Consider the following 125,746-nt stretch of genomic DNA (forward strand, 5'->3'; position numbering starts at 1 on the left):
AAGCTTCTGTAAAGCAAAGGACACTGTCAACTAAGGGGCAACTTAGTGATTGGGAGAAGATCTTCACCAAACCCACAACAGACAAAGGTCTGATCTCTAAAATATATAAAGAACTCAAGAAACTAGACTTTAAAATGCTACTTAACCCAAGGTCAGGCTCAGCCTCCTTAGCAAATCAAAAAAAAAATTTGAGATACCATCTTACACCTGTCAGAATGGCTAAAATAAAAAATACCAATGATATCCTTTGCTGGAGAGAATGTGGAGTAAGGGGAACACTCATCCATTGCTGGTGGGAATGCAAACTTGTGCAACCACTTTGGAAATCCATGTGGTGGTTTCTCAGGAAATTTGGGATCAACCTACCTCAGGATCCAGCAATACCACTCCTGGAAATATACCCAAGAGATGCCCAATCATACTAAAAAAGCATTTGTTCAACTATGTTCATAGCAGCATTATTTGTAATAGCCAGAAGCTGGAAACAACCTAGATGCCCCTCAATGGAAGAATGGATAAAGAAAGTGTGGAATATATATGCAGTAGAGTACTATTCATTGTAAAAAAAAAAAAAAAAAAAAAAAAAAAAAAACAATGACATCTTGAATTTTGCATGCAAATTGATGGAAATAGAAAACACTTTACTGAGTGAGGTGACCCAGACCCTAAAAGATAAATATGGTATGTTATTACTCGTTAGTGGATTCTAGCCATAAATAAAGGACTTTGAGCCTATAATTCATGATCCTAGAGAAGCTAATAAGAATGTGAACCCAAAGAAAAACATGTAGTTATCCTCCTGGATATTGGAAGTAAACAAAATTACCAGGCAAAAATTGAGAGCTTGAGGGTAGGGTTATGTGGGGGTAAGGGGTAATGGGGAGAGATAAGTGAGAAGGGGAGAATGGGGAGAACTTGGAGGAATGGGATGGTTGGGATGGAGGAAGAGTGGATATGGGAGCAGGGAAGTATATATCTTAATTAAGGGAGCCATTTTAGGGTTTGCAATAGACTGGACTCTAGTTGGGTTCCCAGGTGTCCAAGGAGATGTCCCCAGCTTGTTCCTTGAGCAGCTGAGAAGAGGGTGCCTGAACTAGCCTTATTCTATAGCCATACTGATGAATATGAACCTTAGAACCTTCATCTGGTGATGGATGGAGACAGAGACAGAGACCCACATTGGAGCCCTGGACTGAGCTCCCAAGGTCCAAATGGGGAGCAGAAGGAGAGAGAACATGAGCAAGAAAGTCAGGACTGCAAGGGGTGAGCCCACCCACTGTGATGGTGGGACTGATCTAATGGGAACTCACCTAGGCCAGCTGGACTAGGCCTGATGGAGCATGTGATCAATCTGGACTCTCTGAACATGGCTGACAAGGAAGGTTGACTGAGAAGCCAATGATAATGGCATTGGGTTTTGATTCTACTGCATGTACTGGATTTGTGGGAACCTAGTCAGTTTGGATGCTCATATTTCTAGACCTAGATGGAGGGGGGAGGACCTTGGACTTCCCACAGGGCTGGGAACCCTGACTGCTCTTTGGACTGGAGAGGGAGAGAGAGGGGGAGGAGGAATGGGGGAGGGAAATGGGAGGAGTGGAGGAGGTGAAAATTTGTAGTAATAATAATATAAAAATAAAATAAAGAAAAAGAAAAAATAAAACAGTGTTTTTCTTGTTATAATATAAAGCATATAACAGTATACCACACAATCCAACAGGCCAGGAAGTTATAGAAAGATGAACCCTAAAGTATATGTTAAATTTTCAACTTTAGAGGATATATTGAGTAAACATAAAGGGATGATAAAGACTCCCAGAAATTGACTACATAATGCTTTATTAACTTTCAATTTTCTAAATACTAATGAGAAAGGAACAAAAGCTCTGGAGAGAAATTAGATAGTAGTAAAAATTTGAAAATCAATCAGCCAATATACTTTAAAGATGTACTGACCACAGAATGGAAACCAGGACATGTACTTTACTGGAGAAGAGGTTTTGCTTTTGTTTTCACAATAGAAGAAAAGCTATGGAAACCACCAAAACTGATAAAGATTCCATTTGAACAAAAGACACCTCTCAATTATAAGATAAAACAGTTCATCAAACAGCATGGCCATTTAATCTAAACCAACCTATAAAACTCACAAATCAAAAAAAAAAAAAACTCAAAAATCCTTTTTATTTGCTCAGATATAACTTGCCAAAAGAGAATCTCCTAAAAATTAGGGCTGGGGAAGTGTTCTGTTTTTGTCTGTTTCTATTTGAAAATAGAAGTGTTCTATTTTCAGAGAATAAAGGTATCCAGCTAAGGATTCTAAAGACCACTGAAGAAATGAGACATCTTAAGGAAAATGTCAAATCAATCAGAGAAATTATACCAAGAAAAATGGTATATTGGACTGTTCATATATCACATCTATCACAGGATAAAAATTCTTAAATCTTTCCAAATGTTTGGTTCTGCTATTTTCTATAGACATACAATGAAATTTTGGTGAATCCACAAGTATTATAGAGTAAATGTACATCTGCCAGATCTACTAGACATACCGAAAAATGTCATATTGTATATAACCCCATTTTTCAGAGCTGCCGGAACACCCATCTTTTAGATAAGTCACTGTAAATTCTGTAGAAATCTTGTGAAATCATGACATTTCTCCACTCTATAATATCCCAGCCATGTATAAACCTGACTTTTCCTGTAAGGACAACTGAATACCTTTCTCACACCATGAAGCCCTGTTATGGAAGCATTCACCCAATCAAATCTTTATGATCACCAAGGGTGTGTTCCCAGCCATCAGGGAAGAAAGCAGAAATGCTCAAAGAACACACCCATACTTCTGTGATTTATTTTTTACAATTAATCATATACTTCTACTTACACTTATAAAATGTAATTAATGTATGAAAATGTAGGGATATAGCCCCACCCATTGGGGGCATGTTCGCCTTGGGCTAATGTTTACTGATAAATCTGCCTGGCATGATCCCAGCAGTCCTTTTTGCTCTGCTTCTCCTGTTCTCTGCGGGAACCTGTGGTCCTGTAAGTCTATTTCCTTATTAAAGCTGTATATATTTTTATAATCTTTCTGCATTCATTTACGCCACCACGTTTTGGCGCCCAACGTGGGGCTATTTTGCCCCCGCCCCGGCACAGGGGGGATGCAAGCTCCATCTTTCCCAGCTTTTGCGAGCAAGTTACCGGAGCTCAGGAAGTGTAAAAGCCTGTTAGCTTTTACAGCGCGCTCCCTGCTCGCTTTCCCTTCCCCCACTCCAGGCCAAGATACAGTCGCAGAGCAGCGACCCCCATGGAGCAGTTAATAGCTCCCTGCCCATTTTTCCTAGAATTCTGTAGTGATTTAAAGTTCCATTTTTAATTAATCTTCCTCCTATCTGCCAGGAATCTTCATAGCCATGCCCAATCTGAGATGCAAGGTGCTTTCTTGCCAGATCCACTGTTTTTGTGATTGTATTAAAGACATTTTGATACTATTTTTACCCCCTATGGAATTGCTAAACTTGTCTTTATGCCTATACAAACTGAAAGCCTTGTGGAGAATAGTCTTTTTTCTTCTTTGCCCAAGGAATAATGAAACATCTAGGGAAAAAAAATGTTCCTGAATCAATCAGCTTGTTCTAACCCTTAGATCCCTTTTCCCAGCCAGTTTTCACTTGCTATAGATGCCCTGCTCTGAACACTGGGAGATTTAGTGGGTTTAGTGCCCCCCAAAAAACTTAATAGCAAATGGTCTTTTTATAGTCTTATTTTAGTTAAAATATAAATCTGACTTTGGATTTGGAGTGTGGCTCTCTCATTCTCTAAACCCAAGCATACTTATTAAAGTGAAATCCAAAATCTCTGTCTCATGTCTCAAGAGCCATCTGACATGAGACAAAAGAAAAACAGATATTTAAGAACTGTTTTATTGCCACTAATCTCATAATCCTTTGATTTTGTATTGGCAATCCATTGTTTTCTTAAGGTTTAATTTTACAAGATATAAGTCCAAAACATTTTGTCATGATATTAATGCTCATGTAGAGTACTAACTAATTCTAGAAAAAGGTTTCATCTACCTTCCTGCACGTGATTTTGAGAATGAATCTCTGTTAGTTTTCTACAGCAAACTATGAGCATGTGTAACAATAACTTTTGCAGTCTCCAAAAGTAGAATGGGGTCCTACAACAACTACTCCTCCATGGCTATGATAGCATCACTATGCTAAAAAACACCATCTAACAATAAGTTTGGGGCTACAAACTTCTTAGAACAATTTTGAGGTGGCTAGCTGAGATGATCCAGCCTAGCAAACTGCTCTGGCCAGGACCTGAGACAAACCCTACACTTTCTAATTATGCAGATAGTGGATAACAAATGATAAAGATACTTCTCTCAGGACTTGACAATTAACCAAAACTTTTCTTTTAGGATCCCCTAAAGATGCTATCTTCCAAAGAGGCCCAGGATTTTAAATATAAAGAGCTTTTGAAAAATAAGAAGAATATAATAAAAATAAAAGACATAATTTTAAAGAAGGTTTATTGTAGATTATGGTAAAGAGAAACAGTGCATTACTGTGGGGGAGCCATATCACAAGAGTCTAAAGCAACTGTTCTTGTTGCATCCACTTTGAAAATAGAGATTCCTGAATATTGGTGTTTAGCTTACTTTCTCTATATAAACCTCAAGACTCATAGCCATGGCATGCAGATTCTCTGCATTTTGGTTAATCTTGTCTGTTGATACCACCGTTGATCAAACAGAGTTGTGATTGCACAATGATGTTACATTCTAGTCAAATTTACAATTTGGAGCAGTCATCACCCATGATATTAGTTACTTCATAAGACAGCAATAAATAACCAAATTTGGTTTTCCTCAATTACAAATGAACACTTTTCCTCAAATATGGTGAGAAAGAGTTTATATCGGGGGGCATAATGTGAGTGAATGGGGGCTGAGAACACAGGTTACTTAAAATACAATACGATAGTACTTTCATGTAATTTTTAAAGTAACAAAAAAGTTAATTCACAAATAGAGACAATTTCAAAATACATTTCTGGATATACCATGTGATAATTTACAACAATTCTTGAAATTGTATGCTATGATTTGTTGGATGCTATCCTATAATACCTTGGTCTTGCTTTGGTGGTAACTATGACCAGTTTGTATAATATAAAAGTATTTATCTGGAAGTCACATATAAGTTATAGCTGGCTTATAAGAAAATTAAGACAACCCAACAAAATTTAGTCTGTATTTTCAAATTTCCAATGTTGCACAAATACTGAATATTTAGTCAGTCAGTCATCCTTGAGGAATGTATAAAGTATGAGCAGCAGTTTAGCCTTATAAACTCTGTTGTCACTGCTCAGAAACAATAAAATATATAACATGAGTTATCCAAAAGATTGTTTATATCCACTGACCTTTATCTCTCATAGCCTTTAATGAGTTCTTATCAGGTCTCATGAGAATGATATAACACTTAGGGATGAAGATACAACCTAGGAGCCCTGCACTGGAAGCCAAGATAGAGGAGACCTCCACAGCCACCATGATCTTCCCCTTAGTACTGTGGTAGACAGGGAGGAAGGTGACCCAGACACTGCAGAACACCAGCATGCTGAATGTCAGATATTTGGCTTCATTGAAGATGTCTGGCAGGTTCCTGGCCAAAAAAGCTACTGTGAAGCTCCCCATGGACAGGCCTCCAAGGTACCCCAGGACACAGTAGAAGGCTGTGACTGAGCCCTTATTGCACAGTAAGATGATCTGACCATGTTCAGAGTGTACATCTTTGTCTACAAAGGGAGGAGATGTTCCAAGCCAGATTCCACAGAAGATAATTTGTATAAATGTACATATGGGAATGATAAATTTGAGTGCCCCTGATTTAAGCAATCCCCTCATCCATCTTCCTGATGTAGTGATCTCGAAGGCCAGGACTACAGTGATGGTTTTGGCTAAGACAGTAGACACAGCCACTGTGAACACTATTCCAAATGTGATCTGTTGCAGGATGCAGGTGGCTGTGTTGGGCTGACCAATGAAGAGCAAGGAGCAAAGAAAAGAGAAGATGAGGGAGATGAGCAGGGTGTAGCTGAGAGTACTGTTATTGGCCTTTACAACAGGAGTATTTTGGTGCTTCACAAAAATCCCAAGAATAATTCCTGTAAATATACATAAACAAAGTGCAATGCCAGCTAGTGCTATCCCCAAAGGGTTTTCATATGACAGAAATGTCACAGATTTTTGGAGGCAGTGTGTTCGCTCTGTGTTGGCATACTGATCATCTGGACACTTCACACACTGATCAATATCTGGCAAGAAAAGTGATGTGACTTCAGTACAACTTCAGTGATTTTCATTCACTGTCATCCACCCACTGAAAGTAGAACACTGGGGAAAGTAATCCAACTATTCTCCTGATTATTGAATACAATGAATAATAGGATACTGCTTTTGGATTTTTACCTAGTTAATACTACATACCCTCCTTTGTACTAAGTAAATAAGCAATATTCTTTTCATTTGTCATAAAATATCTTTTCTTATTTCCAAATGAATATATCATATCAAAAACAAAAGCAAAACATGAACATCAAAACTAAATAAAGCAAAACAAAAAAGTGAAGAAAAAGAAAACTAGTCAGGCATGGTGGCACACAGCTTATTTTTTCAATCAGGAAGCAAGGGCTTTGAACTTTTGAGTTTCTAGAAAGAATTGCTTACAAAGTGACCTGAAGGACATCCAGAAGTACAAAGAGAAACCATGTCTTGAAAACAAACAAACCAAACAGACAACAACCTATTCTCATTGTATATTTAGTATGCTATGGTAATTTATGGTAGGATTTCATAAAAGCAAACTCTTTTTATTCTTATTTCTTTAACATTTAATAGTCATGTCTCTAAAACCAGGGCATTTGGTGTTGGTTAGACAATATTATCATTTCTTCCCATGGCAGACATACACTTAAGCCACTAAATATGTTGAGATTTGTGATTCCCACTGATGAATGTGAATTTATCATCTGTTGACAACTATCCAAGCTTATGCTTTCAAATGTCATCTCATGTTGTTTTTCAACTTAACACAAAGTAAAGTTCTTTTTGAGAATAATGTCAAGTGAGAAAAGTCTCAATCAGGCTAGCCAAACCAGTCTGGTAAATAATTTAATCAATGATTATTTTAGAACAATCTAGCTTTGTTAGGCAGTGCCAATATGGGAAATTGACCCTAGGTTCTATTAAAAAGTGAGATATATGAGCCATGGGGAGCCATATAGTAACCAATTTACTGCTAAAGTAAACAGACTTCAGTTCCTGCACCTAGCTTTCTATTCAAGGTACCTTCCATTACCTCCCTTCAAGTCAGACTGTAACCTTGTAGGTAAAATAAACTTTTTCCTTCTCCGGGTATTTTGGTCAAGTCTATAAATACAATTGAAAGTTAATTAATGCATCACCTTTCATGTAATACATAAGCTAACATCAACTTTGGAAGAACACATAGCACATTTATATTGCAGTAAATCAGATCTCTGGAACCTATACACTGTCTTTTATTATGTAGTATATATTCATCCACCTACCTTAATCATAATAATTTGAAAACTGCCAAGAGAGCAGAGATGATATATAATATTTCCTGTAACATGAGATTTCTAAAAATGAGTTTTATCTCCACCACAGAAAATGTTATTTCTTTTAGTTACACAGAAAAGGTAAATATGCTCGTTCATCTTTCCAGCTTTCCCAGTCCCAGTACAGTCAGTTACCAAAAGTTCTTTGTATAGGATTGGGAACTTGTAGTCTGCCTCCAATTCTGTTAGTGTATATATATGTATATGTATGTATATATATTGGTGTCATCCTACTTCTGTTTACATTTGGATGGTCATATTAATGAGACTTTATGGTGCAGCTTCTGATATAACTAGAAGAGATGTCACAAAATAGTTCTTGAAGGTCTGGCTCCTACAGTCTTTCTTTGCACTCTTTCACAATGTTCCCTGAGCTTTAGGTGTGGAATTGTTCTATAGATATAGCCATGAGCCTAGGCATCAAAACTCTGTATTTGGATTTGTTCTGTCTTCCTTAGTGGGTTCCATCTGTTACCAGTAGAAGCTTACTTGATGAGAGGTGGAGATCACACTTTTCTTTGGGTATCACCATGAATGTTTATGAATTGTTGTTAGGAATTCTGTGGATTTAGTAAAGTAGTGGTTGTATAGTCTCATCCAATAACCATGATTTCACTAGTACTTAGGAATAAACTAGACTTCAAATACGATGCATAAAATTTCTGTCTATTAAAGAAATTTTAAGTCTGGTTATGGAGATGTCCTCAGGGTCATAATGCAATACTGGTAGTTGATGTGGTTCATAGGAATTATAAATTGTTATAACTGTTGGTTGCCTCCTTCCTTTGGAAGCTTCTATGATGCTTTCTGGCACCATGAAAGTGATTACTCAGGAATAGAACTTACATAGCTTCCAGCTCAGGGGTCTCTGGGTTCTGTTTCTGGAGTTCATGGTAACATCAGTAGTAAAAGCTTGTATTCCACCTCTTTGGAGAAACACCAGGCAACAGCAATAGGCTTCTCTGAAGCCCTAAATGGTAACTTAAAAAGGCTTCTCATGTTTGATATTTGGGGTTTTAGTAGGAAGTCTTTGACTCTTGGATGTACCACCACCATACTAGATGAGAAGAGTTCATTAAAACTATAAATGTGGTCTTCTCCATAAAAGAACTGAGTAGTTTGTTGTGTACTACCAATGGTTAACCATGAAAATATACATGCATACATACATGCACAAGCAACATTGTATGGACTGAACAGATTATGCTTAGTAAGGTGTTTTTGTACACGTATATGCAAGCCATAAGCAGTTCCTGAATACCAGAGGCCATAAACTTGAAGGAGAGCACTGGAGCATTGTATGATAGGTTTGGGATGAGGAAAGGGAACAGATGAGTGTTACAATTATAAACTGATGTGGGATTTCCCTCTGTATGCTATGAATAAGTTTTTTCACCTTTGGTTAGTAAACAATCTGCTTTGGCCTATGGAAGGACATAATATAGCTAGGTGGGAAAACTAAACTGAATGCAGGGAAGAAGGCAGAGTCAGGCAGATGCCATGTAACTGTCAATAAGCAAGATGGGTGGTAAGAAACCATAAGCCTTGTGGTAAAATTTAAAATAATGGAAATGGGTTAATTTAAGATGTAAAAGCAAATTAGGAATATGCCTGAGCCATTAGCCAGTGTTGTAATTAGTAAAGCTTTCTGTGATTATTCATGCCTGGGTGGCCAGGAAATAAAAGAGCAGTCTCCATTTACATAATGGCTCCCGGTGTTTGGCAATGTACATTCACATAATGCCCAATAAGGTTACCAAAAGGGCTTCTAGACCCACAAAAATGGAAATCAATAGGAGCGTCTTGGTAGCTGTATTTTTCCAAATAGGCTCTGGTTGGAAACACAGGTGCAGCTTCTTTAAGAGAAGGTTTCCTGGTTCATACTGGTGGCATCAATGGCTCTAGCTCTTTCAGGAGGTTCTGCTACTGTTGATTGAGGCTTCTTTCCTGCCCAGTCCCACAGTCATTCAGTCCCAAAGAAATACATAGAGGTCCACTACATTAATTATAATCTGGTTTGCCTAGTAGCTCAGGCTTCTTATTAACTCCTTCTTCCATCTTAAATTGACCCATTATCCTTGTCTATGTTAGCCACGTGGCTTGGTACCTTGACTTCAAAATTTGAGTCCTCTTTGGAAAAGAGGACCTTCTTTTGTTTCCACAGAAGACAAGAACCTGTGGGCTACTTCCAGTCTAGTGTGGTTTGGTGATACAAGATTCCCTGATAGTTCTCCATGAACCATAAAAATACTTTGCCCAGCAAACAGCAGGAAACAATTTGTAGAAAATAGTGCTAAAATTTCCAAAATGATAGTTTATAAATATTTGTTTTCATCAAATGGGATTGATTATAAGTGGTTAAGTCATAGTAAGTCTCTTTCTAAAACATGATGGGATATGATAGAGATATGAATACTTTACATTGGTATGGATTTTGGCTTACTGATACAAATTCAAGGTCAATTTCGTTATAACTATATTTCTACTCTTGTTTAATGTATTATGTTTATGCAGCTGGTTTTAAAATAGTATATAAGATCCCACCCAGCTTACATCCAGAACCCCCCTCATTCCTGCCTCCCTCCACTCTTTGGGCACATAACATCATCCAGCTCAGCCTGCTTGGGCACTGGGGCCGAATCGTGAGGGCAACCGGTTGGCTGGCAGGAGTTCCTTTGTCTCAATAACCTGCCTGCAGCAAGCAAGGTAGGTGCTTTTTTTATGAGCTACCCAACCAGCGCGGAGATCTGATCTCGGCACCAGGAGAGCCATCACTGGGGTGAGTGACTTTTGGACCCATAGCAGCAGCCCGGGACACGGAACACAGATGTTCCTCATCCCCCCTATACTTCCTGATCTTCCTGCAGGGGCTAGACTCCCCAGATACTGCCTCTCTCTTCCTATCCCACCACGCCTGCATCCAGAACCCCCCTTTCTTCTGCCTCCCTCCCCTCTTCGGGCATATAACATCACCCAGCTCAGCCTGTTTGGGCACTGTCGCCAAACCGTGCAGGAGTTCCTTTGTCTCAAACCTGCCTGCAGCAAGCAAGGTAGGCACTTTGTTTACGAGCTACCCAACCAGCACGGAGATCTGATCTACGAATCAGGAGAGCCATCACTTGGGGAGTGCCATCACTGGGAAGGTACATCAGTGGGCAAGGAGACCTGATCCTGTAAAAGAAGATTCATAGGGGAGCATTTGGAGGAAGAGATGGGCAGGCGTCAATGCAAGAATTCACCCAACAATCTCAAAAACAACATGAAACCTCCAGAACCCAGCGACCTCACAACAGGAGGACATGAACACCTTAATCAAGAAGAAATAGAAAAAATTGACTTTATGAAAGTGATAGATGCCCTTAAACAGCATGTAAAAAATGCCCTTATAGAAATGGATGAGGAGTATAACAAAAAATTTAAAGAATTGAATAATCAGTGAATGATACCCTAGGAAACCAAGGAAAAACAATCAAACAGATAATGGAAACAGTTCAAGACTTGAAAACTGAAATGGAGGCAAGGAAGAAAACATAAACTGAGGGCCGGCTAGACATGGAAAATCTAGGTAAACGAATAGAGTCTACAGAAACAAGCCTAACCGACAGAATACAAGAGATAGAAGAGTCTCCGATTCTGAAGATACCATAGAGAAAATAAACGCACTGATCAAAGAAAACAATAAGTCCAACAAACTCTCATCACAAAACATTCAGTAAATATGGGACACAATAAAAAGACCAAACAAGAAGTGCAGCTCGATGGTCCAGAAAATATATTTAATAAAATTATAGAAGAAAACTTTCCCAACCTAAAGAAAGATAGGTGTCCAGGGAGATGTCCCCAGCTGGTACCTTGGGCAACTGAGGTGAGGGAACCTGAAATGACCCTATCCTATACTGATGAATATCTTACATATCACCTTAGAACCTACATCTGGCGATGAATCGAAGTAGAGACAGAGACTCAATTTGGAGCAATGGTCTGAGCTCTTAAGGCCCAAATGAGGAGCAGAAGGAGGAAGAACATGAGCAAGGAAATCAGGACCACGAGGGATGCACCCACCCACTGTGACAGTGGAACTGATTTATTGGGAGCCCACCAAGGCCAGCTGGTCTGGGACTGAATAAGCATGGGTTGAAACTGGACTCTCTGAGCATGGCAGACAATGAAGGCTGATGAGAAGCCAAGGACAATGGCACTAGGTTTCGATCCTAATACATGAACTGGCTTTGTGGGAGCTTAGCCTGTTTAGACGCTCACCTTCCTGGATGTAGATAGAAGACCTTCTGCTTCCCGCAGGGCAGAGAATTTGGACTGCTCTTCAATATCGAGAGGGAGGGGGAATGGTGTGGGGGGAGGAGAAGAGGAGTGGGGATAGGGGGAGGGGAGTGGGGGAGGGGGCAATATTTGGGAAGAGGGGAGGGAAATGGGAAACGGGGAGCAGGTGGAAATTTTAATTAAAAAAGAATGAAAAAATTAAAAAAAACACAAAGCATACAGAATAAAGAAAGAATATTAAGAGCTGCAAAGGAAAAAGGCCAAGTTACTTATAAAGGTAAACCTATCAGACTTACACCTGACTTCTCTATGGGAACCATGAAAGCCAGAAGGTCCTAGATAGATGTACTGCAGAAATTAAGAGACCATGGATGCAAGCCCAGACTACTTTATCCAGCCAAGCTTTCATTCACTATAAATGGAGAAAACAAAATTTTCCAGGATAAAAACAAATTTAAACAATACGTAGCCACAAATCCAGCCTTACAGAAAGTAATAGAAGGAAAATAACAAACCAAGGAATCCAACAATGACCACAATAACTCAGACATCTAGAGACCCTTCACCAGCACAACACAAAGAAGGAAAACACACAAACTCTATTACTAAAAAAGTGGCCGGAGTTAACAACCACTGGTCATTAATATCACTTAATGTCAATGGACTCAACTCACCTATAAAAAGGCACAGACTAAGAGATTGGATATAAAAACAGGATCCAACATTCTGCTGTTTACAAGAAACACACCTCAACCACAAAGACAGGCACCTACTCAGAGTAAAGGGCTGGGATAAGGCTTATCAAGCAAATGGACCTAAGAAGCAAGCAGGAGTGGCCATACTAATTTCTAACAAAGTTGACTTCAAACTTAAATCAATCAGAAGAGATGGAGAGGGACATTTTATACTCATAACAGGAACAATTCATCAAGATGAAGTCTCAATCCAGAATATCTATGCCCCTAATATAAAAGCACCCACGTGCGTAAAAGAAACTTTACTAAAACTCAAGGCAGCCATCAAACCACACACACAAATAGTAGGAGACTTCAACACTTCTCTCTCACCAATGGGCAGGTTAATCAGACAGAAACCTAACAGAGAAATAAGAGAATTAATGGAGGTAATGAATCAAATGGACTTAACAGACATCTATAGAACATTCCACCAAAATAGGAAAGAATATACCTTCTTCTCTGCAGCTCATGGAACCTTCTTGAAAACTGACCACATACTCGGTAACAAAGCAAACTTCCACAGTTACAAAAAAATATTAGTAACCACCTGTGTCTTATCAGATCACCATGGATTAAAGTTAGAATTCAACAACAATGCCCCAGAAAGCCGACAAACTCATGGAAACTAAACAGTCAACTACTGAACCACACCTGGGTCAAAGAAGAAATAAAGAAGTAATTAAAGACTTCCTTGATTTCAACGAAAATAAAGAAACAACATATTCAAACTTATGGGACACTATGAAAGCAGTCCTAAGAGGAAAGTTCATAGCACTAAGTGCCCACTTAAAGAAAACAGAGAAAGCACACATTGGAGACTTAACAGCCCACCTGAAAGCTCTAGAAAAAAAAGAAGCAGACTCACCCAGGAGGAGAAGAAGCCTGGAAATAATCAAACTGGGGGCTGAAATCAACAAAATAGAAACACAGGAAATAATCCAAAGAATCAATGAAACAAAAAGCTGGTTCCTGGAGAAAATCACCATGATTGATAAACTTAAAGCCAAACTAATAAAATGGCAGAGAGAGAATATGCAAATTAATAAGAACAAAAATGAAAAGGGGGACATAACCACAGACACAGAGGAAATTCAGAGAATCATAAGATCTTATTACAAAGGCCTATATGCCACAAAACTGGAAAATGTAAAAGAAATGGACACTTTTTTAGATAAATACCATATACCAAAGTTAAACCAGGACCAGGTGAACAACCTAAATAGACCTGTTAGTGGCGAAGCTGTTATCAAAAACCTCCCTACCAAAAAAAGTCCAGGACCAGATGATTTCAATGCGGAATTCTACCAGAACTTCCAAGAAGACCTAATACCTATACTCCTAAGTGTATTTCACAATATAGAAACAGAAGAGTCATTGCCAAATTCCTTCTATGAAGCTACAGTAACTCTGATACCAAAACCACACAAAGACTCAACCAAGAAAGAGAATTACAGGCCAATCTCAGTCCTGAACATCGACGAAAAATCCTCAATAAATACTCTCAAACCGAATCCAAGAACACATTAGAAAAATTATCCATTATGATCAAGTAGGCTTCATACCAGAGATTCAGGGCTGGTTCAACATACACAAATCTATCAATGTAATCCATCATATAAATAAACTGAAAGAAAAAACCATATGATCATTTCATTAGATACTGAAAAAGCATTCGACAAAATTCAACATCCCTTTATGATAAAAGTCTTGGAGAGATTAGGGATACAAGGGTCATACCTAAATATAATAAAAGCTATTTACAGCAAGCCAACAGCTACCATCAAAATAAATGGAGAGAAACTCAAAGCCATTCCACTAAAATCAGGAACACGACAAGGATGTCCACTCTCTCTATACCTCTTCAATATAGTTCTTGAAGTTTTAGCAATAGCAATAAGACAACATAAGGGGATCAAGGGGACTCAAATTGGAAAGGAAAAAGCTAAACTTTTATTATTTGCAGTTGATATGATAGTGTATATAAGCCACCCCAAAAACTCCACCAAAGAACTCCTACAGCTGATAAATACCTTTAGTAATGTGGCAGGATACAAGATCAACTCCAAAAAATCAGTTGCCCTCTTATACACAAACGATATGGAAGCATAGAGGGAAATCAGAGAAGCATCACCTTTCACAATAGCCACAAACAGCATAAAATATCTTGGGGTAACTCTAACCAAGGAAGTGAAAGATCTATTTGACAAGAACTTTAAGGCATTGAAGAAAGAAATTGAAGAGGATACCAGAAAATGGAAGGATCTCCTTTGCTCTTGGATTGGGAGGATCAACATAGTAAAAATGGCAATTCTACCAAAGTTAATTTGTAGATTCAATGCAATCCCCATCAAGGTCCCATCAAAATTCTTCACAGATCTTGAGAGGACAATAATCAACTTTATATGGAAAAACAAAAAACCCAGGATAGCCAAATCAATCTTATACAATAAAGGAACTTCTGGAGGCATTACCATCCCTGACTTCAAACTCTATTACAGAGCTACAGTAATGAAAACAGCGTGGTATTGGCATAAAAACAGAGAAGTCAACCAATGGAATCTTATAGAAGACCTGGATTTTAACCCACAAACCTATGAACACCTCGTTTTCAATAAAGGAGCTAAAAGTATACAATGGAAGAAAGAAAGCATCTTCAATAAATGGGGCTGGCACAACTGGATGTCAACCTGTAGAAGAATGAAAATAGATTCATATCTATCACCGTGCACAAAACTCAAGTCCAAATGAATCAAAGACCTCAATAAAAATCTGAACACACTGAACCTGATAGAAGAGAAAGTGGGAAGTACCCTACAACATATGGGCACAAGAGATCGCTTCCTATGTATAACCCTAGCAGTATAGACATTAGGGCAACATTGAATAAATGGGACCTCCTGAAATTGAGAAGCTTCTGTAAAGCAAAGGACACTGTTACTAAGACCAAAAGGCAACCTACTGATTGGGAGAAGATCTTCACCAATGCAAAGGTCTAATCTCCAAAATATATAAAGAAATCAAGAAACTAGACTTTAAAATGCTAATTAACCCACTTAAAAAATGGGGCTCTGAATTGAACAGAGAATTCTCAACAGAAGAATTTCAAATGGCCAAAAAACACTTAAGGTCATGCTCAACCTCCTTAGCGATCAGGGAAATGCAAATCAAAACAACTTTGAGATATCACCTTACACCTGTCAGAACGGCTAAAATCAAAAACACCAATGATAGCCTTTGCTGGAGAGGTTGTGGAGGAAGGGGTACCCTCATCCATTGTTGGTGGGAATGCAAACTTGTGCAACCACTTTGGAAATCAGTGTGGCGGTTTCTCAGGAAATTCGGGATCAATCTACCCCAGGACCCAGCAATACCACTCTTGGGAATATAACCAAGAGTTGTCCTATCATATTACAGAACCATTTGTTCAACTATGTTCATAGAAGCATTATTTGTAATAGCCAGAACCTGGAAACAACCTAGATGCCCTTCAATGGAAGAATGGATAAAGAAAGTGTAGAATATATACACATTAGAGTACTACTCTGTGATAAAAAACAATGACTTCTCGAATTTTGCATGCAAATGGATGGAAATACAAAACACTATACTGAGTGAGGTAGCCCAGACCCAAAAAGTTGAACATGGGATGTATTCACTCATAATTGGTTTCTAGCCATAAATGAAGGTCATCGAGTCTATAATTTGTGATCCTAAAAAAGCTAAATGTGAAGGTGAACCCAAAGAAAAACATATAGTTATCCTCCTGGATATTGGAAGTAGACAAGATTGCCGGGCAAAAAATTGGGATCTTGGGTGTTGGGTGGGATGGGGGTAAGGGGAAATGGGGAGAGAAAAATGAGAAGGGGCGGGATAGGGTTAACTTGTGGAATTGGGATGGTTGGGATAAAGAAAGTGTGGATATGGGAGCAGGGAAGCATAGATCTTAATTAAGGGAGCCATCTTAGGGTTGGCAAGAGACTGGAACCTATAGGGGCTTCCAGGTGCCCATGGGGATGTCCCCAGTTAGTTCTTTGGGCAGCTGAAGATAGGGAACCTGAAATGGCCCTATCTTATAGCCATACTGATGAATATCTTGCATATCACCATAGAATCTTCATCTGGCGATGGATGGAGATAGAGACAGAGTCCCACATTGGAGCACGGGAACGAGCTCCCAAGATCCCAATGAGGAGCAGAAGGAAGAACATGAACAAGGAAGTCAGGACCATGAGGGGTGCACCCACCCTCTGAGACAGTGAAGTTGATCTATTGGGAGCTCACCAAGACCAGCTGGATTGTGACTGAAAAAGAATGAGATAAAACCGGACTCTCTGAACACGGTGGACAATGAGGGCTGATGAGAAGCCAAGGACAATGGCACTGGGTTTTGATCCTACCTCATGTTCTGCCTTTGTGGGAGCCTAGCTAGTTTGGATGCTCACCTTCCTAGACCTGGATGGAGGGGGGAGGACCTTGGACTTTCCACAGGGCAGGGCACCCTGACTGCTTTTCGGACTGGAGAGGGAGGGGGAGAGGAGTGGGGGGGAGGGAGAGAAGGGGGAGGAGGGGGAGGGAAATGGGAGGCTGGGAGGTGGCGGAAATTTTTTTTGTTTCAATAAAAGAAATAAAATAAAATAGTATATAATTTAAAATCCAGATCAATCAATAGTTGTTTATAATAGTCAAACTTGTAGTCGTGTTAGTTGTGTTTTCTAGATATACAGAGATATTTCAGTTAGATAGATAATCATAAACACTTCAAAGCCCTAGAGAATAAGGCATTTAAAGTATTTTATGAACTTAGACTTTTCTCAACAGTGAATCATGTCTGCTTCTGGCAGAAGCAATTACTTCAGAGAGGTTGATGGACATTGAAGAAACACATTATAGAATTTGCCTTCAATATAACATGGGTAGTCATTTGGGTAAGAAACTGCTCTTGCCTGGACTGCTTGATGGTACGCTGTATAAACTGGACATGCAGGACCCACAGAAAAATGATTACTGAAATTTCTAAAAGTTCTTCAGGATTCCTGTCTCATAAAAGTGTCTGCCAGACATTCTGCAAGACAGAGAAGAAAGTGACTGACAAACTGCCAATATAGGCAAAACAGTCTTCCAAATTTCCTGCTTCATGGACATGTCTGCCAGATACTATGGACCTATAGACTGAAGTGGATGATACTACATTACAGAAGAACTTTGGGTGACTTTCCAGGCAGCGAGGTGTCAATTCTAGAATTTTGGAATTTTCTTACAATGCACTTCGTGTTTACTTAGGTATTACTGTATCCTTCTGGGGACTTTGATGGAGTTGAAGACAGATAGTTATATTTTTTTCTTAGTAATGATAAAAGATAAATTAGATATGAAGATTTATACTCACAAAGATAGGATAGAAGATAGAATATCTTCTTTAATTTTGCCAGATACAAAAGACTAAATATTGTAACTGTAATTCTTCCTTGATACCTGTTTTGTTATATGTAATTTTACTATGTTAAAGTAAAAACCTTCCTTTTTATTTATACAGAACAGGAGAGATGATGTGGAATTCCCCTCTGTATGCTACAAATATGTTTTATTACCATTGGTTAATAAAGAAGCTTATTTGGCCTATGACAAGGCAGAATATAGCTAGGGGGCAAAACTAAACTGAATGCAGGGAAGAAGAAAGTGGAGTCAGGCAGATGCCATATAGCCACCTAAGAATCAAGATGTGAGGTATTAAGCCAGGAACCTCATGGTAAAATATAAATTAAGAGGAAAGAGTCAGTTTAAGATGTAAGAGCTAGCTAGGAATATGCTTGCTGTTGGCCAAACAGTTTTGTAATTAATGTAGTTTTTTGTGATTATTTGAGTTTGGGTGGCCGGGAAGTAAAAGCAAAGTCTCCATTTACAATAATCTCAACAAATTTGAAATTATCCAATATTTAGACATTCTTTTTAATTTTATTAATTTTAAATGTGATATGCATTGTTAATTTGCCTATATGTAGGTCTGTGTACCACATTTATGCCTTGTATTTTTAGATCCCAAATAGGCCCCTAGGCCTGGGGTTATAGCCAACTGAGCCACCATGTCAGGCCTGATAACTGAACTCTGCTATTTGAAAAGAAAAGCAAGTGGTGACAACCAGAATATTTTTCTCAAGCCTCCTGTTTGGAGAATTTGTAGGCAAGTATATGTGAGTAGCCTTTTAATTTTCTAAATGTTTTGCTATCAAATTTCTTTCACAAATACCATAAAATTGTAGCTATTTCATGACCTAACAATGTTAAAGATGTTTAATTCATGTTCAAAATGCATTATGACAAATAAAAATGGACCATTTGCCTATTATTTGTGTAACAAACAATAAATAATATCAACTGGGAATATATTTTAATTAAATTTATAGTTATACAAATATATCATATATTTTATTTAAAATATTTTGAAGGAAAATTGGAATTATTAAGATTATGGCTTACAATTCAAAATCTGAGGGAGCAAAGGTAAAATTTGGGGCAAGAAGCTGCAAGTAGAAACTGAGACATAGAACATAGAAGAGGTTTCCTCTTGTCTTCTTCATTTCTTTGGCTTGATCAGTTAACTCTTTTTTTCCTAGCCCATGACTGACTGCCAAGGTGTGGTTCTTCCCACAGTGGGATAAGTACCTATATCTATTATGAATACATAAGATGTCTTACATACATAGCTACATGCTGAGTGCTGAAGGTACTTCCTCAAGGAGGGTCCACTGTTACCAAGTGTTTCAATTTGACAAAAAAGGTTAGGCATCACATTGGCCAAGAATCAGAAGCTCATTTCATTGACCAAGTTACACTAGAACTGTAAATACTTAGGTAATAAATATAGCAAGCATCCTAAGATAAATAATTTCTTAGACATGTAACGGGGATTATGTTTCTGTAATTTTCTTGTATCCTAAAATATTTTTTGTTAAATTTTTGATAATTTTATATAATGTTTTTGATCACATTTCTTCCAGTGCCCCAACTCTTTCTAGATATCATCACATCTTCCTAGGTTACCCACCCAATATTCATGCTCTCTTCCTCCCTTTCTTCCCCTTTCAATAACAACTCCAGCTTCTGTAAACTACTTGTGGTATGGCACCTTCTGTATGGTGAATACACTAACAAGTCATAGCATTAAAGAAAACTGACTTTGCCATTCCCAGTAGCTAGCACGTATCGATATCTTTTCAGATAATGGTGGGATCATCTATCCACCTCCCACCTCACACCCATGGTAGGATTATACCTGCTTGAGTTTATATTCATATATGTATTTGTCCTGTTATTTCTGGAAAACATTGTTTCCTTCAAATAATCTGCCATCTTATAATCTTCCCATCTTTTCTTACATGAAGAACCCTGATCCTTCAAGTGTTGGTATGACATAGACCTACCCTTTAGTGTGCAACCCCCTCCAAGTCTCCTGCACAATGGCAAGTTTGTGTCTTACTTGCCTTGAACTGTGAGAAAAATGTTCTATAATTGGGAATAAAAGAGATTCTCTAAACAATATTAAAACAAAATGTCAATAATACTAATTATAATGTGTTATATTTATTTAGCATGATAATAGTAGAAAGGTTTTTTTTCTTACTATCTAAAAAACAATCTTGCCACAGGACTTTTGCCTGGATAACATTTACAAATATGGTTGCAATATCATTAAGAGGGAGTTAATACAGTTAGAAGCTGACTTTTGACACCTGTATCATTCATGCCACTACTGCATCAGGGGTCATGTTCCAGGCAAGACAGTAATGTAGCATGCAGTGATCACTGCTCAGTTAAGTCAACGATTGCCCATTTTCTCCAGTAGCATACCTACTAGCTTCTAGCTCTGTGAATGATAACCAATGGGGGAGAAATTTCCAGGTTAGTACCAACTTTAATTCTGCATGTTTGTGGTTCAAGTACATGGTGTCAAGCAACAGGGACTTAATAATAAATTCTGGAATATATTCAAGAGTAATATCTGGTTCTATGGGGCCATATTGATCAATATCTAAAAATGATAACCAGTTCCTGGTATTAGAATTGTATTTGTTCATGTGATATGTCTGATATATCTACCTTAATACAATGTAACACATTTTAAATTCTCTCACTATGTGTATGTATTATGGGATGTTCTACTGTAATAAGTTTCAATATGGGGTTTTTAAAGATTTTTTATATTATTTTTTATATTATTTGTCCTTTCTTCTATTTATTTTATTTATTTATTCTATTTATTTTATTTTTTTATATTATTTGTCCTTTCTACTATTTTGCCTTCTAACCTTTATTTCCATTCCTCACTTAATTCCATTCATTTCATTTCTCACTTCCACTTTTCACTTTTCACTTTTTCACCCATATTTCTTCCTCAATAGTTTCCTACCTCTGTGAGTATCTCAAATGAAACATATCTAAAGAATAAAAGCAATTTTCTACATATTGGAAAGAATGTGCAATGTCTGTCTTTCTGAATTTCTGTCACCTCACTTAGAACAACAGCCTCCAGTATTACTTATTCACTTGTGCTTATCATAATTTCATGTTACTTAAGTGTTGAATAATTTTCCTTTTTATAAGTGCATCACATTTTCACTATTCATTCATCAGTTGATGAATATCTAAGCCATTTCAATTTTCTTTTCATTGTGAACATAGCATCAATTAACCTGGATGAGCAAGGGTGTCATTAGGAAGAAATATCCCCTAAATAGATCCTGCTACATAATGAAGTAGATTTATTTGTAACTTCTTGAGCAACCTCTATTCTGATATGCAAAATGGTTGTAGCATGAATTCCCACCAGTAATAAATAATTGTTCCACATTTCCCATATCTTCACCAGAATTTGATGTCATTTGTTTTTGTTTAATCTTGGTCATTATGACTTGGCAAGATTTCTTTTTTTTTTATTTTTCCATTCAAAAACTCACACTTCCTTCCCTCCGTCCACTCCCCTCCTGCTCCTTCACTCCCCCTCTTCCCTCCCCTTCTCTGTTTGAGAGGACAGGGAACCCTGCCCTGTGGGAAGTCCAAGGCCCTCCCCCCTACATCCAGGTCTAGGAAGGTGTGCATCCAAACAGACTAGGGTCCCCAAAAGCCAGTATATGCAGTAGAAACAGGTCCCAGTGCCATTATCAATGGCTTCTCAGTCCACCCACAAAGCAGTTTTAATTGTATCCCTATGATTTCTACAATATTTAAACATATTTTTAAAATTTCCCCTTTCATCAGAATTTCATCTTTTGAGAGCTCTGTGTTTACTTTCTTGCTCCAATTTTTAATTGCCTTTTTACATTTTTGATGCTTTTTTTGTTCTTTCTATATTCTAGGTGGTAACATTCATCAGACATAACAACCATAAAAGTTCTTCCTCTCATTCTGTAAGCCATGCCTTCAAAAAATGATGGTAGTTTTTGCTGCACATAAGTTAATGCAGAGTTCTATATAACTGAACTTGTGTGTTCTCCTGTCAGCAGGAAAAGGGATTCACTTTCGTGCAAATTCCCACTATGATTTGTTATTTCCTAATGCTTACCATTTTAATTGATCTAGAATGAAATCTGAATGAAGATGTGATTTGTGTTTATCTGACACTCAGTGAACCTGAATACGAATACGTTTTATTACTTATCAGTCATTTCTATTTCATTTTTTTGGACATATGACTGCTTCTTCAATTAGTGCGTTTCAGAATTTTATATATATGTATTGAAAACATTTTAGGATATTAACTGAGTTAGAGTCAACTTGACACAAGAAAAAGTCATTTAGGGAATAGTACTCACAATTGAGAAAATGATCCTTTAAGTTTGTCTATAGATAAGTATTTACTGAATTTTCTTAACTAATGGCTTTTAGTTGTATGTGCAGCACTTTGATGATGGTACCAACGTGGGAAGGTGGTTCTAAGCAGTATAAAAATCAGGCTGAGCATGCTATAATGAGCAAACTAGTCAGCAGCAATCCTGCATGGCATCTGCCTCCACCCCCGAGTTCCTGCTCTGGCTTTCCTTTATGATGTAACGCAATGGTGACTTTCACAAACATGTATAATGTTTTATCAAGCCTAATTCCCATTTCTCTCATCTAATTATTTTTTCATCCTTCCTGAATCTTTTCCCCAACTTCATGTGTTGCTTTTTTAAAGATCACTGAGTTTATTTAATACCTTGTTAATGTTCCTGGATGTGGCATCATCCACTGGACTATTCAGTCTCTCAGGAGACAAATGCCCAAAATCAATTGACACAGTGACTCCCAATTCACCATCAATTGTCATATTGTAGGGATGTGAATTCATGATCCAATATTCCATCTACTCAGAGAGGTTGTATATCTTGACCTTGTCCAGGTCTTGAGCATGAAGTCACAGCTGGGTTGAGTCATGCATACAGCAATACAATCACATTTGGAAAATAGTTTTTTCTGCAGTGTTCCCCTAACTTTGGTCCTTACATTGTATTTAATCACTCTTTGATGATGATCTCTTAGCAATGGTTTTAGGAGACGTCTTATTGGTGTATGTGCAGATTCTTATTCTCTGTATGTTAATCTCTTGTAGTTCTCTGTATTAACTGCCTTCTACTAAAAAATGAAGTATCTTTTTTGAGGGATGATAGCTACACTGATCTATGAGTATTATGATAACAACTTATAATGAACTTTATTATTATGTCCACTTAGAAAAATGATATTTTCCATTTTCACCTAGGACCCATTCAACTACATGCTTCTGGTCAAGATAATCATACCATACACAAATTTCTAATTTGCAATTAGAAAGTGGTTAGCTACTCTCATACCTATTGATTACCATTCAGCATATTCTCAGAGGCCACTTATTCATTTATTTATTTTGCACAACTGATTCAAAGTTAGTTTGGTGTCATGTGAAAGTATTCCTAGGGGACATGAGTGAACTGCTCATCCAAGCTAAGTGTTCCCAGCACAGCCGGCGAATGACACCATCAAAATCTCAGTTGTTGAACCCGTGAGTTTACTAGGGTCACTCACAAGAATTATTATTCATAGAAGATATGACTTATGATGGTTTGAAAGTAAATGTCCTAACTAGGCTTATATATATATGAATTATTGCTCTGCTGTGGGTGGAAATATTGTGTTTAGGGGATAGCACAATGCTGGAAGTGAGTCATTAGGGTTAGTGTTTGAGTTTTCCAAAGACCACAACATTCACTATTTTCTCTATATCTCTCTGTCACTGCCTCCCTTGCTCCTGCTTGTGGATAATATGAAAACTCTCAGATATGTGCTGGCAGGAATACTGCCTTTCTCCCCACCATTGCACTCTGATGGAGGAAGTATGTCACTAAGGGTGATCTTTGAGTATTCAAAAGTCTACCTCATCATTCCTTCATTCTCTTTCCTCCCTCCCTCCCCGCTTTCCCCTTCCCTCTCTTTTTCTATCCTTACTTTTTTCCTCCTTCCATACCTCTTTCTCTCAGCTCCCTCTAACCTCCAGCTTGTAGGTCAAATTTCATTTCTCAGCCTTCTCTAGAACACTGTGTTTATATTTATATGCTCTGTTTCCCACCATGGTGGTCATGGTCTCTATTACTGCCTGGAATCCTGAGCCCCAAATTAAGTTCTTTCTCATATAAAACACCTTAGAAATGGTGTTTCCTTGCAATAGAAAAGTGAATAAGACATGAGTAAATGACCTCCAACATTATAAGCCCAGCCAATCAGAGGTGACAATTCACAAAATTTGGAAACCTGGAACTCTTAATACAACTTGTAAGCAGTCCTACAGTTTTCATGGTTTCTCGGGTTGCCTCAATGTTTTTTCAGATTTACCTCTTATTCTTTTAGTATGCTTCTCTTCTTTTAAAGATTTTCTCTGTAATCCTTCCTGCTTATCTTGACTTCAAGAGGACAGTTTTTATGTCTCTATTAAAGTCCATTGACTTTCTGATTTTTTTGAAAATTTTACATCCTGAGGGATTTTACTTTCCTGTGGGATAGTATGTTTTACTGCCATTAGAATATCCTGTGTCTTAATGAGGTTCCCTCACATGATGGAGTTTTCATCTAGGAAGAAATTGCTACACTAAAGTAAAACTCTTGATAAATGTTCTCCCTAATATTGTTCATAGAAAACTTCCAACACTGTGTTAACTAGTCGGTAGAAAGAAAGTTTCCCGGTCAGTTCCTGCCTACTATTACTATGTCTTATGACTCAAGTATATTTCATCTATAACAACAGTAGGATCTTATCATCAATTTGGGAGAGCAATCAATAACAATGAAAATCACTTGTAATCGTTGGGGTATCTATGGTACCCAACTGCCCATCTTCTTTATACAAGGAAATACATATGTGACATTTGGTATTTTTTCTCATAGCCTGGGGTGAATCAGTTAGTCATTGACTCTATACATGAATTCTGCACTGAAATTCTTGTTAGGTCTTCAAATTTTTGAAGCTACTACAAAAGTCGGTTTCCTAATGTCATTGTCAAAAACAAAAATTTAGCTTTAACTATCCTCTACTCTGCACATCAAACCCCACCAAACCCTTCTTGCTCCATTATTTCCTTTCTTAACTTTAAAGCATCATATATTCTATCCACTATGATAGTTAACCCCTACTCATCATGGACCCTCTCTAATTTCTTGACTTCTATGGGTGTTCCAATTTAAAAGCATATCTAAAGGCTTAAAGTTAGTAACTGGTATGGGAGAATTATCTATATTCTGACAATTATGTTTTAAATAAATACTGATTGGTAAGAATTTTAAAATTAGCTGTAATAGTAGCGGTCCCCTGATTTATTTTTTGGCATTTTGGCTTTTGGTACATAAGAAGAGCCTTATCTGGGTTAATTTGTGTCCTGTTTTCTTTAGGAATGTATTTAATGCATATAGAAGATTTTTTGTGTGGTCTAGAAGACAAAGAATCCTGTAATAATTAAGTAAAGATATTTTGACTTGCTTCTATCCAACCCATACCATCCTTTTCTTCTTCAGTCCCTTATTTCTCAAGCTAGGACTTCAAGCATTATGGAACAAAAACATAGAGAGTGGATGAACTCCTCTTGTTCCTAAGTAGAAATATTTTGTGTCTCTTTTTAGTGTGATGTTGTTTGTTGCTTTTATTATTTTGAGATTTGTCACCTATATGACTAAATTCTCCAGAAATATTATCATGAAGAATTTGTTTTAAGACCTTTCCAGTACCTAATTATATGATCATGCAGTTTCTATTCTTGAATCTATATATGAGGTATGTTAGAAACAATAATTATGTATGTTAATGAATAATTGCATCTAAAGGATGAAGCCAATGTTATCTACATGTTGGATAATATTTCTTTTAGATTTTACTAAATTTATTTTAGAAGTTCTTCACTGAGGATTATTATGTTAATTAGGCAGATTGACATTTTATATTTTTGTAGGTGTTTATCTTGCTTTCATCAAATAATTTATTATATACTAAATTTTACATGATCTGATATTTTTTATACTTGATCATTCTAAACTGTACTAGCAATCATTTGTCCTGTCCTTTGGCAAGTCATCATATGTTCTAGCACATTCTAGCACAAACCCACTTAAAGTTCTTTGATTTACTCTCAAAATAAATGTAATGTCACATGCTTCATCCTGCATGACTTTGTGCATATAGTTATTAAACTTTATGTATAACCCTAAATGTACATCTCCAAAAACTTTCTTCCCTACTCATCTTTGAATTACGGAGAGTAGGAAACACAACTCTTCCATTGGAACCAATATATGCCACATATTGTTATATATGAGACTATGAATTTCTTATACTTCTTGTGCTTTGCTTACATATTTTGCCTGGAGGTTGTTCTGTGTGGCAATTGTATATGTTGCCCACAATGACCAGAATATGACTTCAGATACTATGCAATTATAGTTACACAGTTGCAAGCCATTTGGGCACTGGGAGTCAAATCCAGGTTCTCTAAAGGGGCTGCCACTGCTCTTAACATCTAAGTCATCTCTGCAGCTCCCAAATTTCATAAGAAAAATATATTATCTCTTAATATATGATCTATTTCAACAATAGTTCTGGGAACTGAAAGAGTGATCCTGTGCCAGATTACTGGTTTCAATATCAAGTTAATACAGCTCCAAAAAGAATGGGCAGCGATACATGTATGCATATTCCACCTGCAAATGGCTCTGAAGGAAGTGACTATTATACTCCTATCAAGATATCAAAAAGTATTAAGTAAATAACTTATAAAAAACTACTAAATGTGTCCTATCTCAAGGAGGTGTGTAGCTCATGGTTATTTATTATGAATACAAAAATCTTAAAAATATACTGTAGCAATTGTCTTGTGCTTGATTTTTACTTTATTCCATATATTAAAGCAAATGTGGGTACCTCATTTTGAATTCACACACCTGTTCCATTAGAAATTTCATTATTTGGGCAGGGGTGACAATCAAAACAGCAGAATGCCTTGCCTTCCTGAAGAGATTTCCTGAATCCAGGATCACAATTTTCACTGCATACAGAGATTGGAGTCTGAGCAAAGGAAATCAGAAATGAGAAAACATATAAAAATTAATCTCTCAACTGAATTTTATGAGAATAATAGACCATTGAAAATTTAATTTTATAAACCCATATTCAATTAAGCAATAAAAGCATAAATACACCTCATAATATAATATATATAATACACATATAAATATACATATAAACACATGCTTAGAATCATGAATATGCAAGGGGAAGAGGTGGTAGTACTTGTAATAATTAACTTATGAAGAAAGTATTGAAATGTAGAAATTAAGCTTGTAAATATGCCTGTGCAGTCATCTTTTAATTTATGAGAAGGCTTGAAACTCACTAAGGGTGATTTTGCTTGTTTTTTAGTCATCTGTGTTCTGTAAAGCTTAATGTGACATGCCACTCACCTCTTGATCTCCTGTGCTCCATTCTATCCTGTCCTCCAACAATGACAATTGCTGACCAGGTGAAAGATATGGGGAAAATGTTCCTACTTTTACTTTATATCCAAGACCTTGAGGAAAATTCCAGAAGTTCAAAATGTCATACTCGACATATAATTTTTCTGAAGGATTTAAGGTTACTGAATCTCCAGCAGGATTAATGAATTGAATGTTCTTCAGGAAGTGGTTCAGCTAAGAAAGATGCACGATTTATGACAGGCATGCACATGGTTAAAGAAAAAATTGAGTTATGCCTTCTGTACATATACATTAAATTGTTTTTCAACATGAAATATCATTACAGGTATATTTCATAAAAAATGATGATTATACTGAATTAAAAACTCAACTATTCTAATACTATGTGAGTAGAATATTCAGATAAATCTCTGATTCATTATTCATTATTCATTCTAAAGGTTTTCAGAATGAAATTTGAACACCAAATTTCAGTATGGTTGATTTAAATACGAACATGACACAATCTAAAATCACATGGAAATGAAGTCCCAGTGAAGAATTGTGTAGACAAGTTTGGCCTCTGAATACTTCTATGAGTGATTTTGTAACTTGAGTTCACTGAAGCACAAGGACCCTCTCTGGTTTTAAGCAGATCATTTCTTGAATTAGATCTGGACTGAACATGTTGGAGGGAGCCAGATAAGCAATAGTATTTGTGCAATAACAAATTGCTCTCTGTTTTTGACTATTGATCTTGGTGTGAAAAACTGCTTCTGTTCTGGCCACCTTAAGATTTCTCAAATGACTATATGTTTTTCTTTGGGTTCACCTTCTTATTTAGCTTCTCTAGGATCACAAATTATATGCTCAATGTCCTTTATTTATGGCTAGAAACCAATTATGAGTGAGTACATCCCATGTTCCTCTTTTTGGGTCTGGGATACCTCACTCAGGATAGTGTTTTCTATTTCCATCCATTTGCATGCAAAATTCACGATGTCATTGTTTTTTACCGCTGAGTAGTAATCTAATATGTATATATTCCATACTTTCTTCATCCATTCTTCCATTGAAGGGCATCTAGGTTGTTTCCAGGTCATGGCTATTACAAACAATGCTGCTATGAACATAGTTGAACAAATGCTTTTGTCATATGATAGGGCATCTCTTGGGTATATTCCCAAGAGTGGTATAGTCATCCGCCTGGATAGGGGAAGTAGACAAGATTGCCGGGCATTTTCCCAGTTTTCTGGGAACTTGCAGGTGAGGTGGTATGGGGCTACGGGGAAATGGGGTAAGATGAGAAGGGGAGGATGGGGGGAGTTTGGGGAAATGGGATGGTTGGGATATAGGAAGGGTGGATACGGGAGCAGAGAAATATATATCCTAATTAAGGGAGCCATCTTAGGGTTGGCAAGAGACTTGACTCTAGAGGGGCTCGCAGGTGTCCAGGGAGATGTCCCCAGCTAGTACCTTGGGCAACTGAGATGAGGGAACCTGAAATGACCCTATCCTATACTGATGAATATCTTGCATATCACCTTAGAACCTTCATCTGGCAATGGATCGAGATAGAGACAGAGACCCAATTTGGAGCAACGGACTGAGCTCTTAAGGTCCAAATGAGGAGCAGAAGGAGGGAGAACATGAGCAAGGAAGTCAGGACCATGAGGGGTGCACCCACCCACTGTGACAGTGGAACTGATCTATTGGGAGCTCACCAAGGCCAGCTCTACTGGGACTGAATAAGCATGGGATGAAACCGGACTCTCTGAACATGATGAGAAGCCAAGGACAATGGCATTAGGTTTCGATCCTAATACATGAACTGGCTTTATGGGAGCCTAGCCTGTTTGGATGCTCACCTTCCTGGACCTAGATAGAAGTGGGAGGACCTTGGACTTCCCGCAGGGCAGAGAATTTGGACTGCTCTTCAATATTGAGAGGGAGGTGGAATGGAGTGGGGGTAGGGGGAGAGGATTGCCGAGAGGGGGAGGGGATTGGGGGTAAGGGCAATGTGTGGGAGGAGGGGGAGGGAAATGGGAAACGGCGAGGAGGCAGAAATTTTAATTTAAAAAGAATAAAATAAATAAAAAATAAATAAATAAATTTAAAAAAAGATTTCTCAAATGACGGATTATAAACAGAAATTGTGAGTCATATAATCCCTTTCTTATTTAAGGTACTTTTGCTCACATATTTTATCACAGTAAAAAGAAATAAACTTAAGACAATGTTTCTAGCAGAGAGTTTTAGGAGATATTTTAGATTACATTGTTTAATAGCTCTCTACACTATTTAGGATTCTGAGATGTCAGTTACTCCTTGTTAATATTGAAGAACTTCATGGGAAGGGGTTAGACCTTTCCTGTTGAAAACCTTAGAAGGGCAGAATTTGGCCTCTTTACCATCACTTTTTGCCGTAATTTCTAAAGTATTTCCTTCTATGAAGATCTCATCTTGATTACTATATCCACCCAGGTCTACATTTTTCTTTTTGGCAGTAAACTAGTACTGAAAACTTCTCTTTGGAAAAAATATGCCAAGATACTCTTTTAGAGCACCTGTGGGGCCACTTCATTAAGTTCCCTTGGTAACACTGTGCTTCAAAACAAAAAGGCATTACCTTCCAGTGGGGATATTTCATTCTTCCTCCAATTTTCATTGCTTGCTTGTCTACTTGTTGCATAAGAATCCTGTGAAGAGTGTGGGCCACAGCATACACAGCATTGTATACATGGTAGCTGCCATCACTCATGGCAGTGTCAAAGTGGTACCAAGGTAACCATTCCAAGGAACCTCTAGATGAGCAATTTTCTACTGGTTTACAGGAAGCATCAGAGAGTGTGCAATTAAAATAAATCTCCCACAATCTTGCAAGGAAAATGTCTTCTGGGTATTTGGAAGGGGTGACTATCTTTACAAAATCTTTAAAAGTGGAAATCTCACCATGGTGTTGTGAAAAAATAAGAGTACCATGGAATGAGTCAAGAATGAAATGTCTCATAGCAGTAAATACTTCCCATTGTGAAGTGGTGACCCAGACTCTCCATGGGCATACATGTTCCCATCTTCTGAAGAAGACACCTAAACCTGAGTCAGTGTCACCATAAATAATAATAATTTTTGCTGAGTTCATCATAATCTGGCTATCGTAGACAGCAACTTCTTTCGTCGAAAAATGGTCAGCTGGGATCATTTCAGTGAAGGCTACACAGACTCTGTTTCTTTCCATCTCTCGTACCAGTTCTGAGAGAAACTGAACACCTTTCTCTTCTGAGATGACCAGCCCCACCCAGTTCCATCTGAAATGGACCATCAATGATACCATGCCTAAGGCCAGAGATGAGTCCTTGGTGGCCATCTGATACACAGAAGGAAACTTTCCAGGGTCATTCAAATTTGGTTCAAATGGTCCAAAGGTCAGCTAAAGAAAAGAGAACAGGGAGTGGCATGAAGTTAGGAGTTTCCAGAAATCATGGACTCAATGAGTGTGGAATAGAAACTTAAAGTTTTAGAAAGTCAGACTTGTATTTCAAGTCAACTCTAACACCTGGAGAATATTTCAGAAAATTAGATGAATATTCATTTTTTCATAAACAATTGTGTATATCTCATGCCATTAATGTATATTTCACAAATTGCAAGTGGATATACCAATAATTTCAGAGTATAAACCTCAAACACTATGTGTTTTAAAAGGTTGGTTGCTTGGGTCTGTGTGTGCACACAAGTGTGTGTGCCCATGTTTGTATGGTTGCCTATACATGTGAGTGCATTTAAAGTCTAGAAAAGGAAACTGAGTATCCTTCATTTCCTCTACATATTCTTGAAGTAGGGGCTCTCTACAACACTGGGATTCATAACTTTGACTTGTTTAGAAGACAGGAATTATTGATTCCACAAGGGACATCTTATCTCTGCTCCCTATCTTGAGGGCATGGGTAGTCGTGGCATCCAAACTCTTTTCCTCATGATTACACAGAAAGCACCTAGAATCCTGGTCCATCAACAACACCAAGACTATGTATTTTCAATGATACACAAGTGAAATCTTCTGCATGCTTCTCCTTGGTACTCAAATATTGACATTAAAGGAGAATTCTTTTATTTTTTCCATTCATATAATCTCACCAAAGGATAGTTATAAAGTCCCAGAAATGTGCCATATAGGGAAGAAATGTCCCGTGTTGGTCCTGTGATGGCAGCCATAGATTTTTCCTCTCTTCTGCAGGTGTAGTTTGGGATGAATTTGTCCTTGCCTGTGAGCCAAAAGAGAATATTCCAAGAACTATCTTGATCCTGTGGCCCAGCAGTGTAGATATCATATCCCAGAGATACATTAGGTAGAAGAAGGGGGTTCCTGTTGATCTCCTCAATGGCAAAAATCAAGGCTATTGCAAATTGGTAGTTGTTAGAATTGATCCTGTGTAAAGGACATAAGGGTCATTACAGAACAATATTCAAACACCATTGTCTTAGAAATGAATACAGTAACTGACATGCACTAAATGAGATTCCCCTCACAGAGTCTATATTTAAATCATTACTTATTGTTTGATGGTGTTGCAGCATAAGATTGTTTGGAGGTCAGAGGGCTGGTTATGGCCATGTTTACTAACCATTTCCTTCATGAGGATAGAGCAAGCAAACTCTCTTCCAATCATATAGGGGCTAATGCCTTGTATAATATTATACCATTTACTTGATCCATTTCCTGTATGAGGGTAGTGCAATAAGACCCTCTTTCATTCATTAATCATGCTGTCATTACATGATCCTTGCATGCCTTTGCATGCCTATTCTTCACAAAAGCAATCAGTATAATTTGTTGATTCTTGGGATGGGAAGTATATATGTTGTGGGAGCCATACTGAACCAAGAGTTTCTCAAAGGCCCCTATGAAAGAACAAAGTAAAATTTAGCTCTATGTCCTCAGTGCAGTCTTTCTAGGGTTCAAGCCAGTGCAATAAAGGAGTCAAAGTTGAGTTTTATTACCCACCTCTTCCCCCTGGGATGTGGTTATCAGTCCTAAGGCAGCTTGTTCTGAGATATCCTTTGTTCACTTTGAACAACCTTGTCTGCCATAACTTTCTACTCACTTTGGGCATTTTCCCACTGCAGTGAGTTTATAGGATGCCATACTTCTTCACAAGCTTGCTTGGCATAGATCATCAGTTTATTCAAGACTTTCTTGTCCTAGATATTGCTTCTGTCATTTGTATTCCTCATTGTCATTATCTGACCCAACACCTTTCCACTTGGGACAATTTTTCGTCAAGTTCAGGTCAATATGTGGTGTGTGTATGTAGGCACTTGCATATGTATATGGTGTATGTATATGATATATGTCTGTATATTTGTGGTGTGTACGTGTTATGTCATGTATGTAGAGTGCATATGGGTATATGTAGCTAGTTAGTTTGTATGTGCTTGTGTATACCTGCAGGTGTGGTGTATCAAGATATGTACACCAACAGAGTCCAGAGAGGGGTGCCATATTTATTCTGTTAGCATCTTATCCTCTTAAGACAGGTCTCTCAATTATAATGAAGCTTCTACTTACAGCTACACAGAGCACCCAGTAAGTTCCTAGTAACTTGTCTCTGCCTCAAACACTGGGTTTACAGGCACATGCAGCCATGCCCTGCTTTAATGTGAGTTTTGGAGTTTCTAACTCAGTCCTTCCTGCTTGTCTAGAGAATGTTCTTCACATAGCCATCTGCCCAACTTGAGGACACTTATTTTATAAGGATGAATTAATAATGAAGTAATTTACTTTTGATGAAATATGGCTCACAGATCCTTCATTTTATATGTAAAGGAATACAACCAAAAATTTGCTTTGAGAATTTCACATTATTTTGTACTACATATTTAAATTAATTATTTTATTATATGTGTACATGTCTGGTATTATATATGCTCACATATGTACTTGAAGTGCTCCTTTATATGGTCATAAGGTGTTCTGCTCTCTCACTCTGCCGGTTCTCCACATCACATAGGATGTCTCTCTGCACCTGGAACTCCTCTGACAGGCAAGAAACCTCAGAGATCCTGTACCATACCTCGCAGTGCTGGAGTTGTAGGTGCACAAGAATTTGCATGGATTCTAGTGATCTGAACCTATGTATCCATCTTGCTTGTTGTTAGCCATAGAGCCAGTTCTCCAAGCTGCTTGAAGTGTATCTTCACTTGCTCTCTGCCATTAACATGAAACCACACTGCCATCTGTTGCACACATCATGGTTGCTTTACTTCTTTCTACTCAAATGCTTAGTTTGCTTTCTTGTTTCATATATAATTTATTATTTCTCATTCTGGCCTTTTTATTTAGTTTAACCTTAGTATGTTCATAATCTTAATGTTCTAGATCTCTTTTACCTTTTCTATTAGACTTTAAGTATCCATATTCACTTCTGATATATCAATAGAATATGGTATGGGAAGTCCTTCTGTATATGTGTTGCTTTTATTGGTTAATTAATAAAGAAGATTCTTTCAGCCGATGGCTTAGCAGAATAGAGCTAGGCAGGAAAACTAAACTGAATGCAGGATAAAGAAGATACAATCAAAGAGAAGCCATGGAGCTGCCAGAAGAGAAAGATGTGAGCCACTAGCCTGAACCTTGCCAGTAGGCCAAGAACTTAATGGTATAATATAAAATAAAGGGGTTAATTTAAGATAAAAGAGTTAGCCAGAAATATGCTTAAGCTATTGGCCAAATAGTATTGCAAATAACAAAGCTTCTGAGTGATTATTTCATGGTCCAGGCAGCCAGGAATAACAAGCAGTCTTCCCCAACAGGAATACTTTTGATTGTTTCTTTTAATATTGAATTACTATTGAATCATTTTCCCTTTCCTTTTTTCCCTCAAATTCTCCTGTGTACTCCTCATTGATCTGTCAGTTCATGACTTCTCATTTCTTCAAACGTTTTCACATGACAGAAGACAATTGATATTCAAAGTGCAACTCACTAGAAATAATACTTAATAGAGGAAAACACACCTTGCAAAGCCTTCAGAATATCTGTTGCTTCTACCTGTAATCTTAAATATGTTAATGACATTCTTTCCCTAATAGCTGTGGGAAATCTTTCACTGCCTGTATCTAGTGTGGGTATCTCATGAATAGAATTCCTGGTAGAATGAGCACTTTTATATGTGGATTGTCAAGAAGGTGGCTCTTCCTTATCTGTATTGTTAGCCTGTACAGAGTTTTGATGAATAAAATAAATACAAAGAGATGCTGCCCAATCAGAGATTAGAAGTTCCTATTAAGAATTGGAGCACAACTTAAGAAAACAGCTGTAATTCCACAGCTGCAAAGATAACCATATACTATCAACTGACATAAAACTTTAAAGTAGCTTAAGATTATGCTAAGCATCCTGCTAATAGATTCTATGTTTTTTTTTTTTCGGAAAAAAATGCAATCTTATTTACAAGAATATGTAGCCAGCTGTCTGACTTGTTGAGCCAAGGTAAATAGTGCAAAGTAATTTAATCACGATGTCAGGGACAGTAATTAAATCTTTGCATGAATTCTTACCCTCAGTTTTACTGGTCTTTGTTCAAGATTCACTATGGGAGAAAAATACCCTATATAGCCAGGGCTACAAAAAAAAAATTAAACAACTTCATAGCCTCAAGAAAGTGTTAAAAGTTTCCCTTTCTATGGTCAAGGGTTACCTGCAGGAGAAAAAATTATTTTTTTAAGATTTAAAAGACCTTTTAATGTTACTGTATAGTATATTCATCCTTCATATTGCTTCTTAAAGATATTTACAATCAACTATGGCATTGCTTTGACTATGTTTGCTTGTTAGTTTGATGTCTACTTAATATAAGCTAGAGTAATTTGGAGAAAAGGAACTTTATTTGAGAAAATATCACCTCTAGATTAGCCTGTAAGTAAAACTGTTGGGCACTTTCTTGATCGATTATTGATGTGGGATGATCCAGGCTGTGTGGCTGATGCTGGGCTACTGGTCTAAGTGCAGTAAGAAACAGGTTGAATGGTGGATAGGAAAGAAGCCAAGTGAGCAGAGTTACCCCCATGCCCTCACTTTAACATCCTGTCTCAACTTTCTTCTGAAGTAGGGTATGACCTGAGAACTGTAAGCAGAGGGAAGCCTTTTCCTTTCCATGTTTCTTTTGGTCATTGTGCTCAACACATCAATGAGAGCATCTTTATTAATTTATACCCTGGTCAAGGGTTACATTCAGTACAGAAAAATATATTTTAAGATTTAAAGTGCTTTTTAATGTCACCATGCCTTAGTAAGCTCCTCTGTGCTTAGGCCTCTGCCCCCTACCTTGCAGCTCTGAGTTGGGAAAAGCTTCTCAGCCTTGCCTCACAGCTTGTGCCTCAGCACTCACTCTCTGATCACAGTTGCTCTTTGTAAATGAACAGTCTCCAGGGTAAGAAATGTGGCTTTTACAACCAAGAACCACAATTTTTAAAAATGTTTGTACAATTAGAAATATAGGAGATAACACACAACTCCTTTATTTCTTTCAGTCTCCTTGGTAGTTTAGTTTTATAAGACTACCTATACAGATAAGAGAAAGACTCCTCTTTTGCAGCTGTGAGTTAGGGAATTGACTGAGAGAAAGTGCTCTTTTCTTAATCTTTAACATGTCTTATACATTTATTACATCTGTTTCTTATCATTTATTCATAAATGGTATGTGACCCTCGGTTACAATGCCTGAAACATTTTCTGGGTCTTTGTAAGCTGTGAAGAAAAAAGAAAGCAGGGAAGAATTCAACATGAGAGAATAAGAGTAAAATCAGGAAAGTGTCTGTCCACTTTTTTCCCTTAGCCCTCAAATAGAAAAAGTCTATTTTTGTCACACTGTAGAGTTTTTCCCTGAACACTGCCTACAGCTTAGGAGTTGGATCTTCCTAGGATGTGATAATATATATTTATATAATGTATATTCTCTAAATACAAATATATGCTTAAATTCATAAAAAGTATGCTTTTCAATTAGAATATTTCCTGTATATATGTTTTATAACAAGGTCAAAAATAAATACACCAACATGGGTAGAGACAAGCCCACTATGCCTCAGCATTATACAAAGAAAGTGAGGTAAATAAGGACTCAGTCCTGAGGTGCCCTTGGGTTGTGGGTTGACTCTCAATAGATAGCAGTGAGGGAACTACTCTGCTACATATGAAACCCTAACCCAGAAGCAGGTGGTCTATGAGTGGTTTAGCACAGGTTTCACATGAACATGCCTTTGAGTGTTTGACATGACAGGCGAGAGGGTGGCCCCCTTTCCTGCCACAACCCGTTTCCTGGAATGAATGGCTCTCCACAATTAAAAGAAACAAAGATTAGATATCATTATTGTTGAGTGTGGAGATATTTTCTCCTAAAATTATGCATAATTGAAAAATATTAAATATTCACTGGAATGGTCAGTCAAGTAAGCAATGTCAGGAGAAACTTATTTTTAATTTAGGGTGAATTTCACTTGAGTATGTATTATAGTTGATCATTGCTGCCTTTCACTCCTTACTTCATCACCCTCCCAACTTTAAGACCTCCTGTTTACAAAACTATGTCAAGTTAAGGCTGCCTATATATGAGTTGGTATAGGACTATTCACTGGATCATGGCCAGCCTGCCAAGATCTACATCCAAAGCACAATGAGTCTAGCTCCTCCAGCATATCGCAACCTTCTTCTTCCCTCAAGACTTAAGGAACATCATGAGAGAGAGGGTGGAAATTCAAACTAAAATGTTTAAGGAAATAAAAATGAAGATGTTTAAAATAGCAATAATATAAGCTAATATGTAAAATTATGATTTTACCAATTTATATTTTAAAGGACCAGATTCAGCTTGGGAAGAGTGATTATCATAGTACCTTTTCCTTGAATAACACGTATTCACAGAGGAACCATGTAGAGCTGTGGCCTTACTAATCTACTATTAAAATCAAGCTTTTGCCAGCACTCATGGCTTTTGTTTAAAAATATGTAATTAGGTGAAAAGTGATGAATGGTTCTTGGCCTTACAGATTTTCAGACAGTCTACACATTGTTGGCCCTGTGCCTCTTGGGCATGTGGTAGTATAGGATATCATGGAGACTGAAAAAGAAGCTCAACTTATTAACTCATGGTTGAGAATTGAAAGACAAAAGAGAAAAAGCAAAAGTTTCCCCACCTCCTTGTTGGTTGTGCCCTAGATGTTGTAAAATCACTCACTAGTTCTTACTCATTTACTCCACCTTCTTGAACTAAAGCTGATCAACCAGCATTGTCTAGCTGTACTTTGGGAGAAGAGTTCAAAATATAACACAAGAAATCCTTAAACTCAGAGAAGTATGGATGAATAAGCAGAAGTGTATTGTTTTTTACTGAGAAACTCCTACATGACAGAGAGCTTGCAATGTTACCCTGAGGAAAGCTCCTTTGCTCAGTCACAGAGACTTTGAATGATTAACTCTCTGAGAGTTCAACTGTACTTAAAACCTAATTTGTTAAGTAAAACACTAAGAATCATCTTCAATAAGTGCAGAAATGTTTCTAAAATGTTTAACTATGGTGAGGTAAGCCAGACCCAAAAAGAGGAACATGGGATGTACTCACTCATATTTGGTTTCTAGCCATAAATAAAGGACATTGAGCCTATAACTCATGATCCTAGAGAAGCTAAATAAGAAGGTGAACCCAAAGAAAAACATATAGACATCCTTCTGGATATCAACCTTCATCAGGCGATGAAAGGAGACAGAGACAGAGACCCACATTGGAGCACCAGACTACAACCCCAAGGTCCAAACCAGGAGCAGAAGGAGAGAGAGCACGAGCAAGGAACTCAGGCCCATGAGGGGTGCACCCACATACTGAGACAATGGGGATGTTCTTTCGGGAACTCACCAAGGCCAGCTGGACTGGGTCTGAAAAAGCATGGGATAATACTGGATTCACTGAACATAATGGACAATAAGGACTGCTGAGAAGTCAAGAACAATGGCGCTGGGTTTTGATCCTACTGCACATACTGCCGTTGTGGGAGCCTAGGCTGTTTGGATGTTCACCTTAATAGACCTGGAAGGAGGTGGGAGGTCCTTGGACTCCCCACAGGGCAGGGAACCCTGACTGCTCTTAGGGCTGATGAGAGAGGGGGAGTTGATTGGGGGAGGGGGAGGGATATGGGAGGCGGTGGCGGGGAAGAGACAGAAATCTTTAATAAATAAATTAATTAATAATAATAATAAAAAGATGAGAAAGAAAAAATGTTTAACTATGCACAAACTAATAAGCATCCAGATAAATTGACATGAATGTAAGATCAATGCTCAAATGTAGTTGAAAGGATTCCAGAAGAGAAATAGGAGCAGGAAAGTAGTGATAGTAAGAGCATTGTACTTGACAGAAAAGTTCTCAACACCAAAGTTTGAATGTGTATGACAAGATAATATGATCCTAGAACTATATATTCCATGTGAAAAGACAACTGAAGATAGCTTACATCTAGACTAGGTCAAGCTTCCTTACAATGAATGCGAGCTGGGGAGGTGATTGAGAAGGCACACGCTGGCTATATCTGTGCTGAGGAGCTGGTTTTATATTCCTAGGACATGGTATATCTGAATGATCTAAAGGGAAAATGGGACAGAGATATAGGAGAACTCCAGAAGGCTCTGATTCTACCAGTTCACATGCAGAGTAGTGAACAAGGAGTCTTTCTCTTAAAAAAGGTGGAAAGTGAAGAATAGTACCCAAGATTCTCCTCTGAATGCCACATAGACACATACATTCAGTTACCCGGACACACTCACACCCCCCCACACACTCACACACCCTGACATTCACACAGATACGCATACATATGCATTCTGAAAAGCACATGTTCACACACTCAGGCACTTCCATGCACTCAGATTCATACACAATCTCATGCACACAGACACACAAATTTGCAGGCAAACACATGCATGAACACACACTCTAACATGCATTCAGAAACATACCCTTCACATGTGTGTACCGAGCCACGCACAAACTCACACGCACAAAGATTTTTAAAAGGATAGTAATAATTGAGAAAAAAATGTAAAGCACTTTTAAAGGTAAATAATAAATCTAGCTCTTTGGAAAGTGCAAGAAAAAGCAAATAATTCAGAGGGAAACAAAGGAAGAAATTGATTTGGAGAAACCAATGTTTTATATGTGAGGTGGATACTGGAGAACCTCATGGACCAGTTAGCTTGGCATACATAGCAGTGAGCAAAAAAATCATTTCTGAAATAATATGGATGTCAGAGAAACATTTGAGGTTTATCTCATGTGTGCTATGGCATGTCTGTGTCCACACTGGAACACAATCACATGTGCAAGCACACACACACATTAAAGTCAGTAAAGTGATAAAACATGAGTATTTAAGTCTAAAAATAAATGATTTATGATCATAAAGTACATTGTATATACTCATCTTTGATACAAAATAAATACAAACATTATCTAAGTAGTTTATGAAGAAACAATAGAATGAAACAATTGTCTGTGAAACTGAATAATGAGACAGAGGCATAAAGAGCATATAGATATCTAATAGGACTTAATATCTGCTCAACAAGAGGTTAATTGGGACTGTCTTGGAAACAGAGCCAACTTTCCAAAACTACTAAATCCATGGAATTTAGAAGAGAAGCTACAATCACCACTTTAGTGAACCTCAAAGTCTTCAACTGTATATGTTCTTTCCAAGTTCAGCACATCACACTCACAAGTGTTTAAAACAAACAAACACAAAATCATTTTACAATGATGTTGTGTGTGACCGTGATTTAAAATAAAGATGAAGAGAGAAAATAAACAGCTATCTTGCAAAAATATATTCTTAATATAGTCTGTACATATACACTCAGCAAAATATTGAAGTCATAATCTGCAGTAAGTCATGGGCTCACTTCAAATCAGAAAAACTGTGGTAGACAAAAGATAAACGCAAAGTGGCCCACATGGTTCATAAGGCTCTTACTAAGGACATGTCAAGTGGTTAAAATAAGCATGAATTATATAATTTAAAATTATAGATTTTTGTCAAAGAATTTATTACTTAATATAATAAATTTTATGTAGTTTGACATCATTACACCTTATTTTTCACACAGTGCATCATTTTAGTTCCTTGAGAATAGAAAATTGCTTTTGGTTCATGCACAAAATTAGACAAACTGTCAATAACTTTTCACCTGGGCTTTTATCTCAGCTTCAGATAAAGTAGGTTTGCCATTTGCCCTCTGTTCTGGAAAACTGAATTATTACCAAATCCAACACAAACCACAAATGACAGCTGTATTTAGATACCAAAGGCATTCAGGTCAGAAACTTTTAAATCAAGCTAAGATTTCTAGAGAACTGAATCTCTCTAAGGACTGGTCATGAGTAGGAAGCCATTGGAGTCAACATAGCAGGTACCTCAGAGACTATAGCATGCATATGTGACTGGCAGTGTTGCTGAAAGTGAAAATGAGACCAAAAAGGGAAAATGAAAGAGAATGCAATATTTGCCAACACTTAGGTCTCGGGGAAATTTAGATAGGTTTTAAGCAGAAACAGTTGTCTTTTCTTCCTGCTGTCTCTGTTCCCAACTGAGTACAGAAGCTATGGGCAACACCTGTCACATCAACCTCTGAAAAGAGATGTAAACTGTGCTCCTATTGACATCTTCTGTGTTCAGTGGAGCAGAAGGATCTGTGGAGCACAACTTGCAGAATTACTTGTCTGCATAATGTTTTAAGTAACTAAATACAGTAGGTTATCTTACCAGGAATGTGGCATATACAGCATCACACAGTTTGTGTAGATATTAGGAAGTGCACAGGAGAAGGATCCCTATACCCTATTTTGTAGAAGGAACAATATTTTATCACATTTTAGTGCTGAATTACACACATGCCTCCGGCTGTTTCTTAGTTACATCATTAGGCTGCTGCACAGTGGCTGAAAGAGGGACAGATGGGTTAGACCTGGCTACAGAGTGATTTTGTGCTCAATCACTACCCAGAAAAATTGAAGTCAATAGATGAAAATGAAAACCTCTTACCACATTGTAAGGAGAGCAAAGTCATGAAGAAAAAGATGAAATGGATTAAGGGTACATCTTGGAGAACAGGGCTGGGAAGAGAAGGCTGGAAACACTTACCATAGAGAAATGTGTGTGCTCTCTGATCCTTCAGAGTTTGGAGAGGTTTGAAAAGTGTAAAGGGGTAAGAAGGCACTGATCACCATGTCTCCATCCTGGTATACATTGTCTGTCCATGAGTACAAACACCTTGGTATACCAAAATTGCACTGGAGCATAAGAAGCTTCAGGGTCAAGAAGAAAGAAATCAAAGTCAACATTGTCAGTGTTTCTCTGATCACAAATGGAACTTGCAGTGGTGACAAATGCACACTCTCAGCAGGGAAATGTGTGACCCTTCCTGTGATTTATAAGTGTTGCGGACAGAGGAGGCCTCTCAACTACTTATTCTCTCCACATCAGATTGCTACAGTCCCCTGGAGAAATCTTCAACAGTCTACCCTCAGGCTTCACATCTGAAGACTTCTGTCCAAGTAACAAACACATGTCTGAGGATCTTACTCTCATGACATTTGTTTATTATGTCATCGAAGTCTAAGAATAGCAAATCCACAGGGACAAACCCAAATGAAGTAGATTGGCTATATAACTTGTATTCATAATGTTATGGCACAAACACCATTTGATATGATGCAATTGGATTGTGTCTGGGTATTCCAAGATAGATTAGTAAAGAAATGCCCCACTCTGGAAGGGTTCCTCTGCATAAACAGAGCACAGTGCCCACAGTGTCCAAGAGAGTGAAGGTCAGCTCATATTTAGAGGATACAGTGAAGGCATTTAACATTTATTATAATGACCATTAGTATCTGTAAACATCTCACAGGTGCATATTCTCATCACCTGAAGGCAGAAATAAACACACTCATAAACTCACATATACACATACATATTTAAAGTTTTATATATATATATATATATATCATTATATATTATATATATATATCATTATATATTATATATGTGTGTGTTATAATGTCATGCCTTTTCTGAGCATAACTGACTACTGCTGAATTGAGTCTGAAGTCCACACCACAGTAAAGATTATGTGCCTCAGACTTGTACCTGGTCAAAGCATTTTGGCTAAGGATGTCATATGTTATAGTGAATTTTATTACTGAGTTTTGATAAATAGATAATTTTATGTATAGGTTTATATTAACTTGAATCAATTTACTTTCATCTGTGAGGAAAAAAAAACTCAATTAAGGAAAAAACTCCATAAGATTATATCGAAGGCAGGCATGTAAGGCATTTTATGAATTAATGATTAAAGAGGAAGTTGTTAGCTCATTGTGGTTTGTGTCATCACTGAGCCTCTGGATCTGGGTTCTATGAGAAAGAAGCCTAAGAAAGTCATGAAGAGCAAGTCAGTGAGTAGAACCCCTTGTGTCATCTGTACCAGCTATTGGCTCCAGGTTCTGCCCTGTTTGAGTTCCTGTCCTTGCTTTCTTACTGGTGATCAGTGATATGGAAATATAAGCCAATTAAACCTATCTTTTCTAACTTTATTTTTTGCTCATGGTATTTCATTCATCACAAGCAATAGAAACACCTAAACAAGTTTGTACCAGAAGTGGGGAATTGCTGAGACAGATCTGATTACATCATTTTGGAGGATTGTTGGAAGACTTTGGATCTTTGAGCTAGAAAAGATACAGAGTGTTGAGAACTCAGCTAACAATTCTATAGGAGTTTGGGAGATTAAAAAAATGTTGAAAGGAGTACAAACAATGTAGGCCTTGCTTGTGAAGTTTCAGTGGGAGGCAAACACTACTGGGACTTTTGTGAGAAGAATCTTTAGTTATGTTTAGCCAGGGCTAAAGACACAGATTTGATTAACAAGGTACAAGAATTAATAAAATGAAATCTTTTCTTTGCTGGGATACTTTATGATGGCCAGGTGGAGTAGTGAAATATGTGATGATTAAGAAGAGACCTGCACCCTTGAGGTAAAATATTCTGGAAATTGTTGGTGATTATCAGAACATAGCACCTGTATTGTTGTCATGGCCTAGGTTGTACCTTTGGTTGGCAGCCAAACTTGGCAAGGTAAGAGTTACCTTGGTGGTTTAATGTTTGTATGTTTTAAGTGTTAATGGAAAGGAAATGAATCTTGGCACTGTGTAACAGGGTTTGAGTCCCTAAAGAGTGCCCCCCAAAAGACTACTGTTGAATTTTAGCCAAGGTGCTGCAGCAGGTCCCACTAGTTTTGGCTATACCAGTATTATAGTATAAACTAAATAGGTATCAATGGTATTGTGTACATATTTTAGCTTTCAAAATTCTGCCAAGTGGAATATATATATATATCTGCCATATTTCATTCCTTTCAGTACCTTTTGGTTACTTTCTGCATAAGTGGTGTTTGGTTGTATAAAGAACAAGTAGGACATCTCCTTATAATTTCCTTGGCTTGTTGCCATATAATAGAAAAGTCCTTTTTTAAACCTTTGTTGATGACATATGCTTTTATGAAATTCTGAGGCCTTCAGAACATTTCCAAGCAGTAATTGATTAGTGCATTATCTTGTGCTAAGGACCTGGAAAACCCATATGGGCTTGGATGTGTATTATGTATATGGGATAATCCTGATTATATCTTGAACCTGAATGAATACTGAAATCAATTTGTATCACCTGATATAAATTTAGTGGTTTCAATATGATTAACAACTCTTGCTGCACATTGCAAATCACTAACTATATTTAGAGGGTCTTTAAAATTTCTTATTGCCATGAGAATAGCGTATATCCCGACTTTTTGACAGAATCATGAAGGTTCTGTTCCACTTTACTTAAATTGTATGATTTGTAACCTGCCCTTTCTAATTATTTGTGTCAGTATAGAATTATGGACTCCAGTTATTGATGTGTCACATAAAATGTGAGGAAGGATCCAATTAGTTCTCTTTATAACTAAAGTTCTCTCACTTTTGGGATAGCTGTTACTAATCTCTCCCAAAATATCAGTACAAGCTCTTGGAGAGGGTTCATTGACTTCCCATAATTTGTTAATTTCATCATTAGTAAAAGGTACTAAAATTTCTACTGGATCTATTCCTGCAAATTGACAAAGTATCAATTTCCCTCTTATAATTAATTCAGAGATATTTTTCAAATAAGATTTTAATTTTTTACTCAGTTTGTGTGATAAAAAGATCCATTTTAAGATAAGATTTTCCCTCTGCATTAAAATTTTTAACGGAAAAAAATTGAAGGATAAATGGCCAGAATGCAGTTAAATTTCAGATCTAAACAATCCACATGTGCTTCCTGTAATTTCTATTCACTTAGTGTCAATTTTCTCTCAGCTTCAGCTGATAATTCCCTGGGACGATTTATATGTTTGTTTTCATATAAGGTTTTGATTAAATGAACTATTTGATCAGGTTTTATCGCAGTAGTGAGCCATAGGTTAGAAATGTCTCCTGTCAATCTTTGGAAGTCATTAAGGGTCTGCAATCAATCTCTTCTAATTTGCACTTTTTGTGTTCTAATTTTCTATAAACCTATTTTATAACCTAGGTTATAGGTTATAGGATAGAATCTCCTCTTTGTGTTTTTCCAGAGCAATTTGCAATCCAGAATAAAGATTTTTTTTTACTTCTTTAAACATTCTTTCTAAAGTATCTACATTTGAATCAGATAGCAAAATGTCATCCATGTAATGGTAAACTATAGATTCAGAAAATTGCGCTCTGTTCCTATCACACCCAGCTTGCATCCAGAACCCTTCTTCCTTCTGCCCCCTTCCTTCTTTGGGCACATAACACCACGTAGCTCAGCCTGGGCGCTGGGGGAGAATCCTCAGGGCAAACAGGCAGGTGGGAGTTCCTTTGTTTCACAGGCCTGCCTGCACCAAGCAAGGTAGGTGCTTTGTTTACGAACTACCCAACCAGCACGGAGATCTGAGCTCGGTACCAGGAGAGACATCATTGGGGTGAGTTTGTGACCCGCAGCAGCAGCCCCGGACAGGGAACTCAGAAGTTCCTCACCCCCTCCATCCCTCCTGAGCTTCCTGCAGAGACTCTACTCCCTGCAGACTGCCTCTCGGTTCCTATCCCACCCAGCTTGCATCCAGAACCCTTCTTCCTTCTGCCCCCTTCCTTCTTTGGGAGCATAACACCACCTACCTCAGCCTGTCTGGGCGCTGGGGGCGAATCCTCAGGGCAAACAGGCGGGCGGGAGTTCCTTTGTTTCACTGGCCTGTCTGGGCGCTGGGGGCAAATCCTCAGGGCAAACAGGTGGGCAGGAGTTTCTTTGTTTCACTGACCTACCTGCACCAAGCAAGGTAGGCACTTTGTTTACAAACTACCCAACCAGCACAAAGAGCTGATCTGGCACCAAGAGGGCCATCATTGGGCACGGAGATCTGATATTGTCACAAGGAGAGACATCACTCGAGCACCAGGAGAACCATCAATGGAGAGTACCATCACTGGGAAGGTGCAACAGTAGGCAAGGAGACCTGATCCTGTAAAAGAAGATCCATAGGAGAGCATTCAGAGGAAGAGATCGGAAGGCGACAATGCAAGAATTCACCCAACAATCTGAAAAATAATATGAAACCACCAGAACCCAGCGACCTCACAACAGGAGGACATGAACACCTTAATCATGAAGAAGTAGAAAAAATTGACTTTATGAAAGTGATTGACGCCCTTAAACAGCATGTAAAAAAATGCCCTTATAGAAATGGATGAGAAGTATAACAGAAAGTTTAAAGAATTGAGTAAATCAGTGAATGATACCCTAGGAAACCAAGGAAAAACAATCAAACAGATAAAGGAAACAGTTCAAGTCTTGAAAACTGAAATGGGGCCAAAGAAGAAAACACAAACAGAAGGCTGGCTGGACATGGAAAATCTAGGTAAATGAATAGAGTCTACAGAAACAAGCATAACCAACAGAATACAAGAGATAGAAGAAAGAATCTCAGATTCTGAAGATACCATAGAGAAAATAAACACGCTGATCAAAGAAAACAGCAAGGCCAACAAACTCTCATCACAAAACATTCAGGAAATATGGGACACAATAAAAAGACCAAACCTAAGAATAATAGGAGTAGAAGAAGGGGAAGAAGCACATCTCAACGGTCCAGAAAATATATTTAATAAAATTATAGAAGAAAACTTTCCCAACTTAAAGAAAGATATACCTATGAAGGTTCAAGAAGCATACAGAACACCGAATAGGCTGGATCAAAAAAAAAACATCCCCTTGCCATATAATAATCAAAACACAAAGCATACAGAATAAAGAAAGAATATTAAGAGCTGCAAAGGAAAAAGGCCAAGTTACTTATAAAGGTAATCCTATCAGACTTACACCTGACTTCTCTATGGAAACCATGAAAGCCAGAAGGTCCTGGATTAGATGTACTGCAGAAACTAAGAGACTGTGGATGCAAGCCCAGACTACTATACCCAGCCAAACTTTCGTTCACTATAAATGGAGAAAACAAAATTTTCCAGGATAAAAACAAATTTAAACAATACGTAGCCACAAATCCAGCCTTACAGAAAGTAATAGAAGAAAACTCACTAATCAAGGAGTCCAACAATGACCACAATATGTCAGACATCTAAAGACCCTTCACCAGCAGAACTCGAAGAAAGGAAACACACAAAATTTACTACTAAAAAAATGACCGGAGTTAACAACCACTGGTCATTAATATCACTTAATGTCAATGGACTCAACTCACCTATAAAAAGGCACAGACTAAGAGATTGGATACGAAAACATGATCCAACATTCTGCTGTTTACAAGAAACACACCTCAACCACAAAGACAGACACCTACTCAGAGTAAAGGGTTGGGAAAAGGCTTATCAAGTCAATGGACCTAAGAAACAAGCAGGAGTGGCCATACTAATTTCTAACAAAGTTGACTTCAAACTTAAATCAATCAGAAGAGATGGAGAGGGACATTTTCTACTCATAACAGGAACAATTCATCAGGATGAAGTCTCAATCCTGAATATCTATGCCCCTAATACAAAAGCACCCACGTACGTAAAAGAAACATTGTTAAAACTCAAGGCAGCCATCAAACCGCACACATTAATAGTAGGAGACTTTAACACTCCTCTCTCACCAATGGACAGGTCAATTAGACAGAAACCTAACAGAGAAATAAGAGAATTAATGGAGGTAATGAATCAAATGGACTTAACAGACATCTATAGAACATTCCACCCAAATAGGAAAGAATATACCTTCTTCTCTGCAGCTCATGGAACCTTCTCAAAAATTGACCACATACTCGGTAACAAAGCAAACATCCACAGTTACAAAAAAATATCTGTAACCACCTGTATCTTATCAGATCACCATGGATTAAAGCTAGAATTCAACAACAATGCTACCCCCAGAAAGGCTACAAACTCATGGAAACTGAACAGTCAACTACTGAAACATAACTGGATTAAGGAAGAAATAAAGAAAGAAATTAAAGTCTTCCTTGATTTCAATGAAAATAAAGAAACAACATACTCAAACCTATGAGACACTATGAAAGCAGTCCTGAGAGGAAAGTTCATAGCACTAAGTGCCCACTTAAAGAAAAAAGAGAAAGCACACATTGGAGACTTAACAGCCCACCTGAAAGCTCTAGAAAAAAAAAGAAGCAGACTCACCTAGAAGGAGTAGAAGACTGGAATAATCAAACTAAGGGCTGAAATCAACAAAATAGAAACACAGAAAACAATTGAAAGAATCAATGAAACAAAAAGCTGGTTCCTGGAGAAAATAAACAAGATTGATAAACCCCTATCCAAACTAATCAAACGGCAGAGAGAGAATTTGGAAATAAATAAAATCAGAAATGTAAAGGGGGACATAACCATAGACACACAGGAAATTCAGAGAATCATTAGATCTTACTACAAAAGCCTGTAAACCACAAAACTGGAAAATGTTAAAGAAATGGACACTTTTTTAGAAGAATACCATATACCAAAGTTAAACCAGGACCTGGTAAACAAATTAAATAGACCCGTGTTTCGCGAAGAATTAGAAGCTGTTATCAAAAACCTCCCTTCCAATAAAGTCCAGGACCAGATGGTTTCAATGCGGAATTCTACCAGAACTTCCAAGAAGACCTAATACCTATACTTCTAAATGTATTTCACAATACAGAAACAGAAGAGTCATTGCCAAATTCCTTTTATGAAGCTGCAGTAACTCTGATACCAAAACCACACAAAGACTCAACCAAGAAAGAGAATTACAGGCCAATCTCACTCATGAACATCAACGCAAAAATCCTCAACAAAATACTGGCAAACCGAATCCAAGAACACATTAGAAAAATTATCCAGTGGCTGCGGAAGCAGCCCTGGACAGGGAACTCTGAAGTCCCTCAACCCCCACCCTATACTCCCTGGGCTCCTTGCAGGGGCTCTACACCCCGCATACTGCCTCTCTCCTCTTGTCCCACCCCGCTTGCATCCAGAACCCTTCTCCCTTCTGCCCCCTTTCCTCTTTGGGCACATGACACCACCCAGCTCAGTCTGTCTGGCGCTGGGGGCAAATCCACAAGGCAAGTAGGCAGGGGAGACCTCCTTTGTTTCACTGGCCTGCCTGCAGCAAGTAAGGTAGGCGCTTTGTTTACGAACTAACGAACCTGCACGGAGACCTGATCTCGGCACCAGGAGAGACAGCAGTGTGGTGAGTTTGTGTCCGGCTGCGGAAGCAGCCCTGGACAGGGAACTCTGAAGTTCCTCATCCCCCACCCTATACTCCCTGGGCTCCTTGCAGGGTCTCTACACCCCACATACTGCCTCTCTCCTCTTGTCCAACCCCGCTTGCATCCAGAACCCTTCTCCCTTCTGCCCCCTTTCCTCTTTGGGCACATAACACCACCCAGCTCAGTCTGTCTGGCGCTGGGGGCAAATCCACAAGGCAAGTAGGCAGGGGAGACCTCCTTTGTTTCACTGGCCTGCCTGCAGCAAGTAAGGTAGGTGCTTTGTTTACGAACTACCCAACCTGCAGGGAGACCTGATCTTGGCACCAGGAGAGACAGCAGTGTGGTGAGTTTGTGTCCGGCTGCGGAAGCAGCCCTGGACAGGGAACTCTGAAGTCCCTCATCCCCCACCCTATACTCCCTTGGCTCCTTGCAGGGGCTCTACACCCCGCATACTGCCTCTCTCCTCTTGTCCCACCCCGCTTGCATCCAGAACCATTCTCCCTTCTGCCCCCTTTCCTCTTTGGGCACATAACACCACCCAGCTCAGTCTGTCTGGCGCTGGGGGCAAATCCACAAGGCAAGTAGGCAGGGGAGACCTCCTTTGTTTCACTGGCCTGCCTGCAGCAAGTAAGGTAGGCGCTTTGTTTACGAACTACCCAACCTGCACGGAGACCTGATCTTGGCACCAGGAGAGACAGCAGTGTGGTGAGTTTGTGACCGGCTGCGGAAGCAGCCCTGGACAGGGAACTCTGAAGTCCCTCATCCCCACCCCATACTCCCTCGGCTCCTTGCAGGGGCTCTACACCCCGCATACTGCCTCTCTCTTCTTGTCCCACCCAGCTTGCATCCAGAACCCTTCTACCTTCTGCCCCCTTTCCTCTTTGGGCACAAAACACCATCCAGCTCAGTCTGTCTGGCGCTGGGGGCAAATCCTCAGGGCAAGTAGGCAGGGGAGACCTCCTTTGGTTCACTGGCCTGCCTGCAGCAAGCAAGGTAGGCGTTTTGTTTACGAACTACCCAACCTGCATGGAGATCTGATATTGGTACCAGGAGAGACATCACTGGAGCACCAGGAGAGCTATCACTGCAGAGTGCCATCACTGGGAAGGTACAACAGTAGGCAAGAAGACCTGATCCGGTAAAAGAAGATCCATAGGGGAGCATTCGGAGAAAGAGATGGGCAGGCACCAATGCAAGAATTCACCCAACAATCTGAAAAACTATATGAAACCACCAGGACCCAGCGACCTCACAACAGGAGGACATGAACACCTTAATCATGAAGAAGTAGATAAAATTGACTTTATGAAAGTGATTGATGCCCTAAAACAGCATGTAAAAAATGCCCTTATAGAAATGGATGAGAAGTATAACAGAAAGTTTGAAGAATTGAGTAAATCAGTGAATGATACCCTAGAAACCAAGGAAAAACAATCAAACAGATAATGGAAAAAGTTCAAGACGTAAAAACTGAAATGGGGCCAAAGAAGAAAACACAAACAGAAGGCCAGCTGGACAGGGAAATTCTAGGTAAACGATTAGAGACTACAGAAGCAAGCATAACCAACAGAATACAAGAGATAGAAGAAAGAATCTCAGATTCTGAAGATACCATAGAGAAAATAAACACGCTGATCAAAGAAAACAGCAAGGCCAACAAATTCTCATCACAAAACATTCAGGAAATATGGGACACAATAAAAAGACCAAACCTAAGAATAATAGGAATAGAAGAAGGAGAAGAAGCGCAGCTCAATGGTCCAGAAAATATATTTAATAAAATTATAGAAGAAAACTTTCCCAACCTAAAGAAAGATACACCTATGAAGGTTCAAGAAGCATACAGAACACCGAATAGGCTGGATCAAAATAAAACATCCTCTCGCCATATAATAATCAAAACACAAAGCATACAGAATAAAGAAAGAATACTAAGAGCAGCAAAGGAAAAAGGCCAAGTTACTTATAAAGGTAAACCTATCAGACTTACACCTGACTTCTCTATGGAAACCATGAAAGCCAGAAGGTCCTGGATAGATGTACTGCAGAAACTAAGAGACCATGGATGCAAGCCCAGACTACTATACCCAGCCAAGTTTTCGTTCACTATAAATGGAGAAAACAAAATTTTCCAGGATAAAAACAAATTTAAACAATACGTAGCCACAAATCCAGCCTTACAGAAAGTAATAGAAGGAAAGTCACTAACCAAGGAGTCCAACAATGACCACAATATCTCAGACAACTAGAGACCCTTCACCAGTGCAACACAAAGAAGGGGAACACACAAAATTTACTACTAAAAAAATGACCGGAGTTAACAACCACTGGTCATTAATATCACGTAATGTCAATGGACTCAACTCTCCTATAAAAAGGCACTGATTAAGAGATTGGATATGAAAACAGGATCCAACATTCTGCTGTTTACAAGAAACACACCTCAACCACAAAGACAGGCACCTACTCAGAGTAAAGGGTTGGGATAAGGCTTATCAAGTAAATGGACCTAAGAAACAAGCAGGTGTGGCCATACTAATTTCTAACAAAGTTGACTTCAAACTTAAATCAATCAAAAGAGATGGAAAGGGACATTTTCTACTCATAACAGGAACAATTCATCAGGATGAAGTCTCAATCCTGAATATCTATGCCCCAAATATAAAAGCACCCACGTACGTAAAAGAAACATTGTTAAAACTCAAGGCAGCCATCAAACCGCACACATTAATAGTAGGAGACTTTAATACTCCTCTCTCACCAATGGACAGGTCAAGTAGACAGAAACCTAACAGAGAAAAAAGAGAATTATTGGAGGTAATGAATCAAATGGACTTAACAGACATCTATAGAATATTCCACCCAAATAGGAAAGAATATACCTTCTTCTCTGCAGCTCATGGAACCTTCTCAAAAATCGACCACATACTCGGTAACAAAGCAAACATCCACAATTACAAAAAGATATTAATAACCACCTGTATCTTATCAGATCACCATGGATTAAAGCTAGAATTCAGCAACAATGCTACCCCCAGAAAGGCTACAAACTCATGGAAACTGAACAGTCAACTACTGAACCATACCTGGATTAAGGAAGAAATAAAGAAAGAAATTAAAGTCTTCCTTGAAGACAATGAAAATAAAGAAACAACGTACTCAAAACTATGGGACACTATGAAAGCAGTCCTGAGAGGAAGGTTCATAGCACTAACTGCCCACTTAAAGAAAACAGAGAAAGCACACATTGGAGACTTAACAGCCCATCTGAAAGCTCTAGAAAAAAAGAAGCAGACTCACCTAGAAGGGGTAGAAGACTGGAAATAATCAAACTGAGGGCTGAAATCAACAAAATAGAAACACAGAAAACAATTGAAAGAATCAATGAATCAAAAAGCTGGTTAATGGAGAAAATCAACAAGATTGATAAACCCCTATCCAAACTAATCAAACGGCAGAGAGAGAATTTGCAAATTAATAAGATCAGAAATGAAAAGGGAGACATAACCACAGACACAGAGGAAATTCAGAGAATCATTAGATCTTACAACAAAAGCCTTTATGCCACAAAACTGGAAAATGTAAAAGAAATGGACACTTTTTTAGATAAATACCATATACCAAAGTTAAACCAGGACCAGGTGAACAACCTAAATAGACCTGTTAGTCGTGAAGAATTAGAAGCTGTTATCAAAAGCCTCCCTTCCAAAAAAAGTCCAGGACCAGATGGTTTCAATGTGGAATTCTACCAGAACTTCCAAGAAGACCTAATACCTATACTCCTTAATGTATTTCACAATATAGAAACAGAAGAGTCATTGCCAAATTCCTTTTATGAAGCTACAGTAATTCTGATACCAAAACCACACAAAGACCCAACCAAGAAAGAGAATTACAGGCCAATCTCACTCATGAACATCGACGCAAAAATCCTCAACAAAATTCTGGCAAACCGAATCCAAGAACACATTAGAAAAATTATCCATTATGATCAAGTAGGCTTCATCCCAGAGTAGCAGGGCTGGTTTAACATACGCAAATCTATCAATGTAATCCATCATATAAATAAACTAAAAGAAAAAAACCATATGATCGTTTCATTAGATGCTGAAAAAGCATTTGACAAAATTCAACATCACTTTATGATAAAAGTCTTGGAGAGATTAGGGATACAGGGGTCTTACCTAAATTTAATTAAAGCTATATACAGCAAGCCGACAGCTAATATCAAATTAAATGGAGAAAAACTTAAAGCCATCCCACTAAAATCAGGAACACGCCAAGGCTGTCCACTCTCTCGATACCTCTTCAATATAGTTCTCGAAGTTTTAGCAATAGCAATAAGACAACATAAGGGGATAAAGGGGATTCAAATTGGAAAGGAAGAAGTTAAACTTGCATTATTTGCAGATGATATGATAGTGTACATGAGCGACCCCAAAAACTCCACCAAAGAACTCCTACAGCTGATAAACGCCTTTAGTAATGTGGCAGGATACAAGATCAACTCCAAAAAATCAGTGGCGCTCTTATATACAAAGGATATGGAAGCAGAGAGGGAAATAAGAGAATCATCACCTTTCACGATAGCCACAAAAAGCATAAAATATCTTGGGGTAACTCTAACCAAGGAAGTGAAAGATCTATTTGACAAGAACTTTAAGGCATTGAAGAAAGAAATTGAAGAGGATACCAGAAAATGGAAGGATCTCCCTTGCTCTTGGATTGGGAGGATCAACATAGTAAAAATGGCAATTCTACCAAGGGCAATTTATAGATTCAATGCAATCCCCATTAAAATCCCATCAAAATTCTTCACAGATCTTGAAAGGACAATAATCAACTTTATATGGAGAAACAAAAAACCCAGGATAGCCAAAACAATCTTATACAATAAAGGAACTTCTGGAGGCATTACCATCCCTGACTTCAAACTCTATTACAGAGCTACAGTAATGAAAACAGCGTGGTACTGGCATAAAAACAGAGCAGTCGACCAATGGAATTGTATAGAAGACCCGGATTTTAACCCACAAACCTATGAACAACTGATTTTCGATAAAGGAGCTAAAAGTATACAATGGAAGAAAGAAAGCATCTTCAACAAATGGTGCTGGCACAATTGGATGTCAACCTGTAGAAGAATGAAAATAGACCCATATCTATCACCATGCACAAAACTCAAGTCCAAATGGATCAAAGACCTCAATATCAATCTGAACTTACTGAACCTGATAGAAGAGAAAATGGGAAGTACCCTACAACATATGGGCACAGGAGATCGCTTCCTATGTATAACCCCAGCAGCACAGACATTAAGGGCAACATTGAATAAATGGGACCTCCTGAAACTGAGAAGCTTCTGTAAAGCAAAGGACACTGTCATTAAGACAAAAAGGCAGCCTACTGACTGGGAGAAGATCTTCACCAACCCTGCAACAGACAAAGGTCTGATCTCCAAAATATATAAAGAACTCAAGAAACTAGACTTTAAAAGGATAATTAACCCAATTAAAAAATGGGGCACTGAACTGAACAGAGAATTCTCAACAGAAGAAGTTCAAATGGCCAAAAGATACGTAAGGTCATGCTCAACCTCCTTAGCGATCAGAGAAATGCAAATCAAAACAACTTTGAGATATCATCTTACACCTGTCAGAATGGCTAAAATCAAAAACACCAAGGATAGCCTTTGCTGGAGAGGTTGTGGAGAAAGGGGTACCCTCATCCATTGCTGGTAGGACTGCAAACTTGTGCAACCACTTTGGAAATCAGTGTGGCGGTTTCTCAAAAAAATTGGGATCAACCTACCCCTGGACCAAGCAATACCACTCCTGGGAATATACCCAAGAGATGCCCTATCATATTACAAAAGCATTTGTCCAACTATGTTCATAGCAGCATTATTTGTAATAGCCAGAACCTGGAAGCAACCTAGATGCCCTTCAATGGAAGAATGGATGAAGAAAGTGTGGAATATATACACATTAGAGTACTACTCTGCGGTAAAAAACAATGACTTCTCGAATTTTGCATGCAAATGGATGGAAATAGAAAATACTATCCTGAGTGAGGTAACCCAGACCCAAAAAGAAGATCATGGGATGTACTCACTCATAATTATTTTCTAGCCATGGATAGGGGCCACTGAGTCTATAATTTGTGATCCTAAAGAAGCTAAACAAGAGGGTAAACCCAAGGAAAAACATATAGATATCCTCCCACCTATGGGAAATAGACATGATTGATGGGCAAAAAATTGGAATCTTGGGGGTGGGGTGGGATGGGGATGAGGGGTGATGGGGAGAGAAAAGTGTGAAGGAGAGGAGGAGGGGAACTGGGGTAATCGGGGTGATTGGGGATAAAGGAAGGTTGGATAGGGGAGCAGGGAAACTCATACCTTAGTTAAGGGAGCCACCTAAGGGTTGGCAAGAGACTTGAACTTGGAGTGGCTACCAGATGCCCAGGGCAATGTCCCCAGTTAGTTCATTGGGGCACCTGAGGATAGGGAGCCTGAAATGAACCTATCCTATAATCATACTGATGAATATCTTGCATATCGCCATAGAACCTTCATCTAGCGATGGATGGAGATAGAGACAGAGACCCACACTGGAGCACCGGACTGAGCTCCCAAGGTTATAATGAGGAGCAAAAGGAAAAAGAACATGAACAAGGAAGTCAGGACCATGAGGGGTGCACCCAACCACTGAGACAGTGGGGCCGATCTATTGGGAGCTCACCAAGGCCAGCTGGACTGCTACTGAAAAAACATGGGATAAAACCGGACTCTCTGAATGTGGCGGACAATGAGAGCTGATGAGAGGCCAAGGAGAATGGCACGATAACTTTCATCTGGCGATGGATTGAGAGAGAGACAGAGACCCAATTTGGAGCAACGGTCTGAGCTCTTAAGGTCCAAATGAGGAGCAGAAGGAGGGAGAACGTGAGCAAGGAAATCAGGACCATGAGGCGTGCACCCACCCACTGTGACAGTGGAACTGATCTATTGGGAGTTCTCCAAGGCCAGCTGGACTGGGACCAAATAAGCATGGGTTGAACCTGGACTCTCTGAACATGGCGGACAATGAAGGCTGATGAGAAGCCAAGGACAATGGCACTAGGTTTCGATCCTAATACATGAACTGGCTTTGTGGGAGCTTAGCCTGTTTGGATGCTCACCTTCCTGGACCTAGATAGAAGTGGAAGCACCTTGGTCATCCTGTAGGGCAGGGAATTTGGACTGCTCTTCAGTATCGAGAGGGAGGGGGAATGGACTGGGGGGAGGAGAAGAGGAGTGGGGATGGGGGCGGGAAGCGGGGGGAGTGGGCAATATGTGGGAGGAGGGGGAGGGAAATGGGAAACGGGGAGCAGTTGGAAATTTTAATTAAAAAAGAATAAAAAAAATGGAAAAAAAAAGAAAAAGAAAAATTATCCATTATGATCAAGTAAGCTTCATCCCAGAGATGCAGGGCTGGTTTAACATACACAAATCTATCAATGGGATCCATCATATAAATAAACTGAAAGAAAAAAACCATATGATAGTTTCATTAGATGCTGAAAAAGCATTCGACAAAATTCAACATCCCTTTATGATAAAAGTCTTGGAGAGATTAGGGATACAAGGGTCATACCTAAATATAATTAAAGCTATTTACAGCAAGCCGACAGATAACATCAAATTAAACAGAGAGAAACTTAAAGTCATCCCACTAAAATCAGGAACACACCAAGGCTGTCCACTCTCCCCATACCTCTTCAATATAGTTCTTGAAGTCTTAGCAATAGCAATAAGACAACATAAGGGGATCAAGGGGATTCGAATTGGAAAGGAAGAAGTTAAACTTGCATTATTTCCAGATGATATGATAGTGTACTTAAGCGACGCCAAAAACTCCACCAAAGAACCTCTACAGCTGATAAATACCTTTAGTAATGTGGCAGGATACAAGATCAACTCCAAAAAATCAGTCGCCCTCTTATACACAAAGGATATGGAAGCAGAGAGGGAAATAAGAGAATCATCACCTTTAATGATAGCCACAAACAGCATAAAATATCTTGGGGTAACTCTAACCAAGGAAGTGAAAGATCTATTTGACAAGAACTTTAAGGCATTGAAGAAAGAAATTGAAGAGGATACCAGAAAATGGAAGGATCTCCCTTGCTCTTGGATTGGGAGGATCAACATAGTAAAAGTGGCAATTCTACCAAAGGCAATCTATAGATTCAATGCAATCCCCATCAAGGTCCCATAAAAATTCTTCACAGATCTTGAGAGGACAATAATCAACTTTATATGGAAAACCAAAAAACCCAGGATAGCGAAAACAATCCTATACAATAAAGGAACTTCTGGAGGCATTACCATCCCTGACTTCAAACTCTATTACAGAGCTACAGTAATGAAAACAGCGTGGTACTGGCATAAAAACAGAGAATTCGACCAATGGAATCGTATAGAAGACTCGGATTTTAACCCACAAACCTATGAACACCTCATTTTCAATAAAGGAGCTAAAAGTGTACAATGGAAGAAAGAAAGCATCTTCAACAAATGGGGCTGGCACAACTGGATGTCAACCTGTAGAAGAATGAAAATAGACCCATATCTATCACCATGCACAAAACTCAAGTCCAAATGGATCAAAGACCTCAATATCAATCTGAACACACTCAACCTGATAGAAGAGAAAATGGGAAGTACCCTACAACATATGGGCACAGGAGATCGCTTCCTTTGTATAACCCCAGCAGCACAGACATTAAGGGCAACATTGAATAAATGGGACCTCCTGAAACTGAGAAGCTTCTGTAAAGCAAAGGACACTGTCACTAAGACAAAAAGGCAGCCTACTGACTGGGAGAAGATCTTCACCAACCCTGCAACAGACAAAGGTCTGATCTCCAAAATATATAAAGAACTCAAGAAACTAGACGTTAAAATGATAATTAACCCAATTAAAAAATGGGGCACTGAACTGAACAGAGAATTCTCAACAGAAGAAGTTCAAATGGCCAAAAGATACTTAAGGTCATGCTCAACCTCCTTAGCGATCAGAGAAAGGCAAATCAAAACAACTTTGAGGTATCATCTTACACCTGTCAGAATGGCTAAAATCAAAAACACCAATGATAGCCTTTGCTGGAGAGGTTGTGAAGAAAGGGGTACCCTCATCCATTGCTGGTGGGACTGCAAACTTGTGCAACCACTTTGGAAATCAGTGTGGCAGTTTCTCAGAAAAATTGGGATCAACCTACCCCTGGACCCAGCAATACCACTCTTGGGAATATACCCAAGAGATGCCCTATCATATGACAAAAGCATTTGTTCAACTATGTTCATAGCAGCATTATTTGTAATAGCCAGAACCTGGAAGCATCCTAGGTGTCCTTCAATGGAAGAATGGATGAAGAAAGTGTGGAATATATACACATTAGAGTACTACTCTGCGGTAAAAAACAATGACTTCTCGAATTGTGCATGCACATGGATGGAAATAGAAAATACTATCCTGAGTGAGGTAACCCAGATCCAAAAAGAAGATCATGGGATGTACTCACTCATAATTATTTTCTAGCCATGGATAGGGGGCCACTGAGTCTATAATTTGTGGTCCTAAAGAAGCTAAACAAGAGGGCAAACCTAAGGAAAAACATATAGTTATCCTCCTGGCTATGGGAAATAGACAAGATTGCCGGGCAAAAAATTGGAATCTTGGGGGTAGGGTGGGATGGGGGTAAGGGGAGATGGAGAGAGAAAAGTGTGAAGGAGAGTATGAGGGGAACTTGGGAAAACGGGATGATTGGGGATATAGGAAGGTTGGATAAGGAAGCAGGGAAACTCATATCTTAGTTAAGGATTGGCAAGAGACTTGAACTTGGCGTGGCTACCAGATGCCCAGGGCAATGTCCCCAATTAGTTCCTTGGGCACCTGAGAATAGGGAACCTGAAATGAACCTATCCTATAGCCATACTGATGAATATCTTGCATATCACCATAGAACCTTCATCTAGCGATGGATGGAGATAGAGACAGAGACCCACACTGGTGCACCGGACTGAGCTCCCAAGGTCCTAATGAGGAGCAGAAGGAGGGAGAACATGTACAACGAAGTCAGGACCACGAGGGGTGCACCTACCCACTGAGACAGTGGGGCTGATCTATTGGGAGCTCACCAGGGCCAGCTGGACTGTGACTGAAAAAGCATGGGATAAAACCAGACTCTCTGAACATGGCGGACAATGAGAGCTGACGGGAGGCCAAGGACAATGGCACGGGGTGTTGATCCTACTTCATTTTCTGGCTTTGTGGGAGCCTAGACAGTTTGGATGTTCAACTTCCTAGATCTGGATGGAGGGGGGAGGACCTTGGACTTTCCACAGGGCAGGGAACCCTGACTGCTCCTGGGACTGGAGAGGGAGGAGAAGAGAAGTGGGGGTAGGGGGAGAGGGGCGGAGGAGGGGGAGGGAAATGGGAGGCGGGGAGGAGGCGGAAATTTTTTTTCAATAAAAATAGGTTTCGATCCAAAAAAAAAAAAAAAAAAAGAAACCCTAAGACAGAAGCTGATACCAGGGAGTTGTATTTTGCTGTGATAGGCTGGACCATGTTTTTGCTCAGAGGAATTTTGTCTTTGGTACTTTGGATCTGGAAAGCAATAGCATTCTTTAAACACTGCTTAATGGGCCACACTAGTAGGAGTATAGAAGACAGTGGTGTTGAGTATGATTTGATGAATTGCAGGCTAAGCCTTATCAAGAGGTTAAGGAGGAGGGGAATATTAATATGTGGCCTAGAGATTGTTCTTGTGATATTTTGATGACAAATGTAGCTGCATTTTGCCTTTGTACAAAGAATTTTGGATAGATTTCATTGGCAGAGGAAATCTCATAAAAGTCTTGTAAGTACTTAAAGTGAAAAAAAATTGCTTACCTATTATTTCCAATGACTAACTCACAAAATATTGGTGTTAATGGAGAACCTTTCATTGACATCTTTTAGCAGTCTGAGAATTATTATAGTAAGCACTGTGAAGGCACATTTTTCGCTGCCCTTTTCTTGTAAATATATAGTGAAGAAACAATCTTTTAAATCAATGACTATAAGAGGCCATCCTTTAGGCAATAGGAAAGGCAAAGGGATTCCAGATTGTAGAGGGTCCATTGGCAGAATTTCCTTCTTAACAGCTCTTAGGTCTGTTACCATTCTCCACATTACAGATTTCTTTTTAACAACAAATACAGGAGAATTTCAAGGATTGGTTGATTCCTCAATAAGGATCAACTGTACCAGTTGATCTAAAGCCTAGAGCTTCTCTATTGTTAAAGATCATTACTTAACCCATACAAGTTTTGTGTTAACCACTTTAAAGTAGGGCTGTTGGTTTTTCTGAGAGTTCCACCAACTGTTGTTCTGTGTTTTTTGTACAGCCTGAATGGTCCGTGTCTGTGTTTTATAGTACATTATATTATCCTTCCCCCAAACATGAACTGTTTTATGGTCTGTTTATGAGACTGCAGGAATGTTTATCTGGGTATTTCACTGTTGTAACAGGTCATGACCCCACAGATTCACTGCTACATTAACCATATATCACCTTAGCCTTCCTCTCTGTATTTTGACCCTGTGCATTCAACCCACCTCCTACTTTGTTTTACCTGAGATAGGGCTCCAATTCCTAAGAACTGAGCATGATGCCATGATTCTGGAGTAATAAGAGTCACAACTGCACTAATAATCCTTTCATTATAATGTTATTTATTTGTATTCTCAGTTTTTGTATTTGATCATTTACAAAAGTCTGCCAAAATATACTTTTCTATTTCATATTGGATTTTTTATTCATCTTCCATTTGTTATTCTATGATTCACAGTAGTACAGTTTTTCATAACAAGTACTGGATTTTCTAATTTTTCTGGGGAGGTGGGTCCTCCACAATGACTGGGAATAACAGAACCATGTTTGACCTGGGGGTCTGCAAGAGGCCCCTCAAGTCATATACCTATGATAGCAGGCTGCCTTGCTTGTCTCTTTTTGCTCTGCACTCATTGGTTTAATGGTAGCCATTGTCACATCTTGTGCATAACCCAGAAGGTTGGGGCCTTTGATTTGGGTGATTCCCAGAAGAAACATTATTTCTGATAATGCCCTGTCTACAATCCCTTCTCAGGTGGCATATTCAACGACAATTAAAACATTTGGCATTTTCATGTCTCTTCATACCTTTAGAAATTGCTTCTCCTACCCAGGCCTCAGTGTTGTAATCAAAGGACTCAACATAGGCTGTCTATAGGATCCAATAGTCTATTTGGAGCTGATATGAACTTTAAGGCCCAAGTATCTTTTTGCATTTTAAGTTAACATTTTCAAAAGCAGGAGACTCTGTGAGTACTCATATAGCTTCTGGATCTGCTACCAACATTAGTACAGTTTTGTTAATCTTTGCAAAGAGTCACTAAAGGGCTTTGCATAACCTTAGTATATGATTTAATTATTTTTCCTCATACTTGACTCTTGTCCCAAGCATTCAAGGTTGCTGTATGGCAAAGGTACAAGATGTGATCACTGTATACAGCTTGGCTATCAAGATCAGCATAAGGACCCTCACCAAGAATTTGATCTTGGAAGGCCTCAAAACCTCTGACTCTACCTTGATGTTCAAGAGCCTTAGCCAAAAAATCTTCTGCTAAAGTTGTAGACCATGGTCTAATACAGCTGAGACTAGTTGAAACCAATCATATGGAGTAACCTTATATCTTGAACCCCATAACATTTTGTTGTTGTTGTTTTCAAGACAGGTTTTCACTATAGTTTTAGAGCCTGTCCTGGAAAGCTTTACTATCTCCATTACATATAGTGAATATAGGACTTAAGATATTACTGCTTGCTTAATATCTTTCTGATCTTTCATACATATAGGCTCCCATTTACATTCTGTATATCCTCTTGGGTAATGAGTATTTGCTGGCTTTTCAGAGGTAATAAAAGTATAAGTAGCTAGAGCTCTTGGTAAGTCTCTCTGACTCTGGGAGAGGTACTAGCAATGTTAAATTTTTACTATTGTCTTTTGCCTGTACCTCCTCTCCTTGTTTAATCAGTTACGACAAGTCCCTCAATCAATTCAAATATTTTTATGACTGCCTTTTGTAAAATCTGAATATCCTGACCTGTGAATATTTCTAATGATTTCTTCAAATCAATTAAGTTCTGGTTCTCATTCTGTACATGTGATTCAAAATTTTTAAATTTTTCCATTAATGATATTGTCTCATCTTTTTATTATTATTTTATTTTTATTACTCTATAAATAATACCATTCAAAATTTCCACTTCCTCCCCTCCTCCCACTTCTCTCCTGCTCCCCCACTCACCCTCCCTCCCTCACGCTCCAGTCCTAAGAGAGGTCAGGGTTCCCTGCCCTGTGGGAAGTCCAAGGCCCTCCTCCCCTTTCCATCCAGGCTTAGGAAGGTATGCATCCAAATAGAATAGGATCCCAAACAGCCAGTACAAGCAGTAGAGACAAATCCCAGTGCCATTATCATTGGCTTCTCAGTCTGCCCCAATTGTCAGCCACATTCAGAGGGTCCAGTTTGATCCCAGGCTCCTTCATTCCCAGTTCAGCTGGAATTGGTGAGCTCCTATTAGCTCAGGCACACTGTCTCAATGTGTGGAAGAACCCCTCATGATCCTGACTTCCTTGCTCATATTCTCCCTCCTTCTGCTCTTAAACTGGACCTTGGGAGCTCAGTCTAGTGCTCCACTGTGGGTGTCTGTTTCTATCTCCAACTGTCACCAGACAAAAGTTCTATGGTGATATTCAAGATAGTCATCAGTCTGATTACAGGACAAGGCCAGTTCAGGCACCCTCTACTCCACTGCCCAGGGTCCTATCTGGGGACATATCTGTGGATTCATGGATGAGCCCCTCTAGAGCCAAGCCTCTTGCCAAAATCAAAATGGCTCTCTTAATTAAGATATCTTCTTCCCTGCTCCCATATCTGTCCTTCCTCTCTCTCAACCATCTCACTCCCCCAAGCTCTCCCCGATCCTCCCCTTCACCCTTTTCTCTCCCCCTTTTTCCTTCCCCCATCCCACTCCCATGTTCCCAACTTTTGCAAGGTTATCTTGTCTGCTTCCAATTTCCAGGATCTATTTATGTTTTTTGTAGCCGCCTCGACGGGTTACTCTGTCTAGGGTTTGTAACCCGCCTGGCTGGCCAGTTATTCCAGGGTCACGGAGAGGCACCACCTGAAAGACATAGGCTGATAAGCAGGAAGGAGGCTAAGCTTATTTGTCAAAGCCTCCCTTTATTAGAGTCATGGTTACAGCTTATATAGCCCCTGAATGGGGAGCTTGGGGGCTGGGGCATGGGGTCTTGCCACGTGGTCCACGCCCATCACCTAGGCCAGGTCACGATTCCTTGGTCAGGAAGTCACAAGGTGACCCCACCTAGTTGTCTAGATAGTTTGGAATGTGAGGCAGGTTCTGCTAAGAGATAACTCTCTATTAACAGTTAATTTGGGTGCGGGATAGGCTTGGTCAATAAGACTATTCTCAATACAATTGAGAAGTGAAGCCCTCTGCAAAAACTCCTCACGGCGGTGCTTCCTGTAAATTTTGGGGGGACACGGCTCCTGACATATCCCCCTTCCTTTTATAAAAGCAGGCATCTATCAAGTGGAGGGCACCAGGTCAGAGTCTAACCCCGGTGTCAGGTCTAAATGAGAAGGGACTGGGACAAGGAGGGACCCTTCTCTCGAATGGTGGAGCAAATTTTCTCTCCTGGGAACAGAGGGGTGCCTTATAAGTAGCATTAGTTCCTTGGAGGTCCTCAAATAAAAGGTATCTAGCAAGACCTAAAGTAAGCAGGTCTTTGACCGCAGGGCACCCTGTCTTAGGCCATGTGGAGGGCGATCCTCGTGCCTGGCACCATGCCATGTTGAGCCGGTTTTTACAACCTCTGTATGGTGTGCTGTTCAGGCGAGGGTCCACACTAACTCCCGTCATTGGGCCCCTGTATCTATCATTAATCAAAAGACTGTGAGGAGCTCCTCAAATAAAAGATATAATAATATAACTTTGGCACCAATAGCTCCATCTTCCAGACAAGAAGAAAGGGCATTTTCCAAACCCAGTATTCACCTTTTGTCTGGCCTAAGGTATATCCTCCTTCCTAAATGCCTACTCCACAATAAGATTACGAATGTTGCCTGCCAACAATTAGGGCAGTGTAAAGGGATCAAAATCTAAAATTTTTAACAAATGCATTAAACCTAAACACTTTACAGCATGTGTCAAACCTTTTCCAACATCTATAAGCAGTTACAAATATCATTAAGTCAATTCCAGTAAGAATACATACAATGACAGACATTTTTGTTATCAAATACCACCAGTTCCAGTCTCTGAGCAACAGTCAAAACCCCAAACTTCCCCCTTCTTAAGTAAAGAGGGGTTAATATTTTAATTAAAATGAGTTTTGTGTCCCAAAGTTTAAAACAGTCCGATGTTTAGACTACACCTCAGCTGCAAAGCAAACAGAATGCAGACTGCAGAAGCAGTTCAACATTTGTGCTTCAGGGCAGGTGGGCTTCCTGGGTGAGGTGAGCTGGAGTCAGCTATCTGAAGCGCATCCTGGCAATTAGCTCAGGCCGGGTCTCCCTGGACTCTGGAGGCATCATGACATCCTGCAGAGTGGCGTAGCAGGTTCTGTTATCAGGCACTCCTCCTTGGGGGCAGAGAAGACCGACCGGACCAAGCATTCCTCTCCAATCTCCTCCGGGAAGTCCTCTGTGGGGTGTCTGCAGCCACGACATCAGGTTTAGCTTTTATATTTTCTTTCTGTGAAAAAAGCATAAACATCTCCTCGACCCCAAATATATATAGGTCGGGTTTTTTTATAATGCATTGCAAGGGCCTTTTTACCTTGCCTTAGTAAAGGTCAGCTTGATGTCAACATACTAGATCCGTTTGCATCAGGATCTGTGTGCAACTGTTATAAGTTGCTGTGTGCAACTGTTATAAGTTGCTTTCAAGGAGCCTTGGTATGCTCCATAATTGCTTTTTATTAATTATTAGCCATATGTGCAGTTCTTCCTTGGAAGAGCCATTTGTAAAATTTAGCAGAAAATCCTTTAGGGGATTTTTAGCTATAACATTAGCAAAATACAGGTGTGTGAATTGTAGCAATGCTCATCTGGGAAAAGATTATTGTTTTGGCCTTTGAATTGAGCAAAGGCAATTGTCCAGGAATCAATCTTAAAATTATCAATGAATCTATTGTTTAGTATAAGAAACATTGATCATAGTCAATATTCTGTCAAACCATCTCCCAGATTTTATCCTGCCCTTTTGTACTAGACAGGCTACTGTTCTAAATTAAGAATTTAATATCTTAACTGGCAAAACTGAGAAGGTTTAGTCACAAACAGCATTTTTTTATAAAACTGTTGTAGACTAAGTTTTATATTTAATATACACACTTGCCATAGCTGTATTATAATTAATATACTGTACCTGTTGATTTATATTTTACCTGCTTGAGTACCTGCTTGGCAGCTTTCTAAGCTCTCTATTGGAAACTGTTTTTTGCAAGAATTTTACCTATCGGCTCAAGATCTCCCATAAGAATATTATAACTAGAGCTTTAACCATTGAATATCTAAAAGCTTATAAGCTATTCTCTTAAGTTGCAAGTCTGTCTCGCAGATAGGAAAATGAAAAAAGGAAGCATTTTAACTAATGATGTTGGCCTCATTAGACACCACCATGTAGAAGAATAAAAATAAATCCATATCCATCTCCATGTACAAACTTAAGTTTAAATGAGCCAAAGGCCTCAGCATATAAAAATTTTGTTGAACCTCATAGAGAAAAAATTTTTTAAGTACACTTTGCCACATCTTAAACACAGCCTCAGTGGCACAAACATTGGGAAAAATCATAAATTTTATCTCCTGAACTGAGAAGCTTTTGTATAACAAGACTATAGAGTGGGAAAAGATCCTTACTTATCATAAACCCATTTTAAAAATATATGAAGAACTCAGATAATTAGTTATTAAAAATTTTAATCCAATAAAAATATTTGTTACAAACCTAAACTGAAAACTCTCAACAGACAAACCTAAAAATGACTGAGAGACAGTTTTAAAAAAATGCTCAAACATAACATCCTTTAGCCATCAGAGAAATGTAAATTAAAACTCTGAAATTTTATTTTATCCTAATAAAAATGACCAAGATTAAAAATTATTGCTAACAATTTATGCTTAAGAAAATGTGGGTAAAGAAAAAACTTCATTGCTGGAAGTGCATACTGGCGTTGGAAGTGTAAACTGGCAGTCACTTTTGGATCATACACAGTATTGAAAGACCTGGATAAATCCAGACTTCCCCAGCAGGAAGAAAAGAATCAAAAATCTAGGGCTAGTCTGTTCAGCGACCCTGCCCTAAGAACCAGCTGAAGACAAAACCAGATTGCAATCCTGATAACAATCCCGAAAAACAAGGAGTTTTCCTCCTGTGATTATCATCACACTGCTCTAGGAACCTGGGAGTGGTCCCGAGAGGCAGGGAGCTGTCCCCCTGCGACCATCACTGGATTTTTGGAATTTTTATGACCCTCCTGGACCACAGGGCTGTGGTCTTTTTTCTAAAAATTTCCTCTACAGGTCACTAGAGGCCAAACTCTTCCCCCACGTGGGTCATGAGCCTCGTGCGATTGCAGCAAGGACGGTCTCCTGCAAGTCACTGGGGGGGGCTGTGCCCTCCCGAGACCTGAGTGAGAGTCTCCCCAGCATTGGGAGTCCCTCATTATGGCCATTTTTTTAAAATTAGGCAAATATCTACCTTAAAACTTATCAATACCCCTGTTGGGCCTAAATACAAAAGTTTTTTGATCATAAAAACATGTGCTCAGCTATGCTTATAGCAGAACTACTTTATCATAGCCAAAATCTGAAAATAACCCAAGTGTATCTCTTTTACACCTAGGATAAAAGAGACATCATCCTTTTAAATATCCATGAATACCACAAAATATCTTGGAGTAACTCCAAGCAAGCAGGACAGAAGTTTTGGGTCCTGTTACCTCTGCTTGTGAAGGCGGAAATGTTTTTTTATTTTTAACCATTATCACTTGTTAGAGTATAACTCTGGCCGTCGATAAATTTAGTGAGAGGCCCGAGGCCTGAGTCTCAGCAGTTTACCCTCAAGCTACACCTAGCAGCAGGAAAGGACCACAAGCTGAGACAATACGACTCCCACCCAAGAGTGGGCGTACAAATGAAAAAACTTGTATGATAAGAACTTTAACTCTTTTAAGAAAAAATTTAAGACATTAGAAAATAAAAATCTCCTATTTTCTTGAGAAAGTAGAAGAAAACACAGCAAAAATGACAATTTCACTGAAAGCAGTCTACAGATTTAGTGTAAATGTCCATTAAAAATTATAGCAACATTCCTCACAGAACTCACATACAAAATTAATGCAAATGTACATTAAAATTATAGCAAAACTTTTTACAGAACTCGAAAGAACAATCCTCAACTTTATAAGAAAGAAATAAAAATTCAGGATATCCTAAACAATTTTAAAAATCCTCTGAATGTATCACAGTCTTTGATTTAAAACTTTTCTACAGAACCACAGTACTGAAATTAATCTACCTTAGATATAAATTTATATGCCTACAAACTAAAGATTTTTGACCAAGAAGCAAAATTTTGGAATGGAAAAGAAGCACATTTATCTCCTTTTATTGTCCTGAAGCTGTAACTTTCTGAGTCCAGACCTCCTTACAGCCAACCTGTCTGGCTGCCTCAGCTCCACATGGCAGGAGGCTAAGACACAGGCTCTCTAGCCCTAGGGGGTCTTTTGCTTGTCTAGCTCCGTTTGCCCGTTTGTCTAAAATCATGGCTTTTTCCATAGTGAATTGTAAGTCCCGAATCTGAGAGAAGAGGTCTGAGAGTTCATGCTGTAATGCAAGAACTTGTTTGAGACCTTATATTTGCGCCTTAAGGGCGGCTTTGTGTCAAATAATTTCTGAATCAAAGGCATGCTATTGGGAGCGGTTAGAGCACAGGGCGGTGGCTGCGGAGTCCTTTTTGGAAACTAAGGAAGACGCAGAGAACAGGGTGTATTTCTGGGTCTGTTAAAACTAACCAGAGGCATATTTTATCTATAAAACAAAAAAATGCAACTAAATCTCTTTTTTTACTCTTACTCCTCTTACCCTGAGTGATTGCTGAAATTCCTTTATGAATTTCTCTTTCCTTGAGAGCGACTGGCCTATGTCTTATGGGACGACAGCGAACCTGCGCCTACCTTATCCTGCAGATCTGTCCGAGTTCTACAGCTGCAGAATCTTCTATTTCTTCTTGTTGTCCCGGGACTGCGCATCGTCATCCGGGAAGTTAACCGTGCTCCGAGTCCCTGGTTCGGGCGCCACTGTTGCGGCCTCGACGGGTTACTCTGTCTAGGGTTTGTAACCCGCCTGGCTGGCCAGTTATTCCAGGGTCACGGAGAGGCACCACCTGAAAGACATAGGCTGATAAGCAGGAAGGAGGCTAAGCTTATTTGTCAAAGCCTCCCTTTATTAGAGTCATGGTTACAGCTTATATAGCCCCTGAATGGGGAGCTTGGAGGCTGGGGCATGGGGTCTTGCCACGTGGTCCACGCCCATCACCTAGGCCAGGTCACGATTCCTTGGTCAGGAAGTCACAAGGTGACCCCACCTAGTTGTCTAGATAGTTTGGAATGTGAGGCAGGTTCTGCTAAGAGATAACTCTCTATTAACAGTTAATTTGGGTGCGGGATAGGCTTGGTCAATAAGACTATTCTCAATACAATTGAGAAGTGAAGCCCTCTGCAAAAACTCCTCACGGCGGTGCTTCCTGTAAATTTTGGGGGGACACGGCTCCTGACAGTTTTTCTTTGGATTCACCTATTACTACTTAACTTCTTTAGGATTGCAAACTATAGTCTCAATGGCCTTTGTTTATGGTTAGAATCCACTAATGAGTGAGTACATACCATATTCATATTTTGGGGTCTGGGTTATCTCACTCAGGATAGTTTTCTTTTTCCATCAATTTGCATGCAAAATTCAAGATGTCATTGTTTTTTGCCACTGAGTAGCACTCTCATGTACAGATGTAGAGATTATTTGGATGGCATGGAGATTGCCTTCCAAGATGGATGTTCTATCTGCTAGCTTGTCAGAACTTTTTAACAGATTCTGTTTGTCAATTTCAACAGTATAAATCCTTTAGTACTCTCTCAGTACCATTTACATGGATTGACTTTTGCCTGTTAAATTATGGTTATCACTTTCAGTGGTATGAAGCCTCTCAACCAACTTCTCATTACTAGTTGGTAAAGAATATATGATGTCTAAAAAGTTTCTCATTCTTGACTCTGTTATCAAACCATTTCTTTAAAGATAAAACATGAATTATTAAACTGATAGAATCTATGGCTAAGAAAGTATAAGTCCTAGGTAGGTCATAAACCTCTCCCAGACTTCCATAACAGAAATAAAAAGGTTATTAAATTTTTGGATCAGGATGTTACCTGCAATTATCTTAAAAGTTGTTTACAAATTGCAAAAACATAAAATTATAGTTAGCAAATTACTTACCTCTGCTAAAATCTTGTTTTAGTTGAGACTTTTAAGGTGTAGCCATGATGTGGACCAGAAAACCTGTAGATTTTCTATGCAGAACTCAAAACCAAACTGAACGGAAATTTGTTAAAGAGATGCAGGTCAGGGCAGCTGTGCAGCAGTTGCACACAGTTCATAGGAGTCAGGAGAAGCTGCAGTAACCAAGGGGGAGCTACATGCACATGGGAATGGAGGCAAGTTGGGGAACTGCAGAAAGCTTTGGGAAACTGTGTGGGTGTGCGGGGGGGGGGCAGCAAAGATGGACAAGGCAGAAGAGACGCTACTCCAGGGCAGATGGGGGTTGGGAGTGGTAGTGCTTCTCCTGAGCCCAGATCCCTAGCTTTGGGTTCCAATTCCTAGAGCTGGAATTCTAGTCATAGCTTTGATCTAGGCTGGTGTCTTAAAAGCCTTAGGCAAATGGCTTTTTCATCAATTTGTGCCCCACATTTAGTGCCAAAATGAAGCATGATAAATAAAAACTCAGAGAAAGAATTTGGGCTTCAACCCAAATATCCAAAAAGCAACTCAGCCAGCAAATGGCTCTTACTTTAACCTCACTCCAAAATAGTAATCTTGCCTCCAGGAATCTGAGAAAGGACTGAGACTAAGAGCTGCTCCCTTCCCATCATATAATCCTAAACAGGGCTGGAATTAAAGGTGTGTACCACTTCCACCTGGTTTCTATGGCATGATAGTGTATCTACTGGAATTAAAGGTGTGTGTTATTACTGCCTTGTCTATAAGGCTAGCCAGAGTAGCTGTTTTATTTTTCTGATCCTCCGGCAAGTTTTATTTATTTTATTTATTAAAATAAATAAAGTGAAATGCCACTTCATTTCCCCAACTTGTTTTTTCGTCACTATGGTTTGTTACAACAACAGAATCTATAACTATTGGACTGTTTGTTTCAATTAATTCAACACTATCATATGGAAAGTATACTACTTCCTAAATATATACAGTGAATTTTTCATGGAAAGTCCAATTTCTGTAGTGAATAAAAAAAAAGGATAGATAACACTTGCTTTCAATTTTGGAAAAAAAAATCACTGGGAATTGCAAATACATCATCAGGGTCCAGTTGAAGTCAGTGTAAACTTGCTGGAGGAACGAGTCTGTTATGGTGAATGAGTTATTACTGTCCTCTTTTTATAACTTTAGTGGTGTTCTGAGCAATCAGATCTTGAGCAGTGGAGTTGAGAAATGGACTTTTTTCTGATTTAGTCTGAACTGTGTGTAAAACAATATGCCCATGGAGATGCAAAGCAGGGCTATTTGGTGAACTGTTTCATTTGGGCACCTACTTCCTCCAGGATATTTTTCCCTAAGACAAAAGGTTCCACGTAAGTCCTCACTCCACTTCTCTCTAATACAACAAGATTTGGAAGACTTTGCACCATCCCCTGTGTCTCTGCAGACTGTGAAGCAACAGCAAATGCCCGAAAAGAACATACTTGCAGTAAGTCAGCTTTTACCCTAGTGTCCACAATGACCTAGAGAATGGGGCCCCTTCTGAATGAATAAACATATTATGATATTATAAATTGTAATTTTAGGATAAAATTGGTTTCCTGTAAAAGATTAAGAGTTGTTCTTATGTCAAAATATGTGACTTTTTACTGAATGGGGTATATGAATACACATGTAACGCAAGGCTTAAATCTCTCATAATGTGTCTCATTAAGTCCATTCTTTGGGGTGAGTGAATGGGTAAGTATTTTAAAAAGGTATTGTTGTGGCTGTCTTTGTTCAATTTTTCACAAATTATGATTCCATATTTTGAAGTGTAAACATAAAATTAGCATGACTACTCATAACCGTAAGCTGTAGGGACATCATTCCCACAGCATTGCTTTCTTAAGCCTGTATGAAGATAAATTCTATTTTTGTATTATTAGAAAATTTTAAACTACCACTTTATATATAGAAATGATGTATATCATAAATATTTACATTCTGGTAAAAGCACATAATTTCATAGGACTAAACTGGTCTGTTCCAGGCTTATACACACTACATAATTTACTATAACTTATTTTAGAATCTTTGGAAATGATTTCATGAAGAAAATATTTAGAAACACAAGAGACATTTGTTTTATTTTTGACCTTTATTTTTGATTGATCTGCATGATTTGGTGTCATTATCACTATAGTTAAAGTAGAATGAGTAACCAGATATTAAATTTATTAATACGTAAAGGTTCCTTATTGCCCAAATTCTAAAAGATATAATTATGCATGCTCCAAAAAACATCTAGCAACTGTAAAAGTATTCAACTCTTTTGTACTATTTATTTATGGGTTGGGAAGATAATCAGTCAGATTATACAATTTACAGGGTTTAAATCATGACTATTATATACATATATCCTTTTAAAACCTCATCCCTCTCATTTATTTATGCATTTCAGATATATGATTCTTTACAAAGTGATACTTTAAATACAAACACCAACTTGAACAGTTGAGTCTCCTGCTATCTGTAACCCAGTATGTGCATTGTGAATGTAATGGGGTCGAGATTGCAATGTTCTTTTCTGAACTAAATGTTGGCTTTGACACCCTCTTGAGTTATAGGGATTACTGTCTCAAGAGAAAAGGAAAAACTGACATTAAACTCTATGTTTTGATTTCTTTATCTGATACCCTCCCATTGTGGTTGTTATATTAATCCCAGTTCTTGTCTTTTTATAGTCCCTGTAATTTTTTTTTCAGTCTATAAGATCTGTGGGGTTTTTTTCATTTTCCTTCAGTTTTATCCTGAAATAATAGCATATATAACAGTGCACGAAGTCGGGAAATATAAGTAACTATAATGATGTTACAATAAATTGCTATCCCAATAGTGGATTTAAAAAATCCACTCTCTGAACAGAGACTCTGGTGTGGGTTCTCACAAGATGGTCAGTGAATTCCTGATAAGGAGACTTGGTGAACACAGTCTCTTTCCAGAGGTCGGGAGTCAGGTAGCTATAGGTCTTAAAGATGGCATCAAAGGTGGCCTTGGCAAAGTTGCCCAGGGTGGCAGTGCAGCCCCTGGCTGATGTGTAGCAGTCATCAATGCCAGCCATCATCAGTAGCTTCTTGGGCACAGGAGCGGAGACTATGCCAGTGCCTCTGGGGGCAGGGATGAGACGCACCAGCACAGAACCACAGCAGTCTGTCACTTTGCAAGGAACAGTGTGGGGCTTGCCAATCTTGTTTCCCCAGTAGCCTCTCCGCACAGGGACAATGGAAAGCTTGGCCAAGATGATGGCCCCTCGGATGGCAGTGGCTACCTCCTTGGAGCACTTGACACCGAGACCTACGTGACCATTGTAGTCCCCAATAGTGACAAAAGCCTTGAACCTGGTCCGCTGGCCTGCCCTAGTCTGCTTCTGCACGGGCATGATCTTCAGAACCTAATCCTTTAGGGAAGCTCCCAGGAAAAAGTCAATAATCTCAGACTCCTTAATGGGCAGGGAGAACAGGTAGATCTCCTCTAGGGACTTGATTTTCATGTCCTTAACCAGGCGGCCCAGCTTGGTGACGGGAATCCACTCCTTGTCTTCAGCTTTACCTCCAAGAGCCCCGCGGCCTGGACCACGGCTGAAGCCCCTCAGACCGCTGCCGAATCATCGCTGCCGAATCATCCGCGGAAGCCGCCACGGCCTCCTAATGCTGGGCCCCCGGAGATGCCCTAACATACAACAAAAGTATATGCTCAGCTATGTTCATAGCAGCATTGTTTGTAATAGCCAGAACCTGGAAACAACCTAGATGCCCTTCAATGGAAGAATGGATGAAGAAAGTGTGGAATATATACATATTAGAGTACTACTCAGCAGTAAAAAACAATGACTTCTCGAATTTTGCATACAAATGGACGGAAATTGAAGACACTATCCTGAGTGAGTTAAGCCAGACCCAAAAAGAGGAACATGGGATGTACTCACTCATATTTGGTTTCTAGCCATAAATAAAGGACATTGAGACTATAATTAGTGATTCTAGAGAAGCTAAATAAGGTGAACCCAAAGAAAAACATATAAGCATCCTCCTAAATATTAACCTTCATCAGGCGATGAAAGAAGACAGAGACAGAGACCAACATTGGAGCACTGGACTGAAGTCTCACGATCCAAAGGAGGAGCAGAAGGAGAGAGAGCACGAGCAAGGAACTCAGGACCACGAGGGGTGCACCCACACACTGAGGCAATGGGGATCTTCTATCGGGAACTCACCAAGGCCAGCTGGCCGGGGTCTGAAAAAGCATGGGACAAAACCGGACTCGCTGAACATAGCAGACAATGAGGACTACTGAGAACTCAAGAACAATGGCAATGGGTTTTTGATCCTATTGCACGTACTGGCTTTGTGCGAGCCTAGGCAGTTTGGATACTCACCTTACTAGACCTGGATGGAGGTGGGTGGTCCTTGGACCTCCCACAGGGAAGGGAAACCTGATTGCTCTTTAGGCTGAGGAGGGAGGAAGACTTGATTGGGGGAGGGGGGGAAAATTGGAGGTGGTGGCGGGGAAGAGGCAGAAATCTTTAATAATTTAATTAATTAATTAATTAATTAAAATCCACTCTCACCCAAACTTCTGCAGTCAGCTTCATGCTACAACATGAACCTACTGTTAGATACATGGTAAGGTAAAATATTACTGTGGTTTATAGATTCAATGCAATCCCCATTAAAATCCCATCAAAATTCTTCACAGATCTTGAGAGGACAATAATCAACTTTATATGGAGAAACAAAAAACCCAGGATAGCCAAAACAATCTTATATAATAGAGGATCGTCTGGAGGCATTACCATCCCTGACCTCAAACTCTATTACAGAGCCTCAGTATTGAAAACAGCTTGGTATTGCCATAAAAACAGAGAAGTCGATCAATGGAACTGAGTAGAAGACCCTGATTTTAACCCACAAACATATGAACACCTAATTTTTGATAAAGGAGCTAAAAGTATTCAATGGAAAAAAGAGAGCATCTTCAACAAATGGTGCTGGCAGAACTGGTTGTCAACGTGTAGAAGAATGAAAATAGATCCATATCTATCACCATGCACAAAACTCAAGTCCAAATGGATTAAAGACCTCAATATTAGTCTGAACACACTGAACCTGATAGAAGAAAAAGTGGGAAGTACTCTACAACATATGGGCACAGGAGATCACTTCCTACATTTATCCCCAGCAGCACAGACATTAAGGACAACATTGAATAAATGGGACCTCCTGAAACTGAGTAGCTTCTGTAAAGCAAAGGACACTGTCACTAAGACAAAAAGGCAACCCACTGACTGGGAGAAGATCTTCACCAACCCTGCAACAGACAAAGGTCTGATCTCCAAAATATATAAAGAACTCAAGAAACTAGACTTTAAAATGCTAATGAACCCAATAAAAAAATGGGCCACTGATTTGAACAGAGAATTCTCAACAGAAGAAATTCAAATGGCCAAAAGACACTTAAGGTCATGCTCAACCTCCTTAGCGATAAGGGAAATGCAAATCAAAACAACTTTGAGATACCATCTTATGCCTGTCAGAATGGCTAAAATCAAAAACACCAATGATAGCCTTTGATGGAGAGGTTGTGGAGAAAGGGGCACACTCATTCATTGCTGGTGGGAATGCAAACTTGTGCAACCACTTTGGAAATCAGTGTGGCGATTTCTCAGGAAATTTGGGATCAACCTACCCCAAGATCCAGTAATACCACTATTGGGAATATACCCAAGAGATGTGCCATCAAATGACAAAAGTATCTGTTCAACTATGTTCATAGCAGCATTGTTTGTAATAGCCAAAACCTGGAAACAACCTAGATGCCCTTCAATGGAGGAATGGATGAAGAAAGTGTGGAATATATACATATTAGAGTACTACTCAGCGGTAAAAAACAATGACTTCTCGAATTTTGCATGCAAATGGATGGAAATAGAAAACACTATCCTGAGTGAGGTATCCCAGACCCAAAAAGAGGAACATGGGATGTACTCACTCATAATCGGTTTTTAGCCATAAATAAAGGACATTGAGCTTATAATTTGTGATCCTAGAGAAGCTAAATAAGAAAGTGAACCCAAAGAAAATCATATAGTCATCCGCCTGGAGAGGGGAAGTAGACAAGATTGCAGGGCAATAACTGGGAACTTGCGGGTGAGGTGGCAAGGGGCAAAGGGGAAATGGGATGAGAAACATGAGAAGGGGAGGATGGGAGGAGCTCGGGGGATTGGGATGGTTGGGATACAGGAAGGGAGGATACGGGAGCAGCGAAGTATATACCTAACTAAGGGAGCCATCTTAGGGTTGGCAAGTAACTTGACTCTAGAGGGGTTCGCAGGTGTCCAGGGAGATGTCCCCAGCTGGTACCTTGGGCAACTAAGGAGAGGGAACCTGAAATGACCCTATCCTATACTGATAAATATCTTACATATCACCTTAGAACCTTCATCTGGCGATGGATCGAGGTAGAGACAGAGTCTCAATTTGGAGCAAGGTCTGAGCTCTTAAGGTCCAAATGAGGAGCAGAAGGAGGGAGAACATGAGCAAGGAAATCAGGACCACGAGGGATGCACCCACCCACTGTGACAGTGGAACTGATTTATTGGGAGCCCACCAAGGCCAGCTGGTCTGGGACTGAATAAGCATGGGTTGAAACTGGACCCTCTGAGCATGGCGGACAATGAAGGCTGATGAGAAGCCAAGGACAATGGCACTAGGTTTCGATCCTAATACATGAACTGGCTTTGTGGGTGCTTAGCCTGTTTAGACGCTCACCTTCCTGGACATAGATAGAAGACCTTCGTCTTCCCGCAGGGCAGAGAATTTGGACTGCTCTCCAGTATTGAGTGGGAGGGGGAATGGTGTGGGGGGAGGAGAAGAGGAGCGGGGATAGGGGGAGGGTACTGGGGGGAGGGGGCAATATTTGGGAGGAGGGGAGGGAAATGGGAAACGGGGAGCAGGTGGAAATTTTAATTAAAAAAGAATTAAAAAAATAACAAATGTTAAAAAAAAATATTACTGTGGGAGGAGGGCAGTTCCTTGTTGAGATAGGTCAGAGTTGTGTTGTGTTACACACCACAGTCCTGTAGGTATAACTAAATTTGCATAAGAATTTAAGTTCAAAATTAGACTTTTATATTAATTAGAGTTAATATTACTGAAAACAGTATGTGTGTATACATACATATATATACTGAGAAGGGGGAAGATAGTATAGAGATGTGTACTAACAACACACTGATATTTTCTGTGTCACATACCTCTCCTAGTGTTCAAGAATAATATACTTATGAGATATGATGAATTAGTCTTTTGTATAATCTACTATTTTGTTATAATTGATCCATTTCTTTTTATTTTATTATAATTAATATACAGGTATATCATTTGTCCTGTATTTTTCCTGATTTAATTTTTCACTTTGTCTTTTTGTTCCATGACTTCCTTTCTGAAGTAATTACTGTCACATATATATACACAGCCATATAAATACAACCTGCTGCGTAAACAGAGACCACAGTTATGTTTCCTGGCCACTCGGACCAGAATAATCACACAGAAACTAGAATTATTACAGCACAGCTTGGCAATAGCTTAGTTATATTCTTCGCTAGCTCTTATATCTTAAATTATCCCATTTCTTTTGATTTGTGTATCTCCATGAGAATGTGATTTACTGGAAAGTGTCTAGGCATTTTTCTCCTTCAGCTGCAAGTACATGGCATCCCTGACTCTGCTTACTCTCTCTACATATCTCTGTTCGGATTTCCTGCCTAACTTTATTCTGCCCTGCCAGACGCAAAAGCAGCTTCTTTATTAATCAATGGTAATAAAATATATTTACAGCATACAGAGGAGAATTCCACATCACTACTGAGTGTGCGTGTGTATGCTTGTGTTATAGATAAATTGAGATTGGATCAGTAAGGGAATCGTTCCCCCAACATTGACTATATGGCTCCCTGAGGCAACTATTACCTGTAGTTCTAATTCTATCGCTGCAGCCACATGAATTTTTTCCTCCAGGAATGTACATCTGTATTTGTTGTCCTAGTTCAGTTTTTCATTGACAGCCCTATTTTTGGGATATCATGGGTTAAGTTTCTCTGTCACTTCTAGAGGATATATTTCCTATGCTTTTGGATAGTGTTCTTTTCTGCTGACCCTTCTGCAAATTTTCCCAACCCATAGATAGGCACAGGCCATGTTTTTTATATTATTAATTTGACCTGTATACCATTAGGAAATTCTTGCCTTCTGCATTCATACCAGGTATGATTTTCTGCAGTGTTCATCTCTTTGAGTATAAGCTATCTTTGAGACTCATAATTACTACACTCATCTGTGTGTCTAAGCAAAATATTTAGAATGCAGTTAGGAATGGTTCAGGATTAAAAAACAGAACCATACCTTCCTTCTGCCCCCTTCCTTCTTTGGGCACATAACACCACCTAGCTCAGCCTGTCTGGGCACTGGGGGCGAATCCTCAGGGCAAACAGGCGGGCGGGAGTTCCATTCTTTCACTGGCCTGCCTCCACCAAGGAAGGTAGGTGCTTTGTTTACGAACTACCCAACCAGCACGGAGATCTGAGCTCGGTACCAAGAGAGACATCATTGGGGTGAGTTTGTGACTCGACAGCAGCCCCGGACAGGGAACTCAGAAGTACCTCACCCACCCCCATCCCTCCTGGGCTCCCTGGAGAGACTCTACTCCCTGCAGACTGCCTCTCGGTTCCTATCCCACCCAGCTTGCATCCAGAACCCTTCTTCCTTCTGCGCCCTTCCTTCTTTGGGCACATAACACCACCTAGCTCAGCCAGTCTGGGCTCTGGGGGCGAATCCTCAGGGCAAACAGGTGGTCGGGAGTTCCTTTGTTTCACTGGCCTGTCTGGGCGCTGGGGGAGAATCCTCAGGGCAAACAGGCGGACAGGAGTTCCTTTGATTCACTGGCCTGCCTGCAACAAGCAAGGTAGGTGCTTTGTTTACGAACTACCCAACCAGCAAGGAGAGCGGATCTTGGCACCAGGAGAGCCATCATTGGGAAAGGAGATCTGATATTGTCACCAGGAGAGACATCACTGGAGGACCAGGAGAACCATCACTGCGGAGTACCATCACTGGGAAGGTACAACAGTAGGCAAGGAGACCTGATCCTGTAAAAGAAAATCCATAGGAGATCATTCAGAGGAAGAGATGGGCAGGCAACAATGCAAGAATTCACCCAACAATCTGAAAAATAATATGAAACCACCAGAACCGAGCGACCTCACAACAGGAGGACATGAACACCTTAATCATGAAGAAGTAGAAAAAATTGACTTTATGAAAGTGATTGACACCCTTAAACAGCATGTAAAAAATGCCCTTATAGAAATGGATGAGAAGTATAACAGAAAGTTTGAAGAATTGAGTAAATCAGTGAATGATACCCCAGGAAACCAAGGAAAAACAATCAAACAGATAATGGAAACAGTTCAAGTCTTGAAAACTGAATTGGAGGCTAAGAAGAAAACACAAACAGAAGGCTGGCTGGACATGGAAAATCTAGGTAAACGAATAGAGTCTACAGAAACAAGCATAACCAACAGAATACAAGAGATAGAAGAAAGAATCTCAGATTCTGAAGATACCATAGAGAAAATAAACATGCTGATCAAAGAAAACAGCAAGGCCAACAAACTCTCATCACAAAACATTCAGGAAATATGGGACACAATAAAAAGACCAAACCTAAGAATAATAGGAGTAGAAGAAGGGGAAGAAGCACATCTCAACGGTCCAGAAAATATATTTAATAAAATTATAGAAGAAAACTTTCCCAACCTAAAGAAAGATATACCTACGAAGGTTCAAGAAGCATACAGAACACCGAATAGGCTGGATCAAAAAAAAAAACAAACCCTCGCCAAATAATAATCAAAACACAAAGCATACAGAATAAAGAAAGAATATTAAGAGCTGCAAAGGAAAAAGGCCAAGTTACTTATAAAGGTAAACCTATCAGACTTACACCTGACTTCTCTATGGAAACAATGAAAGCCAGAAGGTCCTGGATAGATGTACTGCAGAAACTAAGAGACTGTGGATGCAAGCCCAGACTACTATACCCAGCCAAACTTTCGTTCACTATAAATGGAGAAAACAAAATTTTCCAGGATAAAAACAAATTTAAACAATATGTAGCCACAAATCCAGCCTTACAGAAAGTAATAGAAGGAAAATCACTAACCAAGGAGTCCAACAATGACCACAATATCTCAGACAAGTAGAGACCCTTCACCAGCGCAACACAAAGAAGGGAAACACACAAAATTTACTACTAAGAAAATGACCGGAGTTAACAACCACAGGTCATTAATATCACTTAATGTCAATGGACTCAACTCTCCTATAAAAAGGCACAGACTAAGAGATTGGAAACGAAAACAGGATCCAACATTCTGCTGTTTACAAGAAACACACCTCAACTACAAAGACAGACACCTACTCAGAGTAAAGGGTTGGGATAAGGCTTATCAAGTAAATGGACCTAAGAAACAAGCAGGTGTGGCCATACTAATTTCTAACAAAGTTGACTTCAAACTTAAATCAATCAGAAGAGATGGAAAGGGACATTTTCTACTCATAACAGGAACAATTCATCAGGATGAAGTCTCAATCCTGAATATCTATGCCCCTAATACAAAAGCACCCACGTACGTAAAAGAACATTGCTAAAACTCAAGGCAGCAATCAAACCACACACATTAATAGTAGGAGACTTTAACACTCCTCTCTCACCAATGGACAGGTCAATTAGACAGAAACCTAACAGAGAAAAAAGAGAATTATTGGAGGTAATGAATCAAATGGACTTAACAGACATCTATAGAATATTCCACCCAAATAGGAAAGAATATACCTTCTTCTCTGCAGCTCATGGAACCTTCTCAAAAATCGACCACATACTCGGTAACAAAGCAAACATCCACAGTTACAAAAAAATATCTGTAACCACCTGTATCTTATCAGATCACCATGGATTAAAGCTAGAATTCAACAAAAATGCTACCCCCAGAAAGCCTACAAACTCATGGAAACTGAACAGTCAACTACTGAAACATACCTGGATTAAGGAAGAAATAAAGAAAAAAATTAAAGTCTTCCTTGAATTCAATGAAAATAAAGAAACAACATACTCAAATCTATGGGACACTATGAGAGCAGTCCTGAGAGGAAAGTTCATAGAACTAAGTACCCACTTAAAGAAAACAGAAAAAGCACACATTGGAGACTTAACAGCCCACCTGAAAGCTCTAGAAAAAAAAGAAGCAGACTCACCTAGAAGGAGTAGAGGACTGGAAATAATCAAACTAAGGGCTGAAATCAACAAAATAGAAACACAGAAAACAATTGAAAGAATCAATGAAACAAAAAGCTGGTTCCTGGAGAAAATCAACAAGATTGATAAACCCCTATCCAAACTAATCTAACGGCAAAGAGAGAATTTGCAAATTAATAAAATCAGAAATGAAAAGGGGGACATAACCACAGACACAGAGGAAATTCAGACAATCATTAGATCTTACTACAAAAGGCTGTATGCCACAAAACTGGAAAATGTTAAAGAAATGGACAATTTTTTAGATGAATACCATATACCAAAGTTAAACCAGGACCATGTAAACAACCTAAATAGACCTGTAAGTAGTGAAGAATTAGAAGCTGTTATCAAACCTCCCTTCCAAAAAAAGTCCAGGACCAGATGATTTCAATGCGGAATTCTACCATAACTTCCAAGAAGACCTAATACCTATACTCCTAAGTGTATTTCACAATATAGAAACAGAAGAGTCATTGCCAAATTCCTTCTATGAAGCTACAGTAACTCTGATACCAAAACCACACAAAGACTCAACCAAGAAAGAGAATTACAGGCCAATCTCACTCATGAACATCGACGCAAAAGTCCTCAACAAAACACTGGCAAACCGAATCCAAGAACACATTAGAAAAATTATCCATTATGATCAAGTAGGCTTCATCCCAGAGATGAAGGGCTGGTTTAACATATGCAAATCTATCAATGTGATCCATCATATAAATAAACTGAAAGAAAAAAACCATATGATAGTTTCATTAGATGCTAAAAAGCATTTGAAAAATTCAACATCCCTTTATGATAAAAGTCTTGGAAAGATTAGGGATACAAGGGCCATACCTAAATATAATTAAAGCTATTTACAGCAAGCCGACAGCTAACATCTAATTAAATGGAGAGAAACTTAAAGCCATCCCACTAAAATCAGGAACACACCAAGGCTGTCCACTCTCCCTATACCTCTTCAATATAGTTCTTGAAGTCTTAGCAATAAAAATAAGACAACATAAGGGGATCAAGGGGATTCGAATTGGAAAGGAAGAAGTTAAACTTGCGTTATTTGCAGATGATATGATAGTGTACTTAAGCAACCCCAAAAACTCCACCAAAGAACTTCTACAGCTGATAAATACCTTTAGTAATGTGGCAGGATACAAGATCAACTCCAAAAAATCAGTCGCCCTCTTATACACAAAGGATATGGAAGCAGAGATGGAAATAAGAGAATCATCAGCTTTCACGATAGCCACAAACAGCATAAAATATCTTGGGGTAACTCTAACCAAGGAAGTGAAAGATCTATTTGACAAGAACTTTACGTCTTTGAAGAAAGAAATTGAAGAGGATACCAGAAAATGGAAGGATCTCCCTTGCTCTTGGATTGGGAGGATCAACATAGTAAAAATGGCAATTCTACCAAAGGCATTCTATAGATTCAATGCAATCCCAATCAAGGTCCTATGAAAATTCTTCACAGATCTTGAGAGGACAATAATCAACTTTATATGGAAAAACAAAAAACCCAGAATAGCGAAAACAATCTTATACAATAAAGGAACTTCTGGAGGCATTACCATCCCTGACTTCAAACTCTATTACAGAGCTACAGTAATGAAAACAGTGTGGTACTGGCATAAAAACAGAGAAGTCGACCAATGGAATCATATAGAAGACCCGGATTTTAACCCACAAACCTATGAACACCTCATTTTCGATAAAGGAGCTAAAAGTATACAATGGAAGAAAGAAAGCATCTTCAACAAATGGGGCTGGCACAACTGGATGTCAACCTGTAGAAGAATGAAAATAGACCCATATCTATCACCATGCACAAAACTCAAGTCCAAATGGATCAAAGACCTCAATATCAATCTGAACACACTCAACCTGATAGAAGAGAAAATGGGAAGTACCCTACAACATATGGGCACAGGAGATCGCTTCCTTTGTATAACCCCAGCAGCACAGACATTAAGGGCAACATTGAATAAATGGGACCTCCTGAAACTGAGAAGCTTCTGTAAAGCAAAAGACACTGTCACTAAGACAAAAAGACACCCTACTGACTGGGAGAAGATCTTCACCAACCCCGCAACAGACAAAGGTCTGATCTCCAAAATATATAAAGAACTCAAGAAACTAGACTTTAAAATGCTAATGAACCCAATAAAAAAATGGGGCACTGAACTGAACAGAGAATTCTCAACAGAAGAAGTTCAAATGGCCAAAAGATACTTAAGGTCATGCTCAACCTCCTTAGCGATCAGAGAAATGCAAATCAAAACAAATTTGAGATACCATCTTACACCTGTCAGAATGGCTAAAATCAAAAACACCAATGATAGCCTTTGCTGGAGAGGTTGTGAAGAAAGGGGTACCCTAATCCATTGCTGGTGGGACTGCAAACTTGTGCAACCACTTTGGAAATCAGTGTGGCGGTTTCTCAGAAAAATTGGGATCAACCTAGCCCTGGACCCAGCAATACCACTCCTGGGAATATACCCAAGAGATTCCTTATCATATGACAAAAGCATTTGTTCAACTATGTTCATAGCAGCATTATTTGTAATAGCCAGAACCTGGAAGCATCCTAGGTGTCCTTCAATGGAAGAATGGATGAAGAAAGTGTGGAATATATGCACATTAGAGTACTACTATGCAGTAAAAAACAATGACTTCTTGAATTTTGCATGCAAATGGATGGAAATAGAAAATACTATCCTGAGTGAGGTATCCCAGACCCAAAAAGAAGATCATGGGATGTACTCACTCATAATTGGTTTCTAGCTATGGATAGGGGGCCTCTGAGTCTATAATATGTGGTTCTAAAGAAGATAAACAAGAGGGCAAACCCAAGGAAAAACATATAGTTATCCTCCTGGCTATGGGAAGTAGACAAGAGTGCCGGGCAAAAAATTGGAATCTTGGGGGTAGGGTGGGATGGGGGTAAGGGGAGATGGAGAGAGAAAAGTGTGAAGGAGAGGATGAGGGGAACTTGGGGAAACGGGATGATTGGGGATATAGGAAGGTTAGATAAGGGAGCAGGGAAACTCATATCTTAGTTAAGGGAACCACCTAAGGGTTGGCAAGAGACTTGAACTTGGAGTGGCTACCAGATGCCCAGGGCAATGTCCCCAGTTAGTTCCTTGGGCACCTGAGGATAGGGAACCTGAAATGAACCTGTCCTATAGCCATACTGATGAATATCTTGCATATCACCATAGAACCTTCATCTAGCGATGGATGGAGATAGAGACAGAGCCCCACACTGGTGTACCGGACTGAGCTCCCAAGGTCCTAATGAGGAGCAGAAGGAGGGAGAACATGTACAACGAAGTCAGGACCACGGGGGGTGCACCCACCCACTGAGACAGTCGGACCGATCTATTGGGAGCTCACCAAGGCCAGCTGGACTATGACTAAAAAAGCATGGTATAAAACCGGACTCTCTGCACATGGCGGACAATGAGAGCTGACGAGAGGCCAAGGACAATGGCACGGGGTGTTGATCCTACTTCAGGTTCTGGCTTTGTGGGAGCCTAGACAGTTTGGATGTTCAACTTCCTAGATCTGGATGGAGGGGGGAGGACCTTGGACTTTCCACAGGGCAGGGAACCCTGACTGCTCCTGGGACTGGAGAGGGAGGAGAAGAGCAGTGGGGGGAGGGGGAGAGGGCGGGAGGAGGGGGAGGAAAATGGGAGGTGGGAAGGAGGCAGAAATTTTTTTTTCAATAAAAAAAATAATTTAAAAAAAAAACAGAACCCTAACTTTAATGGCTTAGGTGACTAAATAGATTTTTTTTTTTGCATCTCTCTGTGCCAACATGTCCAACATCTCTTTTCTTTTTGAATAAACTTAAAAATTTTGCTCATGCAGTGAGTGCCTGACTTGAAGGCAGGCCTCAAGGTACCCACCAGTGAACGCGGGCCCCTGCTGCTGGGGCTGCAGTGTCTGCTGTGCTCTCCTGGACCTTCTCTGCCTGCCCCCTACTTCCCTTGATCCCTGGCTCATTGGAGCTACCAGGAGTCCCTGTGCAGGTGCTGAGAAGTTCCACCTGGACTGGTGAGTGTGTACTATCCTGGGGCGGACTGTCCCGGTAGAGAGCACAAACCCCCCACACTAAGGCTACCGAACCAGAGCAGTGAGAGCCTGCCTAGCGGGCAGGCCTCAGTAACCCCCGAAAGGGAGCGCAGGCACCTCCAGCTTGAGCTGCAGTGTCACCTGTGTTCTACTCGACTCCGCCCTACACCTTGCATTCGGCCTTCTTTCCGCGGGTCATTGAAATACCAGGCATCCCTGTTTTGGTGTTGAGGAGTTCATCTGCAAGGGAACGGTTCCTGCCCCTACACTGAGGAGATACACCCAGAGAGTTAGTCACAGCAAAGACTGATCCAAGACACCAGGCCTCTCCTGGCTCCATTTGAAGGAAAAGATGGGCAGGCGCCAATGCAAGAATTCCCCCAACAACTTGAAAAGCAACGTGACATCAGCAGAATCCAGGAATCCCGAAATGAGAAGTGTACACGCTAATCCAGAAGAATTAGAAGAATTCGACTCAAAAGTGAATTATATGAAAATAATAGAGGACCTTAAACAGGAGGTGAAAAACTGCCATAATCAATTAGAGATTACAAACAAAAAGGTAGGGGGAATGAATAAATATCTCAAAGATACCCAAGAAAACCAAGAGAAACAAGAAAAAGTAATCAAACAGGTAAGGGAAACAGTTCAAGACTTGAAGAATGAAGTGTAAGTAATAAAGAAAACACAAACCGAGGGAAGGATGGAGATGGACAATTTGGTTAAACGAACAGGAACTACAGAGACAAGTACCACCAACAGATTACAAGAGATAGAAGAAAGAATCTCAGACACTGAAGATACCATAGAGAAAATAAACTCTCTGATCAAAGAAAACAGCATAACCAACAAATTCTCATCACAAAACATTCAGGAAATCTGGGACACAATAAAAAGACCAAACCTAAGAATAATAGGGATAGAAGAAGAAGAAGAAGTACAGCTCAATGGTGCAGAAAATATATTTAATAAAATTATAGAAGAAAACTTTCCCAACCTTAAGAAAGATATTCCTTTGAAGGTCCAAGAAGCATACAGAACACCGAATCGACTGGATCAAAAAAAAAAAAAAAACATCTCCTCATCATATAATATTCAAAACACAAAACATACAGAATAAAGAAAGAATATTAAGAGCTGCAAAGGAAAAAGGTCAAGTTACCTATAAAGGTAAACCTATCAGACTTACACCTGATTTCTCTATGGAAACCATGAAAGCCAGAAGATCCTGGATAGATGTGCTGCAGAAACTAAGAGACCATGGATGCAAGCCCAGACTACTGTACCCAGCCAAGCTTTCGTTCACTATAAATGGAGAAAACAAAATTTTCCAGGATAAAAACAAATTTAAACAATACGTAGCCACAAATCCAGCCCTACAGAAAGTAATAGAAGGAAAATCACAAACCAAGGAGTCCAACAATGCCCACAATAACTCAGACATCTAATGACCCTTCACCAGCACAACTTGAAGAAGGGAAACACACAAACTCTACTACCAAAAGAAAGAAAGAGAGAAAGGAAAAATGACCGGAGTTAACAACCACTGGTCATTAATATCACTTAATACCAATGGACTCAACTCACCTATAAAGAGGCACAGGCTAAGAGATTAGATTCGAAAACAGGATCCAACATTCTGCTGCTTACAAGAAACACACCTCAACCACAAAGACAGACATCTACTCAGAGTAAAGGGCTGGGAAAAGGTTTATCAAGCAAACGGACCTAAGAAACAAGCAGGTGTGGCCATACTAATTTCTAAGAAAGTTGACTTCAAACTAAAATCAATCAAAAGAGATGGAGAGGGACATTTTTTACTCATAACAGGAACAATTCACCAGGATGAAGTCTCAATCCTGAATATATATGCCCCTAATATAAAAGCACCCACTTATGTAAAAGAAACGTTACTAAAACTCAAGGCAGTCATCAAACCACACACACTAATAGTAGGAGATTTCTCAACACTCCTCTCCTACCAATGGACAGGTCAATCAGACAGAAACCTAACAGAGAAATAAGAGGATTAAGGGAGGTAATGAATCAAATGGACTTAACAGACATCTATAGAACATTCCACTCAAATAAGAAAGAATATACCTTCTTCTCTGCAGCTCATGGAACCTTCTCGAAAATAGACCACATACTCGGTAACAAAGCAAACTTACACAGTTACAAAAAAATATCTGTAACCACCTGTGTCTTATCAGATCACCATGGATTAAAGTTAGAATTCAACAACAATGCTATCCCCAGAAAGCCTACGAACTCATGGAAACTGGACAGTCAACTACTGAACCACACCTGGATCAAAGAAGAAATAAAGAAAGAAATTAAAGTCTTTCTTGAATTCAATGAAAACGAAGACTCAACATACTCAAACCTATGGGACACTATGAAAGCAGTGCTAAGAGGAAAGTTCATAGCATTAAGTGACCACTTAAAGAAAACGGAGAAAGCACACATTGGAGACTTAATAGCCCACCTGAAAGCTTTGGAAAAAAAAGAAGCAGACTCACCTAGGAGAAGTAGAACACTGGAAATAATCAAATTGAGGGCTGAAATCAACAAAATAGAAACACAGAAAACAATCCAAAGAATCAATGAAACAAAAAGCTGGGTCTTGGAGAAAATCAATAAGATTGATAAACTCCTATCCAAACTAATCAAATGGCGGAGAGAGAATACGCAAATTAACAAAATCAGAAATGAAAAGGGAGACATAACCACAGACACAGAGGAAATTCAGAGAATCATTAGATCTTACTACAAAAACCTGTATGCCACAAAATTGGAAAATGTAAAAGAAATGGACACTTTTTTAGATAAGTACCATATACCAAAGTTAAACCAGGACCAGGTGAACAATCTAAATAGACCTGTTAGTCGCGAAGAATTAGAAGTTGTTATAAAAAACCTCCCCACCAAAAAAAGCCCAGGTCCAGACGGCTTCAATGCAGAATTCTACCAGAACTTCCAAGAAGACCTAATACCTATACTCCTTAATGTATTTCACAATATTGAAACAGAGAAGTCATTGCCAAATTCTTTTTATGAAGCTAAGTTACTCTGATACCAAAACCACACAAAGACACAACCAAGAAAGAGAACTACAGGCCAATCTCACTCATGAACATCGACGCAAAAATACTCAATAAAATACTGGCAAACCGAATCCAAGAACACATTAGAAAAATTATCCATTATGATCAAGTAGGCTTCATCCCAGAGATGCAGGGCTGGTTCAACATACGAAAATCTATCAATGTAATCCATCATATAAATAATCTGAAAGAAAAAAACCATATGATCATTTCATTAGATGCGGAAAAAGCATTTGACAAAATTCAACATCCCTTTATGATAAAGGTCTTAGAGAGATTAGGAATACAAGGGTCATTCCTAAGTATAATAAAAGCTATTTATAGCAAGCCGTCAGCTAACATCAAATTAAATGGAGAGAAACTCAAAGCTATTCCACTAAAATCAGGAACACGACAAGGTTGTCCACTCTCTCCATACCTCTTTAATATAGTGCTTGAAATTCTAGCAATAGCAATAAGACAACATAAGGGGATCAAAGGGATTCAAATTGGAAAGGAAGAAGTTAAACTTTCATTATTTGCAGACGATATGATAGTGTACATAAGCGACCCCAAAAACTCCAGCAAAGAACTCCTTCAGCTGATAAACACCTTTAGTAGCGTTGCAGGATACAAGATCAATTCCAAAAAATCAGTTGCCCTCCTATACACAAAGGATAAGGAAGCAGAGATGGAAATCAGAGAAACATCACCCTTCACAATAGCCACAAACAGCATAAAATATCTTGGGGTAACTCTAACCAAGGAAGTAAAGGATCTATTTGACAACAACTTTAAGTCTATGAAGAAAGAAATTGAGGAGGATACCAGAAAATGGAAGGATCTCCCTTGCTCTTGGATTGGGAGGATCAACATAGTAAAAATGGCAATTCTACCAAGGGCAATTTATAGATTCAATGCAATCCCAATCAAGGTCCCATCAAAATTCTTCACAGATCTTGAGAGGACAATAATCAACTTTGTATGGAGAAACAAAAAACCCAGGATAGCCAAAACAATCTTATATAATAAAGGATCGTCTGGAGGCATTACCATCCCTGACCTCAAACTCTATTACAGAGCCTCAGTATTGAAAACAGCTTGGTATTGCCATAAAAACAGAGAAGTCGATCAATGGAACTGAGTAGAAGACCCTGATTTTAACCCACAAACATATGAACACCTAATTTTTGATAAAGGAGCTAAAAGTATTCAATGGAAAAAAGAGAGCATCTTCAACAAATGGTGCTGGCAGAACTGGTTGTCAACGTGTAGAAGAATGAAAATAGATCCATATCTATCACCATGCACAAAACTCAAGTCCAAATGGATTAAAGACCTCAATATTAGTCTGAACACACTGAACCTGATAGAAGAAAAAGTGGGAAGTACTCTACAACATATGGGCACAGGAGATCACTTCCTACATTTATCCCCAGCAGCACAGACATTAAGGACAACATTGAATAAATGGGACCACCTGAAACTGAGTAGCTTCTGTAAAGCAAAGGACACTGTCACTAAGACAAAAAGGCAACCCACTGACTGGGAGAAGATCTTCACCAACCCTGCAACAGACAAAGGTCTGATCTCCAAAATATATAAAGAACTCAAGAAACTAGACTTTAAAATGCTAATGAACCCAATAAAAAAATGGGCCACTGATTTGAACAGAGAATTCTCAACAGAAGAAATTCAAATGGCCAAAAGACACTTAAGGTCATGCTCAACCTCCTTAGCGATAAGGGAAATGCAAATCAAAACAACTTTGAGATACCATCTTACGCCTGTCAGAATGGCTAAAATCAAAAATACCAATGATAGCCTTTGATGGAGAGGTTGTGGAGAAAGGGGCACACTCATTCATTGCTGGTGGGAATGCAAACTTGTGCAACCACTTTGGAAATCAGTGTGGCGATTTCTCAGGAAATTTGGGATCAACCTACCCCAAGATCCAGTAATACCACTATTGGGAATATACCCAAGAGATGCCCCATCAAATGACAAAATTATCTGTTCAACTATGTTCATAGCAGCATTGTTTGTAATAGCCAAAACCTGGAAACAACCTAGATGCCCTTCAATGGAGGAATGGATGAAGAAAGTGTGGAATATATACATATTAGAGTACTACTCAGCGGTAAAAAACAATGACTTCTCGAATTTTGCGTGCAAATGGATGGAAATAGAAAACACTATCCTGAGTGAGGTATCCCAGACCCAAAAAGAGGAACATGGGATGTACTCACTCATAATCGGTTTTTAGCCATAAATAAAGGACATTGAGCTTATAATTTGTGATCCTAGAGAAGCTAAATAAGAAAGTGAACCCAAAGAAAATCATATAGTCATCTGCCTGGAGAGGGGAAGTAGACAAGATTGCAGGGCAATAACTGGGAACTTGCGGGTGAGGTGGCATGGGGCAAAGGGGAAATGGGATGAGAAACATGAGAAGGGGAGGATGGGAGGAGCTCGGGGGATTGGGATGGTTGTGATATAGGAAGGGAGGATACAGGAGCAGCGAAGTATATATCCTAACTAAGGGAGCCATCTTAGGGTTGACAAGAAACTTGACTCTAGAGGGGTTCGCAGGTGTCCAGGGAGATGTCCCCAGCTGGTACCTTGGGCAACTAAGGAGAGGGAACCTGAAATGACCCTATCCTATACTGATGAATATCTTACATATCACCTTAGAACCTTCATCTGGCGATGGATCGAGGTAGAGACAGAGACTCAATTTGGAGCAACGGTCTGAGCTCTTAAGGTCCAAATGAGGAGCAGAAGGAGGGAGAACATGAGCAAGGAAATCAGGACCACGAGGGATGCACCCACCCACTGTGACAGTGGAACTGATTTATTGGGAGCCCACCAAGGCCAGCTGGTCTGGGACTGAATAAGCATGGGTTGAAACTGGACTCTCTGAGCATGGCGGACAATGAAGGCTGATGAGAAGCCAAGGACAATGGCACTAGGTTTCGATCCTAATACATGAACTGGCTTTGTGGGTGCTTAGCCTGTTTAGACGCTCACCTTCCTGGACATAGATAGAAGACCTTCGTCTTCCCGCAGGGCAGAGAATTTGGACTGCTCTCCAGTATTGAGAGGGAGGGGGAATGGTGTGGGGGGAGGAGAAGAGGAGTGGGGATAGGGGGAGGGTACTGGGGGGAGGGGGCAATATTTGGGAGGAGGGGAGGGAAATGGGAAACGGGGAGCAGGTAGAAATTTTAATTAAAAAAGAATAAAAAAAAATTTGCTCATGGAAACACCAAACACAGAGAAAATAACATTGCATTTTTATGAAGACATAAAAAGTTTCCTCAAATAAAGAAGAATTTTGAGTCCTCATCCAAGGAACTATTTTTTAAAAATAATAGTAATGAAGCCTTCCTTTGTGAGCATTACACAGTAAAGAACATAGTGCAGTGTCTGAACGGTTTTAACCTTACAAGTATAAGCTGTTTTCCTTACTGTAAGTTCTTACTTTAATGAAAAGAAAAAGCCCCAACTTGTAAATCAACACAAAATAAGCTTTTTTGTTCAGCTCCATAAAACCCACACCACACTGGGTATGGTAGTGCACAGCTACAATTTCTGTGCTCACTGGAGAGATGGAATAAGAGACAGAAGAATGCCCAGAAACTACCTAGCATGGGGCAGGGTGAAATTTAAGGCAGCCCCAGAAATTATCTTCCATCTTCCAATGTGCATACATTGATATGTGTGCAGTCCACATAAATGCTCATCCAAATACTTCAGACAGAGAAAGATTCAGACAGCTCATACAGATTCATCTAAAGTAGAGGGATGGTTGGAGCCCTGGTCTGGCTCATTGACACTGTCAGTCCTGGGGACACTTGGTTTAGGGCTATGTGTCTGGATCCTCTGTCGATTCCACCCCCCAGTATCCTGAGTGTCACCCGATGACTACGCAGCCTGAATCCATGCAAATTTGGCTGCAAATGCTGGATGGGCGGTAGCCATGGACTGGCAATACTTCGGGGAAGGATGCCACCTAAGACAGGGAATTTTAGAGGGCTATTCCCTATCACTGGCAAAGACAGGCACCGTTTAAAATAAAAAGGGAGGAGTTGTGATCTGGCTGCCCTCACACCCCTGACCGAAAGCAGAACTTCCTTGTACTCTGTAGTTAACAAGGATGTTTGTGTTCTTTCTGGCCAGTGGTCTTCTACAGAAGCATTCCCAGTACACAGTGTCCTAATCTTGACCTCTGGCTGCTCAAAGGTATAAAAGGCTTTAGCTCAGGGCAAAATAAAGGTTGCTGTTCTTCCACCTGAAAAGAAGCCTCACGTCGCAATCCCGGGACCCCCCACCAGTCTCAGCATCTAGGCTGCACTGGCGCAGCACATTTTTTTTTCAAGTGAATTATTACAATGAATACAAGTAAAAATGTGCATGTTTCTCCCTTACCTAACACAATTAAATATTTTATGCATTACAGTTGAAAAACAAATTATTCCCAAAGGCCCTAATACATTCACGTCTAAGCAACTTGTCATAGATTAATGTAGTGTAAGCAAGGTTTCTTTCTCAGGCAATTCTTTTTATGGGCAGGCTGCATTTTGTGGTTATAAACAAAGAAAAAATCATTTTATTATTTATCTTAAACAGCAACCTCATAATAAAATCTTAAAATCACCACAAATCTAAACATTTATTTATGAAAATCATGCATAAGCCTCCATTTTATATCCTCAGGGCACATACCCACTAACCACCAGTTTTTTATTAAAATCATAACAAGAAATTGATGGCAAAATTGTGTATAAAAACTAATGATTTCCTTTGATCATCATCCCATCTTTAGCAAGAATGGTATATCAGCTAGTAATAACTGAACTCACTTTATTGTTTCTTGGCCTCAACAAGTTTCTAGCTATACCACTGCACATTTCTTGGACTTCTTGATTTTTTTTGTTCTTATGATATTTTTGAGGTTGAAAAGTAAAATGTTTCATTGAAAATATTCCTACTTTGTCATGTTGTCAGTATTATTGTTCAGTACAAACTCTCGATATCTTGCAAGATTTGCACATTTTTTATAATTTTCACAAATTTCTCATGTTCATAATGCAAATCTTGTATGGAGGTGCAGTGATCTCTAAGAAGGAGCTATTGATAAAGTATATGCCACATTCTTGTTGATGGAAACTTTTACCTTCAACAAGAACGTTTTCACACGTTCTTAGAAGTCAGCAGCATATAGAGACTTTTCTACGTTCACTGCTCTCATAATTTTCTCTTACATATGAATTCTCTATTTTCTAAACTTGGAGTCACGTGTAAAGGATTTATCACGTTCACTTTGTAGTTTTTCCCTTGTATGAATTCTCAGATGTATTCTGAGATATATGTGTAAAGAATTTCCTACAATTACTACATTATGTAAGGTTTCTCTCCTATGTGAATTTTCTGATGTATTCTAAGATCTGTGTATGTGTAAAAAATTCCCACAATTACTGACCTTGTAAGGTTTCTCTCCTATATGAATCCTCTGATGAATTCTGAGATATGAGCCATGTATAGAAAATATCCCACAATCACTACACTTTAAGGTTTCTCTCCTATATGAATTCTCTGGTGTATTCTGAGATATAAGCAATGTGTAAAGAATTCCCCAGAATCACTACACTTTAAGGTTTCCATCCTGTATGAATCCTCTGGTGAAATCTGAGATATAAGCAATGTGTAAAGAATTCCCCAGAATCACTTGTAAGGTTTCCATCCTGTATGAATCCTCTGGTGAATTCCCAGATATGAGCCATGTATAGAAAATATCCCACCAAAATCACTACACTTTTAAGATTTCTCTCCTATATGAATTCTCTGATGTATTATCAGATATGAGTATGTGTAAAGAATTCCTCAGAATCACTACACTTGTAAAGAATCCTCTGGTGAATTCTGAGATATGAGCCATGTGTAAAAAGTATACCAGAGTCACTACACTTGTAAGTTTTCTCTCCTATATGAATTCTCTGATGTATTCTGTGATATGATCCATGTGAAAAGAATTTCCTACAATCACTACACTATAAGGTTTCTCCTCTGTATGAATTCTCTTATGTATTCTGAGATATGAGCTTTGTGTAAAGAATTTCCCACAATCACAACTCTTGTAAGGTTTCTCTCCTATATGAATTCTTTGATGTATTCTGAGATATGAGCTGTATATAAAGAATTGCCCACAATAACTGCACTGGCAAAGTTTTTGTCCTGTTTGAATTCTCTGATGAGTTTTAACCCATGTAAAGAATTTCTTACAGTCAGTATATTTGAAAGGTTTCTCTCTTGTTCCTCTCTGATATGTACTAAAATTGTCTTTCTGGTTGAAACTTTTTTTTTACATTCACTACATTTATAAATTTCCACTCTGGGTTTTATACTGGTTTTTAACTTTATTGAAGAGATGAAAACACATTCTATATTCTTTACACTTGTACAATGTTCTCTAGAAGCTGTCTTCTGATGTCTACTGAGACAGGAGAAGGCCTTGAAGGGTTTTCCACTTTCTACATGAGATTTGTTTCAGCATGAGTGTATGTTTAGAGTCAAATGATTTATTGTAGTATATTTTTGTGTAGATGCTTGCTAGCTTGAATTTTTTGGCTAATGAAACACAAATTTAACCATTCCTCACTGTCTTATATTTGCTTGGTTCTTCTTCAGTGTTTCTACTTTTATGCTTCTTTGGGTTTCTTGATTCAGTAGAGGCATTCCCATGGTTATCATATTCATACTTGGTGCAGTCCTGTCTAAGACCAATTGTGTTCTGCAATGTACATTTAGAAAATTTATGAACAATTTTGCTAATCTCTATATGTTGAGAAGATTTCACTTGGACAATGTGTTTTATCCTTGATTCAAGTCATCCACCTGTTTCCCACATATATGATATTTCTCTGAAAAATGAGCACAAATAGAGCTAAAATTGATTGATGCATGTTTAGATATTCAAGAACTGATATCTGCTTAAGTTCTACAAACTGAGTTATCTAAAATTCTTAGGAATGGAACTCTCAGCAGAGATGGGGCTTTTGTTCTTCATTACTATTACTTTCACGCTCAGAAGCAATATAACCTACATAAACCTCTGAGGACTGATAGTGGCATTCTCATTCTTTTTTTTTTTTTTTTTTTGGTTTTTCGAGACAAGGTTTCTCTGTGGTTTTTTGGGAGCCTGTCCTGGAACTAACTCTTGTAGACCAGGCTGGTCTCGAACTCACAGAGATCCGCCTGCCTCTGCCTCCCGAGTGCTGGGATTAAAGGCGTGCGCCACCACCGCCAAACCACCATCCCGGTAGAAGCTAGAACAAATAGATGCTTGAGCTGTAATAAATTTTGAGGAAAAAAGTTCTCTGTGGGTTTCTCTACTTTCTTTCTTTGTTTTTTTTTGTTTTTGTTTTTTTGTTTGTTTGTTTGTTTGTTTCTCTGTGGCTTTGGAACTAGCTCTTGTAGACCAGGCTGGTCTTGAACTCACAGAGATCCGCCTGCCTTTGCCTCCCGAGTGCTGGGATTAAAGGAGTGCGCCACCATTGCCCGGCGTTTCTCTACTTTCTTACCATTTATATTTTTGAGATGATAAAACAGTAGAACCTTGGATAGTTTGGAAAACACTATGCAAACAAGGCTGGCCAAGAACTAACCACATCCTCTGATATCAGCCACTCTAGTGCTTGGATTAAAGTCATATCTTGCTGGGATGCCAGGAATAGTTATAAAGATAGCAACAGTAAAGTGAATAAGTAAAAGAAATGAATAATAGCATCAAAAGTATTATCAAAATCTTTTTTCTCTATTTTAAAATCACTACATTCTTCAAAATTCAGAAAAGGGGAAGTTAAATCTGATACTAATACACTTCAATAAGTAAGTATAATGCATTTTCATTCTCTGAATATTCAACTTTTAACTTTTCTTTAAATATTAGAAAAGAGGGCTTCACATATCGCACATTATTTAAGTTGCTCTTTCAGTGACCAAACAAAAATGTAACAGAGAAAAATAAAAATTTATGTTCATTAACAGAACTTACTCCATTTATGGTAGTCTCTAGATATTTCAGACAGTTTACAGACATACAAAGCAGATAAATACTGAGAATGGGAGAGACATTGCTCAAAGAGAGAATTCTTTTTTTTTCTTGCTGATTTTTTTATTAATTAATTAATTTAATTATTAAAGATTTCTGCCTCTTCCCCGCCACCACCTCCCATTCCCTCCCCATCCCCCAATCAAGTCTTCCTTCCTCCTCAGCCCAAAGAACAAGCAGGTTTCTCTGCCCTGTGGGAGGTCCAAGGACCACCCACCTCCATCCAGGTCTATTAAGGTGAGCATCCAAACTACCTGGGCATTCTTACCGACAAAAAAAAATAGATTGCTATAATTCTCCAATATCATGTTAATGAACAAGGCTCTTGAAGCAGATTCCAGACATTCCCATTCACCTTGAGAGAAGTTCACAGCCTGAATGTCAACAGTCGCTGAAAATGAAAATTAGTCATTTACCATGTGCAGCTGGTGAGAAAGCTTTCCTGTGAGGAAATAACAAAGTAGTTAGAGATTGTTTGGCGATATAAATTAATTATGTCCATTATTCCAAGAAAAAATGTTTTCAAGAGGTTGCAAAAAATGGTTCACCAGATAAGGTTGCTATTGTAGAGCATACACATTCAGATCCCAGCACACACATAACATCACACAACTGACTCTAATTCTAGTCTACTTGGATCTGTGATGATTTGAAAAAAAATGGCCACCAAATGGAATGGCATTATTAAGATGGATGGTGTCACTGGAAAAGGTGTGACCTTGTAGAAGGGATTGTGTCACCGTGAGGTAGTCTTTAAGGTCTCCTTTGCACAAGATGTGCTTTGTGTAGTAGATAGTACACTCGGTATTGCCTACGTATCAAGATATAGAACTGTCAGATCCTTCAGCACCATACCTGACTGCATGCCACCAAGTTTTCGGCAATCATGATTATTGACTAAAACTCTGAGAATGTAAGTTATGATCAATTAGATGTTTTCTTTTATAAAACTTTTAGTGGTCATGTTGTCTCTTCACAACAACTGAAACTGCTTAAATACAAGTAGGAGCATGGCCCTGCTACTGATTCTGATTTGAACTGTGGAAATTTGGCTCAAGAGGTTTCATATTCAAATAATTTTAGTATGGGACTTAGCAAACATTCTTCAGATATTTTGGTGAAGAATATGACTGCCTCTTCCCTTGTCCAAAAAGTATGCCTAAGGCTATAGTGACGTTTTAGATTAATTGCATTGTCTAAGGAAATCTCAAAACTGCTGTATGGTTACTAATTATAACCCACATAAAGACTTGTAATGAAAACAAGCAAACTGAACAAGGATAAATCAAAGTATATGATTTAAATGAAATAAAGAGCATGATGACCCCAAGACAAAAATCCCACCAAGCTGTTTCTATATTGTTAAAATGAATTAAAGAAAAGTTTAGGGCTAGTTGTCATAGTACACACCTTTAATCCTAGTCCTATGAATACAAAGGCTAGGGGATTTCTAAGGCTGTGGCCATTTTGGTCTACAGATATGACAAGCATAGCCAAAATTAGTCCATGAAGGAAATGATATAAAGCACAGAAAGCTGGTGAAGATGTAATTGAACAAGTAGGCCCTGTCCAGGCCCAGAAAGCAGTAGGACTTGGCAGCTTTGGCCACATGCTTCTGGCTTTACAGTCAAGGATAGGAGAAAGGGATTATGGAAACTTCCCCCATGACTGAGGTGTATTATAGTGGTGTTTCTGTAGACAGATAGGCCATTGTGTGAAGTTGTAAAAGTGAATACTGAATTTCCTTTAAGACCTCAAGATGTTAGGAGATGCTAGAACCATGGAATACCAGTCAGGAGAGGTGATAACAGGAGTAGAAGCAGCCCATGAGACAAAAGTGTATTTCAATCAACAAAGCTGTAAGGGGCTTGATTCTAAACAGATTTGACATCAGACATTGAGATACAGAGGTTAAAGTTTGCAGAGATGTTCTCCAGTCTTGTTTTGATTTAGTTTTTCTTTGCTCTCTTCCCAACAAATTTGTATGGTAATCTGTGCCATTATATGTTAGAGGTATGAAATCAATACAGGAGACAGATGGATCAGAACCATGCCAATAAACCACAAACCTTGTGGTAAATTATAAAATAATAGAAATGGGTTAATTTAAGATGTAAGAGCTAGCTATAATTATGCTTAAGATAATAGGGCAAGAAGTGCCTGTGTGCTTATTTTGGGTTTGGGCAGCTGGGAAACAAAAGAACAGCCACCACCAACAAATTGGCAATGTTCAACAATGTGCATCCCCATAAAACCTAAAGAAGACAGGGGCCTAGCACACTTTATTGGTAGACGACACTATTCTTTTCAGAAAGGCTTTGCTTGCTGGTGGCAAGCAGGGGTGCCACGGGTCCTTTAAGAAAAGGCTCACAGACTCAGCATAAGAAACAGTGGCTTCCTAGTTTGGACAGCATGAACTCTGGCTCTTTCAGAAGGCTGAGCACTTAAATGGGGTTTGTGGGCAGTGTGTTGCAAGTTCCTTGTTGGCAGCATTAGCCATCTGGTTACCAGAGTTGAGGTGGTGAGGACGGCTCCCACTCAGTAGTCTGACAGACAGTGAAGAGAATTCTGGCTTTCTTCTTATCCCATACCAGCTTGCCCCTGGGAACCCTATTCCATCTGTGGGGTCATAGGATCCCCCAACTCAGCCTGCTTCAGGGCTAAGGGTCTGGGGACAAAGTGGTAAGTTCAACTGCTGCAGGAATTTCTTTGTTCCACTGAGCCTGCACCCAGCAAGCCTGCCCTTTTGTCTCTGAAGTCCCTGGCCAGCAAGTGGCCCTGATCCTGTACCAGAAGATCCGGCCTGAGGAGTAAGTGAGTGCCCAACTGGCTTGCTGGACGCCCCAGAAACGGAGCACAGGCACACCCCAATCCAATAAACTTCTGGACATTCAGCAGGGCTTCTCCCTGGCTACTGCCTTTCTATACTTATTCCATCCCAGCTTGCCCCCAAGCACTTCTTTCCATCTGTGGAGTCCTTAGATTCACTACCACAGCCTACTTCAGGGTGCAGAGGATCTGAGAGACAACTCCAGTGCTGAGGGAACCTAAGAGAGGGCAGACCAAGAAAAACGCCCAAGTACACAGGTAGCCACAGCAAAGATCGTACCAAGCTGCCAAGACTCTCCTAAAAGCAGTTGAAGGAAGAGATAGGCAGGCGCCAATGAAAGAATTCCTCCAACAATCTGAAAAGCAACATGATAGCACAAAAATCCAGCGGACATACAACAGGAAGACTTGAACACCCTAATCCAGAAGAAGTAGAAGGAAGAGACTTTAAACATAACGTTATGAAAGTGTTAAAGATCATTAAACAGGATGTGAAAAATTCCTTTAAAAGAATGGATAAGAATATTAACAAAAAGTTAGAAGAAATGAATAAATCCATCAAAGATACCCAAGAAAAAGCAATCAAACAGATAATGGAAACAGTTCAAGACTTGAAAACTGAAATGGAGGTAATGAAGAAAACACAAACCGAGAGATGGCAGGATATGAAAAATCTGGTTAAATGAACAGAAACTACAGAGACAAGTATAATCAACAGAATACAAGAGATAGAAGAAAGAATCTCAGATGCTGAAGATACTATAGAGGAAATAAATGCACTGATCAAAGAAAACAGCAAATCCAACAAATTCTTAACACAAAACATCCAGGAAATCTAGGACACCATAAAAAGACCAAATCTAAGAATAATAAGGAAGGAAAAGAATTACAGCTCAAAGACCCAGAAAATATATTCAACAAAATTATAGAAGAAAACTTTCCCAACCTAAAGAAGGATATTCCTATGAAGGTACAAGAAGCATACAGAACACCGAATAGAATGGAACAAAAAAAAAATTCCCTCGCCATATAACAATCAAAACACGAAACATACAGAATGAAGAAAGAATATTAAGAGTTGCAAAGGAAAAAGGTCAAGTAACATAAAAAGGGAAACTAATCAGAATTACACCTGACTTCTCTATGGAACCATGAGAGACAGAATGTCTTGGATAGATATGCTGCTGCAACTAAAAGATCATGGATGCAAGCCCAGACTACTATACCCAGCCAAGCTTTCTTTGACCATCAATGAAGAAAACAAGATAATCCAGAATAAAAATAAATTTAAACAATACGTAGCCACAAACACAGCCTTACAGAAAGTAATAGAAGGAAAATCACAACCCAAGGAACCCAACAAACCTCACAATAACTCAGACATCTAACAACCTTTCACCAACACAACTCAAAGAAGGGAAACACACAAACTCTACAACTCTACCACCAAAACAGAAATAACCAGAGTTAACAACCACTGGTCATTATTATCACTTAATATCATTGAACTCAATTCACCTATAAAAAGGCACAGGCAAAGAGATTGAATACAAAAACAGGATCCAATATTCTGCTTTTTACAGGAAACACACCTCAACCTCAAAGACAGACATTGACTGAGAGTAAAGGGTTGGGAAAAGGTTTTTCAATCAAATGGACTGAAGAAACAAGTGGGTGTGGCTATACTAATATCTAACAAAATTGACTTCAAACTAAAATCAATCAGAAGAGATGGAGATGGACACATTATACTCCTAACAGGAAAAGTTCATCAGGATGAAGTCTCAATCCTGAATATCTATGGCCCTAATATAAAAGCACCCACATGTGTAAAAGAAACATTACTAGAACTCAAAGCACACATCAAGCCCACACAACAATAGTAGGAGACTTCAACACTCCTCTCTCACCAGTGGACAGGTCAATCAGACAGAAACCTAACAGAGAAATAAGAGGATTAACGGAGGTAATGAATCAAATGGACTTAACAGACATCTATAGAACATTCCACCCAAACAGAAAAGAATATACCTTCTTCTCTGCAGCTCATGGAACCTTTTCAAAAATTGATCACATACTCAGCAACAAAGCAAACTTACACAGATACAAAAAATTTATAGTAACCACCTGTGTCTTATCGGATCACCATGGAATAAAGTTAGAATTTAACAATTCTACCACCACAAAGCCTACAAACTCATGGAAATTGAACAGTAAACTATTGAACCAACACTTGATCTAGGAAAAAAAAAAGAAAGAAATTAAAGTCTTCCTTGAATTCAATGAAAAGAAAGACACAACACACCCAAACCTATGGGACATTATGAAAGCAGTGCTAAGAGAAAAGTTCATAGCTCTAAGTGCCACATTAAAAAAAAAAAACAGAGAAAGCTCACATTAGAGACTTAACAGCACAGCCGAAAGCTCTAGAAAAAAAGAAGCAGACTCACCCAGGAGGAGTAGAAGACTAGAAATAATCAAACTGAGGGCTGAAATCAAAAAAATAGAAACACAGAAAACAATCCAAAGAATCAATGAAACAAAGACCTAGTTCTTGGAGAAAATCAACAAGATTGACAAACCCCTATTAAATCTAATCAAAAGGCAGAGAGAGAACATGCAAATTAACAAGATCAGAAATGAAAAGGGGGAAATTCAGAGAATCATTAGGTCTTACTACAAAAGCCTATATGCCACAAAGTTGAAAAATGTAAAAGAAACGGACTTGTTATTAGATAAATACCATATTCCAAAAGTAAATCAAGACCAGGTGAACAATTTAAACAGACCTATAATTCGTGAGGGATTGGAAGCTGTCATCGAAAACCTCCCTACCAAAAAAAGCCCAGGACCAGATGGTTTCAATGCAGAATTCTACCAGAACTTCCAAGAAGAGCTAATACCTATACTCCTTAATATGTTTCACAAAATAGAAACCCAAGAGTCATTGCCAAACTCCTTTTTTGAAGCTACACTTACCTTGGTACCAAAACCTCACAAAGACTCAACCATGAAAGAGAATTACAGGCCTATCTCACTATGGACATCGACGCAAAAATTCTCAATAAAATGCTGGAAAACTGAATCCAAGACACATCCAAAAATTATCCATTATGATCAATTAGGCTTCATTCCAGAGATGCAAGGCTAGTTCAACATACAAAAATCTATCAATATAATCCATCATATAAATAAATTGAAAGAAAAAACATATGATCATTTCATTAGATGCTGAAAAAACATTTGACAAAATTCAACACCCCTTTATGATAAAAGTCTTGGAGAGATTAGGGATACAAGGTTTATACTTAAATATAATAAAAGCAATATACAGCAAGCCAACAGCTAACATCAAATTAAATGAAGAGATATCAAAGACATTCCACTAAAATCAAGAACAGGACAAGGCTGTCCACTCTCTCCATACCTCTTCAATATAGTGCTTGAAGTTCTAGCAATAGCAATAAAACAACCTAAGGAGATTCAAATTGGAAAGGAAAAAGTCAAACTATTGTTATTTGCAGATGATAAGATAGTGTACTTAAGTGACCTTAAAAACTCTACCAAAGAACTCCTACAGCTGATAAATACCTTTAGTAATGTGGCAGGATACAAGATCAAAATCAGTAGCCCTCCTATACACAAAGAACAAAGAAGCAGAGAGGGAAATCTGAGAAACATCACCTTTCACGATAGCCACAAATAGCATAAATTATCTTGGGGTAACTCTAACCAAGGAAGTGAAAGATCTATTTGACCAGAACTTTAAGTCTTTGAAGAAAGAAACTGAAGAGGATACCAGAAAATGGAAGGATCTCCAATGTTCTTGGATTTGGAGGATAAATATAGTAAAAATGGCAATTGTACCAAAGGCATTCTATAAATTCAATGCAATCCCCATCAAAATCCCAACAAAATTTTTCACAGACCTTGAGATAACAATAATCAACTTTATATGGAAAAACAAAAAACCCAGGATAGTCAAAACAATAAAAGTACTTCCAGAGGCATTACCATCCCTGACTACAAACTCTATTACAGAGATACAGTAATGAAAACAGCGTGGTATTGGCATAAAAACAGAGATGTTGTCCAATAGAATCAAATTGAAGACCCGGATATTAATTCACAAAGCTATGAACATCTGATTTTTGACATAGGAGATGAAATATAAAATGGAAGAAAGAAAGCATTTTTAACAAATGGTACTGGCATAACTGGATGTCAATCTGTAGAAGAATGAAAATAGGTCCATATCTATCACCATGAACAGAACTCAAGTCCAAATGTACTTAAGACCTCAATATAAATCTTACCATACTGAACCTGATAGAAAAGAAAGTGGGAAGTAGTCTGAAATACATGGGCACAGGAGACCACTTCCTACACATAAACCCAGTAGCACAGACAACAAGAGCAAAAATGATTAAATGGGAACTCCTGAAACTGAGAAGCTTCTGTAAAGCGAAAGACACTGTCATTAAGACAAAAAGGCAACCTACTGACTGGGAGAAGATCTTCACCACCCCACATCAGACAAAGGCCTGATCTCCAAGATATATAAAGAACTCAAGAAACTAGACATTAAAATTCTGATTAACCCAATTAAAAAATGGGGTACTGAACTGAACAGAGAATTCTCAATAGAAGAAGTTAAAACGGCCAAAAGACACTTAAGGTCATGTTCAACTTCTTTAGCAATCAAGGAAATGCAAATCAAAACAACTTGAGATACTATCTTATACCTATCAGAATGGTTAAAATCAAAAACACCAATGATAGCCTATGATGGAGAGGATGGAGTAAAGGGTACACTCATCCATTGCTGGTGGGAATGCAAACTTGTGCAACCACTTTGGAAATCAGTTGGCAGTTTCTCAGGAAACTGGGAGCCAACCTACCTCAGGATCCAGCAATTCCACTATGGGGAATATACCCAAGAGATGCCCAATCATACTACAAAAGCATTTGTTCAACTATGATCACAGCAACACTATTTCTAATAGCCAGAACCTGGAAACAACCTAGGTGCCCCTCAATGGAAAATGGATAAAGAAGGTGTCGCACATATATACATTAGAGTTCTACTCAGCAGTATAAAACAATGACATCTTGAATTTTGCATGCAAATGGATGAAAATAGAAAACACTTTACTGAGTGAGATAACCCAGACTCATAAAGATGAATATGATATGTACTTAATCATTAGTGGATTCTAGCCATAAACAAAGGACATTGATCCTTGAGAACCTAAATAATAAGGTGAACCTAAAGAAAAACATATATTTATCCTCCTGGATATTGGAACTAGACTAGATCGCCAGGCAAAAGTTTGGAGCATGGGGATAGGGTGGGGGGAAGGGAAAATGGGGAGATGGGGAGAGAGCAGAGAGAAGGCGAGGATTGGGGAGAACTTGGGAAAATGGGATGGTTGAGGTGGAGGAAGGGTGGATTTGGGAGCAGGGAAGAAGATATCTTAATTAAGGGCGCCATTTTAGGGTTGGCAAGAGACTTGGCTCTAGAGGGGTTCCCAGGTGTCCAAGGAGATGTCCCCAGCTAGGTCCTTGGGCAGCAGAGGAGAAGGTGCCTGAACTGGCCTTATCCCATAGCCACACTGATGAATATCTTGCATATCACCATAGAACCTTCATCTGGCAATGGATGGAGATAGAAACAGAGACCCACATTGGAGCACTGGACTGAGCTCCCAAGGTCTAGATGAACAGCAGAAGGAGGGAGAACATGATCAAGAACGTCAGGACCGTGAGGGGTGCACCCACCCACTGAGATGGTGGGACTGATATAATGGGAGCTCACCAAGGCCAGCTGGACTGGGACTGATGGATCATGTGATCAGACCGGACTCTCTGCATGTGGCTGACATTGGGGGCTGACTGAGTAGCCAATGATATTGGCACTGGGTTTTGATTCTACTGCATGTACTGGCTTTTTGGGAGCCTAGTCTGTTTGGATGCTCACCTTCCTAGACCCGGATCGAGGGCCTTGGACTTCCCACAGGGCAGGGCACCCTGACTTCTCTAAGGACAGGAGAGGGAGGGGAAGGGGGTGTGGGAGGGAAATGGGAGGAGGGGAGGAGGTGAAAATTTTTATTAAATAAATAAATTTAAAAATGTTTTAAGCAGAGGTATAAGCATGCATGCATACAATATTCAATAAAATTTAACTTTGTATCCAATGTAATTGTCTATAAATAATAACTCACAAATACCAATCTATTATCCCATCATTCAAATTCCCCCACCCTTTTTTAAAAAAAAATCATTTAGCTTATAAAATTTCTGCCCCAACCCTCAACTGTATACCAATTATAATCAACCCCTAAATGATGTCCCTAAATCTGAGGAAAAACTGTTCTGGGAGAGGGGATATCATCCTCTAAAGTTACTTCAAACTGTCACGGAGGTGATCTTCTTTCTAGGTGATCCTGTGAAAGTAAAATGATGGTTAAATTTCAAGATCAATGTCTTTTAAAATTTCAAATAATCTTGAGTATTTTGTGGAGATCTGGCAAGAATGTTGTAAAAGATGTGCACCATTTCAGCTAACTAAGTTGGAACCCTCTTGAGTAGCTGGTACCCAAAACAGGTCTTGTAGTAGTGCTATCAGCATATGGCATCTTATCAACCAAGTGGAGTTGTTGTTTTTTTTTTTTTTTTCACTTTTTTTTTTTATTCTTTTTTAATTAAAATTTCCACCTGCTCCCCATTTCCCATTTCCCTCCCCTCCTCCCAAATATTGCCCTCCCCCCACTTCCCTCCCCCTATCCCCACTCCTCTTCTCCTCCCCCCACTCCATTCCCCCTCCCTCTCGATACTGAAGAGCAGTCCAAATTCCCTGCCCTGCGGGAAGACCAAGGTCCTTCTATCTACGTCCAGAAAGGTGAGCGTCCAAACAGGCTAAGCTCCCACAAAGCCAGTTCATGTATTAGGATCGAAACCTAGTGCCATTGTCCTTGGCTTCTCATCAGTCTTCATTGACCGCCATGCTCAGAGAGTCCGGAATCAACCCATGCTTATTCAGTCCCAGACCAGCTGGCCTTGGTGGGCTCCCAATAAATCAGTTCCACTGTCACAGTGGGTGGGTGCATCCCTCGTGGTCCTGATTTTTTGCTCATGTTCTCCCTCCTTCTGCTCCTCATTTGGACCTTAAGAGCTCAGACCGTTGCTCCAAATTGAGACTCTGTCTCTACCTCGATCCATCGCCAGATGAAGGTTCTAAGGAGATATGCAAGATATTCATCAGTATAGGATAGGGTCATTTCAGGTTCCCTCTCCTTAGTTGCCCAAGGTGCCAGCTGGGGACATATTCCTGGACACCTGCGAACCCCTAATGGTGCTGGCAGAACTGGTTGTCAACGTGTAGAAGAATGAAAATAGATCCATATCTATCACCATGCACAAAACTCAAGTCCAAATGGATTAAAGACCTCAATATTAGTCTGAACACACTGAACCTGATAGAAGAAAAAGTTGGAAGTACTCTACAACATATGGGTACAGGAGATCACTTCCTACGTTTATCCCCAGCAGCACAGACATTAAGGGCAACATTGAATAAATGGGACCTCCTGAAACTGAGTAGCTTCTGTAAAGCAAAGGACACTGTCACTAAGACAAAAAGGCAACCCACTGACTGGGAGAAGATCTTCACCAACCCTGCAACAGACAAAGGTCTGATCACCAAAATATATAAAGAACTCAAGAAACTAAACTTTAAAATGCTAATGAACCCAATAAAAAAATGGGGCACTGATCTGAACAGAGAATTCTCAACAGAAGAAATTCAAATGGCCAAAAGACACCTAAGGTCATGCTCAACCTCCTTAGCGATAAGGGAAATGCAAATTAAAACAACTTTGAGATACCATCTTACACCTGTCAGAATGGCTAAAATCAAGAACACCAATGGAGTTGTTGTTATGGTGCCTCATCTTCTTCCTGGAAACTTGAAAGATTACTGCAGGAAAATTCATTGTTCATTGTGGAAAACTTAAACAATATTTATATAGACATATACATACATATATATTCAATAAAAGGTATAATAAAACAAAAATAGATATGAAGAAAAGGAAAAATTTTTTCTAAATTCTTTTTTGCTTTCTGTCCCATATCACATGACTCTTGGCATGAGACAGAAACTCTGAATTTTTCTTTTAACAACATTCTTGTATTTGGAGAAGGACAGAGTCATTGTCCAATTCCAAAACCTGCTCTATATATTCATAAATATAAATACATATATATATACATATATGTATATGTTTTAACATTTGTACTTACAAATCATAGTTTATTTTCTTTTTTTCTTTTTTTTTTTTGGTTTTTCGAGACAGGGTTTCTCTATGGTTTTGGAGGCTGTCCTGGAACTAGTTTATTTTCTTGATGATCCTTATTGGGTAGTTATTTTTCAATCTGTCAGCATTCAAACAACTGGGATCTCTTGAATTTATGAAGATGAGTATTTTCCTGCAAAAACAAGAACAGAACTCTGCCCCAACCCTTATGAAGTTTTCTTACCATCTGTATGGTTGTCACGATTGTGGAAGAGCTGTCATTTCTCTGTTTCAAGAGGTTTCTCCTTTTCAAACTGAATCTTTATTAATTTTGATGCTATCCGTAATTTTTCTTCTCCTGTGGAAACAAGAGCAAAACCCCTTCCCCAACGCAGCACATCTCCTGGTTTCCATTGTGAGGTCAGCACATCCTTAAAATAAAATGGGTTATTTAATTCAGAAGACTTTTCTATTATTCAATGTCTCTCTGCTGCTGTTGTCCCTTTCTCATTAGCATTAAGTAATTTCAAGATTAATAAATCATTATGTAATCTATTTCTGGGGGTATTTTTCATCCATTTCTGTTTGTTCAGCATATTCTTCATAGTACAATTTGACCTTTCTATAACTGCCTGACCTGTAGGATTATTTGGCATACCTGTAATGTGCTTTATATTATAATAAGCAAAAAACTATTTCATTTTCTTAGATCATATACTAGACCATTGTCTGTCTTTATTTGTTCAGGAATGCCCATAATGGCCATAACTTCTAATAAATATGTGATTACTGAATCAGCCTTTTCTGAACTTAAGGCAGTTGCCCACTGAAAACCTGAATACATATCTATGGTGTTGTGTACATATTTTAATTTACCAAATTCTGTAAAGTGGAACACATCTATCTGCCAGATTTCATTCCTTTGAGTACCTTAGGGTTACTCCTTGCAGGCAATGGTGTTTGATTACAGAAAGAGCAAGTAGGTCACCTCTTTATAATCTCCTTAGCTTGTTTCCATATAATAGAAAACTCTTTCTTTAAACCTTTGCTATTGACATGATTTTTTTATGAAATTCAGAGGCCTGTAACACACTTCTAGTCAATAATTGTTCAATTTTGGTGTTACCTTTGCTAGAGGACCTGGCAGACCCGTATGTGATGGAGGAAGGTCATTGGCTAATAAAGAAACTGCCTTGGTCCATTTGATTGGCGAGCCTTTAGGTGGGTGGAGTAAACAACAGAATGCTGGGAGGAAGAGGAAGTGAGCTCATACACCTTAGCTCTGCTCTCTGGGGCAGATGCGATGAAGCTCCAACCCAGGATGGACATAGGCTAGAATCTTCCCGGTAAGCGCACCTTGGGGTGCTACACACATGAATAGAAATGGGCCAAGCAGTGTTTAAATGAATACAGTTTGTGTGTTGTTATTTTGGGGCATAAGCTAGCCAAGCTGCTGGGAGTTGAGTGGCAGGAACGCAGCCCGCAGCTCCCACTACACGTATGGGATTGGATGTGTGTTATGTATATAGGACAAAGCCTATTTCTGATTATGAACAATGAAGTCAATTCTGTATCATCTGGTATAAATTCAACAGTTTCAATATGTTAAGACAACTCTTTCTGCATATTGTAAATCAGTAACTATATTGAGAGGTTCTTTAAAATCCCTTAGTACCATAAGAATAGATTATAATTCTGCCTTTTGGACAGAATTATGAGGGCTTTGTTCTGCCTTACTTAATTCTTCTGATTTGTAACCGGCCTTCCCTGTTTTATTTGCATCAGTATAAAATGTACGGGCTCCTGTTATTGGTGCATCACGTATAATTCAAGGAAGAATCCAAGAAGTTCTCTTTATAAGGTTAAGTCTATTGCCTTTGGGATAATTGCTATTAATTTCTCCAAAAAAAAATTAGCACAAGCCCTTTTCCAGGGTTCATTATCTTCTCATAACTTTTTTATTTCATCAGCAGTAAAAGGCACTATAATCTCTGCTGGGTTTATACGTGCTAATTGATGAAGTCTCAATTTACCTTTTATCATTCAGAGAATTTTTCCACATAAGTTTTTAATTTTTTACTTAGTTTATGTGGTAAAAAGATCCGTTCTAAGGCAATATCACTCTGCATTAAAATTCCTGTAGAAGGAATTCTGGAAGGCAATATAATTAGAATACAATTAAGATTTGGATTCACCCTATCCAAATGTGCCTCCTGTAACTTCTCCTTAACAATTGTCAATTCCTTTTCCACTTTAGCTGCTAATTCTCTGGGACTATTCAACTCTTTGTTACCATCCAAGGTTTTTGTTTAAATGAATTATTAGATCAGGTGTTATCCCACCAACCAGTCATAGACTGGAAATGTCACCCAATAATCTTTGAAAATCATTGAGAGTTTGCAACTGATCTCTCCTAATTTGTGCCTTTTGTGTTCTAACTTTCTGTAAACCTATTCTGTAACCTAGGTAATTAACAGAATCTCCTCTTTGACTCTTTTCAGGAGCAATTTGTAATCCCCATTTAGGCAAGACTTTCTTCACTTTTTCAAACATCCTTTCTAAAGTATCTGTATTTGAATCAGATAAAAAATGTTATCCGTGTAATGGTAGATTATAGATAGGAAATTGCTTACAAATTATTTCCAATGGCTGGCTGACAAAGTATTGGCACAAGGTGGGGTTACTGAGCATTCCCTGTGGGAGGATAGTCCATTGATATCTCCTAGTAGGCTGAGAATTATTATAAGTAGGCACTGTGAAGGCAAACTTTTCTCTATCCTTTTCTTGTAAAGGTATAGTGAAGAAACAATCCTTTAAATCAATAACTATGAGAGGCCATCCCTTTGGTAACAGAGAAGGCAGAGGAATTCCAGATTGTTGAGGGCCCATAGGTTGAATAACCTTGTTGATAGCCCTTAAATCTGTCACCATTTTCCAGATTTCTTTTTGACAACAAATACAGGAGAATCCCAAAGGCTGGTAGATTCCTCTATATGTCGAGCATCTAGTTGCTCTTGTACCAGCTGTTCTAAAGCCTGCAACTTTTCCTCAGCTATAGGCCACTACCAAACTCATATTGGTTTCTCAGTTAAGCATTTTAAAGGTAGGGCTCTTGGTACCTCTGAAGGTTTATCAATTGTTTTGTGTTCTTGTACAGCCTGAATGGCTGGTGTGTGTAATCTGTAATACTTTCTAATATTTTCCTCAGAAACATAAGTTTGGGGGCTGCAGGAATGTTAATCTGGGTATTCCGTTGCTGTAATAGGTCACGACCCCACAAATTCACTGAAGTATTGGGTATATATGGCCTTAGTCTTCCTATTTTCCCTTCAGGCCCTATGCATTCAACCCATCTCATGCTTTGTTTTACCCAAGATAGGGTTCCAATTCCCAGGAACTAAACATCTACTTCTTGAAGAGGCCAATTTGGATGCCAAGATTATGGAGTAATATTTACATCTGCACCCATGTCTAATAAAAATAAAAATGCCATTTATACAAACTCTTTGATCATTTAAAGAAGTCTACCAAAATATACATTTCCTCTGTCCTACTGGAGTTTTTTACTTATCCTCCACATTTAACCCATCATTCAAACCTGTATTGCTTTTTACAGCAGGTATTGAATTTTTTAATTTTCCTGGCAAGACACGTTCTCCACAGTAACTGGGAATGACAGGAACACATTGGTCATGGGGGCCTTACCATTTCTAAAAATGCCTTATTCCTAGCCCTATTGTCAAACCATATTTTAAACAAAAAATATTGAGTAGAAGACCAATCCCCAGAAACAAAAATAGTTATGTAGAAGGGACATCATATAAGTCTTGTAAAAACTCACACATAGTGTAAGTAAAAAGGGTATTGAAACCTTGGATGGTTAAATTGTCTGACATATTGCCCCTTTAAATTAGCAACTTATGCTATATATTTAGGGTATTAAATCTTGCCGGTGCTTCAATAAACTAGAGTAGGTGAAATAACCATAAACTGCCAGTAGGTGTCGTGGGCCACCTACAAAACTAACCCAGCGGGGCATAGTGGTGCATGTGAATTCTCGTGGCCAGTCTGAAATCTGAATTTAGAGTGAATGCTGAAAGATAAATCACAGACTGTGTGCTGTGTGCTCTGCGGATGTCTTTAGAGCAATGGAATAGGCAAATGCAAACAAATCGTTAGAATGCCACAGAGCAGCTGGCTCAGAAGGGGGAAGCCTGCCTCTCACCCAAATGTCTGTAGTGCGCCCTGGTGGGAGGCAGATGGTAGAGTGCGTGGGTACTTGAAGCCAATCCGAGGGGTGTAAGGAGAAAAAAACTGCGGCTGACCCATAGAAAAGCCACTGAGCGAAATTCTATATGAATTTCTGGCTCCACGCACAGGCCACAGCGGGCTGAGGGAGGGCTCGTACCAAGCCGGTCCCACTCCAAGCTGGGGGGGAGGGGGTCTAAAACCAAATGTTGGGTGCCAGATGATGCCGTAAAATAATCCTGCACAAGTTCATAATTATTGATTATAAAAAAGTTATTTATTTAAGGGGAAAAGCTTACAGATCACGGTTCTAAACAACAGTTCTCTGAGCGCAAACAGGAAACAGAGTCTAGCAGCCGGAACTGGAGCAAGAGAGCGGGTGCATGGTTCCCACTGCTTTTTAAAGTATAAGAGAACACACCCAAGTGGGCTGATATCTTAAAGGCTATTGGCTGAAGGAGGAAAATGTGCTCCCAAGACACACAGAGGTCTATTCTCCTATTTGGGAACTTTCTCCTCCTGAGGTGGATTAACAAATTCCAGCCATCAAAATATTAAATTCCCACAATCAAAGGCCCCCTTTCACCTGATTAACATGCCCAATTAAAATAGATCACCACAACCTAGCCCATTTTAATAGGGACCTCCCTCTTTTCTTTCCTGCTGCAAGGGCATTTCCTATTGTTCTTCAGCCTGAGTCTGAAGCAGCCACTTTCACTTTTCTCCCCTGCTTAGGAAAGGATCTCTCTGTGTGAACAAGGGTTTGGGTGTGGTTTGTGCCTAAACTGGGATTCAGGACGAAGCCCCTGCTGTGCATGAGTGGGGGTCTACCTCATGGAGAATGGAGACTTTTTGCCTCATAAAGGGGCTGCTGTTCCCCCTACTAGAGTCTCAGAGAAGGGACAGGCTTGGAAGTAAGACACCCAGACTGTAATCCATGTCTAAAAAGGTCATTTTTCTTTTTCGGCTTGCTTTTATGGTATATCTAAAGATGACCTTGAACTGTTCTTTATGCCTTCACCCAGGCATGCAGCACCACGTCCTCGGACCAGTGATCGAATGCAGTACATGCAGCTTAACTAAGCAACAACCCAGCCTGTCTTTCTTATTTCTAAGCACTGGAAATGGAGGCAAATGTGTGTTCTTTTGTCTTCACTGTTACACTTCCTTCCTCAACAAACTGTCCTAAGCTCTTGAAATGAACTCTACCAAACTGGCAGCACCACTCCTAGCTCTGGGCCATACCCCCACATCCCTGGCATGCAAAAGCCGAAGCCTGGGTTCTTGCTTACATTGGCACCAGACTGAGCCACAGCACTGTTGGAAGAAATTGCAGTAGAGCAAATGTGACTTTTCATTCACAGGCAATCAGAGAAGACTTCCCAACTCATCTGCACATGTTCCCTGACTATCTGCCCCCTCTAGACCATCGGACCATGACTTCCACAAGACAGATGTAATTGGTTGGCTGGATGTCACTCTTTTAATGCAAAGGAAACCCAGAGAGGAGCTGAAATTGTGAGTTCTGGTTGGAATGGAAGTATTGCTCTGAAAGATCACCCTCTATGCAGATCAGCTGTGTGTACCACAGTCAAGGTAAGGCCTTGGTTGCCTGCCCCTTTCTGCTCCAGGGAGTTCCTTTCCAGGATTCTCCCCAGGATCCTATCTATTGTCCCAAAGGCTCCAGAGACTTGTGGCCTATGGGTGACATACCCAGAGTGTCTCCAGCAGCTAAAGACAGTCCAAAGCACAGGCAAGCCACAAAGTCTCCCTGGGGTGACTAGATCAGGAGAGCGCAAAGCAAGTAGATCAGGAGAACCCAAGACAGGGGACATAACTTGTCTTGTCAAGGTGGCTGATGATCCTAGTTGGAGCCTCATTTACAACTCAATGCCATATTTGACCTTGGAAAGGCAGGGTATGAATCAGAAACTTCTGCTTAGTGACCTTCTGCTGCAGGCGTGAAACAGCGCAGCCAGGCATGGATGGCACCGCCACCTCTCCTGGATGACTTTCCCAAGGGGCTTGGTTTAGGAAAAGGGTCCAGACACTGCCAGTGATGATAGAAGTCAGTGTGCTTGCCCTGTGGAACTTTCCTCTGCAGCCAGTGGAGGAGGAGAAATGGGGAAGAGGCAGGAACAGCAAGATTCATAGTTTTCTCCTCTCTCAAGAGCTCAGATTATTCTGGAAGCTTCTGGTTGACACAGCAGTGACTAGATGCTGGGTGGTGGGTATGGGTATAGCAGGGCTTCCTCCCCTTGCTGCTCCCTCCCATGCGTGCTGTGCAGGGACTAGGCTTGGGACAGGTTGAGCAAGTGTTTTCCTTGACTTTGCGGCCTATGTAGGTATTAACCGTGAGCTTTTGTCCCGTAGGCTCTTTGTCCTGATGTAATTGCCCCTGAGCACCTCCACTCCTGTGCCCTGCTACATGGCACTGCCCAATTGTTTCATCAGCTAAATCCCATGGGGAACAGCACAAGGAAATGGCAGCTATTTCTCTTAGTTTTCTTTTTCATTGACAAAATAACTTGGCAAAAGATCTAGTTAAGAAATTGCCCATCTCTATGTGCATGTGTTCTCTGTGGTACTTAATGTAGGGAATTATAAATCTGTATTTTTCCAAGATATATCAGCAGCTGGTAAATTTCTGTTTCCTAGCTGAACTCGAACATACAGTTCAGAAAGTCTGACCTTCCATTATCTGAAGAACCATCTTCTGAATATTTCCCACTCTTGATTTCCTTTCTCACTGGAATTTCAAGGTCTTCTTAAAAAAGTATTTCTCAACTCTTGGCACTAGAAGCAGTTTTAACTATGCCTCTGTGTCAGGAGCCGTGTCCCCCCAAAATTTACAGGAAGCACCGCCGTGAGGAGTTTTTGCAGAGGGCTTCACTTCTCAATTGTATTGAGAATAGTCTTATTGACCAAGCCTATCCCACACCCAAATTAACTGTTAATAGAGAGTTATCTGTTAGCAGAACCTGCCTCACATTCCAAACTATCTAGGCAACTAGGTGGGTCACCTTGTGACTTCCTGACCAAGGAATCATGACCTGACCTATCGTAACCTCTTGGTTTACGTGACGGGTGTGGACCACGTGGTGGGACCCCGTGCCCCAGCCCCCCAAGCTCCCCATCCAGGGGCTATATAAGCTGTGGCCATGACTCTAATAAACGGAGGCTTCGACAAATCAGCCTAGCCTCCTTCCTGCTTATCAGCCTATGTCTTTCAGGTGGTGCCTCTCCGTGACCCTGGAATAACTGGCCAGCCGGGCGGGTTACAAACCCTAGACAGAGTAACCCGTCGAGGCCGCTACAGTGGCGCCCGAACCAGTGACTCGGAGCACGGTTAACTTTCCGGACGACGATGCGCAGTCCCCGGACAACAAGAAGAAAAAGAAGATTCTGCAGCTGTAGAACTCGGACAGATCTGCAGGATGAGGTAGGCGCAGGTTCGCTGTCGTTCAATAAGACATAGGCCAGTCGCTCTCAAGGAAAGAGAAATTCATAAAGGAATTTCAGCAATCACTCAGGGTAAGAGGAGTAAGAGTAAAAAAAGAGATTTAGTTGCATTTTTTTGTTTTATAGATGAAATATGCCCCTGGTTAGTTTTAACAGGCCCAGAAACACACCCTATTCTCCGCGTCTTCCTTAGTTTCCAAAAAGGACTCAGCAGCCACAGCCCTATGCTCTGACCGCTCCCGATAGCATGCCTTTGATTCAGAAATTGTTCAATACAAAGCTGCCCTTCAGGCCCAAATAGGAGGTCTCAAACAAGTTCTTGCATTGTAGCATAAACTCTCAGACCTTTCCTCTCAGATTCAGGACTTACAATTCACTATGGAAAAAGACAGGATTTTAGACAAACGGGCAAACGGAGCTAGACAAGCGAAAGCTGCTGAGCTCCACCCTGATTCCACAGAAGACCCCCTAGGGCTAGAGAGCCTGTGTTTTAGCCGCCTGCCATGTGGAGCTGAGGCAGCCAGACAGTTTGCTATAAGGAGGTCTGGACTCAAAAAGTTACAGCTTCAGGACAATAAAAGGAGATAAATGTGCTTCTTTTCCATTCTAAAATTTTGCTTCTTGGTCAAAAATCTTTAGTTTGTAGGCATATAAATTTATATCTAAGGTAGATTAATTTCAGTACTGTGGTTCTGTAGAAAAGTTTTGAAATCAAAGACTGTGATACATTCAGAGGATTTTTAAAAATTGTTTAGGATATCTTGAATTTTTATTTCTTTCTTATAAAGTTGAGGATTGTTCTTTCGAGTTCTGTGAAAAGTGTTGCTATAATTTTAATGTGCATTTATAGTAAATTTGTATGTGAGTTCTGTGAGGAATGTTGCTATAATTTTTAATGGACATTTACACTGAATCTGTAGACTGCTTTCAGTAAAATTGTCATTTTTGCTGTGTTTCTTCTACTTTCCCAAGAAAATAGGAGATCTTTATTTTCTAATGTCTTAAATTTTTTCTTAAAAGAGTTAAAGTTCTTATACAAGTTTTTTCATTTGTACGCCCACTCTTGGGTGGGAGTCGTATGGTCTCAGCTTGTGTTCCTTTCCTGCTGCCAGGTGTTGCTTGAGGGTGGACTGCTGAGACTCAGGCCTCTCACTAAATTTATCGAGGGCCAGAATTATACTCTAACAAGTGATAATGGTTAAAAATAAAAAAACATTTTCGCCTTCACAATCAGAGGTAACAGGACCTAGAACTTCTGTCCTGCTTGCTTGGAGTTACTCCAAGATATTTTATGGTATTCATGGATATTTAAAAGGATGATGTCTCATTTATCCTAGATGTAAAAGAGATACACTTGGGTTATTTTCAGAATTCTGGCTATGATAAAGTAGTTCTGCTGTATACATAGCTAAGCACATGTTTTTATGGTCAAAAAACTTTTATATTTAGGCCCAACAGGGGTATTGATAAGTTTTAAGGTAAATATTTGCCTAATTTTAAAAAAATGGCCATAATGAGGGACTCCCAATGCTGGGGAGACTCTTACTCAGGTCTCGGGAGGGCACGGCCCCCCCAATGACTTGCAGGAGACCGTCCTTGCTGCAATCGCACGAGGCTCATGACCCACGTGGGGGAAGAGTTTGGCCTCTAGTGACCTGTAGAGGAAATTTTTGGAAAAGAGACCACAGCCCTGTGGTCCAGGAGGGTCATAAAAATTCCAAAAATCCAGTGATAGTCACAGGGAGACAGCTCCCTGCCTCTCGGGACCACTCCCAGGTTCCTAGAACAGTGTGATGATAATCACAGGAGGAAAATTCCTTGTTTTTCGGGATTGTTATCAGGATTGCAGTCTGGCTTTGTCTTCAGCTGGTTCCTAGGGCAGGGTCGCTGAACAGGCTAGCCCTAGATTTTTGATTCTTCTCTTCCTGCTGGAGAAGTCTGGATTTATCCAGGTTTTTCAATACTGTGTATGATCCAAAAGTGACTGCCAGTTTACACTTCCAACGCAAGTGTGCACTTCCAACAATGAAGTTTTTTCTTTACCCACATTTTCTTAAGCATAAATTGTTAATAATAATTTTTAATCTTGGTCATTTTTACAAGGATAAAATGAAATCTCAGAGTTTTAATTTGCATTTCTCTGATGGCTAAAGGATATTATGTTTAAACATTTTTTTAAACTGTCTCTCAGTCATTTTTAGGTTTGTCTGTTGAGAGTTTTCAGTTTAGGTTTGTAACAAATATTTTTATTGGATTAAATTTTTAATAACTAATTTTCTGAGTTCTTCATATATTTTTAAAATGGGTTTATGATAAGTAAGGATCTTTTCTCACTCTATAGTCTTGTTATACAAAAGTTTCTCAATTCAGGAGATATAATTTATGGTTTCTCCAAATGTTTGTGCCACTGAGGCTGTGTTTAAGATGTGGTAAAATGTACTTCAAAAATTTTTTCTCTATGAGGTTCAACAAAATTTTTATATGCTGAGGCCTTTGGGTCATTTAAACTTAAGTTTTGTACATGGAGATGGATATGGATCTATTTTTATTCTTCTACATGGTGGTGTCTAATGAGGCCAAAATCATTAGTTAAAATACTTCCTTTTTTCATTTTCCTATTTGCGGGGCAGACTTGCAACTTAAGAGAATAGCTTATAAGCTTTTTATTAGATATTCAATGGTTAAAGCTCTAGTTATAATATTCTTATGGGAGACCTTGAGCCGCTAGGTAAAATTCTTACAAAAAACAGTTTCCAATAGAGAGCTTAGAAAGCTGCCAAGCAGGTACTCAAGCAGGTAAAATATAAATCAACAGGTACAGTATATTAATTATAATACAGCTATGGCTAGTGTGTATATTAAATATAAAACTTGTTCTACAACAGTTTTATAAAATATGCTGTTTATGGCTAAACCTTCTCAATTTTGCCAGTTAAGATATTAAATTCTTAATTTAGAACAGTAGCCTGTCTGATACAAAAGGGCAGGATAAAATCTGGGAGATGGTTTAACAGAATATTGACTATGATCAATGTTTCTTATACTAAACAATAGATTCATTGATAATTTTAAGATTGATTCCTGGACAATTGCCTTTGCTCAATTCAAAGGCCAAAACAATAATCTTTTCCCAGATGAGCATTGCTACAATTCACACACCTGTATTGTGATAATGTTATAGCTAAAAATCCCTTAAAGGATTTTATGCTAAATTTTACAAATGGCTCTTCCAAGGAAGAACTGCATATATGGTTAATAATTAATAAAAAGAAATATGGAGCATACCAAGGGTCCTTGAAAGCAACTTATAACAGTTGCACACAGCAACTTATAACAGTTGCACACAGATCCTGATGCAAACGGATCTAGCATGATGACACCAAGCTGACCTTTACTAAGGCAAGGTAAAAAAGCCCTTGCAATGCATTATGAAAAAACCCGACCTATATATATTTGGGGTCGAGGAGATGTTTATGCTTTTTTCACAGAAAGAAAATATAAAAGCTAAACCTGATGTCGTGGCTGCAGACACCCCACAGAGGACTTCCCGGGGGAGATTGGAGAGGAATGCTTGGTCCGGTCGGTCTTCTCTGCCCCCAAGGAGGAGTGCCTGATAACAGAACCTGCTACGCCACTCTGCAGGACATCATGCTGCCTTTAGAGAGTCCAGGGAGACGGCTGAGATAATTGCCAGGATGTGCTTCAGATAGCTGACTACAGCTCACCTCACCCAGGAAGCCCACCTGCCCTGAAGCACAAATGTTAAGCTGCTTCTGCAGTCTGCTTTCTGTTTGCTTTGCAACCGAGGTGCAATCTAAACATCTGACTGTTTTAAACTTTGGGACACAAAACTCATTTTAATTAAAATACTAACCCCTCTTTACTTAAGAAGGGGGAAGATTGGGGTTTTGACTGTTGCTCAGAGACTGGAGCTGGTGGTATTTGATAACAACAATGTCTGTCAATGTATGTACTCTTACTGGAATTGACTTAATGATATTTGTAACTGCTTACAGATGTTGGGAAAAGTTTGACACATGCTGTAAAGTATTCAGGTTTAATGCATATGTTAAAAATGTTAGATTTTGATCCCTTTTACACTGCCCTAATTGTTGGCAGGCAGCACTCGTAATCTTATTGTGGAGTAGGCATTTAGGAAGGAGGATATACCTTAGGCCAGACTAAAAGGTGAATACTGGGTTTGGAAAACGCCCTTTCTTCTTGTCTGTAAGATGGAGCTATTGGTGCCAAAATTATATCATTATATCTTCTATTTGAGGAGCTCCTCACAGTCTTTTGATTAATGATAGATACAGGGGCCCAATGACGGGAGTTAGTGTGGACCCTCGCCTGAACAGCACACCATACAGAGGTTGTAAAAACCGGCTCAACAAGGCATGGTGCCAGGCACGAGGATCGCCCTCCACATGGCCTAAGACAGGGTGCCCTGTGGTCAAAGACCTGCTTACTTTAGGTCTTGCTGCTAGATAGCTTTTATTTGAGGACCTCCAAGGAACTAATGCTACTTATAAGGCACCCCTCTGTTCCCAGGAGAGGTAAATTGCTCTACCATCCGAGAGGAGGGTCCTTCCTTGTCCCAGTCCCTTCTCATTTAGACCTGACACCGGGGTTAGACTCTGACCAGGTGCCCTCCACTTGATAGATGCCTGCTTTTATAAAAGGGAAGGGGGATATGTCAGGAGCCGTGTCCCCCCAAAATTTACAGGAAGCACCGCCGTGAGGAGTTTTTGCAGAGGGCTTCACTTCTCAATTGTATTGAGAATAGTCTTATTGACCAAGCCTATCCCACACCCAAATTAACTGTTAATAGAGAGTTATCTGTTAGCAGAACCTGCCTCACATTCCAAACTATCTAGGCAACTAGGTGGGTCACCTTGTGACTTCCTGACCAAGGAATCATGACCTGACCTATCGTAACCTCTTGGTTTACGTGACGGGCGTGGACCACGTGGTGGGACCCCGTGCCCCAGCCCCCCAAGCTCCCCATCCAGGGGCTATATAAGCTGTGGCCATGACTCTAATAAACGGAGGCTTCGACAAATCAGCCTAGCCTCCTTCCTGCTTATCAGCCTATGTCTTTCAGGTGGTGCCTCTCCGTGACCCTGGAATAACTGGCCAGCCAGGCGGGTTACAAACCCTAGACAGAGTAACCCGTCGAGGCGGCTACACCTCTGAATAAGTAATTTAATTGAAACAGGTAAACGCTTGGATTTCACAATGTGCAGCCACTTTGTCCCATTATAACACATGATCCGTTTGTTCATATATACCAAAGGAAGAGGTGGAGAACTTTGCCTTTCAGACACAAATCACACAGCCCACGTTCCCCTTCAACCACACTTTCTATTCAAACGAGGAAAGTTTACCACAGGATTTGATCACTATCGCTTCAGAAGGGAGTGTTCTGCTGTATTCTGAAAACTTTATAGAAGTGGGAGAAGTGATGTGTACTGTGACCCTTAATGGGAGTGGCTGAGGAACAATGCAGTCGTTGATCCCAAAAATCTGCCACAAGATTGAAAGGGAAGGGCCTGTTAGGGCTAATACAATAATGTGTCTGAGAACCCAAAAGAACCTTCTAAGTTAGACAACACTAAGGAGCTGAAAAATGGCCTAATCTCCATTCCCCTGGAATGCATCCTGTCCTTGCTAGACAGAGACCTGGACATGACCAAGGCTGAACTGAAATCAAACATAATAGCCGCTGCAGCTTCTGGCACAAACACGCTGGTGGAGGCTGTCAAGGTGCCTGGCCTTTCCCCATACCATTCTGAGTTCATTGGTGCTTTTGGCTTCTCAAATTTTTAAAGCGTACTTGACGGCTGCACGTACTAGGTTTTAGAGTGAGTACATGTGGAGGGTAGAGGAAAACTGTAACAATTAGGTTGTGGAGTTTGAAACCCGTGTTGTAATGTTTGCTGAGCAAGAGCTTTTCCTTGGGCAGAGGCATATTGCTGGCTCTCCCTTAACTTTGAGAAACATTGCACTAGCTGTTGAAAGTATCCACATGGTTGGGCATTTTGGTGTTGAATTTGATACAGCTTTCTGGTAGCAGAAAAAGTGACTGCGAACCCAGGGTATCATGGCGAGCAGCATGATGAGCAGCATGTCTCGGCTCCCTCTGCTGGTGGCTCCTTTCCGGTTCGTGCACACAACAGTGTGAGCTGTCTGTGCTCCTTGGGGTGGTTGGTGGAAATGGCTGAATAAGTCAAGTCTTGAACAATGTATTTTTAAGTGTCTAGTTGAAGTTTAAATTTTATGTCTTCATACTTTATTATGAATCATCTTTCTGTAGGTGAGCCCATTGAATCTGATCCATTGCCTCATACAAATTCAGACAGAACACTTAATGAGAAGTCAAGGAAGTTCTGAAGACCCAGGTTATGAGCTATCTCATCACTCTCTGTGAGTATGGCTGTTGTGTTGGTTCCTGGCTTCTGGCTTTGTTAATCTTGAGTTCTCCACAACACATTATTACATTTGGAGAATTAGCTGGAGAAATAAGGAGAGAGGGAGATCAGTGAAGATTTGACAGAGAAAGAGGAAAGTGAGAAAGAAGAGGAAGATAAGGGAGGAGAAATCTAAGATTCAAAATTTGTGACAAATGAGAATGTCAGTGGCAAACAAAAGGCAAAGAAAACCAGGAAACGAATCAGTTACAGGACAACCAAGGGCTACATTATTTGAGACCCTGTATCAAAAATGTTTTTTGCCTCTCCCCAAGTGACAATACCCACTGGACTATGGTCTTCATCCTGCTGCATTGAGAACAGAACCTGTGGCTGGATAGACAACTTGTAGGACCAAGTTGTCATTGAAGCCCAAATAGTTCAAGATAATTCTCTAATGGGTACCTGATGACCAAAAATCACCAAGAGATCCATCTTTCCCACCCATTGTGGAGATGCTCCAACAGAAGGCTTAGGCTGACAAAGATGACAAACTTAGAGAGCTGATGCTGCTGTTGTTTGAAACTGCTGTGGTCTTTGGTTTTTCCGGAGGGCAGCCTGGACCAACTCAATCTTCATTACTGCATAACTAAACTCGACTGTGTGAGTGAGGAGGCTTGTGAGCTACAAGTTGCGAGTTGTGAAGCTGTCTGGACACTTGGACAGACTTAGTACCATCTGTCTCCAATCTCATGTCTTCTGTGTAGGCATTGATGAAGATGAAGTGACAGCAGAGGAACCCAGTGTGGCTGTTCCGGATGAGACCTGATGCCACCTGATGGCAGTGAGAGTGCTCTTCACATGCGAAAAGTAAGTTGGGGACCTCTAGTGGGAGCCCATGCCTTTAGCTGAGTTTCCCTGTGGCTCTTCCCAGCAGCTGACAAGGCTTAGTCCCCCTGGCTCTTTTCTTCTGGGTAGTAAAGCACTTCTACACTGTCCTTTTGCCTAAGGCAGAAAATTTCCTCCCACAAAGCAGAGTCGTGTATTGTGAGAGTTTTTCTTGTTTTTTGGTTTTTTTTTTTGTGGGTTTCTTTTTTTTTTACCTTTTTAAAATTTTATTTTATGTGCTTTGTTGTGAGAGTATCAGATCCCTGGATTTACCTACAGTTGTGAGCTGCCATGTGGGTCCTGGGAATTGATCGTGGATGCTCCGGAAGAACTCTAAACTGCTGTGTCATCTGTCCTGGCATTATTTCTTTGTTTTGTCTTGTTTATTTTATTCTGAAATCAAAGTCATGCGAAACAGTGAAGGTGCCATTTTGTGCAGTCCTCCTCTCCTTTTAAAGGAGCACTCAAAACGCTAGATTCTTTCCTGGGTTGTATTGGAAGGTGATGAGAAATGCATTTGTCCACTGTTTTGAACTCCGAATACTGCCCTTGGAGTCCCCTTCAGCCAACCAAGACTCAGGGTCCATGCCACTACAGCAGCTTATTCCAATAAGAACGAAAGGCACCATTTCCGATTACTGAGCTTGTTCTGAGAACACTGAGGTCCCCATGGCTCTGGGCAAGCTATCCCTGCTGGTCCAGCGCTGTTTTCACTGTCCTTAGAGAAATCACATTAGAGTTTAGAATTCTCTTCCTGAGGCAGTTTCTGGTAATTTTGTGAAATGACTGTTAAAGGTATAAGCAAAAGATTGGTTCCAACCAAGTAAGTCCGGATACCTAAAAGGGTGGGTGATGGCTCTGTATCTAAATTACCTCTGCAACCAAAGTTGACAATTATCTCTTCTTTTCAGTAGCTCAGAAGAATGAACTTAATGGGAAGGTAGGTGAAGGAAGCTCTGATGTCAAAAGACAGCCTCGTGGGCTCTGATGCGCTACTGAATTCTTTGAACCACTTTGCCTTGAGCTAATATCTGGGAAGCTACAGAAAACCAGAATGATAAGAAGGGCAATCAGGGTTGCAGCTTTACAACCCCCTGCCCTCCTAAGGGGCTGTGACAGGGAAGTACCCTGTGGCCTGCTTGCCCCCTCTGTTGCAGCCCAACATGTAAGAAGAGAGCCTCTATCTCCTTCTGTTAGGGTTCTTGACAGCCTGGGCTGAATCTCCCTACTCATGGGCCACCCCGTCTGACCAGCCATATATGTCACATCTCTTCCCTCCAGTGCAAGGTATCTTAGGCCACATACTGACCTCCTATCTGATCTAGAGAGCCACAGTCCTGCACCATGTCTGGGCAGGAATCCTGAAGTTTCTCATGGAGGGTAGGCCCCAAACCACATCTTCATCCACACTGTATCCTGACAGTGAAAGAAGTTTGGTATTCTAGGAGTCCAATCCTGCTTTCCAAGACACTCCCCCCATGATATTCATACCTGAGCATGGATGGGGGGGGGGGCATTGGGAAATTCACGTTATTTTAGTGTGGTGACATTTTGTTTGTGTTTTAACAAATAAAGCTTGCCTGAAGGTCACAGTGTAGAGCTAAGCCACTAAAAGCCATGGAATGGTGGCACACACCTTTCATACCAGGATTCAGGAGACAGGAGCAGATGGATATCATTTAGTTCAAAGTCACCCTGGGCTACACAAAATTCATCCAGTATAAAAGAGAAACAGAGCTCACAGAATTCCCAGAATTTGGAATCACATGCTTTTAATCCCTACACTAGGGAGGTAGAGACAAGAGTGATATGGCTAAGCAGATATGGGAATATAAATTGGGAAGAGACAAAAGATAATGCAGCCTGAGGCAGCAGTCTAGGCAGTCAGTAGAAGCTTGCAATTGGAGGATTATTAGAGACAGGATCACCCCTCTGGTCTGAGAATTAGTAGAGGTAAGAATTCACTAGTGACTGGCTCCTTTGCTTCTCTGATCCTTCAAGCTTTCGCCACCAATATCTGGATCCAAGATTTTAATTTTTTTTTATTTTTTTATTTTTTTTGGTTTTTCGAGACAGGGTTTCTCTGTGGCTTTGGAGCCTGTCCTGGAACTAGCTCTTGTAGACCAGGCTAGTCTTGAACTCACAGAGATCTGCCTGCCTCTGCCTCCCGAGTGCTGGGATTAAAGGTGTGCGCCACCATCGCCCGGCTTGGCTCCAAGATTTTATTATTAACAAGAATTAGATTTCATGCTACATTTCAGCTCTCTGTCCTGCCTAGCTCCCACAGTCAGGGAGTCTGTGGAAGTGCCACAAGCCTCCTGCTGTGTCCATGCCCTCATCCTCAGCCTCCACCATGAACGCTTGCAGCAGGGCCTGAGCCTGGAGGAAGATCAGGCACAGTTCCCTTGTAGAACCCAGAAGTGAATATTTTTCTTTGTACTTGCCAGCTTGTTCATGGTTATCAAACCTTGGAATCCCAGACACAGTGATGACCTCTGCACTGAGACAGACTTTGTGACTATCTGAGGCTGTGGTGGTATGAGTAAGAATGGCCCCCATAGACTCATAGATGTGAATGCTTGGCCAAAAGGGAGTGGCACAGTTAGAATGTGTGGCCGTGTTGGAGTAGATGTGTGTGTAGGAGGAAGTCTGTCACTGGGGCTTTGCTTTGAAGTTTCAGGTGTTCAAGCAGACCCAATGCCTCTCAGTCTGCTGCCTGCAGATCTAGACGTAGAACTCTTGGCTCCTTCTCCACCACCATGTCTACCTGTGTACCACTTTGATTCCCACCATGATGATAAGCCAGCCTCAACTCAATGTTTTCCTTTGTTGCTGAGGCCATGTTGTCTCC

At 39.6% G+C, this 125,746-nt stretch overlaps 1 protein-coding gene across 1 annotated transcript; it reads right to left on the reverse strand.

Moving 5' to 3' along the window:
• Positions 1-5,204: 5,204 nt before the first annotated feature.
• LOC130875597 (vomeronasal type-2 receptor 116-like) lies at positions 5,205-73,741 on the reverse strand. Its single transcript, XM_057771618.1, has 8 exons — positions 73,683-73,741; positions 41,811-42,023; positions 31,761-32,052; positions 30,253-31,053; positions 27,630-27,857; positions 27,111-27,234; positions 5,449-6,342; positions 5,205-5,236 (listed from the first exon to the last, which is right to left on the reverse strand). The coding sequence occupies exons 1-8, from the start codon at positions 73,739-73,741 to the stop codon at positions 5,205-5,207; spliced, it is 2,643 nt and encodes an 880-aa protein (XP_057627601.1).
• Between the last annotated feature and the right edge of the window lie 52,005 nt (positions 73,742-125,746).

This window comes from Chionomys nivalis, chromosome 6, assembly GCF_950005125.1.
Source record: "Chionomys nivalis chromosome 6, mChiNiv1.1, whole genome shotgun sequence".
In the NCBI taxonomy this organism is placed as follows: Eukaryota; Metazoa; Chordata; class Mammalia; order Rodentia; family Cricetidae; genus Chionomys; species Chionomys nivalis.

Bases quoted from the DNA above. Each gene is read 5' to 3' on its own strand.
- LOC130875597 (XM_057771618.1), bottom strand. From the start codon at position 73,741: ATGATTCGGCAGCGGTCTGAGGGGCTTCAGCCGTGGTCCAGGCCGCGG. The intron at 6,343-27,110 runs GTGTGTGAATTC...TTTTCTTGCCAG, and splicing joins TGAAATTTCTAATGGAACAG to ATATTGATCAGTGTGTGAAG. The intron at 5,237-5,448 runs GTCAGTGGATAT...TTTTCTTATAAG, and splicing joins AAAGGCTATGAGAGATAAAG to CCAGCTATAACTTATATGTG.